Source organism: Bos mutus, chromosome 11 (genome assembly GCF_027580195.1).
Source record: "Bos mutus isolate GX-2022 chromosome 11, NWIPB_WYAK_1.1, whole genome shotgun sequence".
Lineage (NCBI taxonomy): Eukaryota > Metazoa > Chordata > Mammalia > Artiodactyla > Bovidae > Bos > Bos mutus.
In genome coordinates this window covers 34,517,883-34,636,323 of record NC_091627.1, presented here as the reverse complement: position 1 = coordinate 34,636,323, position 118,441 = coordinate 34,517,883, and the positions used below count along the sequence as shown (strand labels likewise).

The 118,441-nt window shown below is 44.3% G+C and overlaps 5 protein-coding genes across 7 annotated transcripts; 2 read left to right on the top strand and 3 right to left on the bottom strand.

Moving 5' to 3' along the window:
- Positions 1-26,627: 26,627 nt before the first annotated feature.
- Positions 26,628-56,785, bottom strand: GCKR (glucokinase regulator). Its single transcript, XM_070380123.1, is given in 26 exon segments — positions 26,628-29,368; positions 29,371-29,425; positions 29,428-29,460; positions 30,053-30,149; positions 30,152-30,222; positions 45,012-45,095; positions 45,190-45,240; positions 45,242-45,294; positions 45,488-45,584; positions 45,975-46,053; positions 46,380-46,474; positions 46,714-46,816; positions 47,456-47,613; positions 48,924-49,029; positions 51,279-51,329; positions 51,331-51,371; positions 52,361-52,362; positions 52,850-52,901; positions 53,089-53,155; positions 53,464-53,494; positions 53,497-53,527; positions 53,899-53,985; positions 54,808-54,876; positions 55,053-55,147; positions 55,150-55,190; positions 55,505-56,785. Coding segments are annotated over 26 exon segments (2,007 nt in total). The 5' UTR covers positions 55,567-56,785; the 3' UTR covers positions 26,628-29,072.
- A 3,076-nt stretch (positions 56,786-59,861) lies between these two features.
- On the top strand, positions 59,862-63,035 carry FNDC4 (fibronectin type III domain containing 4). Its single transcript, XM_070379286.1, has 7 exons — positions 59,862-60,260; positions 60,450-60,594; positions 60,681-60,796; positions 61,044-61,248; positions 61,727-61,816; positions 62,127-62,251; positions 62,422-63,035. The coding sequence occupies exons 2-7, from the start codon at positions 60,474-60,476 to the stop codon at positions 62,455-62,457; spliced, it is 693 nt and encodes a 230-aa protein (XP_070235387.1). The 5' UTR covers positions 59,862-60,260; positions 60,450-60,473; the 3' UTR covers positions 62,458-63,035.
- A 2,083-nt stretch (positions 63,036-65,118) lies between these two features.
- On the top strand, positions 65,119-102,709 carry IFT172 (intraflagellar transport 172). The gene is made up of 48 exons (XM_005895744.3): positions 65,119-65,317; positions 67,901-68,044; positions 68,287-68,399; positions 68,835-68,874; positions 69,180-69,245; positions 69,458-69,537; positions 69,750-69,837; positions 70,840-71,054; positions 71,955-72,078; positions 72,494-72,589; positions 73,490-73,651; positions 74,007-74,060; positions 74,283-74,386; positions 74,562-74,647; positions 80,816-80,928; positions 81,773-81,940; positions 84,899-85,035; positions 85,270-85,377; positions 87,172-87,256; positions 87,552-87,644; positions 88,136-88,213; positions 88,453-88,701; positions 88,881-88,959; positions 89,123-89,243; positions 89,433-89,577; positions 90,763-90,852; positions 91,447-91,544; positions 91,709-91,844; positions 91,934-92,050; positions 92,388-92,530; positions 94,384-94,477; positions 94,639-94,703; positions 94,896-95,076; positions 95,308-95,417; positions 95,572-95,701; positions 98,401-98,499; positions 98,678-98,787; positions 98,914-98,977; positions 99,074-99,160; positions 99,439-99,555; positions 100,111-100,221; positions 100,412-100,531; positions 101,026-101,121; positions 101,340-101,399; positions 101,485-101,583; positions 101,886-102,039; positions 102,242-102,333; positions 102,553-102,709. Exons 1-48 carry the CDS (start codon positions 65,279-65,281, stop codon positions 102,640-102,642), a joined length of 5,250 nt encoding a protein of 1,749 aa, XP_005895806.2. The 5' UTR covers positions 65,119-65,278; the 3' UTR covers positions 102,643-102,709.
- Positions 102,710-102,770: 61 nt separating this feature from the next.
- Positions 102,771-104,515, bottom strand: KRTCAP3 (keratinocyte associated protein 3). 2 transcript variants are annotated; one of them, XM_070379285.1, is made up of 7 exons: positions 104,354-104,515; positions 104,037-104,221; positions 103,887-103,946; positions 103,466-103,672; positions 103,204-103,338; positions 102,986-103,099; positions 102,771-102,867 (listed from the first exon to the last, which is right to left on the bottom strand). In XM_070379285.1, the coding sequence occupies exons 1-6, from the start codon at positions 104,379-104,381 to the stop codon at positions 102,992-102,994; spliced, it is 723 nt and encodes a 240-aa protein (XP_070235386.1). In that variant the 5' UTR covers positions 104,382-104,515; the 3' UTR covers positions 102,771-102,867; positions 102,986-102,991. The 2 variants fall into 2 exon arrangements, with proteins under 2 accessions (XP_070235386.1, XP_070235385.1); XM_070379284.1 differs by having other exon boundaries at positions 102,771-102,864.
- A 22-nt stretch (positions 104,516-104,537) lies between these two features.
- NRBP1 (nuclear receptor binding protein 1) lies at positions 104,538-117,278 on the bottom strand. Of its 2 annotated transcripts, none has more exons than XM_005895742.3 (18): positions 117,124-117,278; positions 114,074-114,308; positions 113,414-113,536; positions 113,123-113,224; positions 112,236-112,325; positions 112,052-112,092; positions 111,580-111,674; positions 109,993-110,076; positions 109,638-109,696; positions 109,378-109,476; positions 106,586-106,718; positions 106,293-106,398; positions 106,104-106,154; positions 105,872-106,007; positions 105,641-105,694; positions 105,489-105,552; positions 105,173-105,228; positions 104,538-105,081 (listed from the first exon to the last, which is right to left on the bottom strand). In XM_005895742.3, exons 2-18 carry the CDS (start codon positions 114,281-114,283, stop codon positions 104,977-104,979), a joined length of 1,608 nt encoding a protein of 535 aa, XP_005895804.1. In that variant the 5' UTR covers positions 114,284-114,308; positions 117,124-117,278; the 3' UTR covers positions 104,538-104,976. The 2 variants fall into 2 exon arrangements, with proteins under 2 accessions (XP_005895804.1, XP_005895805.1); XM_005895743.3 differs by having other exon boundaries at positions 114,074-114,303; positions 117,124-117,266.
- Between the last annotated feature and the right edge of the window lie 1,163 nt (positions 117,279-118,441).

Genomic DNA, 118,441 nt, shown 5'->3' with positions numbered 1-118,441 from the left:
CTACCTGCTATTACAGGTTAAAGTCTTAAAGCAGACCCTGCAGTTGATTTGTCATTAGTCTTAAACTGAAGAATAAAAGATAAGATCTTTCTGACCTGTGAATTTCTGGATCTTTTTCAATATATGCTGCTTTGAAGTCTAGAAAGGCACAAAAAGAACAAATAAAATCAAGTAATGCTCTAGGTTAAAGACTTTATTGATAACACATTTCACCTCATAGACATAAATATAAACACTTGGCATTCATAAAAACAGCAACAGTTACTTCATTCATTTAATACTGAATCATTTATTGAGTACTTACTATGTTCAATGTGATGTGTGGGGTGCTGGAACTGTAGAGATAAATATGATTCCTGTGTTCTAGGAACTTATGCTAGTAGGGAAAAGAGAAGTCTAAACAGGTAAGTTACAATATCACGTGGTAAATGCTGTAACACAAATAGAAATGTGAGGGCATAAAAAGGATAGTGATTAACTGCCTGGGAGAGAAAGGAAGAATTACTCAAAGAAGTTACTGTTTGTACTGGAGTTTGAAGAATCAACAGAAGGTTTTTAGGTGAAGAAAGAGCCTTCCAGGCAAGCAGGACTATCACTGAGCATCACAATTGTCGGGTACTTTTTTAAATAAATTAATTTTCGGCTGTGGTGGGTGTTTGTTGCTGTGCTCAGGCCTTCTCTAGTTGTGAAGAGTGGAGTCTACTCTCGCTCTAGTTGCAGCTCGTGGGCTCTAGAGCAGGAGCTCAGTAGTTGTGGCACATGTGCCTAGTTGCCCCACAGCATATCATATCTTCCCTGACCAGAGATCGAACCTGTGTCCCCTGCATTGGCAGGCAGATTCTTAACTCCTGGACTACCAGGGAAGTCCCTGTCAGATGCATCTTTGCTAAGTAGTGAAAGATGAAGCTGAAAAAGTAAGTGGGAAGCCAGATTATATGGGATTTTCATTTCATCCTGCAGGTCAGAATTTCCCATTCAGTATGTAATAAACTAGTGTTTCTGCAAGGGTGTTCCAGGTCCTTTTGAAAGCAGAAGTGACATTGTTACAATTTCAACTAAACTTTTTTTTTTATTCTCTTTAAATTAGGAAATCAGTCTCTGAAAGTGTATTGAAAGAGCTTACAACAGTTAGTTGGGAATTCATGAATATGCTGATGATGAAGAAACTCAGTTTATTACTCAGTAGAGTAACCCTAGATACAGTGGTAGTTTTGACTTTTAGACAGTTTAAAATTGATTTTATACTTCATGATATATTATTTACATCCATAATGGACTATTGATTAAAACATAAGCAAAAGGAAAATTAATGTTGAAATACAAGTTGATATATTTACAAATAACCTTTCTATATTTTTATCTCAAAATGATGTCTACATATTATAGACCTAAAATAATCTCCCATTATAAAAACTTGGGAATACTGAATAAAATACAACAAACATCTTTTTAAATGCAGAATGTAGCTCCTTACAAGAAAGTAAGGAAAATCTCCAGGCCAAAAATCAGGAGAAAACTGAGAAACAAGAATGGAAACTTGTTAATACTTAAATGCCCTTGGTTATTTGCAGTGTCAGCCACTGAGGAAACAGCAAGGTGGGGACAAAGACAAGGCCTGTGTGAAGTGGTATTTAAATGAGACCCCAGGGAAAAAAGCCAGGATTCACAAATTGCTACACACTTGGTAAAAAAAGTAGCTAGAAAAAAAATACCACCAGGGCTTCCCTGGTGGTCCAGTGGTTAAGAATCTGCCTTGCAATGCAGGAGAATCCTTCCTCGAAAAATGCAGTTCAATCCTTGGTCAGGTAAGATTCTACATGCCTCAGGGAAACTAGGCCCAAGCGCCACGACTGCTAAAGCCTGTATGCCTAGAGCTCCATCTCCCCCAACAAGAGAAGGCACCACAGTGAGAACCCATTGCACCACAATTAGAGAGTAGCCCCAACTTACTGCAAGTAGAGAAAGCCTGAGCAGCAACAGAAACCCAGCACAGACAAAAAAAGAAAAAAGGAAAATATTGCCAAACAAGGAAGCTTGAACTCTGGGTAGGGAAAAAGCCTTCTTTGAAATTTTCAACCAAGAATCTACCCTCATACTGATTTAAAATTCTAATTTATACACCCTATGTAGTCAGGAGCCCTCAAACTGAAAATAAAAGTGATCCTGGGCAAAAGGCAAAAGTAAATATAAATAGCTCCTTGAAAATTGAAGTAGAAGAGGAGAGAGAAGAAAAATAGTTTGAATAACTATAATAATAAATGTGAAATACCTAGTGAAATGGTTAACTTCTTAGAAAAAAATATAACATCAAAATTGGGGAAAAAATAGATCATTTGAGTAGAACAGTAAGCATGAAAGCAATTGAAATGATAATCAAAGACATTCTCCATCAGAGCTAATGAAAGAGCTCACCAAGGTTTTTGAATACAAGCACAACTTATAAATGTCTTATAAATGCATTTCTCTACTGTAGCAAAAAATCTAGACAAATGTAATTTTAAATAATGAAAGATGTTTTTCACAATAGCAATAAAATGACCAAGTACCAAGATATTAACCAAAAAGACAGAACAGCATCATGTAAAAGATTATTAGAGCTCCATTAAAGGACATAGAGCATGATCTGAATAAATGGAGAGACATTCTAGGCTCTGGCTGGAATAATTTAAGATTATAAAAATGTCAGTATACCCCCAATTAAATTATACTTAATACATTCCCAATTCAAATTTCAGTTGGACTATTTCAAGGACTTGTAAAAAATCTCTATAATTTGTATGGATAATAAAGGTCTGCTGCTGCTGCTGCTAAGTCGCTTCAGTCGTGTCCAGCTCTGTGCAACCCCATAGATGGCAGCCCACCAGGCTCCCCTGTCCCTGGGATTCTCCAGGCAAGAACACTGGAGTGGGTTGCCATTTCCTTCTCCAATGCATGAAAGTGAAAAGTGAAAGTGAAGTCGCTCAGTCGTGTCCGACTTTTAGCGACCCCATGGACTACAGCCTACCAGGCTCCTCCATCCATGGGATTTTCCAGGCAAGAGTACTGGAGCGGGGTGCCATTGCCTTCTCTATTTACAGCTAAATCAACCTTAAAAAGAAGAGCAAAGAAAGGACTTGCTGTACCAAAAGCTAAGACACACTACAATCTATGGTAATAGAAACAGAAACAAGTAAGCCAATAGAACAGAATAGAGAACTCAAAAGGGACTCCTATATATATGGTTACTTAAAATGAAAAAAAGGAATTCTACAAATGAATGGGAAAAAGATTCTTTAGCAGATAGTGATGAAAAAATTGGCTCAATATAAAGAGAAAAATAAAATTGGATCACTTTATAATACTGCATATGGAGATGGACTCTAAATGTATTAAAAACTAAAATGTGAAAGGTAGACTAGAAAATTTTTAAAAAGTTGGAAAAAACCATTGTGACCTAGGGCACAGAATAACTTCTTAAAGAAAACTTCAAAAATACCAGCATGAGGGGGAAAAAATCCATAGAAGACTACCATATTCAACTAGGACAACAAAATGACAAATCTGCCACTTCTAACATCAGAGACCTGAAGGGAAAGTTGCCTTGACACTGAGAAGTTAAGAGGACTGGAAGGAAGTATCTGAGAAGTTGTAACTACAGGTTGACTTTTTGTATAATTTGCAGCTCAAGTTCACATCATCTGCATGGTCCCCAAACCATGATTTTGAAGTTATCCTGGATTGATGGTGCCATAGTCTAAAACAGATGAGATACTCTCTGAGAAAGAGCTTCATCCTAAGCTTCAAAAAACTACCATGACTATTGTTGTTGTTGAGTCACTCAGTTGTGTCCAACTCTTTGCGACCCCATAAACTGCAGCATGCCAGGCTTCCCTGTCCTCCACCAACTCACCATGTCCATTGAGTTGGTGGTGCGATCCAACCATCTCGTTCTCTGTCATCCCCTTCTCCTCCTGCCTTCAATCTTTTCCAACATCAGATTCTTTTCTAATAAGTTGGCTTTTTGCATCAGGTGGCCAAGTATTGGAGCTTCAGCATCAGTCCTTCCAATGACTATTCAGGACTGATTTCCTTTAGAATGGACCGGTTTGATCTCCTTGCATCCCAAGGGATTCTCAAGAGTCTTCTCCAACACCACAGTTCAAAAGCATCAATTCTTCAGTGCTCAGCCTTCTTTATGGTCCAACTCTCATATCCATACATGACTACTGAAAAAAACATAGCTTTGACTAGATAGACATTTGTCAGCAAAGTAATGTGTCTGCTTTTTAATACGCTGTTTAGGTTTGTCATAGCTTTTCTTCCAAGGAGCAAGTGTCTCTTAATTTCATGGCTGCTGTCACCATCTGCAGTGATTTTGGAGCCCAAGAAAATAAAGTCTGTCACTGTTTCCATTGTTTCCCCATCTATTTGCCATGAAGTGATGGGACCAGATGCCATGATATTAGTTTTTTTACTATCGAGTTTTAAACCAGCTTTTCACTCTCCTCTTTCACCTTCATCAAGAGGCTCTTTAGTTCCCCTCTGCTTTCTGCCATAAGGGTGGTGTCATCTGCATATCTGAGGTTATTGATATTTCTCCCCACAATCATGATTTCAGCTTGTGTTTCATGCAGCCTGGCATTTCACATGATATCCTTACTCTGCATATAGGTTAAATAAGCAGGGTGTTAAAATATATCCTTGAAATACTCCTTTCCCGATTTGGAACCAGTCCGTTCCATGTTCAGTTCTAACTGTTGCTTCTTGACCTGCATACAGGTTTCTCAAGAGGCAGGTAAGGTGGTCTGGTATTCCCATCTCTTGAAGAATTTCCCACAGTTTCTTGTGATCCACACAGTCAAAGTCTTTAGCATAGTCAATGAAGCAGAAGTACATTTCTGGAACTCTCTTGCTTTTTCGATGATCCAACAGATGTTGGCAATTTGATCTCTGGTTCCTCTGCCTTTTCTAAATCCAGCTTACACCTTGAAGTTCTCAGTTCACATACTGTTGAAGCCTAGCTTGGAGAATTTTGAGCATTACTTTACTAGCATGTGAGATGAGTACAGTTGTGGGATAGTTTGAACATTCTTTGGCTTTGCCCTTCTTTAGGATTGGAATAAAAATTGACCTTTTCCAGTCTTGTGGCCTCTGCTGAGTTTTCCAAATTTGCTGGCATATTGAGTGCAGCACTTAAAAACCATCACCTTTTAGGATTTTTCAATAGTTCAGCTGGAATTCCATCACCTCCACTAGGTTTGTTTCTAGTGCTGCTTCCTAAGGCCCACTTGACTTCGCACTCTAAGATGTTTGGCTCTAGGTGAGTGATCACAGCATTGTAGTTATCTGGGTCATGAAGATCTTTTTGTATAGTTGTTCTGTGTATTCTTGCCACCTCTTCTTAATATCTTCTGCTTCTGTTAGGTCTCTACCATTTCTGTTCTTTATTGTGTCCATCTTTGCATGAAATGTTCCCTTGGTATCTCTGATTTTCTTGAAGAGATATCTAGTCTTTCCCATTCTATTGGGAAAGACTATTGTTTCTTTGCATTGTTCACTTAAGAAGGCTTTCTTATCTCTCCTTGTTATTATTTGGAACTGTGCATTCAGATGGGCATATCTTTCCTTTTCTCCTTTGCTTTTAGCTTCTCTTCTTTTCTTAGCTATTTGTAAGGCCTCCTCAGATAACCGTTTTGCCTTTTTGCATTTCTTTTTCTTGGGGATGGTTTCGATTACCACCTTCTATACAGTGCTATAAACCTCTGTCCATAGTTCTTCTGCCACTCTATCAGATCTAATCCCTTAAATCTATTTGTCACTTCCACTGTGTTAAGTGTAAGGGATTTGATTTAGGTCATACCTGAATGGCCTAGTGCTTTTCCCTACTTTCTTTAAGTTTGAATTTTGCAATAATGAGTTCATGATCTGAATCATAGTCAGCTCCTGGTCTTATTTTTATTGACCATATAGAGCTTCTCCATCTTTGGTTGCAAAGAATATAATCAGTCTGATTTCAGTATTGATCATCTGGTGATGTCCATATTTAGAGTTGTCTCTTGTGTTGTTGGAAGAGCATGTTTGCTATGATCAGTGCGTTCTCTTGGCAAAACTCTGTTAACCTTTGCCCTGCTTCACTTTGTACTCCAAGGCCAAACTTGCTTGTTACTCCAGGTATCTCTTGACTTCCTACTTTTCCACTCCAATCCCCTATGATGAAAAGGATGTCTTTTTTCGGTGTTAGTTCTAGAAGGTCTTGTAGGTCTTCATAGAACCATTCACCTTTGGCTTCTTTGGCATTAGTGGTTGGGGCATAGACTTGGATTACTGTGATGTTGAATGGTTTGCCTGGGAAATGAACTGAGATCATTCTGTCATTTTTGAGATTGCACCCAAGTATTGCATTTCAGACTCTTTGACTATGAGGGCTACTCCATTTCTTCTAAGGGATTCTTGCCCACAGTAGTAGATATAATGGTCATCTGAATTAAATTCACCCATTCCAGTCCATTTTAGTTCACTGATTGCTAAAATGTCGATGTTCACTCTAAGCAAGGGCTTCCCTGGTGGCTCAGTGGTAAAGAATCCACCTGTCAATACAAGAGATACAGGTTTGATCCCTGTTCTGGGAAGAATCCACAAACACAGAGCAACTAAGCTCATGGGCCACAACTATTGAGCCTGTGCTCTAGAGCCCGGGAGCCACAACTACTGAGCCCATGTGCCACAACTACTGAAGCTGGAGTGCCCTAGAGCCTATACTCTGTCCGCAATAAGGGAAGCCACAGCAATGAGAAGCCCTTGCACTGCAACTAAAGAGTAGCCCCTACTCACCACAATTAGAGAAAAGCCCACCAGAAACAAAGACCCAGCACAGCCAAAAATAAATAAATAAAATTATTTTTAAAATTATGTAAAAAAGTCTAAGCAGAACATTCAGTAGTTTTATATGGCTAATGGACAAAAACTGACTTCAGGGACCAAGAAGGAGGAGCCTTAATAGAAATTCCAGGCTTTTAGTTGGTACCTCCGAATGGCCATAGCTTAGTAATAAACCTGAAATAAACTAGTCTCTAAAACTGAAGATCAGCCTTCAGTGAGTCTAATACTTGATTGGATTAAGATCATCTTTCCTTACTCTAGATGACTTCCAGAAGCAAGAATAATTCTACTGTTTAGAGGAAAGTAAATTTATCCAGAGCTTTGAATTATCTCTTAAATTTTACTTTTAAAATATCTGTTATTCAACTAAAAATTGCCATGTATACTTGAAGATAAAACTGAATGATTGAAAACTAAGAGACATACACAAGCACTACAAACAAACTCTCAGGCAATCCAGATATTGTTAAAAAGGCATGGGGTTTAAAATATACATGCTTTATGTCTTCACGAAATTAAGTGACAAGATGGAGAATCTTAACAAAGAACTAGAATCTATTTTAATAAATCTAATGGAAATTCTAGAACAACAACAAAGAACTTAAAATGGGTGTAACAGCAGATTAGATGCACCTAATTGAAGAGAAATCTGAAGACAATATTCATACTGAAGCATGGTGAGGAAAAAAAGAGAAAAAAGATATAAGAACCAAGAAATGTGAAAGACAAACTGGTAAGCATTCCAGAAGAGAAAGAGAGAGAATAGAAAAATATTTGAGAAATTTAATAGTTTAGTGGATATATAGGGAGTCTCTGTACTTACTGCTCAGATTTGCTGTGAACCTAAAAACTGCTCTAAAAACTAAAACCTAAATTTAGGGGGAAAGTTTATCCCTGGGAACTTTCCAAAACTGAAAAAGCCTGAGATTCAAGCTATAAATGCAAGAAGTATTATGAGCAATGTAAAGACAAAGAAAAGCCAAACTTAAGTACATTAGAAAGTACATGCTGAAAATCAAAGTTGCTGAATTTTTAAAAGAGCCAAAGATGAAGGACTCATAGCATTCAAAGGAGCAATAAGATTAATAGTTTATATCTTTTTAGAAATAGTGGAATCCAGAAAACAGTGGAATAACATCCTCAGTATGCTAAAAGAAAATAACCACCCAGACCTTTGTACTCAGTGAAACTATCCATTTGGCAGAAAATAACAAAATTCTGTAAAGCATTATCCTTCAAATAAAAAAATAAATAAATTTTTTTAAAGTGAAAGATGAAAAAGAGACATTTTCAGTCAAACTAACACAACATTGTAAATCAATTATAATTCAATAAAAAAAGGATGCCCACTTTCACTACTTCTTCATAACATTGTACTGGAAGTTCTAACCAGAGCAATTAGGTAAGAAAGAGAAATAAAAGACACCCAAATTGGAAAGGAAAAAGTAAAATTATCTCTGTCCACAGATGATATAATCTTACTTACAGAAAATCCTAAAGAACACATATACACAAAAAATTATTAGAGCTAATAAATAAATTTACCTCTAAAAGTTAAAAGATATAACATCAACACACAAAAATAAGTTGTATTTCTACATACAGTGAACAATGTGGAAAGAAAATGAAGAATATGATTCCATTTTTAGTATCATAAAGGATAAAATTTTTTAATTAAAAAAATAAAATACTTAAGAATGATTTTTTTACCACAGTATAGTTGATTTGCAATATAATATTAGTTTCTGGTGTACAGCATATAGTGATTCAGTATTTTTATATATTATACTCCATTAAAAGTTATTACAAGATAATGGTTATAATTCCTTATATACAATGTACATATTCTATACATAGTAATATAAAATATTACTATATGATATATATATCTTATTCTATACATAGTAATTTGTATTTCTTAATCCCATACCCCTAATTTGATCTTCCCCCTCCCCTCTCCCCTTTGGTAATGACCGTTTTTTTCTAAATCTGTGACACTGTTTTATATATATATTTGTTTGTATTATTTTTTTAGTTTCCACATAAGTGATATCATACAGTATTTGTCTATGTGGAAATAAATTTAACCAAGGGGATGTAAGTCTTACGTACTGAAAACTACAAAGCATTGTTGAAGACATTAAAGAAGACTTAAATGAAAAGACAGCCTTAATAATGGATGGGAAGATTTAATTTTGTTAAGATGGCAATACTCCTAAGCAATTTACAGATTCAGTATAGTCCTATCAAAATCCCAGTTACTTTTTCCTTTCCAATTTGGATGCCTTTTATTTCTCATTTTGGCAGAAATGGCAAAGCTGATCCTAAAATTCATATGAAATTACAAGGGACCCTAAATAGCCAAAACAATCCTAAAAAAGAAAAGCAAGTTGAACTACTCACACTTTCTGATTTTAAAACTTTCAACAAAGCTACAGTAGTCAAAAACAGTTTGGTACTAATATAAGGATGGACATATAGATTAATGGAATAGAACTGAGAGTCTAGAAATAAAGTCTCATATTTACAACCAATTGATTTTCTATAAGGATACCAAGACCATTCAATAGGGAAAGACCAGTCTTTCAACAAATGGTGCTGGGACATCTGAATAAACATATAGAAAAGAATGAAGTTGTGGGGGTGGGTGGAACTTCCCTGGTGGCTTAGTGGTAAAGAATCTGCCTGCCATTGCAGAAGGCACAGGTTCAATCCCTGCTCTGGGAAGATCCCACGTAGTGTGGAGCAACTAAGCCCATGCACCACAACTATTGAGCCTGTGCTCTCAAGCCTGGGAACCACAGCTCTGAACCCACATGCCCTAAAGCCTGGCTCTGCCACAAGAGAAACCACTACAATGAGAAGCCCACACATCACAACTAGAGAGTAGCCTCTGCTCACCGCTTCTAGAGAAAAGACCGCACAGCAAGGAAGATCCAGCACAGCCAAAAAAAAAAAAGAACCCTTCATGCTATTTACAAAAATTAACTAAAAATGTATCAAAGACTTAGACTGCAGAGCCAAAACTATAACATTCTTAGAAAAAAAAAAAAAAGGTTGTGATGATTAGTTTTATGTTAATTTTATGTCATGATGGTTAATTTTATATGCTAGGCAATGGTACCCCTGATTGTGACCAAACACTAGTCTAGATGTTGCTGTAGAAGTATTTTTAAGATATGATTAACATCTAAAATCAGTAGACTTTAAGTAAAAGAAATTACCCTACATAATGTAGGTGGGCACCATCCAATTAGTTGATGGCCTTAAAGCAGAGAATGAGGTATGTTTCCTGAAGAGGAAGGAATTCTGCCTTAAGATTGAAAAATAGAAACCCTTAGTTTTCAACCTGCCATAAGAATATTGGATTTGTCAGCCCATATAATTAGGTAAGCCAATTCTCTCTCTCGCTCTCACATATGTGTTCAGGTGTGCATGTGTTGTGTGTGACTCAGATGGTAAAGAATCCGCCTGCAATGCAGGAGACTTGGGTTCAATCCCTGAGTTGCGAAGATTCCCTGAATGAGGGCATGGCAACCCACTCCAGTATACTTGCCTGGAAAATCCCCATGGACAGAAGACCCTGGTGGGCTACTGTCCATGGGATCGCAAAGAGTCAGACATGACTAAGCAACTAAACACACCACACAGCAGTGTTGTGTGTAATAATAAAGAATATATTTGGTGTTTGTCTTGGGTTCCTGGCCCAAAGGTCCAAAAACCCTTGGAATTTCCTGAGTAATAGAAATGCTTTGGCTATTTTAATGAAAAAGCAAAAGGGATTACTTCTCCCTTTATTGTAGGAGCCTAGAATAACCTTCCTGGAGAAGAGAATGGCAACCCACTCCAGTTTTCTTGCCTGGAGAATTCCATGGACAGAGGAGCCTGGCGGGCTACGGTCCATGGGGTCGCAAAGAGTCAGACACGACTGAGCGACTAATACTATACTAATACTAGAATTACCTTGATTCTAAAATCTGATAAAGATAGTACTAGAAAGGAAAATTACAGGTCAATCATTTTCATCATTATAAGTGATGATACAAATGTTTCATCATTACAACATTTACAAAAAATGCAAATGTTTTCTAAGATACTTTTAAAAATACAGATATAAAAACTCTAAATGACATATCAGCAAACTATTAATACATAAAAAGGATCATGAACAACATCACAAACATGTCATATTTATTCCAGGAATTCACAGGTAGTTTAATATTTTAGAAATTAATTGTAATGCAGCACATTAGTAGAATAAACAAGAAAAGGCATATGAGCATCTCAATAGAGGCAGAAAAAGCCTTGATAAAATTCAATACCCATTCATGCTAAAATTCTTAGCAAACTAGAAATAAAAGAAAGCTTTCTTAATCTAATGAAGAACATTTGCAAAAATCACATAGAAAACAATATACATGAAGGATGAGGTAAGGAAAACCTCCTTTTGTATTAAAAAAAAAAGAAAAAGGGACTTCGCTGGTGGTCCAGTGATTAAAATTTGCCTTGCAACTTGGAGGATGAGAGTTTGATTCCTGGTCAGGGAATGAAGATCCCACATACCGTAGAGCAACTAAGTGCACTGCAACAGAAGATTCTGCCCAAGATTCCGGGTGCCACAGCTAAAATCTGGTGCAGCCAAAGAAACAGATACACAGATATATTTTTTAAATAAATAAAAAGAAGATAAAGATTTCCACTAGCATCACTTCTGTTGAACAATGTACTTGAAGTTCTAGTCAGTGCATAAGAGCAAGGAAAAGAAATAAGAGGCATAAGGATTGAAAAAGAAGATATAAAATTATCACTCTCAGACAATACAATTGTGTAGAATATCACAATATACTTTTCAAACAAAAATATACAGATAAGTTTTAAGGAGTGATAAGCAAATTTAGCAAAGTCTCTGAGCATAAGGGGCTTCCCTGATAGCTCAGTTGGTAAAGAATCGCCTGCAATGCAGGAGGCCCTGGTTCAATTCCTGGGGCAGGAAGATCCGCTGGAGAAGGGATAAGCTACCCACTCCAGTATTCTTGGGCTTCTCTTGTGGCTCAGCTGGTAAAGAATTCACCTGCAATGGGGGAGACCTGGGTTCAATCCCTGGGTTGGGAAGATCCCCTGGAGAAGGGAAAGGCTACCCACTCCAGTATTCTGGCCTAGAGAATTCCATGGACTGTATAGTCCATGGGGTCGCAAAGAGTCAGACACGATTGAGCAACTTTCACTTCACTGAGTAGAAGATCAATATAAAAACATCTACTTATTTCCAGGCATTGGCATCATTTAGAAGATGACACTTCAAATACTATACCAAACCAAACGCTCTGAACCTCCTGATAACCATCATTATCTATGAAATAATCTTGCCCCCCAAAAACAAACCTAATTCTGATAAGTCTTAGATCCAACTTCCTCATTTATAGGAAACACAGAAGACAACAAAACATGATAAATGACAACTGGGGCATTTAATAAGCAAAATTCTGCTTGAAAAACTCTAGAAGATAAATAATCCCTTTCTTTAATACAAAAAAATGGAAAGAAAGAAAATCATGGAGGTGGGGAATCTACAAATTAGAAAGATTGTAAGAAACCACCAACCAATCTTTCTTTAATACAAAAATGGAAAGAAAAAAATAATGCAAAGAAAAACATAGAGGTGGAGAATCTATTAACACAAATTAGAAAGAACTTAAGAAACACACCAACCAATCTCAACATGTGGACCTTATTTGATCTTGAGTTAAATGTAAACAATAATTTATATCATTTATGAGACAATTGGAATTTGAATACTGATGATATTTGATGGTATTCAAGGATTATTATTAAAGTTTTAGGCATAATAATGACATTATTAAGTATTTTCAAAGAGCCTTTAATTTTTAGATATTCATATTTAATTATTAATGAAATTATATTATCTGAGATTTGCTACAAAATTATGTGGTAAGAGAGTTGAACCTGGGTGATGGGTTCATGAAAATTCATTAAATACTTTATATGCTGTTGATTTGTTTGAAAATTTTCCTAATAAAAATGAAAAACAATCACTTACTATAATTTTAAAAAACCTTCTTTACTGAAAACTAAGTATTATTGGAAGAAATAAGAAGACCTAAATAAATGGAGATACAAATACATTCATAGGTCAGAAGACTGATTATTTTTAGAAACTCAGTTATCCTTAATTTGAACTACAAATCCAATGCAATTTCAATCAAAATCCTGAATGTCTTTATGTGACAATTAACAGAGTGATTTTAAAATTTGTTCAATGACCCAGAATAGCTAAGGCAATTTTGAAGAAGATCAAAGTTGGAATATTTACTAGACCAGATTTCAAGACTATCTACAAAACAATTATATATTTAAGAACAGTTGTCAGTGCAAGTATAGAAAATAAACCAGTGTGACAAAGAGGAGACTCTTGAAACAGAACCACACTTATATGAAATTACCTAATTTATGACAGGGTCATCAATGCAAGTCAATGAGAAAATGATGGTTATTTCAATAAATGGTGTTGGAAGAAAGGATTTTAGAGTGAGGTGGTGAGGTATGGTCATGTAAGTGCAGAGTCAGTTTTAAAATTCTAATATTTTGTTCATCATAGATTTTCCACATTAAGTTTGTCTTTTTTAACAATATTGCATTAAATATTATCTTAATCACAAAGTTTTATGGTGACCTTAAATGTTGTCCCCAAGTTGAGTGCCTCATTTATTTCACACTCATCCCTGCCTTACTTTGAGTGAGCTCCGGGAGTTGGTGATGGAGTGGGAAGCCTGGCATGCTACAGTCCATGGAGTCACAAAGAGTCAGACACGACTGAGCAACTAAATTGCACTGATTCCCTGCCCTACTGAGGAATTGGATATCTGTGTAGAACAAAAAAAAAAATTTTATCCCTACCTTACATCATACAGAAAAAGTAATTTGAGATGGATCATAGATCTAAATGTGAAAAGGGGGGGAAAAAAATGCTTTTTAGAAGAAACAGGAAAGAGTATCATCATAGCCTAGCAAAAGGCAAAGATTTTTCACACTGGAAAAAAACAGAAAAATCATTAAACATAAACCTAAAATTGATAAATTAGATTTCATTAAAATTAAGAACTTCTGTTTATTAACACCATTGTGAGTGAAAAGGTAAGCCACAGAGTAAGGATTTGTTTTTAATACCGATAAATGACAAAAGACTCATATGCATAATTAAAGAATTCCTAAAAGTCAATAAGTATTTAAAAGGCTGAAAACCCAGTCCTTACAAATGGGCAAAGGAATTGAGCAGACAGTTCACAAGAGGATTTCCAAAAGGCCAATAAACCTGAGAAGTTGTTCCATATCATTAATCATTAGGGAAATGCTCATTAAACCACAATGCAATACCATACATACTCGTTAGAGTAACTGAACTTAGGTACAAGTACTGGCAAGAATGTGGAGAAACTGGAACACTCGTATCCTACTTGTGGGAGTGTAAATGGATATAATCACTCTAGAAAACTGTTCAACAACATCTACTAAAATTAAACATATTACCACTTTCCCAAGGAATTTGTCTCCTACTGGAAATAGGGTTCCATATCAACAATGTGTCATTTGCAGTGAACATCCTGAAACCTCACTTTGTCAAATAAATATACATTTTTAAGTATAAAATGACAACTGGATTTTTGAAATGCAATATGTAAGAATTATAGCCACTGGATCATGAAATGAAAATTTTTGGTCTATTTTTTATGCCAACAGGTAGTTAAATAATATCATTCTATATTTCAATATATGTTAGGTCCCCAAACTAATAAGCATGACATAATGGCACTTCAGAATTTATTGTTGACAACATACATGAACCTCAAAAATATGCTCAGCAAAAAGAAGCCAGATAGTAAAGAATATACATTGTATATTAAAACATTGTGTATTTAAACATGTTTCAAGAATAGGCAAAACTAATCCATGATGATAGAAATCAGAAATGATGTTTCCTTTGAGTAGAAAAGAACATGAGGGAACTTTCCAAGATTATGGCAATGCTTGCTGTACCTTGACTGGGGTGTTAGTTAATGGGTGTATGAATTTATCAAAATTCATCAAGTGGTACACTTAGTATCTTTGCATTTTACTGCATGTAACTACAAGTATCCTCCACTTCTTGAAAATTTGCTTTATGCTGCTTCCATTTTAAGAAAGACCTATATTAGTATGTTTTTGCTGAAAGAAATCTACAGAGGATTTTTATTTTTATGGGGGAAACAAAGGCAAAAAGCATTCAACATTCGTTTTGCGGTGAGTTATTGTAGAAGCAGCACGCACTCCAGCAGCAAGAATGGCCCTGCCACACAGCTTCCCTGGGAACTATACTCAGCATCTCAGCATCAGGCTGTCATAGCTTTGAAATGTGTCTGTGAGCATCTGCGCTTTATCTTAATTTATACTATGCATCCATTAGAAAGATATGTGCTAAGGTTATCGCTTCTCTTTGTGTCATTTTGGCTTATAAAAGGTTTCATAGACTCACTCTGCTTTTCTTTGTTGTTGTTTTAATTTTTTATTGTGGTGAAAGTCAAGGGGAACCTGTGTACCTGAATAAAAAGTAGGATTTTTGAAAAAAAAAATAGCTTCTTATTACATAAATATGTAATGAGAATTTTTTTTATGTAGAAGAGCCGCATGGAATACGTTACACTCCACTTTGTGTTTATTGCTGCATTTTTCTGGGAGAGAAACTAATGTTTCCCCTCACCAAAAAAGGTAGCCAGGACGGTGTTCTTACAGTCTTATTTCGCCTAATCCGGAATAGGGAGCTAGTTTTTGGGTGCTGAAAAGATTGGTTGGAACTTCCAATGAATGCTATATCTCAATATGTGAGATAACCCTCATATAAGACTAGGCCTGTGGAGGATTTTCAGCTGAACTGTGCCAGAGGCTTAGTGTTTGGTGCTTCTGGAGTTAAGAAGAGATGAGCTGACTTACTGAAACTGGGATGCAACAGGGACACTACAGGTTTGCTGGGTAGTGAGGCCCTCAGCCTGATGCAAATTATTCCTCCTGCTCCTAAGAGCTCAGATATAGTGGACTGGGGGCCTTGGCAAAGGTCTCTGTGACCAAGCTTGGCACACAACTGCGATTTTTGCCTTCAGATGGCAAAGAAGAAAAGCAACAGCTGTTTCCATAGCTAAGGACCTGCCCTCTGCTATTTTGGATAAATTGCACCCACTCCAGGGTTCTCATATGGGAAGAAAAACAGATACTAGATTTTGTGCCAACCCAGGTGATAGGAAGTTTAAGCCAGATTATATTTGATGTAGACAAAGAAATACATTTGCCATTTTTCATGCCTAAATGTTGGGGGGGTTCATATCTGTTAAGTTAAAGTCAATTAAATGTCATGCATCTCTTGTTACATGAAAAAAAGTAAACATTTATCTCTTATAGATGATATTAAAATGAACTTTGCAATTAAAAAAAACACGGTGTTGTAAAATGAAATATTTATCCCAAATCGCTTAAATATTATGAAAAAGTGATGAAACAATTTTTTAATTATTAAGGTGATTGACAAATTTTGGCAAAGAAGTTTGAAAGTCAAAAAGTTTAAGAAATGCCGCAGGCAGTGGGATGCTGAGAAATTTTTTTTAGTTTCTTTTTGTTTGTTTGTTTTTGACCATGCCAGGAGACATGTGTGATCTTAGTTCCCCAACCAGGGATCAAATGTGTACCCCTTGCAGTGGAAGTGCACAGTCTTAACCTCTGGACTGCCAGGGAAGTCCCTATTAGTTTCTTAAGTTACTTTTAGTGGAGTGGCACAATTAGCTTTGGGAGGTTTTGTGTGTGCCGTTGTGTTGTTTTATAGAGCCAGGGTCTATGCTCTTAGGCTGTAAAACATTTGTAGACCACTTAGAGACTGAAAACAGTTCAAGAGGAATTGTAGGTAAAACATTGACACTGAATCTGGATTGCCACATTTGAGAAATGTTTCTGAGAAAAAAAATTAAAAGGACTTTGTGGCCAAATACATAGCCACTATCTATCTCCAAGATCTAAAGTCTAAGTTAGTGCCACCCAACAGAATATTCTATGATGATGGAAATCATCCTATATGAACACTTGAATGTAGGTAGTGCAATTAAGGAACCAAATTTTAAATTTTATTTAATTTTGGTTAATTTAAATTTAAATGGCCATATGTAGCCAACAGATATTAGACTGGATAGCCCAAGTCTAGAATATTAATTTGAGAAGCTTGATTAATATCTCCACATTACATACATTTTCTGCCTCCCGCCACACTTGTAACTTTTGTCAGATGTTTCCTGTGTTGTTTAAAATGCCATCTTTTCAATCATTCAGGGTTAAAACTGAGAAGCCATTCTTTGATTTCACAAGCCTATGTGGAGTGCTTACTACATGAAAGGTAGTATACCAGGCATAGAGGATACAAAGATGAATATAGTCCTCGTAGGAAAATGATAATGTTTATAGTCAACTGTTTGTATTTAAGGTCCAATCAGGAAAAGAGACTCAGTGTCTTTGCTTTCTCTCTTTGCCCTTTTTTTGGTCACATAGTGTGGCAGCATCTTAGTTCTTCAACCAGGGCTCAAACTCATGCTCCCTTCAATGAAAGCTCAGAGTCCTAACCATTGGCATTTCCCCTTCACTCTTTCTGCCTTCTTCCTACATCCAAATTTTCACCCACGGCCCTTATCCTTTTACAGCCCAGAGGGCAGAGATTTTTGTTCCTTCCATTAAGTGCTTCGTCCATGGTCCCCAGAGGAATGCCTTGTACATGGTGTTGGTGGCAGGTGATAAATACTGGGGAAGTGAATCAAGGTCCTCTTTCTCATCTTGCTGCTCTGGTTCTTTCAGTTCCTTTTCTCTCCTCAACTACATTTTTTAAGTAGCCTCCTTTGGTTTAACCAAGCTAGAGAACTACCGTAGGCACTCACTGTGCTGTGCTGTGCTAAGTCGCTTCAGTCGTGTCCGACTCTTTGGGACCCCATGGACTGTAACCCACCAGGCTCCTCTGTCCCTAGAATTCTACAGGCAATTCTACTGGGGTAGGTAGCCATTCCCTTCTCCAGGGTATCTTCCCAACCCAGGGATTGGACCCAGGTCTCCCACATTGCAGGCTGATTCTTTACCAGCTGAGCCAGTAGGGAAGCACTCACTGGAGGTATGTAAAGCCTCACATTCAAAGTATGGTATTTGGGACTTCTCTGGCAGTCCAGTGGTTAGGACTTGGTGCCACGGCCCAGGATTCAGTCCCTGCTCAGGGAACTAAGATTTCTGCCAGGCAGTGTGGCCAAAAACCAAAACGAAACAAAACACCAAACAAGTACAAATACAAACAACCAACCCAAAGTATGGTGCTCAGTTTAACAGCAGCAGCATCACCTGGGAGCTCCTTAGAATTGCAGACTCTCAAGCCCTTCCCCTGACTACTGAATCAGAATCTGCTTTTTAATTAGACTCCCAAATGATAAGTTTGAGGAAAAAAGTTTAAATTTTTTAAGTTTAAATTCTGTTTAGATGGCACAGATCTAAGCACACTTTCACCTGGCTTTAAAATCTTTAATATCTTTCAATTGCAGACAGAGTAGTATTTATGCAAACTATTCAGTCTGGCATTTGAATCCCTCTACAAGGGGACTTCTAACCTCTTTCCTCATTCTAACCTCTTTTCCTCTCAGTTTTCCCCAAACCATTCCATACACTTCTACACTCCATCCAGGTAGGCGTCTTCCCCTCTCTTCAAAACACTCCCAACACTCTTCTGCTTCCCTTGCTTTCTCCCAATCAATTCCTTCTGTCCAGAAAGTCATCCATTGCTCTCCTCCCCTCATCCTATCCACTTTTAAAATCCTATCCTTCCTCTGAAACACAATTCAAACCTAAGCTCCCCCCAAAGATATTTTATAGATCTTACAATTCTCTTTACCTCCCATCTCTTTAGCAATATTTATACATCTATTAACTCATCCCTTTCTCTTTCCTTGGGCTATGTGTATATATGTATATCTGTCTGACTGTCTCTCCCACCTTGAAAAGGTGGAGATGGTATTTTATTCTTCTTCAATGCTCAGTATGCTGGCATATATAATAGGTGCTTAAGGTTTGTTGAATTGAAAGGAAAAGGACTGAGAATGACTTATAGGAAGACATCCATAGGCACTATCTCAACCCCCCTCTTTCCACCGTCAGTTCCTCCCACAGGCCAAGATTAGGAGTTTCTATGTCTCTAGGAGCAGAGTCAAGGAGCAGATAATTTCAAGAGATTGTTGCATCACATACCTCCGAGCATGTCTTAGCTGCCACCTGTTCCCTATTCTGTTTTCCAGAAAACAGCATCCAAAGCCCCCAGACAAGGAAACCAAACAATAGTAGAAGGCTGACATATGGTGGCAGTGGGATGGTGAGCCCCCAGATTGGAGCCATTACTCAACCCCATGCCCGTCTCAGCCAAACACTTTTATCCTTCAAGGCTGTAACTCCATATGACGTCACAATGGGCATCCCAAGAGTCCAGCCAATGTGCTTGCTGCTTGAGTCTCTTCTCTGAGTCATACAGTCGCTGCCCTTTTCTGCAGCTGCCTTTGTGCCCTGCTCTGACAGCCAATGCTCAAGGAAGCTCCTTTATGATTCTTCTAGAATTGGACTGGACCATTTGTTATAGGCCAGAGAATATAGTGGCAAGGTTTCAAAAGAGCAAGCCTTCCAAAAGGCATCCCCTGCCCTGTAAGTGTCTTCTCTGGAGCCAGTCACTTCCTAGAGGTCCAGGTATGGTGCCATATGTTTCAAACCAGACATTAGAATATAAGGTCAAGTACATTTAAGAAAGCTAGAATACTTTAAGTAGGTACTCTCAGAAAATGTGTGATATATGATTTCCTAATCCGATGCTTGACACATTTCCTAGTTGTTATTGCATTGAGACGGAGAAAAGATAGCACATAGAGAAATTAAATGACCTTAGAGAATCACTCTACTCTAAGTTTGTAACATTTTCCAAGTCTAGAACTTTCATTTGTCATCACATCCAGAACTGACTGGATTTTCTAGAGCTAATTCACTGAAAACAAAATTTACAAGGAATCAACCTATGCTATTCACTTCAGTTCAGTTCAGTTGCTCAGTCGTGTTCGAGTCTTTGCAACCCCATGAACTGAAGCACGCCAGGTCTCCCTGTCCATCACCAACTCCCAGAGTCCACCCAAATTCGTGTCCTTTGAGTCAATGATGCAATCTAACCATCTCATGCTCTGTCATCCCCTTCTCCTCCCACCTTCAATCTTTCCCAGCATCAGGGTCTTTTCAAATGAGTCAGCTCTTCACATCAGGTGGCCAAAGTATTGGAGTTTCAGCTTCAACATCAGTCCTTCCAATGAACACCCAGGACTGATCACCTTTAGAATGGACTGGTTGGATCTCCTTGCAGTCCAAGGGACTCTCAACAGTCTTCTCCAACACCACAGTTCAAAACATCAATTATTCGGCGCTCAGCTTTCTTTATAGTCCAACTCTCACATCTATACATGACTACTGGAAAAACCATAGCCTTGGCTAGATGGACCTTTGTTGACAATGTCTCTGCTTTTTAATATGCTGTCTAGGTTGGTCATAACTTTCCTTCCAAGGAGTAAGTGTCTTTTAATTTCATGGCTGCAATCACCATCTGCAGTGATTTTGGAGCCCAAAAAAATAAAGTCAGCCACTGTTTCCACTGTTTCCCCATCTATTTGCCATGAAATGATGGGACCAGATGCCATGATCTTCGTTTTCTGAATGTTGAGCTTTAAGCCAACTTTTTCACTCTCCTCTTTCACTTTCATCAAGAGGCTTTTTAGTTCTTCTTTACTTTCTGCCATAAGGGTGGTATCATCTGCATATCTGAGGTTATTAATATTTTTCCTGGCAATCTTGATTCTAGCTTATGTTTCATCCAGCCCAGCATTTCTCATGATGTACTCTGCATATAAGTTAAATAAGCAGGGTGACAATATATAGGCTGGATGTACTCCTTTTCCTGTTGGAACCAGTCTGTTGTTCCATGTCCAGTTCTAACTGTTGCTTCCTGACTTGTATACAGGTTTCTCAAGAGGCAGGTCAGGTGGTCTGGTATTCCCATCTCTTGAAGAATTTTCCACAGTTTATTGTGTCCACACAGTCAAAGGCTTTAGCATAGTCAATAAAGCAGAAATAGATGTTTTTCTGGAACTCTCTTGCTTTTTTGATGATCCAGCAGATGTTGGCAGTTTGATCTCTGGTTCCTCTGCCTTTTCTAAAACCAGCTTGAACATCTGGAAGTTCACGGTTCATGTATTGCTGCAGCCTGGCTTGGAGAATTTTGAGCATTACTTTACTAGTGTGTGAGATGAGTGCAATTGTGCGGTAGTTTGAGCATTCTTTGGCATTGCCTTTCTTTGGGATTGGAATGAAAACTGACCTTTTCCAGTCCTGTGGGCACTGCTGAGTTTTCCAAATTTGCTGGCATGTTGAGTACATCACTTTCACAGCATCATCTTTCAGGATTTGAAATAGCTCAACTGGAATTCCATCACCTCCACTAGCTTTTTTCCTAGTGATGCTTTCTAAGGCCCACTTGACTTCACATTCCAGGATGTCTGGCTCTAGGTGAGTGATCACACCATTGTGATTATCTGGGTCATGAAGATCATTTTTGTACAGTACTTCTGTGTATTCTTGCCATCTCTTCTTAATATCTTCTGCTTCTGTTAGGTCTATATCATTTCTGTCCTTTATCGAGCCCATCTTTGCATGAAATGTTCCCTTGGTATCTCTAATTTTCTTGAAGAGATCTCTAGTCTTTCCCATTCTGTTGTTTTCCTCTATTTCTTTGCATTGATCGCTGAGGAAGGCTTTCTTATCTCTCCTTGCTATTCTTTGGAACTCTGCATTCAGATGCTTATATCTTTCCTTTTCTCATTTGCTTTTTGCTTCTCTTCTTTTCACAGCTATTTGTAAGGCCTCCTCACACAGCCATTTTGCTTTTTTGCATTTCTTTTTCTTGGGGATGCTCTTGATCCCTGTCTCCTGTACAATGTCACGAACCTCCATCCATAGTTCATCAGGCACTCTATCTATCAGATCTAGTCCCTTAAAACTATTTCTCACTTCCACTGTATAATTATAAGGAATTTGATTTAGGTCATAGCTCAGACAGTAAAGCATCTGCTTGCAATGTGGGAGACCTGGGTTCGATCCCTGGGTCAGGAAGATCCCCTGGAGAAGGAAATAGCAACCCACTCCAGTACTCTTGCCTGGAAAATTCCATGGATGGAGGAACCTGGTAGGCTATAGTCCGTGGGATTGCAAAGAGTCGGACACAACTGAGCAACTTCACTTCACTGAATGGTCTAGTAGATAACAAAGATAAATAAAACTGGCCAGGGCATTTTTTCTTATAGGAAAATTCATTTGGAAAAACAATGCAATAACTGTTGAATGGTAGGCACTGTCTTAAAACAGACATGGTCTCTCACCTCATAGAATTTTCAGTCTATTGAGGCAGCCAAAATAATATTCTTGAAAGGCCCATCAACAAGGACCTGGTTAAGTAAATGTGATATATCCGTATTATGAAATACTCTGCAGTCACCATAAAGATTATAAGGAATGAAGCCTGTCATAAGAGCACACATTACATGACAGGTACTACATTTCTAAAAAAAAGATTAGGGGTGGAGGTACAGTTTTGGGGTCTTAACACATGTATATATTTCAACAAGAACTTTTTTCTATATAAATATATTTCTATAAAAATGTATTTTTGTGTCTTAAATATTCACACACCATTTTGAGTCATTCATGCTATTTTGTAAAACTGGGATTAATTCACATTATTATTGTATAGATAATATATATAGCATTATATAGCTGTTCCATAATTTTTTTATCCATTTTGATGTTGATGGATATTTGGCTTGTTTTCCATTTTGGCCATTATCAACAATGCTATTAAAAACATCCTTGTCCATGTGTCTTAGTGAACATATATTTCTGTTTCTCTGGCAGTGGTTTCAGAGAAGGCAATGGCACCCCACTCCAGTACTCTTGCCTGGAAAATCCCATGGACAGAGGAGCCTGGTGGGCTGCAGTCCATGCGGTCACGAAGAGTCGGACACGACTGAGAGACTTCACTTTCACTTTTCACTTTCATGCATTGGAGAAGGAAATGGCAACCCACTCCAGTGTTCTTGCCTGGAGAATCCCAGGGACGGCGGAGCCTGATGGGCTGCCATCTATGGGGTCGCACAGAGTCGGACACGACTGCAGCGACTTAGCAGCAGCAGCAGCAGCAGCATGGCAGTGGTTTAACGTGTATCAGAATCATCTGAAGGGCTTGTTAAACCACAGATTTCGGGATGCTGATTGCAGATTAAGTTGGACTGGAGCCCAGGAATTTGGCCTTTCTAGTAAGTTTCCAGGTGATGTTGATGATGTTGGTCCAAGAACTATACTTTGAGGATCTCTGATCAAAGTATCGATCTAGGAATGAAATTTCCAGGTTATAGTGTAGGTATAACTCAACCTTGTAGACAGTGCCAAACTGTCTGAGCCACCAGGGAAGATCTGCTAAGTGGTTATGTAAATTAATAGTTCCACCAGTGGTGAAAGGCAGTTCTTCTTGCTCTCTTTTTCATGACAACATGTGGTATTGTCAAGCTATTTTTGTTTTGTCTCCTGCTCAATCATGTTCAACTCTTTGCCATATTGTGGACTATAGCCCGCCAGGCTTCTCTGTCCATGGGATTGTCAGTCAGGCTGTTTCAGCTCATTTCAGTTGTTCAGTCTTGTCTGACTCTTTGTGACTGTCAGGCTGTTTAATTTTGGCCATTTAGGTGTATATGGTAATGATATTTCATAGTGGTTATAACTCAAATTTTCCTGATTACTAATAATTACTAACTAACTTGTGAACACATCTTCATAAGTAAATTGAGCATTCTATCTTTAAATGTACTGCTGTATTCCAATTGAATTTGTTTAGGATTTTTGTGACCTATTTGCAAGGATGAGGCCAGCCTGTGATTTTCTTCTCTTGTTCTGTCTTTGTAAGGCTTTTGATATCAAGGTTATGCTAGACTTATGATTTGGGAAATGTTTCCTTTTTCTTTATACTCTGAAAGAGTTTGTATGAGATGGAACTATTTGATACTTCAGTGATTGTACAACTTGTCAGCAAAGCCATACAAGCCTGGAGTTTTCTGTGAGTGAAGATTTTTGACTACAGATTCAATTTATTTGAAGGTTATAATACAACTGAGAATTTGGGGATTTTTTTTTTTTTGACTGAGCTTTGGAGAGCTGTTCAGTTCAGTTCAGTCGCTCAGTTGTGTCTGACTCTTTGCAACCTCATGGAGTTCAGCACGCCAGGCTTACCTGTCTATCACCAACTCCCAGAGCCTACTCAAACTCATGTCCATCGTGTCAGTGATGCCATCCAACCATCTCATCCTCTGTCATCCCCTTCTCTTTCCGCCTTCAATCTTTCCCAGCATCAGGCTCTTTTCCAATGAGTCAGTTCTTCACATCAGGTGGCCAAAGTATTGGAGTTTCAGCTTCAGCATCAGTCCTTCCAGTGAATATTAAGGACTGATTTTCTTTAGGACTGACAAGTTGGATCCCCTTGTAGTTCAAAGGGGCTCTCAGGAGTCTTCTCCAACACCACAGTTCAAAAGCATCAATTATTCGGCGCTCAGCTTTCTTTATAGTCCAACTCTCACGTCCATACATGACTACTGGAAAAACCATAGCTGTATTTTCTAGCAATTTTTCTATTTAATTTACTCTTTCAAGTGTACTGACATACAGCTATTCAAATATAGTAGTGTCTCCTTTGTGTTTCTGATATTGGTTATTTGTACCTCCTATCTCTCCCCCTCTTCCTTTTCCTGTATGTATCTTGCTAAAAATTTGTCAAGTAATCTCTTTAAAGAACCAACTGTCTGAATGTTTGTATTCTATTTCAGTATTTTGTGATTTTGTTATTATTATTTCTTTACTTCTACTTTCTGCCACCCACCCACCCCCAGCCTTATTAAGATATAACTGACATATAACGATTCATGGGGTCGCAAAGAGTCGGACACAACTGAGTGACTGAACCGACTGACTGACTGACTGACTGACATATAATGACTTCTTTGTTTCTTTAATTCATTTTGCTGAATTTTTTTCTAACTTGCTTCTTAAGATACATGACTTGATCATTCACTTTTAGCCCCTTTCCTCTAATTGTGCATTTGAAGATATAAATTTCGTCCTACTTACTACTTTAGCTTCATGCCACAAGTTATGATATATAGAATTTTTGTTATCATCCTGTTCTAACTATTTTCTAATTTGCATCATGATTTCTTATTTCATCCATGGATTATTTATGTTTATTAAGTTTATTAAAATGTTTATTAAATGTTTATTCATTTAAACATTTCTAAACAAAGGGGAATTTTCTAGTTATCTAATAGTTGCATTGTGGTTAGAATATGTACTTTAATTTCAATCCTTTGAAATGTTTTAAGACTCTATTCCCAGTTTGTGGTCAATTTTAAAAATTCCATATGTGCCTAAAGATAAGATATATTCTGCAAGTATTAAAAATAGTGTCTCTTTAGAACTTCCTCTTCTGCATATGGGACAAGGGGTGGGGTGGGAGGTGGTGAGGATAGTGTCCCTCTATGTCCATTTGGTCAATTCTGCTAATCTTAATGTTCAAATTCATATTATTCCTAAGCTTTTGGCTGCTATTTTCCACCACCTACTGAGACAAGGGGCTTCCCTGGTGGCTTAGGGGTAAAAATCACCCTGCCAATGCAGGAGATGTGGGTTTAGTCTCTGGGTCAGGAAGATCCCCTGGAGAAGGGAATGGCAACCCACTCCAGTATTCTTGCCTGGGAAATCTGATGGACAGAGGATCCTAGCGGGCTATAGTCTATGGGGTCGCAAAGGGTCAGACACGACTTAGTGAGTGAATAACAACAACTGAGACAAATGTGTGCAGTTTCTCGTTATGATTGTGAATCTGTTTTTCCTTTGAGTACTGTTCAGTTCAGTCGCTCAGTCCTGTCCGACTCTTTGTGGCCCCGTGGACTGCAGCACACCAGGTTTCCCTGTCCATCACCAACTCCTGGAGCTTGCTCAAACTCGTCCATGGAGTCAGTGATGCCATCCAGCCATCTCATCCTCTGTTGTACTGTACTTTTTTTGAGTACTGTAGTTTTTGGTTTAAATATTTTTTGTTATTTAAAATCATAACTTATTCATGGTGAATTATTTTATCACTATGAAGACCCTCCATTTCTAGTAATGCTTTTTGCCTTAAGTTATTGGGTCTGGTATTAATATTGCTATAGCAATTTTATTTTGGTTGATATTTGCATGGTATATCTTCATCCACTCTTTTACTTTCAACCTTTCTCTATCCCTTTGTTGTAATATTGGATATAAAATAAACCAAAATCTGAATATGTTACTTGTTACTCAAGTTATATGTGGCAACTATTAATAAAATATGATAAAATGGACTTTCTATGAAACAGAAATAGACTTACAGATATAGAGAACAGACTTGTGGTTTCTGGGGGAGGGAGAACAGGAGGCATGGAGTGGGAGTTTGGGACTGACATGTATACACTGCTATATTTAAAACATATAACCAACACAGAAAAGAATAATACTATATTACAAATAATTTTATGACAATAAATTTGACCTTAAAAGAAAAAACACTTTATTTTGGAAATTTTAAATTTACAGAAAAGCTGCAAAGATAGCACAGTGAGTTCTTGTATAGCATGTATCCAGTTTCATTGAATGTTAACATCTCATCTCATCTCATTTTTTTGGTACATTAAAAAAAACTATGTGATTTGGTACATTCACTATTAACTAAACTCCAAACTTCATTTGAATTTTATCAGTTTTTCCACTAATGCCCCTTTTCTGCCCAGGATATACCCAAGGCATTATATTGTATTAACTTGTCATGCCCCCTTTACCTCTTCTGGCCTTGTGATGGACTTTATTTTTTCTGATAGTTTACATTCTTGTTTCTTTTTCAAAAGTTGTGTTTTATTGCGGTATAGTTGATTTAAAATATGTTAATCATGAGTTCAATTTTTAAATATATTAAATATGAATTATATGCAATGTCCAGATATATTTTGCCTCCTCACCTCTTACTTTTGATCTAGCAAAAGTAAGTACTTTTGATGTAGTGGGAAATTGTTTCCCCATAATCTTCCACAATCCAACCCAGTCTTCTGGGATAGACTCTTTTAGTCATTTCAGGATAAATTACTGCCTTGTGTTATAGATTACTCTCCAGCTGTTCCTGACCTCAGATATTTGCTTTTTTAAAATACAGTGGTAAAAATTATCATCTTATCTTTTGTTTCTGGATAGTTCTAAAAAAGATCTGTGAATCTCTTTAGCTCTTCCTAAAACTCAGGTTCCACTGACAACGACCTGACTCTCTGATACTCGATCTACACACCCATGCGAGTCTCCGGACTTTCCTAGGTTTTCTTGGAATGTTCCCTCACCCCACCCCAATCTTCTTTCAATATTGTCCCTGACTCTTGGCCTACTCTGTAATCTCCTCAGAATAACTCTGGCAGTTCTCTGTACCTAGCCTGGTAGTCTAACCCACTTCAGTGATCTCTGCCCTATCCTGGAATTGCTCATATATGCTTGTGAGTTCCTACAGGGTAGGGATCGGACCTTAGTCTTTGCTCTACAGTGCCAGAGTATAGCCAAGCCACTAAAGTTTCCCAAGGTGAGTCGTCGTCCACCTTTTTCATAACATGTGTCACATGCAGCTGCACATGTAGTGAATTCACTTGCTGTCTTTGCGCCATCCAAGCACTTGGCAAGTAAACTAAAAACACAAAAAGGAAAACTTTCTGGACTTCCGGAGTAGTCCTGCATTCAGCCTTGGGGAAATCTGACCCTGCACTCTATCCATTCCACATGTGGGAGGAGGCCTACTGCACATGTTGGCTTTGCCTCCTCCAGTCCTGGAAAGCTGGTTATCTTCTCTGACCTGACCCTGCTCATGAGGCCAAGAGGAGAGAAGAATTTACCCAACAGAGTGCATGGGAGAGCTGTGGGTAAAGAGAAACTGAAAGCCTTTGCAGGGCCTTTTCCTGACTTTACCCATCTTGACTTGTAGGGTTAGGAAAAGGTGTTTGTGGAGGATAAAAACCAAATGGATGACCATCAGAAGGCCCTATAGGAATGATGTTGAGGAAGGGGACATTGGTTAAAGACCCGAGGTAGCCACATAAATGTAGATGTAGAACAAGAAAAGGGAGTTCAAATAGAGGCTGGAGGCCCACAGGTATAGAGCGGGCCCTTATGGCTGTCTTTAAAGGGTTGAATACTCTGTTCTCATAAAACTGAAATCTATTTGGCTCCTTAGCAGTCACCCTTGTACCAAAAGTTTCAAGTGAGCTTCAGAGAAGTTTTGTCCCCTGAGAGTTCCTGGGTATCTAGCACCAAGGTACTCTCTGGCCACAAGGGGGAGCCAGCTCTCTATTACAGGGATCATACCTCGTAGGCACTGAAGAGCTGGCAGGGGTCTGGGATGGGCCAGGGTGCCTCTGATTTGTCAAAACAGGTGATAGTTGAGGTCTGAAATGTACTGGGGTTTCTAGTGTGTGTTGGGTCCACCACTGAAAGGTGTTCAACTCTGCCAGAGTTCCCTACATTCCTTTGCAAACACTGGCTAGGAGATGCAATGCTCACTTCATGTTAAAATGTGTGGATGTAGCATTCATTCTAGTGATGAGGATCCTGTCGTTGTCGGGATTATTATTTTCTGGATGTCCTCTGTTGGGGACACAATTTCTTCTCTCTTTCCTTGGAATTAGCTAAGTTCCTACTGCTCCTTCCTTGTGTGATCCTGTGTAGGAGTGAAATATATGTGTGTGTGTGTGTGTGTGTGTGTGCACATTTGTACCTACATGTTGGAGATGGGGGAATATAAAGAAGCTGGAATAAGATCTGGGTCAGTGGCCACTGAAAATGGAATTGGGAGGTAGGCGGAGAAGTACAGAAACAAGCCTGTTGTTGGGACCAACATATGCCATTCTTCCTGTTCCCCTCTGATCTATTGACTTTGATCTATTAACTCTGATCAACTGAGAGTGGAAAGTTAACTTTTCAGAAGACGACATTCAGTTTTACTTCTGAAATCGGAATATGCCAGGGGAAGTGGAGACCACTGGCTGCAGAGCAAGCTCTCCCCCAGGAGAGAAACTGTCTCCCCACCCCGGACAGCTGGTGTTCCTAAAGAATGGGCCTCTGCTCCCACCACACTTGCTGCTGGTCCAGCAAGTCTCCAAGGGGTGGACTGGGCTGGGCTGGCCCCCTCCACGCGCCCAGAAACACCAGTTCAAGGCCGGGCAGGTTTGAGGGTCTCCAGGGGGGTCCGCCTTGCGCTTCCGACTTGGCCGAGAGAGGGCGCTCCTCACAGCCCCACAGACGGAGCTGCAGCCAGGTGTGCCTGGGCCTCGGGGATGGAGCACTGGAGCACTGGAAGAGGAGGCTCAGCAAGGCTATGGGGATCACCTGTAGGGAAGAGGCAGGGAGAACTGAAGCCTGAGAATACGAGGTCATCTGAGGAAGAACCCTGGAGGAGCTCACGCATTCACTGTGGGAGTCAGAAGCTACCAGGTTGGATGAAAGAATAGAAGGGAGTTTCCAAAGACTAGAAGTTAGAATGAGGTGGGTCAAGAGCAGAGAGAAGCCTTCATCCTGACCCAGAAAACTTAATCCAGGCCTGGTTCATGACCCAGTTCAAAGACCCCTTCTCCCTCTCTTTCCTAACTCCCCTCCAGGCAAAACTGAAGACCCCTTTTCTGCACTTCTGTAGTACCTGTTTCACACTTCCTTGATACTTGTCACAACCCACGTTGCCTCCATGAACAGGGAACTCCTGGCAGAGTGTCACTGAGCTTTGTAAATTCAGTGCCAAGTCAAGTTCCTGACACACCGCAAGCACTCAGAAGAGTGAAAGTGAAGTCACTCAGTCGTGTCCGGCTCTTTGCGACCCCATGGACTGTAGCCTGCCAGGTTCCTCTGTCCATGGGATTCTCCAGGCAAGAATACTGGAGTGGGTTGCCATTGGTGTTTCCTAAATGACTAGCAGTTGGCGAGTTACCTGTTCCTTCTCGTGTGCAACCTGGACACGGAAGATGGGAGCTTCCTGCATAAGTGGCTGAGGGAAGTGGATCACCTGAAGGAGGCTCTCGAACCATCATGCTTCGGCTGTCTGGAGAACCGATGTGGAAGAAGCGGGAAGGTCAATGATGGGCTAGAAGGCCAGGGGAGCTGCGAATGGGGTCAAGGAAGGAAAAGCAATCAGGAGATGGGGAGGCTGGGATCTCGAAGACCAGTCAGAGAATTCATCCTGGTAAGCAATCCCAAACTCAAATCCCCAGATATAAAGGAAAATTGGGCTAAAAGCGTTGGTGGTGAGCCTTGATTGGCTGGGTTAAACTGGAGAATTAATAGCAAATTGATCACATTTTTGGCCACATCCCACCAACCCCAGAGGCTGGTCATCTTAAACTGAACTCATTCCCTCTGGTTTCCTACCAAACCACATCCATCTTTTATGCTGCTTGTAAGACTGTTCATCTGAAAACTTTGCTTCTATTTTTTTTCACCACCCTTCTCCTCTCCATGTAGTTCAGCTCTGTTCAATAGAAGTAAAATGTGAGTCACATATGTAATTTAAAACTTTCTAGTACTGCATTAAAAAAGGAACAGGTAAAATAAATTTTGGTCATTTTATTTCATCCAATATATCCAAAATATTATTTCAACTTGTAAACAGTATTAAAAATTAACTATGAGTGAGATATTTTATAATATTTTTGTACCATGTCTTTGAAATCCAGTTTTCATTTTATAGTCACAGCACATTTCAGGTCAAGTGCTGAATTTCAATGCAAAAGTGAAATAAAGTCCTACCAAAAGAATAAAGTTGTATTTAATGAAAAAAATTACACTGCTTCACTTTTTAAACAAAATGTAGAGTTCAGTTCAATTCAAGATCTCCAGTAGTCACAGATGACCAGTGGCTGCCATCTTGGACAGCACAGATCTAGCTACATTTGGCGAGTCTAAATTCCTGTTTGGTTTTTAATCTTCCGTAATTTATCACCTTCCTGCTCCTGCATCACCCCTCACCACTCTGTGAAAATGACTCCAGATCTTTTTCCCCCACATATCATGCCTAATCCCTACTCTGGGCCTCGGCTAATGTTCCTTCTCACAAGAATGCCCTGCCTTTCACCTTTCCCTAGCCATAACCTGCAGGCCTAGCTCAAACATTGCTTCTTCTGTGAAACCTTCTGCTTTGCTATAGTGCCTAGATTCTATTTTCTCTGACATTCTACTGGACCTCAGTAAGGATCATGCAATTTGACACTTAATTCTTCTCTGTTTCAAGTGTTGGCTTTGTCTCTCCTCCATTAGCTGGGCCATACTGGGATGGTAAGGACTGGATCATGTATACTCTGGCCCCCCTGACCTGCCCCAACTTTGGAAACAAGAAAAGCATGAAGGCTTTTTTTCCCAGTTGACTGGTTGGTTTTACTCATTTAAAAAAGTTGTTTTGGGGCCCTGGTGGTTGCTCACTAAATGACCGTTGGCTGATCCCTTTCATGTAGAGCTACCAGATTTAGAAGATTAAAATGTTGGATATCCAGCTAAATGGAATTTCAGATGGATATATATATATATATATATATATATATAGAGAGAGAGAGAGAGAGAGAGAGAGAGAGAGGGAGGGAGTAAGTATGTCTCAAATATTGCATGGAATATACTTACACTAAAAATTATTCTTTATTTATCTGAAATTCAAATTTAACCAGTGTCCTGTACTTTTCTTTGCTATATCTAGCAACCCTACTTTCAGGACCATCTGTTGTGCTATCTGCTCAGCATCCGTTTCTCCTCCTCCTGGCATCAGCACCTTGATTTTCCTCTGGGGAATTATTGTTCCCCCATTCTCATAGCTACATGTGACATATGTTTGATTGACACTCACTTCCTGCCCCTTCCTCCATTGGAACACATGACCCAGGCCTAGGCAGAGGGCTGCTTTCCCCCAAAGAACAGTGACTGGCTAAGGGATAGGCATGTGAACCAAGACAAGTCAATGAAAACCCTCCCTCAGGTATTTGCAGGAATCACAGGGACAGATAAACTCTCCTTCCACCAGGGTTGCTGGATTGGTAGGATGTTAAGCTGGCACTGCTGGTGGCCAGTTTGCCACCTAGTGGAGAACACCTGCCTGAGAATTAGAGTGACCCAGAGGAAAGCAGAGCTAAGGGCTGAAAGTTCTCAGTTCAGTTCAGTTGCTCAGCTGTGTCCGACTCTTTGCGACCCCATGAATCGCAGCACACCAGGCCTCCCTGTCCATCACCAACTCCCAGAGTTCACTCAAACTCACGTCCATCGAGTCGGTGATGCCATCCAGCCATCTCATCCTTTGTCGTCCCCTTCTCCTCCTGCCCCAATCCCTCCCAGCATCAGGGTCTTTTCCAATGAGTCAACTCTTCGCATGAGGTGGTCGAAGTACTGGAGTTTCAGCTTTAGCATCAGTCCTTTCAAAGAAATCCCAGGACTGATCTCCTTTAGAACGGACTGGTTGGATCTCCTTGCAGTCCAAGGGACTCTCAAGAGTCTTTTCCAACACCACAGTTCAAAAGCATCAATTCTTCGGCACTCAGCTTTCTTCACAGTCCAACTCTCGCATCCATGCATGACCACTGGAAAAATCATAGCCTTGACTAGATGGACCTTTGTTGGCAAAATAATGTCTCTGCTTTTGAATATGCTATCTAGGTTGGTCATAACTTTCCTTCCAAGGAGTAAGCATCTTTTAATTTCATGGCTGCAATCACCATCTGCAGTGGTTTTGGAGCCCCCAAAAATAAAGTCTGACACTGTTTCCACTGTTTCCCCATCTATTTGCCATGAAGTGATGGGACCAGATGCCATGATCTCCATTTTCTGAATGTTGAGCTTTAAGCCAACTTTTTCACTCTCTTTCACTTTCATCAAGAGCCTCTTTAGTGCCTCTTCACTTTCTGCCATAAGGGTGGTGTCATCTGCATATCTGAGGTTATTGATATTTCTCCCAGCAATCTTGATTCCAGCTTGTGTTTCTTCCAGCATTTCTTCAGCATTTCTCATGATGTACTCTGCATAGAAGTTAAATAAGCAGGGTGACAATATATAGCCTTGATGTACTCCTTTTCCTATTTGGAACCAGTCTATTGTTCCATGTCCAGTTCTAACTGTTGCTTCCTGACCTGCATATAGGTTTCTCAAGAGGCAGGTCAGGTGGTCTGGTATTCCCATCTCTTTCAGAATTTTCCACAGTTTATTGTGATCCACACAGTCAAGGCTTTAGCATAGTCAATAAAGCAGAAATAGATCTTTTTCTGGAACTCTCTTGCTTTTTCGATGATCCAGCAGATGTTGGCAATTTGATCTCTGGTTCCTCTGCCTTTTCTAAAACCAGCTTGAGCATCTGGAAGTTCATGGTTCACGTATTGCTGAAGCCTGGCTTGGAGAATTTTGAGCATTACTTTACTAGCGTGTGAGATGAGTGCAATTGTGTGGTAGTTTGAGCATTCTTTGGCATTGCCTTTCTTTGGGATTGGAATGAAAACTGACCTTTTCCAGTCCTGTGGGCACTGCTGAGCTTTCCAAATTTGCTGACATATTGAGTGCAGCACTTTCACAGCATCATCTTTCAGGATTTGAAATAGCTCAACTGGAATTCCATCTAATCACATGGACCACAGCCTGGTCTAACTCAATGAAACTAAGCCATCCCCTGTGGGGCCACCCAAGATGGGCAGGTCATGGTGGAGAGGTCTGACAGAATGTGGTCCACTGGAGAAGGGAATGGCAAACCACTTCATATTCTTGCCTTGAGAACCCCATGAACAGTATGAAAATGCTGAAAGTTCTAGAGCACATCATTTTGCGTATCTGGATCTAGCTACCTTGGGACTCTTGCCTAATAGTTATAATTTCACAAACACACATCTATGTGTGCACACAGACTTCTTAGAGAGGAGGACAGACTTGATAGGAGGAGGAGGAGAGGCACAGAATAAAAGTCAGCCCTCACATCTACACATCTCCATTCCTCTGAAATATGCTTCTTATGGCAGCCTAGGCATTGGGGCCAGGCCCCACCCAGCCCCACCCCATCACATCCTACCTGCAGCATGGCCAGGGCTCACCAGAAGCGCTTAGAGTTATGAATGAGGAGGTCCAACATGTGGTTTTGGAGAATCTGCCCAAGAAGCACATGGGCCCCTATACTCATTGTATTCAGCACCCACTTGGTGCTTAGCGCATGCTGGAATTTCTAAATATGGCAGATATATGGGGATATCGAAAATGAGGGATCAGTAAGCAGCAGAATAAACAGGGCCTTATTATAAGATAGGAATCTAGGGATCAAAAGTGCAGACAAAATTTGCTTTGGTAATGGCTGATACATGGTTACTGATCAATACCATGGTTACTGTGATGTTTATTAAAAAATTAATTCAATTCTTAAAACAATCCTATGAAATAGATTTTTTTCTGTACCACTTCTACATATATGGAAACTAGAAGTCAGAAGTAAAATAACAATAGTGAAACATAGAATCAGGACCTAAATCCAAGTCTTCTGATTTAGTGATAAGCCACAATCATTTCCTGGATATGAAATCACAATGAAATTGAAAAGTTGTACAAATACATGGGACTGTATTAATTATCACCTGTTCCTGGCCCTCATATCTTGCATTTGTAACATCTTTGAGGGTACCAGGCATCCAGTAAAGGAACTGAGGGTATTAAGTACTTGGATCTAACCAGGCTGAGGAAACAGGATACTACTACTACCACCTCCTTGTTCTGCAGCCCTATAAATAGCTGGTCACACAAACCCCTGGCATATTGAAAATACTTGACAAGTGATCAACAAACACTCTTGAGTTTAAGAACAGAAATCTGACCAATCAGAATAAAGCTGGCCAGTATGCAGTACTGATGCTATCGGCTACATGTCAGACTATGCAGCTGGGGAGATATCAATCAAATATGAGTTATATCACTAACCATTTGGAATAGGAAATGGCAAGCCACTCTAGTATTCTTGCCTGGGAAATTCCATGGACAGAGGAGCACAGTGGGCTACAGTCCATGGGGTCACAAAAAGTCTGACAGGACTGAGCACACACAAACAAACATAAAAATATTTAAGTTTTACATATTTGAACCTAGACAGGTTCAGTTTAAAGTTCATGTGGAGGGCTTCCCTGTAGGTCCAGTGGTTAAGAATCTGCCTTGCAATGCAAAGGACACTAGGTCCAGGAAGATCCCACAAACTTCGGATCAGCTAAGTCCATGTGCCACAACTACTAAGCCTGTGCTCTAGAGCCCATGCTCTGCAACGAGAAACCACCAAAATGAAAAGCCCTGCACCGCAACGAAGAATAGCCCCAGCTTGCCGCAACTAGGGAAAGCCTGCATATAGCAACAAAGACCCACCACAGCCAAAAAGTAATAAAAATAAATAAACCTTATAAAAAATAAATTCATGTGGAAAAAGGGCAGTAGTTATACAGAAGAGTATTGAAGCAAGGACTAGCCCTTATCAGACATTAAATATACCATAAAGTATCTATATTTAAACAGTATGATATCAGCACATCAATAGACAGACACAAATTTCCAGAAATAAACCATTGCACCTGGGAACTGAGTGTTTGATACAGATCGCATCTCATGTCACTTATGAAAAGATGAACTTTAAAAATATATACTGGGAAAATTGTATAGTCTTCAGAAAAATATAAAATTGAGTCCATACCTCACCCTATACACAAGAATAAGCTCCTAACGATAGTTTGGGACTAGCATTTAGGCATGTCTATATATAAAGCAGATAAGCAACAGGGACCTACTGTATCTTATATCTTATAATGACCTATAATGGTAAAGAATCTGAAAAGGAATCATATATACTATATAATTTAATCACTTTGTTGTACACCCAAAACTAACAGAACATTGTAAAATAAACAGACTTCCATTTAAAAAATGGTGTTAATAAAAGAGAGCAAGAGAAAGACCATTTTTACTAGAAGAAAACATGTACTAAAAGAAAACACAGATGGAGCTCCTTTCCAGTCTGGGGGTGGGGGTAGGGTGAGGGGTGCTTTCTGTTTCTCAAGATACAGATTCAATAAAAGATAGACTGCTAAGTTTTACCCCAGAAATATTAAAGCAAAGACTTTTGTATTGTTAAAACTCATAGAAAATATAATATATAGAGCCCCTTGAACAACATGGGTTTGAACTGCAAGGGCCCACTTATACATGGATTGTGTCAATGGTAAGTACACAGTACTACAATGCTCCTGTCCCAGGAATGTGGAGAAGGAGAAATCATGGGTACACAGAGTCAACTATAAGTTACACCATGTTCCACTGTGCAGAGGATCAGTGCCCCTAACCACTGCCTTGTTCTATTGTTACCTGTTTATCAGAAGTAAAGGACTAATATCTCAAATTTATAAAGAATTCACAATCAAAAAAAAAAAAGAATTCACAATCAAGGGATCATCAAGACCACCATATCATTAGAAAATGAGTGTATTTCATATATTTTACAGGGCTTCCCAAGTAGCACTAGTGGTAAAGAACCTGCCTGCCAATGCAGGAGACAAAAGAGACTCCCTGGGTAGGGAAATCCCCTGGAGGGGGGAGCATAACAACCCACTCCAGTATTCTTGCCTGGAGAATCCCATGGACAGAGGAGCCTGGCGGGCTACAGTCCATAGGGTAGCAAAGAGTCAGACAGGACTAAAGTGTCCTAGCAGCAGCAGCATGTATATACATAAACACACAGTTCAAATGCCCTGCAGAAGAGACTACCCAAATGACCTTGCACATGTAGAGCACACCTGAACGTGAGAAACAATGAGGAGGAGTTCTACAGGAGCTTCCCTGGGAGTCCAGTGGTTAGGACTCCATGCTTTTCACTGCTAAGGGCCTGGGTTCAATCTCTGGTCTGAGAACTAACATCCCACAAGCCGTACAGCATGGCCAAAATAGTTAAAAAATAAATTTATAAATAAACCACTTTCTTTAAAAAAATAAAAATAGAGATGCTTTTCAAAACAGAGTTCTATAAACCAAAGTGCAGTTATTTTCAGTGTGCCTCGCAAAAGCACAAAAGAGTATATATAGTAAGCTGCTTCCTGTATAAGAAAGAAGTGCAAAGCATACACGCACACGCACACTTTTTTGGTAAAAAAAGACACAGGAGGAGAAGTCAGTCACAAATGAAATTGTTACTTGCAGGAATGAGTAGGAATGGGAGGGAAGGAATAGAGAAGAAGACAACTTCTTAAGTTCTGACTTTTAAATCATGTTATATTTCCCTTGTGGCTCAGCTGGTAAAGAATCTGCCTGCAATGCAGGAGACCTGGGTTCAATCCCTGGGTTGGGAAGATACCCTGGAAAAGGGAAAGGCTATCCACTCCAGTATTCTGGCCTGGAGAATTCCATGGACTGTATAGTCTATGTGGTTGCAAAGAGTCAGACACAACTGAGTGACTTTTACTTTCACATTTTACACGTTCAAAAGATAAAATTAGATCAAACACTGAAAAAAAATCTGAAATTGAAAACAAAAACAAATGAACCTAACTGTATCTCACATTAATAACATAACCACAAAGAAAAAAAATTAATACAAGTGACTTTTGAACATTTTATCTACCTCGAGTGGGATGTGACCAAAGGACAAAAAGAACTGCAAAAATCTTGACCACTTCTTGGTAAGTTTGTTGGTGACAGTGGTACGAGGGTAGCAGTTCCGAAACTGGTATTCACTGCAGGACTGAACAGGTGCATAAGTATACTGATGATGTTGGAGCAGAGTACATGTATATATATGTGTCTTTGAAAACATATGTCTTTATATATTTCCTTTTCTTTCTACTGAAAGGGCTTGGAGGCAAAACAAGCCAGGAGCAGTGAGCATACCAAGTACCTAGCTCTCTAAATATCAATTTCTACTGACAATCAGGGTTCCTTGGAAAATGATTGATCTCATGGCCAGAACCAGGGGAAGTATAAGGTGAACTTGGGCCAACATTTTTGTGCCCCTACATTTTGTGCTTCTACATGTGGAGAGGGGCTTTCCTGGTGGCCCATTGATAAAGAATCTGCCTGCTAATGCAGGAGATGTGGGTTTGATCCCTGGGTTGGGAAGATCCCCTGGAGAAGGAAATGGCAACCCACTCCAGTATTCTTGCTTGGCAAATCCTGTGGACAGAGGAGCCTGGCAGGCTATAGTACATAAGATCACAAAAGAGTCGGACACGACTGAGTGACTAACAACAACATGTAGATAGGGAGAAACCATGGATACAGACAGTCAACTGTAAGTCATACTATTCTCCCCTGGGTACATAAACACACACACACACACACAAATGTAAATAATGAAGAAGAGATTTATAAACTGGAGAGATTTTCAGTATATCTTGTTAAGCAAAAATGCAAGGCATAAAAGAGTGTATGATGTTGCATAAGAGAACAGGAAAAAAATTTTTTTTGCAAAAAGCAGCACAGTAGAGTGTTTAAATGCTAATGTGGATAGATATGTCACAAGAACACAAGGGCCAGCTTGAATGAGCTCGCATTTTGAGCATTAAAATGAGTAATAACAGGAATAGATTAAAACACACTGAGCAACAAAAATTCATGAGTTCATATCAGTACTAAACAAATGTAGATAAGATGGGGAGAGAAGAGAGATTTTCTTCACAGAAGAATGCCAGCTAATAAATGTAGACAGAAGGGTAGAAACAGAAAAATCACCATTTGAAAACTTTCACAGTAATAATTGATTCAACCAAGAATCATTAGCGGATGCTAAAATCATGGGTGAAAGATGCTGAGGAATAAGATAAAAAGAAGCCTAACAGACACCACCTTGACCAAATGATCAAACATAGCACCACCAAACAAAGGGACAAACTGACATCAGGAACCTCCCCATGTGATACAATGATAAAGGAGCAGCCACATCTATGCAGGATCCTGCCCCCAAATTTAAGGTGAATATAATGAGAAAACAATCAGGCAAATCCAAAGTGAGGCACATACTGGGAAACAATTGGTCTAGACTTCTAAAACACCACTGTTTTGATGAAAAACATAAAAAACGACTGAGGGACTCAGCCAGATTAAAGGAAACTAAAGAAACATAATGAAATGCAATGCAACGCATTATTCTTGATCAGATCCTGGATCCGGAAGATAAAAACAATACAAGAATAATTGGGGGCATCTGAATATAGTCTGTATAAGATAATCATGTTGTATTAATTGTCATTTTCTCGAGCAATAATTATGTGGTAATTATGGAGACAAATGCCCTTTGTTCTTAGGGAACACAGTAATTTGTGTCAAGTATCATATCTCCAATTACATTTCAAATGATTCAGAGGAAAAAAGAGATGAAGCAGATGTGGCAAAATGTTAATGACTGGTAATCTAGCGAAAAGCATATGGGTGTTCATTGTACTATTCTTGCAATTTTTCTGCAGATTTAAAAGTTTTCAAAATAAAAGTGTGGGCAGATTTTACATCAAAAATATTTCTACAACTAAAGATTTATAAGCTTTAAAAGAAGCCTCCTTATTTTAAACAATGTCAGTACATTTAAAAGATAAAAAACCAGAATCAAGCAAAAGACAAAAACCACACAAAGACATACACAAAAACTCATAGATCTGACCATGTAAAAAGGTGTAAATAAAGTGTCTCGACATCAGAAACGTAGAAATTAAAGATAATAAACCAGGGGAAAATATAGAATGGGAAAAAAGGGCTACCATCCTTGCTATATATACTCCCTCTTATAAATTAGTAAGAAAAAAATACCCTAAAAAAGAACAGGTGAATATGCCCAAAAGATATGAAGAAGCAATAGAAAAAGATAAAAATATTCAGGAAGCAATAATAATTGCTTCTAATGCAGGGGGGCATGGGTTTAATCCCAGGTCTGGAAACTAAAATCCCACATGCTGCAGAGTGCAGTCAAAAAAAAAAAAAATATATATATATATATATTCAAAAGCCAACAAATATCTTTAAGCAGCCAATCTCCGTAGTAATGGAATATAAATTCACACTTCAATGCTTTTTGTTTTTCCCTTTGCTGATTAGCGAAGATTCAAAAGAACAATGCTACCCAGTATTTTAAGGGTGTGGGGGAACAACCAATTTTACCCTCTGTTCATAAACCTTTTTGGAGGTACAAATATGCATCAAAAAACCTTTAAAATTTTAGATATACTTTAAGCCAGTGATTCCACTATTGGAGGTTTATACTAATGAGAGTGTCAAATATGTGTATAAGGATATTCTGTGCAGCACTTTAATAAAAGCCATAATGTTGAAACTATAACATCTAATGACTGTGGTTAGAGTAAAAAATGATGGTCCATCCATTCCAAGGAATACTATACTGACATTAAAAATGATGAAGCAGAGAGCTTCCCTGGTGGCTCAGTGGTAAAGAATCCACCTGCAAATGCAGGAAACATGGGTTTGATCCCTGGTCAGATTTCCATGTCCCTCAGAGCAACTAAGCCCGTGGGCCATAACTACTGAACCTGTGCTCTAGAGCCCAGAGCTGAAACTACCGAGCCCATGTGCCACAGCGACTGAAGCCTGAGTGCCCTAGAGCTGGTGCTCTGCAGTAAGAGAAGCCACCTCAATGAGCAGCCTGCACACAGCAAAGAAGACCCAGCACAGCCATAAATAACTAAATAAGTAAAGAAAGAAAATTTTAAATGATGAGGTAGGGACTTCCCTGGTGGTGCAGTAGATAAGAATCCTCCTGCCAAGGCAGGGGACACAGGTTCAACCCCTGGTCCAGGAAGATTCAACATGCCATGGATGCACCTGGGCCCATGGGCCACAACTACTGAGCCTGGCTCTATAATCTGTGTTCCGCAAAAGGAGAGGCCACCACAGTGAGAAGCTCGTGCACCACAACGAAGAGTGGCCCCACTCGCCGCAACTAGAGAAAACTCATGCAAAGGAACCAAGACCCAGCACAGTCATAAGTAAGTAAATAAAATTATGAGGTAAATGACATTAGTACAGAAAGGTGTTTATAATTTTAAATAAAGAGAAGCAAGTTAAAAACAGCATGCCGAGTATACTATTTTTATATAAATATTTTACATATGCACTAAAAAATAGAGAGATATTCTCTAAAATTTGTCTGAGGGGTTTTCCTGGAAGAAGATGAATTATGGATGGTTTCTTTCCTCTTTGATTTCTGTATTTCTGAAAGTTTTGACAATAAAAAAATATATTGCTATCATAGTTACAATTTTCTTTAAAAATACAGTGCTTTAAAATACCACAGATTATCATTCCCTACTATATCCCCCACCCCTGGGATAGTACCTGGTATGTGACAGGTACTCTAAAACTATTTGCTGAATGAATGAATAAAAGAGTCTCACACAACTCATGGACATGGTTGAAATTTATACCATATGGTGAAATAAACCATGGATTTAGAGTCACAAAACCTGGGTTCAAACTGGGTTCAAATCCTGACTCCTGGACTTCCCTGATGGTGCAGTGGATAAGAATCCACCTGCCAATGTAGGGGACTTGGATTCGATCCCGGGTCCAGGAAGATTCCACAAGCTGTGGAGCTTCTAGGCCCTCACGGCACAACTACTGAGCCTGCACTCTAGAGCTCACACGCTGCAGCTACTGAGGCCTACAAGCCCAGATCCTATGCTACACAAGAGAAGCCACAGCAACGAGAAAGCTGTATATGGCAATGAAGAGTAGGCCCCACTCGCCACAACTAGAGAAAGCCCGCCTGCAGCAGTGAAGACCCAGTGCAGCAAAAAGCAATAATAATTAATTTTTAAAAAGCCTGATTTCTGTCTTAGTTGTGTAGTCATGATTACAATCCCTTAATGTCTTCATTTCAACTTTCTCATTTGGGAAATGGGGACATTGAACACACAATCCCTAGGAGGTTGTTAAGAGGATTGAGAAAACATACATAAAATATTTTGTAAAGTGCAAAGGCCTCTGTGTATGAGGTATTATGACTATGCAATGGAACCTATAAGTGTGAAGAAGTATATAGCATAAAAGGAAGGGGTCTAGACAAGGTGGGTGTAATTGGAAAAGACTTCTGAGAGATGTGAGAGCTCAAAAGCAATAGTGAATGTGGAAAGCATGCCAAGAGAAATAGGGATATGATGAATGAACACCATTTAGAAGGAAAGACAAAGATACACTTTGAAAGGAGTGTGGATTCCCTGCTCAGGGGGAGAGGGACTTCCTTTGAGTTCTGAAGGCAGGTAAGGAGCACGCCAGCTGTTGTCTGGTCAAGTTGGGAAGCTTCCTGGAGAAGGTGGTTTGAATAATGGATGAGGCCACATCTGTCCAGCCCCACTTTTCAGGGGCCTGGTTCTGCCTCCTGGAGGATAAGGGATGTTGTGTGTGAAAACTGAGGACCAGAGATACGTAAAACTGCTTTTTCTTTTGGGCCACAAAGCAGAGCTGAAGTGGCATCCAGACATCCTGGTGCTCACTCCAAACCCTAAACTGCAAAGTGCACCCAAAGTGATTATTATTGCTACAGTTACTACCAGCGCTTGTACTGATCATAATTTCCTTAGTGAGCAGGGACTGTATCAGTGTACTGTTATCTGCAGTGAACTCATAGGAAAACTTGCAAAAAAAATATGCCTCAAAGGCTTCTGCATAGTGTAGATGACTCTAGTATTGATAATTAACCTGTGAAAAAGGACAGAAGAATATCTGTCAGCTGATTGGTGGCCCATCCTATATTTTGCATTTTTCTCAAGAGAACTGAATGGAGCAGCCCATTGACTTGAGAACTCTGCTTAGTGACCTGGTAACACAAGAACACAAGATGGCAGGAATACACAGAAGAACTATACAAAAAGATCTTCATGACCAAGATAATCATGATGGTGTGATCACTCACCTAGAGCCAGACATCCTGGAATGTGAAGTCAAGTGGGCCTTAGGAAGCATCACTAGGAACAAAGCTAGTGGAGGTGATGGAATTCCAGTTGAGCTATTTCAAATCCTGAAAGATGATGCTGTGAAAGTGCTGCACTCAATATGTCAGCAAATTTGGAAAACTTAGCAGTGGCCACAGGACTGGAAAAGGTCAGTTTTCATTCCAATCCCAAAGAAAGGCAATGCCAAAGAATGCTCAAACTACTGCACAATTGCACTCATCTCACACACTAGTAAAGTAATGCTCAAAATTCTCCAAGCCAGGCTTCAGCAATACGTGAACTGTGAAATTCCAGATGTTCAAGCTGGTTTTAGAAAAGGCAGAGGAACCAGAGATCAAATTGCCAACATCCGCTGGATCATCAGAAAAACATCTACTTCTGCTTTATTGACTATGCCAAAGCCTTTGACTGTGTGGATCACAATAAAGTGTGGAAAATTCTGAAAGAGATGGGAATACCAGACCACCTGACCTACCTCTTGAGAAACCTATATGCAGGTCAGGAAGCAACAGTTAGAACTGGACACGGAACAACAGACTGGTTCCAAATAGGAAAAGGAGCACGTCAAGGCTGTATATTGTCACCCTGCTTATTTTATTTAACTTCTATGCAGAGTACATCATGAGAAATGCTAGGCTGGAAGAAGCACAAGCTGGAATCAAGATTGCTGGGAGAAATATCAATAACCTCAGATATGCAGATGACACCACCCTTATGGCAGAAAGTGAAGAGGAGCTAAAAAGCCTCTTGATGAAAGTGAAAGTGGAGAGTGAAAAAGTTGGCCTCAAGCTCAACATTCAGAAAACTAACATCATGGCATCTGGTCCCATCACTTCATGGCAAATAGATGGGGAAACAGTGGAAACAGTGGCTGACTTTATTTTTCTGGGCTCCAAAATCACTGCAGATGGTGACTGCAGCCATGAAATTAAAAGACGCTTACTCCTTGGAAGGAAAGTTATGACCAACCTAGATAGCATATTCAAAAGCAGAGACATTACTTTGCCAACAAAGGTCCATCTAGTCAAGGCTATGGTTTTTCCAGTAGTCGTGAATGGATGTGAGAGTTGGACTGTGAAGAAGGCTGAGCGCCGAAGAATTGATGCTTTTGAACTGTGATGTTGGATAAGACTCTTGAGAGTCCTTTGGACTGTGAGGAGATCCAACCAGTCCATTCTAAAGGAGATCAGCCCTGGGATTTCTTTGGAAGGAATGATGCTAAAGCTGAAACTCCAGTACTTTGGCCACCTCATGTGAAGAGTTGACTCATTGGAAAAGACTCTGATGCTGGGAGGGATTGGGGGCAGGAGAAGGGGATGGCAGAGGATGAGATGGCTGGATGGCATCACTGACTTGATGGACGTGAGTCTGAATGAACTCCGGGAGTTGGTGATGGACAGGGAGGCCTGGCGTGCTGCAATTCATGGGGTCTCAAAGAGTCGGACACGACTGAGCGACTGAACTGAACTGAACTGAACACAAGAACTTGCCCAGCTGGCTTTGTGGAGGTCAAATAACCCTTTCTACCCTCCAGCCCTGGGTTTTCCTTGTTGTTGTTGTTGTTTGGCCATTCCACACAGCATAAGTTAAGTGTTAATGGCTCAGTCATGTCTGACTCTTTGCAACCCCATGGACTGTAGCTCACTAGGCTTTCCTGTCCATGGGATTCTCCAGGCAAGCATACTGGAGTAGATTTCCGTGTCGATTCCCCAGAGGATCTGCCTAACCCAGAGGTCAAACCCACGTATATTACGTCTCCTGTATTGGCAGGCGGGTTCTTTACCACTAGCACCACCTACACGGCATGTGGGATCTTAATTCCTCAGCCAGGGATTGAACCTGTGCTCTGCAGTAGAAGAGCAGAGTCTTAGCCACTGGACCACCAGGGAAGTCTCAGCCCTGGGTTTTCTAATTCCTGGGATCCCTCCTTTTCTGTGCCCCTCACTGTAGACGTTACCTCCTCATCCCTCATACCTGGATGAAGTTCCCTTCATATTTGAAGAAAAGCAGTGGCCATGTGATGCTGATGATGGAGGGGAAGGGCTTCTTCAGAGGGATCTGGAGAGAGAGAGAGAGGAGCAGGAGCAGCATCTCCAGGAAGACCTGGCTGTCACCGTTCCCTGGGGTCCCCTCCTCAAGTCTGGCCCTTCACTGGCAGGGACTGCCCCATGGTGCTGTGTGCCAAGGCCTGGATGTTGGGTGTTGGAGGTCTTCTCCTACACCTGCTCCACCAGTGTCTGCACCTCCGTGAGGCTGTCTAAGGAGAGGGAGAGGCCATCAGAGTGGAAGGGCAGCTCTCTGGCAGCTCTTCCTCCTGCCCTGGGGCCCAGTATACATACTGCTGCCCCCACCTCTGGGCAGACACCCTAAGACCTGGAAAAGTGATAGTTCCTCTGAGTCATTCTGCTGCCTCCAGCCACTCACCCCACCATTCCCATCTTCCCTCTCACCATCCAGGGTGAAAATGAAGAGCACAGTGTCAGTTTCTGTGAGGGACGGCAGGATGGAAGTCAGGAAGTCTTCCTGGGAGAAGGAGAAATGGGGACCCTGGGGCAGAAAAAGAGGAGAGAATCCCTCCCATGAAAAACTCTGGCACACAGACTTGGAGACCAAAGAGGCCCTTAGAGGACATTGAGTCCAGAGCTTTTATCTACAGATGTACAATAAAAAACCAAGACTCAAAGAAGTAAAAAGTGTTTTGCTCAAGATGACGCAGCTGATGGAAGAGCTCTGGATTAGAGCCAGGTTACGGGGGTGAATTCAGAGCTTCCCACACTGTCTCCATGCTGCCCCAAAGCCTCATGACCTTTAACCCATTTCCCCTTCTCTAGAAAGGAATCCCATAATATTCCCCTATCTGTTTCCACCTTCCTCTTTTTCCCACCCTCTGCACACTAGTTATCTTCCCAACTTCCCCACATCCCATCATCTTTCCACCTGGTTGATAAGCTCAGCCGCCAGGTTAAACATGCCACTGCGACCAGCAATGAGAGAGCCATGGACATCTCGGAAATCTAGGAAATCAGGGAGAGAGGAGTGAGAGGCTTCATAGGAGAGGAAGGTTCCAGGCTTGGAAGGTGTCAGTGGGACTGGGAGGAAAGTGGCAAGCGGGCTGCAGGGTGTGGAGTAACACACATGGGAGGCCATAGCTAAGCAAGGGATCAAGGACTGAGTGAAGGTTCAAAAGAAGGAGCATTTGACTGAATGCCTATCTAGATAGAGCAGGATGAACACTGAATAAGGCGCCCCGCCATGGGTTGGAGTAGGAAAGAATTTGGATAGCAGACCGATTGGTTTGGATCAGGAAGAATCAGGAGGAAAGTCTGGACAGGAGTCCCATCGGCACCAAAGGTATGCATGCACTCTACTCCATCCATGATGGCAATGATGCCCAGGGTCTGCCAGCCAACCAGGTACACTTGGCCTTTCTCACCAGGCTGAGTATGGGTCAGAGGTCAGGACGTGAGAGGAGCGATCACAGTGAAAAAAGTTCAGAGATCAGAGAAAAATACAAATGCAAGAGCATAGGAATAAATGAACCCAAAGCCTATCCTGACCCTCTAACACACAGGTCCCCATCCCTAGAACTTCCCACATTAACATATCCCATAGAGTCTCCGCTGCTTTCAGAACATTCTCTGCCCAAGCCACTTCCTCCCTCCAAATATATATCTACATACCTGCTGCTGGCCTGTTTCATCAGGCTGGTGATCTTGGGGCTTTGACCATAGGTCACCTGAGAAGCCCACTTAAATGTCTGCAGGATTTCCAAAAGGCATCTGGGAGAAAGGTGACCATCTCCCAGGGCAGGCCCAGTGCACCCTTCAGAAAACCCAGGTCCCTCCCATGCAGTTCAAGGGAAGGCACAATTCCCTTGAAACTAAGTTCTGCTGGTCCCTGATGGAGGTGCAGGAAGAAGGGCCAGATTGCGTTCAAGAAGGGCAGGAAGGGCTTTGGTGGGAAGACTAAAGAGCAGAGAGTGGGAGAGAGCATCCAGAGCACTGAGAGGAGGATGGGATCAGAGAGTTGACGAGGAGGTAAGTGAACCACATGGAAGCCAGGCAAGAGACCCTGGGGAGGGGAGCAGGCACACAGCAATATGACCTCTACCCCACATGGCCTGGACCATCCCCAAAGCAAAGACTCTCAGAAGCCATGTTAGCTTTGGATGTCCCAGGTGGGCACAGGGATCAGGTCCGGACATGAGAAACCCAGGGTCCATTGGGAACAAGCCAGGTGCCGTGACCGTGTCATGGGACCACCAGTGTCCCCATCCAGCTCCCTTCTCAGGGAAGGACCAACAGGGCCCCAGTCTTGGTGCTAAGCCCAGTCTCCAGGTCTGGATATGCCATTCCTCCATCTGCACTGTCCCCCCAGCTGTCCGACTCTCATCTCTCTCTGGTCCAGATCCTCCCTACCTTGGAGATGCTGCAATGCCCCATCTACAATGGTCCACAGTCTTGTGGGCTGCTGGCAACAGGGCTTCCAGAAGGATGTTAGTGGTGCTTCTACTTTTCATCCAGAAGGAATCACTGAGGCCCTCAGGTTGGGGAGTGATGATGGCACCCAGGAGAATCTGGGAGTGGAAAGAGGGTCCTGGAGTTTATTAGTTAGTGACCACTGTGTGTGCAGTCTGCTTACAGTGGCTCTTGGACATGTGCTCTGGTTAGTGGCCACTCCACAGGTATTTGTAGGACTAGTGGCCCCCAGTGTGCTGTGAGGAGGAACGCTGGGTTGAGAGCTTAACTGAGAGAAGAGGAGAGAGAAAGAGCCCCACTCTGGTCATTTCTATGGTACTTTCAGGACTTTGGAGACAAAGCCAGAATAATGAGTCTTCCATTACTTGGGGATAAGGGTTTTCAGAGAGGATTTTTCTTTTTCCCAAGAACTTTCTCCCCACTACATCCTCCCCTTTTTAAATAGCAGTTTACTAATCCAGACACCACATTTCCTGTTCTTTGGACAGACCGATGAAGCAGCCATAACATGATATGTGACATGACACACCAAACAGATAAAGAGATAACAGCAAAGAGAATGATAAAAAGAAGAGTTTGAGAAAAGGAGATTAAAAGTAAATAATTGCAGAGAGAAGGAGAGATAAGTCCCTGGGAGATGAAACATACAGAACTTGTGGGTGATATGGAATTCCTGCCTTCCAATCTCGCAGAAGGAAGGTCAAGGAAATGTCACAGACGTGCCCATCCCTGGCAGAGAGGATCAGGGATTTGGTTAAGGTACTTTGTAAGGTGAAAAGAAGAGAAGATGATGCTAGTGAGATGCAGTCACAATCCAGAGACAAAAGGAACAGGAGCACAGGAGACTTAGAAAGTCCAAGTCAATTTTGGAGACTTTTAGAAAGGCAGAAGGATGAAACTGCATCCCATTGTTTTTAAAATCCCATATTTGAAATTTAAACATATAAAAGAGACATAAAGCAGTTCACCAGTCTACTTGATACTTTCTATATGGTAAGATCTACTGGAGAAGGAAATGGCAACTCAGTCCAGTATTTCTGTCTGGAGAATACCCACAGAGGAACCTGGCAGGCTACAACCACGGGGTTGCCAAGAGTTGGACATGACTGAAGGAACTTAGCAAAACAACACTCACACACACAGATGCAAAAGAATGTCTTTAAATAGAAACTTCCCCTAGACCATTTAGGTCTTTAACAATTACTGATTTAAGAGACAGGGCCAGAACGGAAATAACACATCTTAAGACGAAAAACAAAATGAGAAAATAGGATGTGATTTACAACATTTCAGTAGACACACAATGCCAGGAATCCAGACAAGATGTAACGGAAGCTAAAATCAGAGGCCCTCGATGGCAAACCATCCTGAGTTGGGGGCAAGAGGTAGGGGCAGTGGCAGATCTCACCCTAGTTGCAGGATTGAGCACAAAAGCTTCCTGTTTCTCTTGCAGTTTCTGCATCTGCTCCGCTATTTGTCAGAATGTTGAACTCCAGTCTTCAGTGGGATCATTTTTAGGGCCCAAAGAGAGACAGAGGGGGGATTGTCTGTAAGAACCTAAAGGAAGGACCTCAGATGGGAATCAAGATCAGAGACCACATTGGGATTGGGGTCAGAGGTCTACAATTTCCTAGAGAGATGTGCTTTGATGCCCACAGGAGCACTGTGTCCCTGAACCTCAAGGATGAGGGTTAAAACATTCAGCAACTGAAGCCCAGAACAAAACCGACACTCCAGTGTAAAGTTCCAGCCTGAGACCAGAACTTCCTCATGACCTGGTCCTTCCACAGGTCTCATTGCCATGACCACACTAGCTACACCCTCTGCAGGTACCTGAGAGAATGCCCATCAACCAAATGTCATAATCACCACCTATTCAGTTTTAGGGTCCATCAGAAGCTTTTCCCATTCCTGGAAATATATTCTGGAAATCTCTCCAAATAGTGAACCCCTCACTAGCTGAAGTTCCTACTGAGAGAACCAAGCTACAAGGTCTGAAGTATAGCACCTAACAGTTGGGAACCTCCCTTGAATAAGTTAATCAGGAACAAGACAAAGAGTGGATGAGGAGAGCAACAGGTTTGTTATCTGCTTAGGTGCAACCACAGAATCTCAAAGAATGGGGATCTTCTGTGGTTGGCTCTCCAGGCTTTGAAAGGGGATAATTTGGGAATTACTCACCATGGCAAGAACTCAAAAAGTTATTTCTGTCTATGGCTTCCCTAACTTCCTCTTTTCATTGCATTCCAGAAAGGTTCCCTCCCTTCTTGAACTATTTTAATATTTTTTTCATCTGCATTACTTCTGGGTCAAACAAGTTTCATATGTTATATACCTACTGGGTAAAGTGTTTTCTATAACTTGTCCTCAAACTACTTCTGAAACTTTCTACAGACCTCAGACAGAGGAGACCTAAGCAGAGAGAGGAGAGTGTTTACTGTGTGGTTGAAAACTGAGATTCCCAGACGTGGCTGATCATCAAAATCACCTGGGGAGGTTTGTTGTTGTTGTTGTTGTTGTTTTTAATAATTACCCATTTCTGGATTCCATGCCCACTCTGAGAATCTGCCTCAGAAGTTCTGGAGTGGAGCCTCCAAATCTGTATTTTTAAAAAGCTTCCCAGACGACTCTGAAGATCAGCCAAGTTTGGGAGCCACTGATTTAAGGAACAACTGGAAGATCTCCACGCCTACATTGTTTGAAATCCTTCATTTCACTTAGTCACAGTGCCTGAAATTAGCATCCACTGCAGCAGAAACATTTTTGGTAAAGGAAGGTCCTCCATTAAAAGAGATCATTTATACCTTCATGTGAATTACACCACATGCCTGGAATCTGAGAGTTGAAAAAGTCTCCAAAAGAACTCAGCTGTCCCTCTCCCCAAGACCACCACCAGATACACAAAGCAACTGTTGAGTAATCAACAAGCCTTTGCTAAAATACCTCCAGTGACAGGAAACCCTCCACTTCTTCAAGAGGCCCACTCCAATGGTTTATTTAGCAGAGTTTCCCCAACCTGGCTGTACATCAGAATCTCCAAGGATGCTTCCAAAATTCAGATATTTCAGGACCTTACCTCAAGCCTACATCAGACCTCTCCTACAAAAATCTCTCTTACGTTTTTTTAATACTCTCAAGGCAGTGCATCCACAGAATTACAATTAAGCATTATTGGTTTAATATGCTGACCTTCTTGAGCTCAAAGTGGCCGTTTAGACAGAGAATAAGAGGGAGGTCATTTGGAGGCACAGGGATCTCGGGAAAGGGGAACAGGATGGGGATGTGAGTAGCCAGAGAGGGACCCAAGGGGCTTGTGGAATGAAGGAGAAAGGGCTCTAAAATAATCAAAATAGGTAAAGGAGAGAGAGTAGGCGGCTAGTCAGCACTCACTACTTCTTCTTTGAAAAGAGGCTTGGGGCCCACAGCAGTTGAAAGTACTGGTCTTTGTGGGATCATTTTCCTGAGCTCATTCTGTCCTCTGACCTGTGTTTTTCTTACCTCTTTACTCTGCTTTCAATGTATGCTTTCTTATCTATCCTTTGTAAGCTGCCTTCAGTCCTTTCTGAAATGAGAGAACAAACCAACCGACCAACCAAAAGCTTTCTAAGCTAGAAACACCCTTTTTTTACTTTTTTATTCTGAGATTTGGTGAACAAGGCTATGTTCGCCCTGCCCTCTCTTGTGATCGTCCTGTAATTTTCACAGGTTCCCTCCCAACCTCCCCCGGGGCTCTGGACATGACTTTTCACTACAGAAGGCTCACCTGGCCATGCTTAATGGGTTGAAACCAACCAGGACTGGCAAAAAAGTCTGGGTTATCCACGCAGTAGTCCATCTGGCCTGCCAAAAAAGGAGCCTAGAGAGGGAGGAGGGCACCATGAGGGGGTTACTCTGGTGCTTCCCGGGGCCCATGTGCATCAGAATACCCCCAAATGCTTGTTTAAATGCAATTTCCTGGGCCCAGTTAAAATCTACTGGATCTGAATTTGAAGGAGAGAACCCCATGAACCTACTTTTTTGTATTATTATTTTTATTTTTGGCTGCACTATGTAGCTTGCAGAATCTTAGTTCCCCAACCAAGGACTGAACTGCGGCCCCCAGCAGTGGAAGCACTGAGTCTTAACCACTGGACCACCAGGGAATCCTTTGGACCTATGTTTTTTTAATTTTCTTTTTCTTTAAAATTTTACTTATTTATTTTTGGCTCTGCTGGGTCTTTGTTGTTGTGAGGGCTTTTCTCCAGCTGCAGCAAGCAGGGGCTACTCCCCAGTTGTAGTGCACAAGCCCCTTACCATGGTGGCTTCTCCGGTTGGGGAGCACGGGTTCCAGGGCTTGCAGGCCTCAGTAATTGCAGCAAATGAGTTCAGCAGCTGCAGCTCCCGGCTCCAGAGCACAGGCTCAACAGTTGCGGTGCACAAGCCCAGCCTCTCCGCTGCACTGGGATCCTCCCTGATCAGGGATCTAACCCACGTCTCCTGCATTGGTAGGCAGATTCTTCACCACTGAGCCACCAGGGAAGCCCTGGACTTAACATTTTTAACAAGTTCCCCTGAGAAATCTGGAGGAAAGTTTGAACATACTGAACTGAAAGCTTCATGAGGTCAGTGTCCTGCTCTCCTCACGTACCTCATTTCACATCCAGCCCTTGCTGGGGTCCAGGCTCTGCTGAGTGAATCCTGAGTCAGAGTCAGAGCTGTGGAGCTGAGAGGAAACTTGGGGTCCTCTAGCCCAGTGCTTCTCAAACTACCTGGGAATCTTGTTAAAATGCAGAATCAGGCTCAGTAAATCCCAGGGGGGAGGCCTGATATTCTGCATTTCTAACAAACCCTGGGTAATACTGGTGCTGCTGGTGTAAGGACCACACTTTAAGTAGCAAGGGACTAGTCCTGGGTCAGCTTTTTCTGCAGAGAGCCAGAAGGCAAATTTTTTAGGCTTTCTGGGCCCTATGACCTCTGTTCCACAACTCAGTCTTTAAAGCATGAGAGTGGCCATGGACAATATGTAAACATAAATGGCTGTTTCAATAAAACTTTATTTACAAAAACAGGCAGCAGTTGGACTGACCTACCAACATAGTTGACTGACCCCTGGACTTCTCTGTTTTGGTTGTGGAATGGATTGGTACACAGTTATTCTAAGATAGGATCCCTTCCCCTTGATCCACATGCATACAACTGGATCCTAATTAATCATAAAATCAAACTTCTTTATGCAAATCCTTTCTGTTTTCGAGCTAAATCTACATAAACCTTGTCAATGGCTCTTCCATGCTATTCCACTCCTATGCCTGCTTTCCTGTAAAATTGATCCACACAACCCATCTTCATACTCACAGAGTCCCACCGAAGCGCCAGTGACAATCACCCTCTTCTTCCCAGCAGCCACCTAGGAGGGGAGGCCACCAAGAGGATTCCAGATACAAACCTACTGTGAGGATGTCAGGGCAGGGATTTGGGTGGGGGAGGGGTGGGAGAGGTGGGGGATGGGCTTTGGCTGGATATTGGGGCTTTGATGTTCCCATGGGAAGGAATGGACAGAGGTCTCTGGCTGAGTGTCAGTGGAAAACACAGACCTTCTTCAGTTCCTCAATCCTGTCCAGGGCACTATATTCTGTCCCCTCCCTAGAGGCCACCACAGACCTAAAAGGACACATGCAAGGTCAGTGGCACTGCTTGGGAAGCAGCAGCCTATGGTTTATTAAGGCTGCTCCGGAGAGGAGGAAATGAAGGGGAAACGACCACTGAGGAGCACCTCCTATTTGTTGGGCACCATGATGAACACTCGGTAGGGGTGAAAAGCTTGAAATACCTAGGAGGGTTAGTCAGGCAACAGAAGAATGCAAAGTGGAAAGCAAACTGACACAATCTCTGCCTAAAAGCATTCAAATTCAATTTCTAAAAGACGTTCTTCAGGTCAAGCACAGTAGTCATAGGCCAACTTGGCTTACCTGTCGCCTCCTGCATTGAGGTAGGTTTCTATCCTAGACCTTTCATCAGCTGGTTAAAGGAGACCTGCCAAGGGGGAGACAACATGAAGTAGTAAAGACAGGGAAGGAACAATTATCTTGGGTTCGCAACACCTGGAAAGGAGAGGCTGTATAATGATTCTCTTAGGTTAGTGTTTAGCCAGTGCTGCTTGGAATCTGACACTTAAAGACACTGCTTGGAGACGACTGACTGGGGGTGTGTGGGCCATAGAGACACTGGCAATGGACTGGTGGGGCTCAGATGGGCTTGGAAGAAATGGGGCTCCGTAGCAAGATCTAGCTTTCAGAGAAGAAAGAGAGTCAGAGCTGGAGGGAGTCTGCCTGGGAGTTGAGCCATGATGAGCTTTATGGTCCTGAGGGTCACCCCAAGAAGGCAGAGAGAGCAAAACCGGGGACTGAAATACTCAAGGACATGAGGAATGCCATCCTGCCAGAGGTGCCCCCTCCACTCAGCACCACCAGCCCCCCACCCACCCCAGGCTCCTGAGAAAAGAAAAACGCCTAGGTCTCCCGGCCCCAGCCCATTGGGGAAAGTATGCTTTCTTCTTTGTCAGTAAGAGAACTCTCCTGTTATCACAAAAGTGAACAGAACACACAGAGTGCCGTGCAGTAGAAAGAACCTTGGATTTGAGAAACTTCATTCTGACCCAAAACTCTTGCTTAGCTACTTATTCAAACCCTTACTTAATCCAAAAAAGGACTGAAAGCAGCTTTGTCCTAGATAGGTAGGTAGGTAGATAGAAGTGCATTATCCAGCAAGTATTAGTTGGGTGTATTTGGGCAAGCTACTATGGGCTTCCCTGGTAGCTCAGTTGGTAAAGAATCTGCCTGTAGTGCAGGAAACCTGGGATCAATCCCTGGGTTGGGAAGATTCCCCTGGAGAAGGAAATGGCAACCCAATCCAGCATTCTTGCTTGGAAAATCCTATGGACAGAATCCTATGGACAGAGGAGCCTGGTGAGCTACAGTCCAAGAGGTTACAAGAGTTGGACATGACTTAGAGACTAAACCACGACCACTATGATTATCTTAAGTCTTCGTTTTCCCATCTGAAAAAAAAAATGGAGATAATAACACCAATTTTACAGGTTTTTGTGAAGCTAATGGATGTGAAAGTGCATGGTCAATCATAAAGTAGTATGCAACAATATTTATTATAATTACTATTGATTGATAAGATGACAATAAGGATCCAAGAGGGAGGACTGGAAGAAAGGAGGACTAAAGTCTATAAAAGTGAAACAAGAAAATAGAAATGTAGAGGGAAACACAGATTTAAGCAGGGAGGAGATGGAAAGCTGGTACCTTCAGCACTTTCTGAACTTTTTCAGCCACTTGTTCCATGGTGGTCAGAGTTGACTCGTTGTAAAGTCGCTGGAGGCAACAGGTAGGCATCAGCAGCCAAAGAAAGGACAGTGGACTGGGGGTGGGGGGTGGAGAGGCTCTCAGGGTTTCAAAAATAAGGAACCATGGCCTGAGAGGGCAGAGGCTGAGGTGGGGTTGGGGCTGGCGTCTTTATTTGCAGTGTCCAGGGGGTGGGTCTGGGTCACCTGGTATGTGGGCATGACTTGCCCCTCCTCCTGGAAGAGCTCAGCATCACATTGCATTTGCTCAGCATCAGCTTTGTCCAGATCCCGGGTCAATGATTTGACTTCGCTGTGATTGGCAGGGCTGCCTCATACCCAGACGAGGAGAGAGAAGCGGGGACAAGGGTAAGGGCAGGGAGCCAAAGCTTCATTCACGCCTGCTGGAGGTGGGAGTGGCTGCAGGCACAGTGTGTTGAGACAAACATACACACATGCGCGTGTGTTGCGCGCGCGCACACACACACACGCACACAGCATTTAGCCGGCAGTTGGTACTCTGGGCCTATCAAGGAAAGAAAATCAGGGAGGAAGATAGGAAGGAGGGCAGGAACAGCAGAAACTCAGGGGGAAGGGAAGCCTAGAACAGACAGGATTCTAGGAATCAGCACAGAAGGCCAACATGGGGAAAGTGTCTCACCTCCCACTTGCCAGGCTCCGGGGTCTCAGTCACAAGTTGAAACCATTTTGTGCCCGGCATGGTCTGATGCTGTGGACACACTGTCTTGCGTGCCTTTTCAGCCACACAACCCCTTGTGTCACACTGACTGTTCTTCCAGTTGGCAGGGCCTTACCTGAGGCACAATCAGTTCAGTTGCTCAGTGGAGTTCAGTTGCTCAGTGGAGTCCAACTCTTTGTGACCCCATGGACTGCAGCATGCCAGGCTTCCTTGTCCATCACCAACTCCCAGAGCTTGCTCAAACTCAGGTCCATTGAGTCAGTGATGCCATCCGACCATCTCATCAGGCACAGTGATAATGAGGCACAGTACCCTGGCCTCTCTGAACACCCTCCTCTGAACACCTCTGCCTGCATCCTTTCCTGATCACTAGTCCCCCAGCCCTCTGGTCACCCCCAGGGAACTCCCCAGGTCCCTCTCTAGAGGCACCCAGAGTCCCCAGCCTCTGCTTTGCTCCTGAAGAGGAAGACCCAAGGTTCATTACTCTTGCCCTTCAGACAATGGCCTCTTCTCTGGGAGGGCCTGGAGCTTGGAAGGACAATACTCAGGCCCAGGGCAGAGAGAATTCCTGGGCATCAGTGCTCTGGAACTAGGATGCATCAGGAAGCCAGAGATCAGGGTCCTCAGGGTCAGCAAAGGTCAGAAGACCAGGTCACACAGTCCTCCCTGATCACACAGTCCTCCCTGCCCCACATACTCCATTTCACTCTCCTCTCAGAAAGAAGGCAACAGAAGCTTCAGAGTCCCAGGGGTGCACACGCTGAACTGGATATTACAGGGGAAAGGGCCACAGAAATAGAAATACTGCAGTGAGAATTAGAAACCAAAGTATCTGCCCTAAATACAAGTTTAGCCAACATTTATTTACACTGAACAATGCACTTTTCACATACAGTATCTCATTTGATACGTTAAGAAGATGATATTGAAAAGAATGAAATAATGCCATTTGCATCTAGAGATTATCTTACTAAGTGAAGTAAGTCAGACAAAGATAGAATCTTATACGTGGAATCTAAAAAGAAAATGATACAAATGAACTTACAAAATGGATAAAGACTCACAGATAAAGAAAACAAACTTATGGTTACCAAAGGGTAAAGGAGGGGAGGGATAAATTAGGAGTTTGGGATTAACAGACACACACTACTGTAAATAAAATAGATAAACAATAAAGACCTACTATATAGCACAGGGAACTATATTCAATATCTTGTGATAACCTATAAAGGAATATATATTAATGTGACACAATGAAGTTGCTCAGTCGTGTCCAACTCTTCATGACCCCATGGACTGTAGCCTGTCAGGCTCCTCTCTCCATGGAATTTTCCAGGTAAGAGTACTGGAGTGGGTTGCCATTTCCTTCTCCTGGCAACCCACTGCAGTATTCTTGCTTGGGACAATTCCATGGAGAGAGGAGCCTGACAGGCTACAGTCCATGGGGTCACAAAGAGTTGGACACGACTTGACTGAGTGACTGAGCACACTGGCACATATACATATATATATATGAATCACTTTGTTATACACCTGAAACTAACACATTGTAAGTCAACTATAATGCAATTAAAACAAGATGATGATTTTATTATATGTCAAGGTTGTATATTGTCACCCTGCTTATTTAACTTCTATGCAGAGTACATCATGAGAAACGCTGGGCTGGATGAAGCACAAGCTGGAATCAAGATTGCTGGGAGAAATATCAATAACCTCAGATATGCAGACAATACCACCCTCATGGCAGAAAACAAAGAATTAAAGAGCCTCTTGATGAAAGTGAAAGAGGAGAGTGAAAAAGTTAGCTTAAAACTCAACATTCAGAAAACTAAGATCATGACATCTGGTCCCATCACTTCATGGCAAATAGATGGGGAAACAATGGAAACAGTGACAGACTTTATTTTTCAGTTCAGTTCAGTTGCTCAGTCATGTCCGACTCTTTGCAACCCCATGAATCACAGCACACCAGGCCTCCCTGTCCATCACCAACTCCCGGAGTTTACCCAAACTCATGTCCATTGAGTCCGTGACGCCATCCAGCCATCTCATCCTCTGTCATCCCCTTCTCCTCCTGCCCCCAATCCCTCCCAGCATCAGGGTCTTTTCCAATGAGTCAACTCTTCATATGAGGTGGCCAAAGTACTGGAGTTTCAGCTTTAGCATCATTCCTTCCAAAGAAATCCCAGGGCTGATCTCCTTTAGAATGGACTAGTTGGATCTCGTTGCAGTCCAAGGGACTCTCAAGAGTCTTCTCCAACACCACAGTTCAGAAGCATCAATTCTTCAGCGCTCAGCTTTCTTCACAGTCCAATTCTCACATCCATACATGACCACTGGAAAAACCATAGCCTTGACTAGATGGACCTTTGTTGGCAAAGTAATGTCTCTGCTTTTGAATATGCTATCTAGGTTGGTCATAACTTTCCTTCCAGGGAGTAAGCATCTTTTAATTTCATGGCTGCAGTCACCATCTGCAGTGATTTTGCAGCCCAGAAAAATAAAGTCTGACACTGTTTCCATTGTTTGCCCATCTATTTCCCATGAAGTGATGGGACCAGATGCCATGATCTTAGTTTTCTGAATGTTGGGCTTTAAGCCAACTTTTTCACTCTCCACTTTCACTTTCATCAAGAGGCTTTTTAGTTCCTCTTCACTTTCTGCCATAAGGGTGGTGTCATCTGCATATCTGAGGTTATTGATATTTCTCCCAGCAATCTTGATTCCAGCTTGTGCTTCCTCCAGCCCAGCGTTTCTCATGATATACTCTGCATAGAAGTTAAATAAGCGGGGTGACAATAAACAGGGGCTCCAAAATCACTGCAGATGGTGAATGCAGCTATGAAATCAAGAAACGCGTGCTCCTTGAAAGAAAAGCTATGACCAACCTAGACAGCAAATTAAAAAGCAGAGACATTACTTTGCCAATAAAGGTCCATCCAGTCAAAGCTATGGATTTTCCAGTAGTCATGTATGGATGCGAGAGCTGGACTGTGAAGAAAGCTGAGTGCCGAAGAATTGATGCTTTTGGACTGTGGTGTTGGTGAAGACTCTTGAGAGTCCCTTGGACTTCAAGGAGATCCAACCAGTCCATCCAAAAGAAAATCAGTCCTGAATATTCATTGAAAAACTGATGCTGAAGCTGAAACTCCAATACTTTGGCTACCAGATGCAAAGAACTGACTCACTGGAAAAGACCCTGATGCTGGGAAAGATTGAAGGCAGTGGAGAAGGGGATGACAGAGGATGAGATGGGTAGATGGCATCACCGACTATATGGACATGAGTTTCAGCAAGCTCCGGGAGTTGGTGATGGAAAGGGAAGCCTGGCGTGCTGCAGTCCATGGGGTCGAAAAGAGTAGGATACGACTCAGCAATTGAACTGAACTGATAATTCAATTAAAAAAAAAAAAAAGGTGATATTGACATGCTCATTTTTTAGATGATGAAACTGAAGCTCAGAGAAGTTAAGTTAGTTGCTAAAGATTACACAGCAGAGAGAACTGGGACTCACACCCAGGTTCTCACTCCAGGTCTCATGCTCAACCAAAGCATGAAATAATTTAAGGATTTACATGTTTATTGAATAAATGAAGTAACTAACAAATTGGTGCGAATTAAGAATAATCTCTCTTCACACAGTGTTATGAGATTTTTAAAGATCGTTCCCCAATATTGTATCATTTGATCCTCACAGCAGCCCCGTGAGGTTTTGCATCCTCTGATTTACAGGTGGGAAACCTGAAACCTAGATTAACCTATTTGCCTAAGACCACACAGTAAGTCGCAGAGCTGAGACAGGTCGTCGCTCTTTAAATTTCCCCTATAAACCCAGAACCCTTAATAATCGCTGTATCTCCAGCTATTAACATGTCAGACACATAGAGAAAGCTCTATAAATATTTGCCTAATAAGTGGAAGAATGAACGAGAGAAGGAAGGGAATCAATATCAGATCATGAATGGGGAAGAGACTTAAAAGCTGACGCAGTCTACAAGTAGGAGATTGTCAAAATAATTATTATCTCCATGACTCTGTCCCCTCGCGCACCGAAGGTGGAGTTCCTCTTCCCAACTTGGCTAATTCCATCTGGGGAGGAGGGGCCTCTCAGATCCCGAGACCCTCGCACCTGCGTCCGGAGGGACGTCCCTTCCCCCCGACCCCCCTGCGGGGGCTCAGCAGGCGGGAGCCGGGATCAGGAGGGATGGGGGGCCCTAGAGGCCGCCAATGAGAGGGTCGTGGGAGGAGCCCCGAAAGAACCGGGTTGGGGGGGCGGTGATGACGGCGGCGAGAACCCCAGCGGGGCGGGGCGGGCCCGCACGTCCCGGCCGGGCTGCGGCTGAGCGACCGAGGCCAGCTCTGCAGAAGACGGCGGCTGGCGCGCCGGGACGGTCACATCGCGCTGCAGGGGCCGGCGGGGGCAGCCGCACTGCCTCGCGCCCCGGGGACCCAGGCCAGCTGCCAGGCCGCGAGGGCACCGCCCCCTGCTCCCGGACAGACTGCGCGGCCGGTCGGAGCTCTGGGGGCTCCGGGGCCCCGCGGCCCGCACCCGCTACGCCTCCGCTCTCTGCCCGCAGCTCGGTCCCGCGCTGCCCGCCTGGCCGGGCCCGCGCCGGGATGGGGTAGGGACAGCGCCACGGAGTCCGCGATGGGCCGCCCTCTGGGCACCGAGCAGCCCCCCGAGGCCTGACCCACCGCGAGGACCGGCGGAGGTGGGTGTGGGCAGAGCAGAGGCGCGAACTGAGGGCGCCGGGGTGCTGCGGGGGTGGGCAAGGCAAGGGGAAAGGGGGGTTCTGGGGCTGCTGTGGGGTGTGGGGAGCAGGGAGAGCAGCTGCCCGCTTGTGCTTTCTGGCAAGTCCTTGACCCCCGCCCCCCTCCCCCCCAACTCCTGCCACCTCCAGGAGCCCCGCCTGAATGTCAAACGGATGCCCGGGTGCCTCCCAGCGGACTCGGTGGGGACCATGGCTTCACTAATGCCCCTCTCCCCATATCTAAGCCCCACGGTCCTCCTGCTGGTCAGTTGCGACCTGGGCTTTGTGCGAGCAGGTGAGTAAAAGGGGAGCAGGTGAGGAGTCACCAGAGCTAGTCTGGGGGTGGACCCTGGTAACCTGTTCACACACTGGCGCCCGTAGACCGGCCTCCGTCTCCTGTGAATGTGACAGTCACTCACCTCAGAGCCAACTCGGCCACTGTGTCCTGGGACGTCCCAGAAGGCAACATCGTCATTGGCTACTCCATTTCCCAGCAAGTATGAATCACCCTTCTGCTGCCCCAACCTGTGTCCTTGGATCTCTGAGCATTCCCTCTGGTCACCGCCCCCCACCCCCACCAGCTCCCCTCCCTGCCCTGGGAGACATGTAGCTGGGGTTCCCTGGCTCAGGCTACCCTTCCCACCCCAGTCCTCCAGAGTTCTTGGGTGTTCAAGAATCCTGGGCTAAGCCTTGTGGCCTGGGACCAGGGTGAGGCTGTCCTCCTCTCTCATCATCTCCCTGCAGCGACAGAATGGCCCTGGGCAACGTGTGATCCGAGAGGTGAACACCACGACTCGGGCCTGTGCTCTCTGGGGCCTGGCTGAAGACAGTGACTACACAGTGCAGGTCAGGAGCATCGGCCTCCGGGGAGAAAGCCCCCCAGGGCCGCGGGTGCACTTCCGAACTCTCAAGGGGTCTGACCGGCTACCCTCCAACAGCTCAAGCCCAGGTGAGAGTTTCGATTATTCCTCACCCCCTAAAGCTTTGGATTCTCTGACTGTTTACCTGGTCTTTGGCCTCCTGTTTACTTCCGCAAAGCAAGCAGCAGTCTAGCTTAGATGAGTAGAAGGATGATATAATTCACTGTACTGCCAGGAAAGGAAGGAAAGCAGGTTGGCAGGAGACTGAGTTTAGACAGGCTGGTAAGGAATTGTTTGGGGGGAAGGGCTTTAAAGCTTCCTTTTACCCAGCCTCAGTTCATTGCAGCTGCAGCCTGCATGAGTGAGCACCTGACCTGCAGCCCTCCTGCTGTTTGGTCTCTAACCACCTGTCCGCCAGCAGCTTCCCAGAGAGGGGCTACCAGCAACGGTGCTGCGACAGGTCTACACTGGCTCTAATCCCCAGCATCTCCATCCTGAACTGTCTACACAGGCATAGCTCTCTAGTTGCTCCCCAGAACCTGGGGTCTGTCTTCTTTTCCTTCTCAGGTGACATCACAGTGGAGGGTCTGGATGGAGAGCGACCACTGCAGACGGGGGAGGTGGTCATCATTGTGGTGGTGTTGCTCATGTGGGCTGGTGAGTAAGCAGCTGGATGGGGCACAGTGGATTGAGTGGGGCTGAGTGAAGGTGGGAGTTGGTGAAGGTTGTCAGGAAAAAAACAGGGTGAGAACAACGGTGTGGGGAGATAAGCAGGAAAAGTTTGAAGAAAGGGAGAGGAGGCTGTTGGGAGCCCAGAGAGGATGATGAAGAATGTAATGTGCATGGGAAACAGGAATTCAAAGATTTTCTTCTTTGATTTTCTAGAAACAGTGGGTATGTCACTGCCCTTCAGGGCTATGAGTGGGGAGGTCAGGATCAAGGCTCAGATTGTATGATTGTGTTTCAGCTGTAATCGGGCTATTCTGCCGTCAGTATGACATCATCAAGGACAATGACTCCAACAACAACCCCAAGGAGAAGGGGAAGGGACCGGAACAGAGTCCTCAGGGAAGGCCAGTGGGGACAAGACAGGTGATGTGGGGCCAGTGAGGGCGGGAAGGGGGGTGGGGGTTGTGTCTAGAAGTATTGAGGGAAAGGGAGAAGGGTCATAGAGGGGCAGGAGAAGAGGGAGAATGGAAATTTGGGATGGAGGAAACTATCAATTTCCTGAAATTAGAGACTCAGGCCATCTTCTTTCACAGAAAAAGTCACCATCCATCAATACTATTGACGTATGAGAGAAGAAGCAGAACCAGAAGACGGATGCACTAATAATCTGGGACTGGGGCTGGGGTCAGGGAGAGCCCAAGATGGTGATCTGCCCAAGACTGAAGGATCCCACAGTTTCCCAGAGGGTAATGGCATTCCCACAATCTCAGGCCTGGTATCCATCCTCTTTCCACTGTGAGCAGGGCCAGAAGGTAGGTCTGTTAGGCTCTGAGCCCCTGGACCTGGGGAGTGGATATCAGATGGGATATATCCTTCCACCCCCCAGGTCCAGAGGAGAGTCACTTGTTCAACCCTATCCCATTAGGTCCCAAATGGGGCCCCCATTTCACCTGCATCAGGACCCTTGGCATCCCCAGCTGCCCCCACATCTTGCCTCCGGGTCTCAGAGAGCAGTATTTCTGTGGGTACTCCCCCTCCCCCAGAAAATAAAAAGAACTGTCTGGGTCTGGAGGCAGACGCTGCACTGCACTACTCCAACGTCTTCCATGGAGCCTCAGGTGCTCCCCCTCTCACGGGCAGCCCCTCCAGCTGCTGGTGGTCTCACCCCTTGGACATTTTTCCAATAAAGGTTCTTGGACAAACTGCAGCTGACTGTATGCGATACTGTCTAGTATGCTGAAAGACACTTCTCCACTGCCTCTCCCCTGACCACAAGGGCCTCTCACACCACCACTACCAACTTGACAGGAGCAGACTCTTATTTGAAGGTGTTTGCTTTGATTCTTCAGTCTAGAATGGGTGGAGAGGGGCCAGAAAGGGGCATAGAAAACTAGGGCCCTCGATTCTTTTGCTTTATTGGGTAAGAAGGAGGAGCAGGGAGAAAAAATGGAGGATATAAATTCTTTGTGCACCAGTGGAAAATAAAGTTATGTTACATGAGAGGGCCAGGAGCCTTTTTATCTTCACTGCCCACATTGGCAGCCCAACTCTTCATCATTTATTCCACTGACTTCATCAACCCTGAGCTAGTAATCAGTAAAGGACTGAACAGGGTTTTGGAACAAATGAAAGATTAATGGATCCCCGGGGGGCAAAGTGTTCCTCTCCTGTGCATTTCTGTGCCTATTTTTCCCTGTCCTTGCTTTCCCTTTTGTCTGTCTGTATGTCTCTCTGTTCGTTCTGCTGCTGCTGCTAAGTCACTTCAATCGTGTCTGACTCTGTGTGACCGCATAGACGTCAGCCCACCAGGCTCTGCCATCCCTGGGATTCTCCAGGCAAGAACACTGGAGTGGATTGCCATTTCCTTCTCCAATGCATGAAAGTGAAAAGTAAAAGGGAAGTCGCTCAGTCATGTCCGACTCTTAGCGACCCCATGGACTGCAGCCTACCAGGCTCCTCCATCCATGGGATTTTCCAGGCAAGAGTACTGGAGTGGGGTGCCATTGCCTTCTCCGTTCGTTCAGTCAAAGCCAATAATAAAGAATAAATGAGTTTATATTTACCCTCTGCCATTATATCCAGAGGAGCATTCTGGAAATAAAACTGGGGTTGGAACTCTCCTGTCAAAAGAATTAGAATTTGGGCTCTGGGGCCTACTTGTTTCCTGTGAAAATAGGGACTATCCTCCACTTTTTCCCAAGTTCCAAGGGGAGGTTGGTGCCAGTGAAAGAAATACCTGTTGACATCTGTAACCACTAAGGGGGAAAGACTTCAGAACCCAGAATCTTTCTGGGCAGCACAAGCTACACTGTCTGGAAGGTAACCGTCTTCATGTGATCAGTCAACATATGACCCTCCCAGTCCCTGTGGAAGCTTATGAATAACTTCCCTTTTCTGCATCTGATCACTCTACTTTGTTATAAGAAATTACATTAATTACATCCTCTGAAAGGAACCCCAATCCAAAGTCAAGAAGTATTTTTGATACTTATCCAAGCTCCAACCCCGGTTATCACAAGACTAAATCTGTTAGGTGAGCCAAGGGTTGGTCTGCCCTCTGCCCTAAACCATAAAAGCATCCTGATCTAAGCAGCAGTCTTAACCCCACCGTTTTTCAGTTCAAAAGTAGGGTGCTTTACCTCCCTCTGACCACTGGTTCCAAAGCACATTTCTCTCAGACTCTGGATACATCATTTCTGGGGATGAGAGTGTCACACGGTATATAGTAGCATGGCACGGAAATAAGGAGCTAGACACTGAGAAGGAATTCAAAGGGTGTATAAACGTACCAGCTCTGGCTTGAATCCCAGTTCGTCCTTAAACCTCTGTGTTAGGTTAGACAAGTGAGCCCTCTAATCTTGAGTCTCCTATTATGTAAAGTGGGACTAATAATGTTATCACTGTCAAAAGGTGGCTTTGAGATTAAGTGAGACATGTACAACACTTGGCACGGTACCTGGCAGACACATACTGAGTATTCATTATTAGCTTTGTGATCCTGTGCAAGTTATATAACCTATTTGGGTTCAATTCTGTCAACTGTAAAAGGCCTATAAGAGCAACTGCCCTGCTTTCCTCCAGGATTGTGAGGATTAAAAGAAAGCGCTCAGCCGCGTTTACGTACATCAAACACCAAGAGACACTACGATTACGTAGAACCCCGGAGTTTGCGGAAGGCTTGTGGGCGTGCCTGGAGTTTGGGTTTGCATGCCGCGACGGGATTGGTCGAGAAGAGAAGTCTGCAAACCCTCTCAGGGTCCCGCCCTAGATCTCAACGCGCCTGCGCGCGCTCTGTTTGCTAAGCTACGAAACTGCGTGGTGACCTTGCGACGCGTGTCGCGCTCAGGTCGCTAGTGCGTCAGCGGCCGTCGCTGCGGCTGCGTGGCGGGTTGTCCAGGTAACCACGGGAGTTGTCGCTGTCTGTAGGCATCTGAGAGACAGGTGTTCGTCATGCAGTTGAAGCACCTGAGGACGCTGCTGAGCCCTCAGGTGAGGAGTCGCGTGCCTCTTCCCTCCCTCGCCCGCCTTAGTGTTCCAAGGAAAGTGGGGGATTGAAGTTTGAAAACGGTGAGCGCCTACTGTGTGCAGAAGACCGAAGGCTTTAGCGGTGATACGGACTCTGCTCCGTCGATAGAGTGTGAAGTAGGCGAGAGGGGCTGCTGAGCACCGTAGCTTTCCGTTCATTTCATTTAACGGATCAGTTGTGTACCAGGTCCCATGCTGGGGCTCCAGAACTTCCCCAGTTGTTGCCTTTGCTTTCGAGAGGCTCGTACTAGAGGAAGAAACGCGTGTGTAAACAACTAACAATAATCTACATCGCTTAAATGAGCGCTCTAGGTGCATGTCCCACCGAAGGGAGTGCAGGCGACCACACCGTTCGTTTTGATGGTGAAAATCTCAGATTCAGAAGAGGCTGGGCACTAGGGATGTAACCGTAGAACATGTTGAAGAAAGGCGGGGTTTTGGAGTTAGGAGACCAGAATTCAAGTCCTAGCGTCACCACTACTTTAAATAAATGACCGGATACCCCTGACTTTAGCCTTTATCGCACAGGCTCTTTAAGCACTCATCCAAACTTCTACATTTGGTAAATGGGAATAATAGTAATCGCAGCTTTAGGGGATTAGGGGAAAGAGTTAAAGGCAGTAGTATACACAAGAGAACCTTGTAAACTAAAAAGCAGCGTGAAAACTGTTAGACAAGAGAGAACGATATTCAAAATTCAAAGGACAAAATAATACAAAGCAAGAATATCTGTCATAATTGAATGTTTAATGTGTACCAGGGCAGCATAAATAAAGAAGTTGGGGTTGTGGATTATAGAATCAGGTACACGTGGATTTAAATCTTGATACTGCCACTTAAACTGTGTTTGTAAATTTGAGCAAATTACTTAGACTATCTGTGCCTCCATCTGGAAAAGATGAATAAGAGTAGCACCTACCTCAGTAATGAGATAAAGTGAGATAATGTGTATCACACACTTAGCAAAGTGCCTAATCTGTAGTGCTCGTTAAAACTTAGCTATTATCCTCTATCTCTGCCTCATTTAATCCTCACAACAGTCCTGTGAGGTACATATTGTAGAGAAAGGAGAATTGATTGTGGGAATCAGGAAGGCTTCACAGAGCATGTGGCTTTAGGAAAATAGAAGGAAACTAGAACAAAAGAGAGGTGTACTCATTGCTTTGAATCTGTATTTTGAAAATTCCTTTACCCTAATGGAATAATTGGAAATGAAATCTCCCTTCAGTCTTTCAAAATAAGGTGATGTCAGATGCAGGAAAGGACTGAGTGCCCAGGATGGGGCAAAATGATGAAGGAAGATGGTCAGCAACAATTAATGAGGAGCCCTCAACACTCCTAACCTAATTTAGTCAAGAGTTGGAGAAGGCTAAAGGTGGTGGGGTGACTATTTTCTGATTCTGGTTTGAGGATTTTGATGGGAAAAAGGCCCTTTTTACCTCTGACGTTGAAAGTGGGTAGGTTAGAAGTAAAAATTAACAATGTTTTAAGCCAGGGCTCTACAGCCCAAGTAGTTAATCAAACGGAGCAGAAACTAGATTTTTTTTTTTCAATTTCTAGGAGGGAAATCCTTAGTGCAGAACCTGCTGCATAGACCACCAGGGCTGGTGGTGGAAGGGACAGACATAGCAAGAATAATTCACCAGGAGTTGATCACTTCTAATTTGGGCCTCTGTGAAGTGGATTGTTAAGGGAAAAAAAACAACAACGACAGAAATAAAAATAAAAAACAAAGGCATTTTTTGAATCCTAAGTCTCAACTGTAATTATTTTACTTCCCATTCCAGAACTTTTACTGTCTCTCCCTTTTCTCCCAAATAAGTCCAAACTCAGCCTAGCTTAAAAGAGCCTTCCTGAATTGGCTTCCATTTATTTTTTGTGCCTTCCCCCTTCTGTTCTGCTATTAACAATGTAGTGTCAGCTAAATTAAATGACTGTTTATTCACCAGAACTTGTTATCGCTCATGCCATTTCTTCTACCTCAGAGAATTTCCCTACGTAACTGTCTCCATTGTTCAAAGCTTAGTGTTGATCATTTAAATGGAAAATTATCTCGGGCTTTTCCAAACTGTTATAGTGCTTTGTATGTGCCTCCCTTATGGGAGTTTTCCCATTTTTAGATCTTTGGGCAGGAACCACGTTTTGCTCTTTGTCTCTATCTCTCAGCCCTTGGCCAAGTGCCTTTTTCAGTATGGTACTCAAAAACATTAATTGAATTAATGGCTAAAGACCAAAACTTAATCAGACCAGTTGCATTTATTTCAGTAGCAGAATGAGGGAATAAGAAGGCCACTGTAGGGACATAGCGGTACTTACTCACTGTGTCACTTCCTAGTGCGTTTGCATTATGGTTTCTAGAAGCAGTTTATTCCACCATCCAGGGCTCTGAGGCCTCAGAGACCTGGATAGATCATGGGCATCTCTTTGTTTTAAGGACTGTGCTAGAAGGAAAATTGACCAAAGTCACACTAGAAGTAATGGAACTAGAAATGCTAATAGCATTCTCCGCCAGCATCTGGATTATTTTTGTCCCCTTTACCTCTGCAGGATGGAGCTGCAAAGGTCACCTGCATGGCATGGTCCCAGAACAATGCCAAATTTGCTGTCTGCACAGTGGACCGTGTGGTCTTACTATATGATGAACATGGGGAGCGAAGAGATAAATTCTCCACCAAACCAGCCGACATGAAGGTGAAGGGAATACTCACGTGTACCTTAATCTGTTGATGGGACCTTATAAACCTAGAAGGCTTCCTAACCTGCTTCCTAGCCACAGGCATAGGAAATGGCCTGCACTTCCTTTTCTTAGTACAAAGCCCTCAAGCCCGCTACCATCAATATGCACTTGTTCTTCTCTTTTCAGTATACTCACTACTTCTTTTTTCTGTCCTTTTCTTTCTTTCTTATTTTTTGTTTTCTTTTTTGACTCTTAGTATGGCAGGAAGAGCTATATGGTGAAGGGCATGGCTTTTTCTCCTGATTCCACTAAGATTGCCATAGGACAGACTGACAACATCATCTATGTCTACAAGATTGGAGAAGACTGGTGAGGATAGAGATTGGGAGATGGGGTGTCCCAGAGAAGAAGGGAAAGGCAGGAAGAAATGCCTCCCTGGGAAGGGGGAATGGAGAAAATAAGGAGCCTTGCTGGAGCTTAGAAGGCAGGGGCCTTCTGGAGTCTGTTGCTGCCTTCCCTTTGCCTGAACTGTGTTTCCTGTGATCCCATCCCTGGAGGAATCAGTCTTAGATCAACAAGGAGGCCCTCTGAGATCCTGGGGAGCCAGGAGTGATGTTCTGTTTTTACTATTCTTCCAAAGCTACTCTGGCTCCTTCTTATGCCTCCTCGAGGGCTTCCGTGGAGTGACAGGCAACACTGGTGGGCCAAGGATGGTGTCTGCAACTCCTTCCCCTCCCCCAGCATCATTTGTGGCATTTATTCATGGATGTGGTTTTTAATATGCTTCTCTCCTTTATTTGGCAGGGGTGACAAGAAAGTCATTTGTAACAAGTTCATCCAGACGGTAATGTTCTTACCAATCCCTGAGAGATCAGGAGGAACAAACATATCAATATATCTGCTTATAAATACAGCCAGAAGTTGGCATTTGTTAATATCTGTCTCTGACTTTTCCTGCTGCATGAATGGTGCTGCCTGGCTGCTTACCCGCCTGTGCCTTCCTCCTTAGAGCCCAGTCATGTCCCCTCCTCTCCTTCCCTGTGGGCGGTTGGGGTGGTGGCATGTGATAGGCTGTTCAGGTTTAGATTGTCTATCTGTGTGCTCATATACATAGATAGGCTTATCCTTTTCATTCTTGCTTTCTTCCAGAGTGCTGTTACTTGCCTGCAGTGGCCAGCAGAATACGTCATTGTCTTTGGGCTGGCTGAAGGAAAGGTAAAGGAGGGAAGAGAAGCACAGGAGAGGCTGTGGATGGGGATAATGGTTCTGGAAAGAGGTATATGGTTAATCTTCTCCCTGAGGGTCAAGTTACGTATTGGGGGGAGACCACACAGGGAACAGTTCTTGTGTTTTTATTTCTGTCCCTTAGGTCCTGGATAGAGTTGAAAGTAGCCTAACCAGACTTGTGTCCACTCTCCCATTTTCAGGTTCGTTTAGCAAACACCAAAACTAACAAATCATCTACCATCTATGGGACAGATTCTTATGTGGTGTCCTTGACAACAAAGTGAGTAAGGAAGAATGGTATCCCAGAAGCTTGGGAATGGTAGGAAAAGCTCGAGTCTTGGCTTGAGGGACCATAGTGTGAACGATGGGGAGGGCTGGGAGCGGGAACCACAGGTAGAGTAGTCTGATGAGGAAGGGGACTTTCTTGGGGAGACAGGATGTTCTAACTGCTTCCTTTATGTCTCTCCTTTCTTTCTTTTCTCCTTTTTTTAGTTGCTCTGGGAAAGGAATTCTCTCGGGTCATGCAGATGGCACCATTGTTAGGTATTTCTTTGATGATGAAGGCTCAGGAGAGTCACAGGTATGAATAAAGGGTGCTCTGGGAAAGGGGAGAAGGAAATCCCAAGCACTGTCCTAGGGGAGGTTGGACATCTAAGAAAGTTAGATTATGGTGCTCAGGGAGGAGGCTGGAAGGTGAGGCCTCAGGCAGAGAGACACCTGGATGTGGCCGCAGAAGAGGATTTGTTTTCAGGAGGCCAGAGCTTAATAGTTATAGGAAAGGATGAATCAAGTGGAAGGGACCTTGAGGCAAAGGGAAATAAAGACTCTGAGAGAAATGAAAATTAAAAATTATTCTCATTTATGTAAAATGTTTTACATATATTTATAAATTCAAAGAACAAAAGAGTTGTTTATGCTTGAAAAGGGAAATATAGAGGAATAAAGGAAGGTTCATGTTTTAATCCTCTATTGTTTGAATCATTTACAATAAGAATGATCTGTATCATGATTAAACGTGCCCTTCCTAAAATAAAGAAGTCGTATATTCCCTGTGGGCCTATACAGTGTTGGTTGATGTGTAGGTCAGCTTCCTTTGGGAGCCTTACTAGGTAAGTATTGAAGATCTCCAAACAAGTATTTTGAGGTTTCCTTTTGAACATAAGGGCTTCCCTTGGGGCTCCTCTGGTAAAGAATCCGCCTGCAATGCGGGAGACCTGGGTTCGACCCCTGGGTTGGGAAGATCCCCTGGAGAAGGGAAAGGCTACCCATTACAGTATTCTGGCCTGGAAAATTCCATGGACTGCATAGTTCATGGGGTCGCAAAGAGTCAGACATGACTGAGCGACTTTCACTTTGAACATAAAATTGATAAATGCATATATATTAAAATGTCATAGAAGATGAGTGTGTGGTAAAGATAGATAATTTGTGAAGTCTTCAGATTAGGATGTGTTATGGCAGGAAAATGTTGGGGAAAAGATTTCCTCGAGTAGAATTGTCCAAGGGAGTGTGTCAGATGCTAGGAATGAGAAATTTCTGAGGTGGTGTCCTCAGAGTGACAGAAACCCTCTTCTACTCTTAGGGAAAGTTGGTGAACCATCCGTGCCCACCCTATGCCTTGGCGTGGGCAACCAACAGCATTGTGGCTGCAGGCTGTGACCGGAGGATTGTGGCCTATGGAAAGGAAGGCCATGTGCTACAAACTTTTGACTACAGCCGTGACCCTCTGGAGCGGGAGTTCACCACAGCTGCAGCAAGTCCTGGGGGCCAGTCGGTTGTGCTGGGAAGCTATGACAGGTGGGTCCCTGTCCAGCTGTGGCTTCTGCCTACTTTCCCTGTGTACACTCTTCTTTAGCCCAGTTTTGCTTCCCAACCAGAGTGGAAGACTGGTTGAGCGTCAGAATCAAGTGATTCTCAAGTTTTAATTCATGCACATTTTCCTCTTCCTGCTCCCACCATCCACTAGCATGCTATCAGTTCCAAGATTCACCGTGCTCTGGTCGTGTGTCTCAGTCTCTCCCCAGGACTCCACAGCAGACTTTATCTCTACTTTCTTTGTATTCCCGTTGCACCTTTTCAGACTACTGGCTTTGTGTTTATCACACTGTATTATCCTTTGGTGTTTGTATCTAATGGGCTAATTTGAAGAGCCCTTAAGAAGAGAGCCTCTATTATTTTTTTTTTCAAGTCTCCAGAGCCTAGATTAGCATCTAGTATATCATAGGTGCTCAGATGTTTGTGAATGCATAAATGATGGGATGGTGCATAAACAGCTGGAGTCTAGGTCCCATCTCTTCCTGGAGTGCTTTTAACCCCAGCTTTGTCAGTGCTGTCTTTGTCCCTTTCAGTCTCATGTATGTCTCTTCCTTTCTTTCTTCTCTGACTCCTAGCAATTCTCTTTTCGTTTTCTGTATTTCTCTATACTAACAGCTCATTTTTCTAAATATCCACAGTCCCTTTTTATTTTTTCACTCCTATCTCTCTTACTCTATTTTACTTTTGACTTGATTTTCCCAGTTTACTTCCCTCGAACATTTTTGTCCTCTCCTACTAGACCCCCCACCTCCCGCCACCTTGTCTGTTTTCTTTTATTTCCTCTGTTCTCTGATATAGCAAAACTCATTTCCTTCCATTACAAGCCCATTTTCACTTTTTCTCAGCCTCCATCTCTTCTAAAAGCCACATACTTAATTTCAGACTTCGGGTGCTCAACTGGAGTCCTCGGAGAAATATCTGGGAAGAGGCAAAGCCCAAGGAGATTGCCAACTTATACACCATCACTGCCTTGGCCTGGAAGCGGGATGGCTCACGACTCTGTGCGGTATGCAACTAGTAACCCCTTTCTGCTTTGGTGACTTCTTCAAATTAAGAAAAATCCCACCTATCTTAAAGCACTCTCTCCTGACACTGGAGAAACTCCTCTTCCCTTTTGATCGCAGTCTAAAACTCCAGTGTTGCAGGCAGGAAAGAGAAATCCATACTTTATTCGGGGTCACATGGGTCAAGAGTTTATAGGCAGGGCTAGTTTCTCCCTCATATCCCATCACTAACTACGTGATGCTCTTGAGTCCTGCAAGTGCACCTCTTTCCTGCTGATACTTCCAAAACCTACCAACCCTTTCACTGCCGACTCTTCTGTAGATTCTAGAACCTAGGGTTTGAGAGTGTCTCTAAATACCCTCTTCACGCCTCTACGCTGTGTGTGTTACCCTTTATGCTGCCACTTTCCCTTCCAGGGCACACTCTGTGGTGGAGTGGAACAGTTTGACTGCTGCCTCCGAAGGAGCATTTACAAGAATAAGTTTGAATTGACTTATGTGGGACCTAGCCAGGTAAGCAGCTGATAGCCTACCACACTGAGGTCATGCCATGGCTCATTCATCCCTGTAGTACTACCCTGTGGTCTGGCCACAACATAGACTCAAATTTAACCTCTGGCAGAGCTGTTCTGAGGAACAGAATATGTCTGACAACTTTCCCACAGTAGGTCTTCCAGCCTATTGTAAGAGAAGGATTATTCTCTTCTCTTCTCTTATTAAAAATACCAGGTTTAAGGGGTACAGAGATTGCCATTTACATCTTCCTGGTTTAAAACTTGACTCCCTATAGGATGTCAACTGGGGAAATTAATAGGATTATAATTCTGAATTCCTTTGTTTTAGGGCCTCTGAACTCATTGTATATGATGTTGCAAGCTCATGCCTTAGGTCCTGAACCCAGTTTTATCTTTTCTCTACCTCTACCCTCTTTTCCTTCATTTATTATTCATTGATTCCTTCAGTCTTTCAGTTTCTCCAGAAATATTTGTCCTTTCTTTATCTGTCAGCACTGTTAGGCGTTGAGAATTCAAAGATGGTTATCTGTAATACATTGTCCCTTAATTGAGATCATTCTAGTGAAGGAGACACATGTATCAAAAAATAATATAGCACACATGGTAAAGTTATAAAAGTTTGTAGAGAGAGCTACAGGAACATAGGGTGAGTGATTAGTTTAACCCAGTGGAACTTTCAGAATCATTTGTATTATAAGCATTGAAAGAGATAATAGATGAAAGCGTTTTATAAATAGTAAAAGCATTATAAATGTGAGATGTCCTTTTTACCAAGAATATCCCAGGCCAGGCAAGGAAACAAGATGTGCTTTTGCTTAGCACTGTGGCGGTAGGCAAAGGACACAGCCCATTCCCCCCACTTTCGGACTGGGGGAGCTGAGACTCCTCTTTTACCAAGGTGATTGTGAAGAACCTCTCATCGGGGACCCGAGTGGTACTCAAGTCACACTATGGCTACGAGGTGGAAGAAGTGAAAATCCTGGGAAAGGAACGCTACCTGGTGGCCCACACGTCAGACACACTGCTGCTGGGGGACCTGACCACAAATCGCCTTAGTGAGGTAGGAACCAAACATGGAGAGGTGGGGAATGGGGCATCCTGAGGTGTTGCCCAGATGAGGCAGGGTCCCTGGGGAAGGTCTCCATGGGATGCTCTAATATTCCTGTGTTGGGGACCTGGTTTCAGGGAGTGAGATCCAGGTTTAGAATCCTGGAATATGAATCACTGCTGTTGGACTTTTTTTTTAACACCTTCTCCCAGAAGCACAGGGTCCAAGGCAGAATCTGACATAGCATCTCTCTTGTGCAATGTCAGACCTCCCCAGATCAATCTCTCTGCGTCCCACCCTGCTGTTCTTGCAGCATTGCCTCAGGTGGTTATCCACAGGTTCCTTATGTCTTCTTCCCCCTTAACAGGTAGCTTGGCAGGGATCTGGTGGCAATGAGAAGTATTTCTTTGAAAATGAAAATGTGAGTAGAGCTTGATTCACCATAAACCTTCTTTTAGCTTCTGTGTCATAGGATGGCAAGTGGTAAGGGGTTGAGGAAACAGCAGATAAAAATGGGAAGGTGAAATAGAGGAACAGAATAAAGAGAAAAGTGGACTTTGCTATAAACTCGCAATGTACCTCCCTCGACTGTCTCTTTCTTCATGCAATCTTTCCACCATATAACAATCCCATTCATCCCCAGGTGTGCATGATCTTCAATGCTGGAGAGCTCACCCTTGTGGAATATGGGAGTAATGATACCCTGGGTTCTGTACGTACTGAATTCATGAACCCCCATCTCATCAGGTAACCCCACCTAGTTCTCTAAATTTTTGAAACCCAAAAGATTTCCTTTTTGACTTCTAACTCCTGTATCCTCGAGTTAATCTAAAACCTTCATCCCATGTCTTGTTTCAGAGCTATTGTTAAACATCCTAGCTACCTAAGCCCGTTTTGCCTTACCTGACCTTTCATGTTTCAGTGTCCGTATTAATGAGAGGCGTCAGCGAGGAATGGAGGATAATAAGAAATTGGCTTATCTTGTTGATATCAAGACTATTGCTATAGGTGAGTAAGACTCCCTCATAATTGTAATAACAAAATTGATGTTTATAAAGCACTTCCATATCACAGGATTGTATGCAGTGGAGAATCCAAGACTCTCAGAGACAGCAGGTAAATGTGCGTCTGCATTCTTACAGTGGATATGTGAAATGCTTAAATTCACGTGTGTGTCTGTGTCTAGAAGTCTAGATATAGATACCTTGGTGTGTATAGGCCTGCCCATATAATTATTCATGTTCTGTAGGCATTTATCTTAGGGCTGGGAAATTGTGAATTGTAGAGAAGAACCATTAGAAAATTTAAGAATTTTCCTGTTTAGACTTCATAGGATCACAGATTCTTAGAACTGGTAAGTCCCCTTAGGAAGGGGACTTACTTTCTGTATAGTTTGTCATTAATAAGTAGTGATGACACATTGTATATACATATCACAAGTGTTCACATTTATAAATCGTACTTATATATTAATAGTTAATTTTGTATCATGAAATGTTTCAAGCATAGGGAAAGAGTATAAAGAATAGCATGATATTCTCTAAAAAGCTTATTAGAGAATAACATATCCAGGTAGTGTAGTTGTTAACAGCAGAGCTCTGGAGTCAAACCTCCCCACTTGTCTACTTACTACCTGTGTGATCTTCAGGTAAGTTACTTATCCTTTCTGTATCTCAATTTCCTCATCTACAAAGTGGGGATAAAAATAGCACCTACTTCGTATGAAAAGCACTTAGACTAGTGCCTAGTATATGATAAGTGCGTAATAAATGTTAGCTATTGATAATAATAATATTATTATTACTTGTATACCCATAATATTATATGAATAGCTAACATTTGTTACATACTTACTATATACCAAACAGTAGTCTAAGTGCTTTTCTTATTATTATTACTTGTATACCCATGGGCTTCCCTGATGGCTGAGTGGGTAAAGAATCTGCCTGCAATGCAGGAGACGTAGGAGACAGGGGTTCAATCCTGTGCTGGGAAGATTCCCTGGAGAAGGAAATGGCAACCCACTCCAGTATTCTTGCTTGGAAAATCCCATGGACAGAGGAGCCTGACAGGCTACAGTCCATGGGGTAACAGAAGGGTCAGACATGACTTAGTGACAGGGAAGAGCTCTATACCCATACCAAATTCTGTCAAATCCTTAACGTTCCATTATATTTTCCTTGGATCTTTTCTCTCTTCTTTTATTGGTGGACATTTAAGTTGTTGGTTTTTCCCTATTGCAGTATTTCAGTTCTCTAAGGTTTACACCCAGCATGGAATTGCTGAATCATAAAAGAGGTACATCCTCAATTTCACTAAATATTTCCAAATTGCTCTCTGAAGAGGTTGTACCAGTTTACAGTCCCACCAGCAGTTACAGTTCCACATCCTCTCCAATGCTTGAAATTGCCTGACTTCATAATTGGCTCAATTTGATGTGTTCAATATATGAAAATATATTTCATTGTATTAATTTTTTGTTCATTTGTTTATTGGCATTTTGGATTTCTTCTTCCATGAGTTGCCAGTTTATATCCATTGCCTCTTTTTAAAATTAGATTGTCTTTTTCTTGTTTGGGCTTCCCTTGTGGCTCAGCTGGTACAGAATCCACCCGAGATGCGGGAGACCTGGGTTCAATCACTGGGTTGGGAAGATCCCCTGGAGAAGGGAAAGGGTACCCACTCCAGTATTCTGGCCTGGATAATTCCATGGACTGTGTAGTCCATGGGGTCGCAAAGAGTCTGACATGACTGAGTGACTTTCACTTTCTTTCTTGTTTACTTGAAGGAGTTCTGTGTGTGTGCAGGTATAGACTTTGATGGTTATTTGCGCTGCAGTTATTTTGTCTCCGCCTGTGGCTTGTCTTTTCTCTCCTTTTCAGCATCTCTTAGTGTTTAGACATTTTTAAGTTTAATGTAGTTCATTTCATCACTTTTTAAAAATTGAAGTATAGTTGATTTACAGTGTTGTGTATCACTTTTTAATAAATAGTTTGTAGGTTTTGAGGTCTTATTTAGGAAATCCCTTTCTACTCCCTCCTATATTTTGGCACTTAAAATTTTTGCCTTTTACCTGGAATTTATTTTTGTGCATAATATAAGTAGAAATCTAATTTTATTTTTCCATATGTGTAACTATTTATTGAAAATCCATTCTTCACCCAGTAATACATTATGTCATCTCTCATAAATCAAGTTTCCATATACATATGGGTCTGTCCTTAAGATATTTTTACATTTCTAGAGTTTTATATTTCATATGAGGTTTCTGAGCTCAGAAATATAAGTATAATGCAAATAATAACACAGTCCACTGGCCTAAGTTCTAATAGCAGTAGTGAGCCATATGACTTTGGACAAGTCACCTCACTCTGTAGGTCTCATCTTCAGTGTACACTGACAGAGTTTATCTCTTAACTTTTTTGGGTCACCAACCCCTTTGAGTGTCTAATTAAAAGCATAAATCCTTTCCCAGAAAAATATCTACACACATAATTTTGTATGTAATTTCAGGGTGCTCATAGAAATAGGGTCCCCACAGCTTTAGCACTTTCTAATTGTACTTATAATTGAGGCGTTAAAACATGGATTTACTGATTTTGCTTTTGAATTAAAGAAAAATTCATTTTTAAGTTGGTCATCCCAGTTGTGGATATCAGCTGGCATTTGGTTTTTAGCTTCAGTCAGTTCAGTTCAGTTCAGTTCAGTCGCTCAGTCGTGTCTGACTCTTTGTGACCCCAATAATCGCAGCATGCCAGGCCTCCCTGTCCATCGCCAACTCCCGGAGTTCACTCAAACTCACGTCCATCAAGTCCGTGATGCCATCCAGCCATCTCATCCTATGTCGTCCCCTTCTCCTCCTGCCCCCAATCCTTCCCAGCATCAGAGTCTTTTCCAATGAGTCAGCTCTTCACATGAGGTGGCCAAAGTACTGGAGTTTCAGCTTTAGCATCATTCCTTCCGAAGAAATCCCAGGGCTGATCTCCTTCAGAATGGACTGGTTGGATCTCCTTGCAGTCCAAGGGACTCTCAAGAGTCTTCTCCAACACCACAGTTCAGAAGCATCAATTCTTCGGCGCTCAGCTTTCTTCACAGTCCAACTCTCGCATCCATACATGACCACTGGAAAAACCATAGCCTTGACTAGATGGACCTTTGTTGGCAAAGTAATGTCTCTGCTTTTGAATATGCTATCTAGGTTGGTCATAACTTTCCTTCCGAGGAGTAAGCGTCTTTTAATTTCATGGCTGCAGTCACCATCTGCAGTGATTTTGGAGCCCAGAAAAATAAAGTCTGACACTGTTTCCATTGTTTCCCCATCTATTTGCCATGAAGTGATGGGACCAGATGCCATGATCTTCATTTTCTGAATGTTGAGTTTTAAGCCAACTTTTTCACTCTCCTCTTTCACTTTCATCAAGAGGCTTTTTAGTTCCTCTTCACTTTCTGCCATAAGGGTGGTGTCATCTGCATATCTGAGGTTATTGATATTTCTCCCGGCAATCTTGATTCCAGCTCGTGCTTCTTCCAGCCCAGCGTTTCTCATGATGTACTCTGCATAGAAGTTAAATAAGCAGGGTGACCATATACAGCCTTGACGTACTCCTTTTCCTGTTGGAACCAGTCTGTTGTTCCATGTCCAGTTCTAACTGGTGCTTCCTGACCTGCATACAGGTTTCTCAAGAGGCAGGTCAGGTGGTCTGGTATTCCCATCTCTTTCAGAATTGTCCACAGTTTATTCTGATCCACACAGTCAAAGGCTTTGGCATAGTCAATAAAGCAGAAATAGATGTTTTTCTGGAACTCTCTTGCTTTTTCGATGATCCAGTGGATGTTGGCAATCTGATCCTAAGCATATATAACAAAAGCAAGCACATTGCTCATTGATAATGTATAAGATAATTGACAATGTATGCTGCTGCTGCTGCTAAGTCGCTTCAGTCATTTCCGACTCTGTGCAACGCCATAGACGGCAGCCCACCAGGCTCCCCAGTCCCTGGGATTCTCCAGACAAGAACACTGGAGTGGGTTGCCAGTGCTTTCTCCAGAATTGACAATATATCAGTTCAGTTCAGTTCGGTTCAGTCGCTCAGTTGTGTCTGACTTTTTGCGACCCCATGAATCGCAGCACACCAGGCCTCCCTGTCCATCACCAACACCCAGAGTCCACCCAAACCCACGTCCATTGAGTCAGTGATGCCATCCAACCATCTTCTCCTCTGTCATCCCCTTCTCCTCCTGCCCTCAATCTTTCCCAGCATTAGGGTCTTGTCAAATGAGTCAGCTCTTCACATCAGGTGGCCAAAGTATTGGAGTTTCAGCTTCAACATCAGTCCTTCCAATGAACACCCAGGACTGATCTCCTGTAGGATGGACTGGTTGGATCTCCTTGCAGTCCAAGGGACCCTCAAGTCTTCTCCAACACCACAGTTCAAAAGCATCAATTCTTCAGTGCTCAGCTTTCTTTATAGTCCAACTCTCACATCCATACATGACCACTGGAAAAACCATAGCCTTGACTAGATGGACGTTTGTTGACAAAGTAATGTCTCTGCTTTTTAATATGCTATCTAGGTTGGTCATAACTTTCCTTCCAAGGAGGAAGCGTCTTTTAATTTCATGGCTGCAGTCACCATCTACAGTGATTTTGGAGCCCAGAAAATTAAAATCAGCCACTGTTTCCACTGTTTCCGCATCTACTTCCCATGAAGTGATGGGACCAGATGCCATGATGTTAGTTTTCTGAATGTTAAGTTTTAAGGCAACTTTTTCACTCTCCACTTTCACTTTCATCAAGAGGCTCTTTAGTTCCTCTTCGCTTGCTGCCGTAAGGGTGGTGTCATCTGTATATCTGAAGTTATTGATATTTCTCCCAGCAATCTTGATTCCAGCTCATGCTTCTTCCAGCCCAGTGTTTCTCATGATGTACTCTGCATATAAGTTAAATAAGCAGGGTGACAATATACAGCCTTGATGTGCTCCTTTTTCTATTTGGAACCAGTCTGTTGTTCCATGTCCAGTTCTAACTGTTGCTTCCTGACCTGCATACAGGTTTCTCAAGAGGCAGGTCAGGTGGTCCGGTATTCCCATCTCTTTCAGAATTGTCCACAATTTATTGTGATCCACACAGTCAAAGGCTTTGGCATAGTCAGTAAAGCAGAAATGATGCTGTGAAAGTGTTGCACTCAATATGCCAGCAAATTTGGAAAACTCAGCAGTGGCCACAGGACTGGAAAAGGTCAGTTTTCATTCCAATCTCAAAGAAAGGCAGTGCCAAAGAATGCTCAAACTACCACACAATTGCAGTCATCTCACATGCTAGTAAAGTGATGCTTAAAATTCTCCAAGCCAGGCTTCAGCAATACGTGAACCGTGAAGTTCCAGATGTTCAAGCTGGTTTTAGAAAAGGCAGAGGAACCAGAGATCAAATTGCCAACATCCGCTGGATCATCAAAAAAGCAAGAGAGTTCCAGAAAAGCATCTATTTCTGCTTTATTGATTATGCCAAAGCCTTTGACTGTGTGGATCACAATGCATAAGATAATATATAGGAGCTGTGAATGGGCTTTTTTCAGGAGACTCCCTGAAAGCATCCTAGCCAACCCTGAGTGGTCTGTTCTAAACATGATTGTTTCTTAATGTTATCTACAAAACTCAGACCCAGCTAATATTTATCCTCTACACTGACCCACCTAACTTTAGTCAGAGGTTCCTCCTATTGTGTCTGTGCACCTTCAACACTGATGGACCCTCTGTATTTTTACGCAGGTGTACAGGTAACTCCTTGGAGCACCTGTGATCACTGAGGTCATTTCGTTCATCAGCTTTCTCTCATTGGTAGGCTTGCTGTAACTGGGGCTTATCATGAGTAACAGAAGCCATAGTTCTGATCTGCTATGAGACGAATCCCAGAGTCCCAGAGAGGAATCAGATTTCTTGGTGGATCTGGATCTTCTAACTTAACTCTGGAGTTAAATGAAATCTCTGTAAATTTAGAAGAAACACGGCATCTGAAACAACTTAGCAAAACTATATTATACTGACCATTTGTACTCCTGAGTGATGTGCTCTAGACTAATGCAACATTCTTAAAACCAAACTTTCCTAAGCCACCTCATGCTTTGTACGTAATTATGTGGAATCTGTCTTTTTCACCCTGTTTCCTTTACTCTCTAGTGGACCTGATTGGCGGCTACAACATTGGTACCATCAGCCATGAGAGCCGTGTGGATTGGCTGGAACTTAATGAGACTGGGCACAAGCTTCTCTTCAGGGACCGGAAACTTCGTGTGAGAAGGGTTACTAAGGCCTTAACCACTGACTGGTCCGTAAAGGATGTGGTACTAGCTGCCACCAGGGGAAGTGGGAGGCAGAATGGGACATGATTTCTTGGGGCTATGCCATAAGCATAATGAACAGCACAGAAGGATCAACATTTTCTAAATCTAATATCACCACGCATCCCATTTTACCCTGAGAGATTGTATCATGCAGGCACCAAAATCACGAGGGGAATTTGGGAGTTGGTGTGTCTCTTACTATTCACAAATCTGTGACTTCATGAACCACCCTCACCCCTGCATTCCTCTTCCTCACCGCCCAGCTGACCTTTACCACACCTACTGCTCCAGTGCTCTTCGGCCACACTTAGCACTGACGCTGACTTGAGGACAGTCTCCCCCAGCCCTTTATTGATTCTGATCTCAGTGTGGTATCGCCAGTGAGTTCGACCTCGGGGACTACCTGGTGATTTTTTATTTCATTTTCACTGTGATGTAAAAGCCACATCACTTATTTCCAGGCCATTTAATTTGTCTCATGACCTTATTTTTGTAATCCAGACTGATAACTCTGGCCCAGAGTTATTCTAGGAATGAAAGTCTGACCTTCACCTAACTTAAATTCCTAGGGTGTAGCCCTTTGCTCTTTTGGTCATCTCTTATTTGGCCAGTGTCAGAATATACCAAGTGAGCATGAACTTGAAGGGTTTATGGTCGAAGTTCAGTAAGCTTTGAAATTCAGCATGTACCTGACTAGTGGGCTAGCTCACCACATTTCCCCATTAGGAAATGGTCCAGATGGGAAGACACCCACATCTTTTCTTAATTGTGTATCTACTTCTTCCTCCTCCAGTTGCATCTATACGATATTGAAAGCTGCTCTAAGACGATGATCCTCAACTTCTGCTCCTACGTGCAGTGGGTCCCAGGAAGTGATGTGCTGGTGGCTCAGAACCGAAACAACTTGTGTGTGTGGTACAACATTGAGGCACCCGAGAGGGTCACCACGTCGTCTATCAGGGTATGTCCACGTCAGGGCACCTCACACATAGTGTCGGGCTGATTAATCGGAACCCAAGGAAACTGGGAAGGCTGCTTGGTTTCTCTGCCTGCCACCCATAACCTCTCTGATGGAGTTGGCAGGTGACACTTAGACTGCTTCCCACAGTGGTCTGGGCCCCAGAGCCATCCTTGTTCAAATTTCTGACATTATATTAGACCCTCAGAGTACTGGTCCCTATTATAGTGGGAATTCACCAAGTCGAATTGTGGAGTTCCCTTAGACTGGAAGATCCCCAGTCGAGGAGGAATTCCATATCACACCTCCTTATGTGCTGATTCTCTGTTACAAGCCATTCAGAGTTCTGTTTTTTTCAGACTGCTGATCACACCCTCTGTCCTACCCCATGACAACCTCATACACACAGTAATATCCCAAATATGGGAGGAGCCTATGGAAACAGAAAAGAGGCCCGTGTGCTAGGCTAGGATGACTGCCACGGGTGTATATAGAGCACTTGATGCTTTCTTTTTATTCTTTTCTCAATCTCTTTTTTTTCCCCTCCTTTTTTGCTTCATTTTAGACTGATTAAGGTTTGATTGTGGGGGTGGGAGCTTGTCCTTTTGTAAATACCTTTTTTTGGTTTGAAGATTAAATATCCTGTTTCTATAGTAATTACCCTTAAAAGTTCACTATGTATTTAAATTAACAAAGTCTGAATTTAAGCAGCATCCACCCACCCTCCACTGCACTGCAGACAAGGACCATACAAGGCTTTAACTTTGATTCCCTCCCCTTTGCCATTGTTGTTTAGTGTTGTCGTTCTTTGTAATATTTATTTTATTTACTTATTTGGCTGCTCCAGGTCTTAGCTGCAGCATCTTTTAGTTGCAGCGTATGAACTATTAGTTACGGCATGTGGGATCTAGTTCCCTGACCAGGGATCAAACCAGGCACTCTGCATTGGGAATGTGGAGTCTTAGCCACTGGACCACCAGGGAAGACCCTGTTGTCTAGTATTCTGTTCCTTTCTGTCATCCGCAAAGCTAGACATTACTGTTTTACACAGACAGAATTTGGTTAGACTTACCATCATAGTGCCAGTTTCCCCATTCACCTTTCCCTTTAACCTGCTGATCTTCCCTCGGGAGTTATTTTTCTTCCTCTTCTTGAAGTGTAACATTTAGAAGATTCTTTAAAGTCTTTTGATGATAAAATGCTCAGGTTTTGATTATCTGAAACTATTTTTACTTAGAGCTTTGCTATTGAAAGATACTTGGGCTCACTACCCAATTCTAGATTGACAGTTAATTTTTCTTAGCCTTTTACAAATGTTTTCCCATTGATTGACCTCTTTTGTTCTGGCAGGTTTACTAAATAGCCCCTTCTATATAGGTGGTCTGTCTTTTCTCTCTGGTTGCTTTAAAAATCTTTCTTTTTTAATCTCTTTTTTTTTTTTTTGGATGTGTTGAAATTTCACTACAATATGTCTGGATATAAACTTCTTTTTATTTATCTTGCTTGGTGTATATTGTGCTTCCTATATTTGTAAGTATATTTCCATCAGTCTTGGAAATTTCTCAACCATAACCTATTTAAACATTGCTTCTTCTCTCATATTCTCTAGTCTCTCCATCAAAACTCTAATTAGGCATATGTTAGATTTCTTGTCCTGTCTTCTGTGCCTTTTCATGCTAAATTTTTTTTAGCTCCATGGTAAATTCTGGATAATTTCTTTTTTAAAAAAACTTTTTACTTCATATTGGATTTATATTGGATGAACAATGTTGTGATTGTTTCAGGTGTATAGCAAAGCCATACATATATAAGTATCCATTCTCCCCCAAACTCGCCTCCCATTCTGGATAATTTCTTAAAATACATCTTTCAGTTCATCGGTTCACTTTCATCATTGTCTAATCTACTATTTAAACCATCTATTGTATTGTTTTTCCACTTCAAAAATTAAAGGCTTTACTTGGTTCTTTCTCCAACCTGCCTGACTATTTTTTGATAGTCTCTTGTTCCTGTCTTAATATTTCATCTTTTGGGTCTCTAATGTTTCACACATAATTATTTTATATTCCATAACTGTCTTTTTTCCTGTTATTTTTTATATCCCAGATCTCTGGAGGTCTGAAACTTGTCTGTAGTTATTGTTTACTCCCTGCTAGTGGTTTGTTAAGTGGTATTTTGCTAGTTTTTAATTGTGAGCTCATGTTACATTGAATGTCATCTTTTGGAATCCTGAGGGCCTTAGTTGGACGTGCTTTCCTCCAGGGATGATCTGTATTTGCTTATGCAGGAATCAGGCATGTTAATGATCTATATACTCCTTTGGTTTCCTTTACTGAATAGAGGATCCACGTTTAATGAGAAATCCTCAGATTTGACCTCCCCATTCTGCTGAAGGACCCAAAGTTTACTCTCCTAATACTGTGTTTGCCTTAGGGTAACTATAGTTTTCCCATCTGCTCACCTTACATTTTTTTCCTGCTCTCTTTTTTTTTTCTTTTGGTTTTAACTTACTGACCTTTCTTTCTTTTTGTGGAAGGGAAGGGTGGGAGAGGGAGCAGGAAGCTTTCCTAGTGATTTCTTCAGTTGAACTCAGCAATACATTAAAAAGGATGTTCCAAGTTCAAGTTGAATTTTAGCTGGAGAACCTTTACCAAGGTTCTCCAGCTAAATGAATACCAAGTCATGGTACTGCTGGCAGCAGAAGTGGATGCCACACTTTGTCAACTTATCCCTAGCCACTAGTGCTATCATAGCTATGGTGTACTTTAACCCAAGGATGTACTTTAACCCCACAGATGGGGAATTTTTATATGCTTGAGGGAAGTGTCAGAAAAACAGAGTATTGTCATTCCCTCAGAGTGTGAGCAGTAGGGTTGGATGAGGGTGGGTCTTTTCTGCAGTTGAGCCTGTGTCAACATTCACCTGGAATTCTGGTGGGGTGGGGGGATTGAATTTTTACAGGGTGATGTTGTAGGTCTGGAGCGAGGTGGGGGAAAGACGGAGGTGATGGTGACTGAAGGTGTGACTACAGTTGCCTACACCCTGGATGAGGGCCTTATTGAGTTTGGAACAGCCATTGATGACGGCAACTACACCCGGTGAGACATGAGGCTGATAACCAGCACGGTGGTGGGGAAGTCTGGGTCTGAGGACCTGCCTGAGGTAGACAGCAAAACCAGCCATGTCTGAAAAGGACCTGGTGGTCCTGGGAGATTAGACAAAAAGGGCAAATAATTGCCTCCCCCATCCTCTTGCTGCCCCATCACCAATATTCCTTAGTGTCTTCCTGACCTTGGACTCATTCCTTGTGCTTTGCTTCCTTCCCTCTGCAGGGCCACAGCCTTCTTGGAAACTCTGGAAATGACCCCAGAAACAGAAGCAATGTGGAAAACCTTGAGTAAGCTGTCACTGGAAGCAAAGCAGCTACACATTGCTGAGAGGTGAGCCGGGCTGTGGAACCCAGGTGCCAGGCAGCTCGGAGGGAGAGATGGCCGCACAGTGTCTTCCCTGTGGGCTGCTCCTCCCCAGGGTTGGGGCACCTCTTGCCTTCCCATGCCAACAGATGTCATGGAACCCTTCCACAGTGCAGTTATTCCAAACATCCTCCCATCCTAGAGTATGAGAGTATGGCTTTTATTTATTTTTTAAAATTTTTATTGGTCTATAGTTGCTTTACAGTGTTGTGTTAATTTCTTGCTGAACAACAAAGTGAATCAGGCATTCATACACATATACATATATCCCCTTTTTATAGATTTCCTCCCCATATAGGTCACCACAGAACACGGAGTAGAGTTCCCTGTGCTGTACAGTGGGCTCTCATTAGTTATCTGTTTGATTAGATACATTTGTAGTGTATATATGTCAATCCCAATCTCCCACTTCATCCCATCCCCTCTTCTTCCTTTGGCAACCATAAGTTTGTTCTCTGCAACTGAGACTATTTCTGCTTTGCAAATAAGTTCATCTCTACCATTTTCTAGATTCCAAATATAAGCGATGTTGTATGATATTTGTTTTTATCTGACTTCCTATAAGAGTATGTCTTTTATTGTTTTCACTCCCCCACCTTGTAACTAGGTGCTGCTTCCAAGTGTTTAACGCTCCTACCCTACAATCTATGTGTTGACGTGTATATTCCAATAATGCTATAGGAGTGTAATTTACAGGAAAAACATGGGACTCCAGACTCTCCTGTTTCAAATCTTGATTCCATTTACCAACTATGTAACTTTAGAGAGATTAACTTAACCTTCTCAAGCCTTGGCTTCTCCATTTTCTCTATGAAATGAGGATAATAACAGTATTCACCTTGCAGTATGGTAAAGAAGAGTGGCAGAGTGGCAGTGATAGGGGAGACTCAATGAAAGGATCTGTGCAAAGGGCACAGACCAGAAATGCTCATTAAACGTCAGCTGTGTGGCTTTGGCAAAGATTCATCCTTGGTCCCTTTTATCCCATCCCCCCACAGCTAGACTCACTTCAAGTCATAGGGACAATAAGCCAGGGTCTTTATAACGTACCCCAAATCTCTTAGTTGTTCAACCCTACTGTCTCCACCCTAGAACAGACCACCACCATCTCCTGCATACAGTGGTGCAAAAACCTCTTAATTAGTCTCTTAATTAATTAGAAACTGCTACTTAGACCCCTACAATCCTTAGAACCATAGCAGCTATGGGAATTTTTTAAAAACATAAGTTAGATCATTTTCTTGCTTGTGCTTTGTATAAAACACAAACTCCTAAGGCCCCACAAGCTTTGACCCTGCTTCCTTCTCATATCAGGTACTTGCCCATTAGTCTCCAGCCACACAGGCATCCTTTGTCCCTTTGAGCACACCAAGCTCACTCCTGCCTTGGGCCCTTTATACTAGCTTCTCCCTCTGCCTGGAGTAATTTTCCTCCATCTTGGCATGATGGGCTCTTTCTTGGATTCAGGTCTCAGCTCAGATGACAGCTCCTGGAACAGGCCTTCTCTGACAACCAACTTAAATAGTCCCCTCAGTTTCATTTTCCATTATTTCAATTAATCTTTGTTTATTTGTTTGCTAATTATCTGTTTCCACTAGAAAGTAAGTTCCCTGAGAGCCAGGCCCTCATCTTTGTTTTTGTGTCCCCAGTGGCAAGAACAAGTGCCTGGCATATAACGATGCTCATCGTATATCTGCTAAACCAATGAATTAATTATGATTCTATAATAATATTGTTATTGTTATTGCTTCCATACTTTAGGTGCTTTTCTGCTCTGGGACATGTTGCAAAAGCTCGGTTCCTCCATGAAACCAATGAGATTGCAGATCAAGTGTCTCGGGAATATGTAAGTATTCTCCTGATTCGTTCACTTTTTTGAGCTGAGATTTCTCTTGGCACTCAGACCCACGACTCTTAGCTTTCCAGCCATGGCTAATTTCCTCTACCCTGCCCTCCCCATCACCACCTTCAAGTCAGGCCATTTTGGAGTTGTTTGCCAACCTCAAGCCTCTAAGCCCCAAGTTTTTCAGCTTCCTAAGCCTTTAGCCTCCACATCTGTCTGACCTTCCTGTCTCCACTTACACAGACAGAATTGTTCGTGGGCACCAACAGAATAACCAGAACCTTCTTTTTTCCCACAGGGTGGAGAAGGAACAGATTTTTATCAGGTCCGAGCACGACTAGCCATGCTGGAGAAGAACTACAAGCTGGCGGAAATGATCTTCTTAGAACAGGTAATAGGAGCAGAGGAGCTGGATGGAAGAGGGAATCAGAGAGGAAAAAAGTGAAGCAAACTCAGAGGAAGAATGAGCACTGGTCAGCTGGGCTATCAGAGGCCTGGAGAGAAACTTTAAAAAGGTTTATACAGTGAATTTCACTGCTCCATAATTTCCTCCTCTGGGTTCGTTCTGACAATCACTTCTTTACTTCATAGAAAGTCTACCATCTCCCTTTGTTCTCCACAATTCTTGTGCATGGAGATAGATCCCAATTTTGTGAGGCCCAATGCTTATTCAGTTTGAGAAGCCTTCTTTAAGAAAAGTTGCTTTGGAAGGAGCCTGTGCAAATAAGGTGCCCTGAAGCTTATGCTTCTTTTAGTTTCATACTAAGGATGAAGCTTTCAACCCACACAGACTGGCATCTCAGCCAGGCTGAGGAGCGCTTGCTAATTTCTGATCCTCGTGTCTTCCTGGTGTCCCTCCTCCCTCTGCCCGGCCTCCCCTAGAACGCCGTTGAGGAGGCCATGGACATGTACCAGGAGCTACACCGCTGGGATGAATGTATCGCTGTGGCTGAGGCCAAGGTACCGGTTCTGTCTTCCCCACAGTTGTTCAGAACTAGGGCCCACCAGTATCAGAAACCCCTTCTTGTCAAGGAGGCTGCAGGAGCTGGAACAGTGTTGGGGCTGGACCTCATAGTGCGGGGAGTTGGGCCGCTGGTGACTGGGAGGATTTCGGCTGTTACAGTGGGATTGGACATGATGGGAAGCAGCGGGGCAGGAAGGAGGGGCGTGACTCCTGGTTCTCTTCTGCTGCATGTCAGGGGCACCCGGCCCTAGAGAAGCTGCGCCGGGGTTACTACCAGTGGCTGATGGACACACAGCAAGAGGAGCGGGCAGGCGAGCTTCAGGAGAGCCAAGGGGATGGGCTAGCAGCCATCAGCCTCTACCTCAAAGCTGGGCTCCCCGCCAAGGCTGCTCGGCTGGTGCTGAACCGAGAGGAACTGCTGGCCAACACGGAGCTGGTGGAGCACATCACTGCTGCCCTGATTAAGGGCGAGCTGTATGAACGGGTACCCTGGCTTCCAGTTCCCATCCCGTAGCCCCCAGGGCTCAGTGCCCTCTCCTACGCAGTGGTGTCTTGGAGTGCACAGCCCTCCCTGAGTGCTGGCTGAATCCTCCACGCTGGGGACTGACAGTTGATTTTTGTGTAGTAGGGGTGTCTTTGAAGTAACATGGGATGTGTTAACAGGCAGGTGATCTCTTTGAGAAGATTCGAAATCCACAGCAGGCTCTGGAGTGCTACTGTAAAGGCAGCGCATTCATGAAAGGTACTGGCCAGTCCACAGTATTGCAGACTCCTGCCTTAACAGTCCCCTGACACCTGGCTTCAGGGATCCCCCATCCCTCCACTTCTCTCTTGTACTCCACGCCTCACTTCTCTGCCTCATGGTACCCGAAGCCTGCACTGAATGCCCTCTCTGTCTCCGGCAGCGGTGGAGCTGGCTCGGTTGGCATTCCCAGTGGAAGTGGTGAGACTAGAGGAGGCGTGGGGGGACCACTTGGTGCAGCAGAAGCAGCTTGATGCGGCCATTAATCATTACATCGAAGCCAGGTGTGGTGGTCCAGGGGTGCAGAGGGCATTTGGACGTGAGGTGAGAGGTGATGGGACAGCAAGGGCACCAAGGCCTCACTAAAACAAGGGAAATCCCCAAATGTGGGTTGGTGTATGCTTGAGGTATCTCTACCTCCATCCATTTTCCTCTTTCCTCATATACATTTATCCCTTTTCCAACTATGCCAGGTGCTCCATTAAAGCAATTGAGGCTGCCCTGGGTGCCCGCCAGTGGAAGAAGGCAATTTATATATTAGATCTGCAGGACCGGAACACTGCGTCCAAATACTATCCTCGTGTGGCCCAACACTATGCATCGCTGCAGGAGTATGAGGTGAGGGACAGCCCCTTTCTGCAGCATGAAGCAGTATAGTACAGGAGGATGAGGAGAGAGCCCAGAAGGACCACCTCACTAGATCCTTCTTACTGGGGCCCAACAGTGTCACCACCCTAAATGAAACACACCACCGTTTCATTCTGACATGACACAGAACCCTCTCCCAGACATATAAAGCAGGTTTCTAGCATGAGAGATGCTTCAAGAATAACTTCAACATTAGCAGATGCAAACTATTATATATAGGATGGATAAACAAGGTCCTATTGTATAGCACAGGGAACTGTATTCAATATCCTGTAATAAACCATAGTGGAAAAGAATATATATATATGTGTGTGTGTGTGTATATATATATATAAAACTGAAGCGGAAGTTAACACAACATTGTAAATTAACTATACCTCAATAAAATTTTTTTAAATTAAAAAAAAAAGTATCACCAACATATTTACAGTATAGAATCATCATGGACTGCAAAAACATGAGGCCATCTTAAGTTCAGTTCAGCCACTCAGTCGTGTCCAACTCTTTGCAACCCCACGGACTGCAGCACACCGGGCCTCCCTGACAATCACCAACTCCTGGAGTTTACTCAAACTCATGTCCATTAAGTTGGTAATGCCATCCAACCATCTCATCTCCTTCTCCTCCTGCCTTCAATCTTTCCCAGTATCAGGGTCTTTTCCAGTGAGTCAGTTCTTTGCATCAGGTGGCCAAAGTATTGGAGTTTGAGCTTCAGCATCAGTCCTTCCAATGAATATTCACGACTGATTTCTTTTAGGATTGACTGCTTGGATCTCCTTGCAGTCCAAGGGACTCTCAAGAGTCTTCTCCAACACCACAGTTCAAAAGCATCAAAGAAAGTTCAAAAGCTTTCTTTATATTCCAACTCTCACATCCATACATGACTACTGGAAAAACCATAGCTTTGACTAGACAGACCTTTGTTAGCAAAGTAATCTTAAACTCCCACTGTATTGTCCTCATACTGTTTGGGGCTGGTCTTTTATCGAAACAGAAGAAAGCCTGAGACACCTACAGTCACCTTGTCTTCTCTGTGACTGTACGCTAATGGAGTTCCAGGCTCTGCTCCCTCCCAGCTGAGGTTTGTTCTTTCCTCCTCCAGGCTGCTTTCACTCTGTCACTCTGACCTTGTGCCTCTCCCTGTCTCACCTGCAGATTGCGGAAGAGCTCTACACTAAGGGAGACCGGACGAAAGACGCCATAGACATGTACACCCAGGCTGGCCGCTGGGAGCAAGCCCACAAGGTGGGCAATGGTGACATTCATGAGAAGAGAATGCTACCTTCATGGCTGTGTTGTCCCTTCCCCTAGTCGCTAATCTCCCCACTTCACTGGGCTCCCTGCAAGCCAAGGAAGAGTACCAGAGTACGGTCTGGGTAACTGATGCCTAGCCAAAAGGAAAGGCAAGGATCGTGAGAGGCTCTAGTTCCCAAACCTGCAATTCTGAAGAGAGCAGATGGCCTTGGGAGCTGGGAATCTGAAATACCTCTGCTGGAGCTCTAGTTACACTGGTAACTGTTCTCGTTCATGCTCCCAGAGCCCAGTGGGTGCAATAGGAGTAAGTTAGTGGGATCGGGTGCCCCCACCCAGCACAGGGCATCTCTGACCCTCCTGCCTTAGCAGAATGTAGTTCTTACTCTGCTCCTTATGGACTTGGGATCCCTGAGCTGAGTAGGAGAGTGGCAATAACCAAACTCCTGTGCTTATTGGGAAAGTTCAGAGTTCCTGTGAAAACAGGCTTCCTTGAAGAAACCCCACTTCCCTGTCTACTCTGTGTTGCCCTCTGCTTCCCTTGGGAATTAGTGCCTGAGGCTGCCCTGACCCTCTGTGTCTGCACAGCTGGCCATGAAGTGCATGAGACCAGAAGATGTCTCGGTGCTGTACATCACTCAGGCTCAGGAGATGGAGAAGCAGGGCAAGTACCGAGAGGCTGAAAGGTGAGCCGTGGCCCCAGGAGAGGTGTAGCGGGATATGGGGCTTGAGGGCTGAGGTCTGCAGATATATGCCCTCTGCCCAGAAGACAGGGACAGAATCCCTTAGGAACGACTCTCACAGCAGGAATCTGGGTCTAGGAGGCCACAGGTGTTTCTCCTGTCCCCAGGCTATATGTGACCGTGGAAGAGCCTGATCTTGCCATCACCATGTTCAAAAAGCACAAGTTGTATGATGATATGATCCGCTTAGTAGGGAAGCACCACCCAGACCTCCTCAGCGACACACACCTGCATCTGGGCAAGGTGAGCCCTTCTCCTGCTGCTGCCCATTTCTCCCCCGAAGAGGCTCCATCTGCCCTTCTCCCCATCCTGACTTGCCTCTCCCTCCCCAGGAGCTGGAGGCCGAGGGCCGACTCCAGGAGGCTGAGTATCACTACCTTGAGGCCCAGGAGTGGAAGGCGACAGTGAACATGTACCGGTCCAATGGGCTTTGGGAAGAGGCTTACCGGGTAAGGAGGTCTTCACCTTACTGGGTAAGGATGTACAGGGTCCTTCCAACCTGCTTTCCCACGCTCAAGTAACTGTCTAATTTTAAACTGGTCGTGGGTGTCTTTGAAAAAAGTCCATACCTACACACAAAATTTCACATACAATTTTAATGGTTTGTGAACGACCTGAAATCCATCCTTGGACCCTAATCAGGTTAATAGAGCTGAAATTTAGCCCTCTTCCTACTGCTCTGGAGAGGTACCTGATCTTTTTCCAAGCTGAGGTCAAGTCAGAGATGACAAGGGAGCAGCCATGTACCCCTGTGTTGGAGGGTTGCCAAGGGGCTTTGCTTTTCAGGTGGCCAAGGCTCATGGAGGAGCTAATGCCCACAAACACGTGGCCTATCTGTGGGCGAAAAGCCTAGGAGGAGAGGCTGCCGTGAGACTGCTCAACAAGCTGGGACTCCTGGAAGCTGCTATTGACCATGCTGCTGACAACTGGTGAGGCCCCAAGCCTTCTCTCTGGGGGCCCCATTCCAGACAGCCTCTATATAGAGAAAGAAAATTGATGTATAACTTAAAAGCATTTCTAGAGGCTGAAGCAAGAGTGAAGAAATGTGGTAAGGAGAGATCCTTGGAAGAGCTTGATAGAGAGGCAAGAATGAATTAGTAATTCTGCTCCTGTTCCCCTGGGGGCTCAGAAGGGTGTTTAATCTTTGGCTGTTCTAAGGAGAAAGGAGGAAAGAGAACAATTTTTAAAGCTAAAATGCTCTAAGCCTGTAATTTACTGCTGAGTAATGTGTGATGTGAGTAAAGTGTAGGTCTCTCCAGTGGCTCAGATGGTAAAGAATCTACCTGCAATACAGGAGACTTGGTTTTGATCCCTGAGTTGGGAAGATTCCCCTGGAGAAGGAAATGGCAACCTACTCTAGTATTCTTGCCTGGAGAATCCCATGGATAGAGGAGCCTGGTGGGCCACAGTCTATAGGGTCAGAAAGAGCTGGACATGATTGAGCAACTAAGCAATACACACACAATGGAAATGTGATTCCATTAAATGCAAAATGAGCTTTTCTTTTTTTTAATTAAGTTAAATTATTAATTTTTTGAAGTGTAGTTGATTTACAATATTTGTTTCAGGTGTCCCACGTGGTGATTCAGTATTTTGTATAGATTATACTCCATTTAAGGTTATTATAAAACATTGGCTGTGTTCCCTGTGCTGTGTAATGTATCCTTATAGTTTATTTATACCGAGTAGTTTGTACCTCTTAATCTCCTTATCCGTCTTACCCTTCCCCCTTTTCCTCTCCCCACTGGTAACTACTGGTTTGTTCTCTATATCGGTGAGTCTGTTCCTGTTTTGTTATTTTCATTTGTTTGTTTCATTTTTTAGATTTCATATATAAGTAATAACCTATAGCATTTGTCTTTGTCTGATTTATTTTACTAAGCATAATATCTTCCTGGTCCATCCATGTTGTTGGAAATGGCAAATTTTCATTTTTTATGACAAAGAGTCGGACACGACTGAGCGACTGAACTGAACTGAAGTGAACTGAATATTCATGTGTGTGTGTGTGTGTGACATCTTCTTTATTAATTTATCTGTTGATGGACACTTGGTTGCTTCCATATCTTGGCTATTGCAAATAATGCTACTATGAACATTGGGGTTCCTGTATCTGTAGTGTTTTTGTTTTCTTCAGCTATATACCCAGGAGTATAATTGTTGGATCTTATGGTAGTTCTGTTTTTCAGTTTTTTGAGGAACCTCCATACTGTTTTCCATAGTGGCTACACCAAATTATATTCCCACCAACATTTCATAAGGGTTCCCTTCTCTCCATATCCTCACCAGCATTTGTTATTTGTAGATCTTTTTTGATGATAGCCATTCTGACAGATGTGAGTTGTTATCTCATTGTGGTTTTGACTTGCATTTCTCTGATGATTATTGCTGTTAAGCATCTTTTCATGTTTTCATGTTAGCAATCTGTATATCCTCTTTTGGCAAACATCTATTCAAGACTTCTGCCCAAAAGCGAGGTTTTCTTAAGCAAATTTTAAGAACACCAGTAGGAATCCTGCAATGAGTCAAATTGCTATGGGTGGTTTTACTTGTTTCCGGAAGATTGTTTTCCTGCTAGTGCAGATGTGGCTCTGTGGGAGGTGGTGGAAGCACCAGGGGTCCTTCCTGCCTGTTGGTATTGCACTCTCTGTGCTTCTCTTATCATTTTGTTGATTTTTAAAAATCTGCCCCTTTTCTTCCCCTCAATCTGTGCCCTCCGTTTCTCTTCTCTTATAAAAGGAAGTATAGTGTAGACAAACCTTGTTTGGACCTCCCATTTCAGCTCCTTTGAATTTGCTTTTGAACTCTCCCGGCTGGCCCTCAAGCACAAAACCCCTGAGATCCATCTCCGATACGCTATGTACCTGGAGGATGAGGTATGGATGTGGTTCTTCCCCATTGCTTTTGACTCTGACCACAGAGCCCTCCTTCCCATGCCCTGGTCCACTCCTGCTAGGCATTCAGATCTCCTGTCTCACGGCTGCCTGGGGTGCCAGTCTCGTCCTCATCGTGTATGGCTGTTTCCCTCTCCCTCCAGGGAAAATTTGAAGAGGCTGAAGCTGAATTTATCAAGGCCGGTAAACCCAAGGAAGCAGTCCTCATGTGAGTTACCCCACAAATTCCCTAATCCTGTCCTCCCAGACTCAGCCCCAGGGCCTCTCGTTGTCATTTTCACCTTCATCTAAACCTAGTACCAATAACTCTTATCCCCCCTCAGTGACATGGTTGTTTGCCTCTCATCATTGAGGCCTCAGTCCTATACTCGGCCTCCTCTCTGTCCTCATCTGGAAACAGGTTTGTCCATAACCAGGACTGGGAGGCAGCTCAGCGTGTGGCCGAGGCCCATGACCCTGATAGTGTCGCCGAGGTGCTCGTGGGGCAGGCTCGGGGGGCCTTGGAGGAGAAGGACTTCCAGAAAGCAGAAGGGCTGCTGCTTCGGGCCCAGAGACCAGGCCTGGCCCTCAATTACTATAAGGTGGGGCAGCAGATTCAGGGGAGGAATCCCATGAGGAAGGGTGAGAGGTAGGAGAGCCCATAGCACACTACACTGAACCCTGTGTTTGAGAAGGTTAACCCTGGGGAAGGGGGAGGAGCAGAGGGAAGGAGGAAAAGAGGTCCAAGGACCCAGGGACCAGTGGGCTATAGTGGTGGGCCTGTGTGCAGTGGGAAGCTGTCATGCCATCCTGATACCTGGAAATCTGAGCAGGAGGCCGGACTATGGAGCGATGCCCTGCGGATTTGCAAGGACTACGTGCCCGGCCAGCTGGAGGCACTGCAGGAAGAGTATGAACGGGAAGCTACCAAGAAAGGGGCCAGGTATGAAGCCAGGGCTCCAGGAAAGAATGGGGCCAGGTATGAAGCCAGGGGACCAGGAAATGTTGGCAGGACTGAGGGTGGGTCAGAAGGTGCACACAGGCTCAGCCACACTGCCCCTTCCCTGTCCTGGTCACAAGGGCTCTCGTCCACACAGGGGCATGGAGGGTCTGGTGGAACAGGCTCGACAGTGGGAACAGGCTGGAGAGTACAGCCGTGCAGTCGACTGCTACCTCAAAGTGCGGGACGCAGGAAGCAGCAGCCTGGTGGAGAAGTGCTGGCTGAAGGTGAGGTGCCACACCCGTCGGGCTCTGCTCCCCGCCTCCATTCACACCCAGCATTCCTTCTCAGTCATTCAGCGTTTTCCTCCCGTGTCTTTGTTTTCAGTCAGGTAGCAGGTGTCTACTGAGTGCCTGATGGATACTAGACCAGAATCTATGAAGGCTATAAAAAGGGATATAAAACAGAACCCGGAGAGACAGACATTGGGGGAAGGTAGACTAACACATGGCTCAGTTGGTTGCGAGATCTCTGTGGCCTGGAGGGGTCAGGAAGGCCTTGTGAGGGAAGAGTAGGCCTAGGGCCAGAGTTGGAAGGGCAAATCCAGACCCTGAAACTGGGCCAGATGGAGGCTGTGAGAAAAGCAGAGGCCCCTCCTCCACTCAGCAACTCCTGAAAAAAAGCCTCTGGCAGATTAAGCCAAGCTAGTATGTTTCATCAATTCTAAGATGGATTCTTAGGGTCTTTGTAATGGGAATACATGTATATTTTAATGATGTGCCTCAGATGCAGAGAAATAGGGTATTAGAAGTTATGAAGGGGTGAGACTGATCAGTCCCTGAAAATGTTGTGCAGATGCCCCTGCAGAATTTCCCAAAAGTTTGTGATGCCTTGTCGTTGAATAGTCCCTTGAAGTTGGAAGGGAAGGAAGTAGAAAGGACTGAGGTTGGTTTTGAGAGTTTAGCAAGTTTTATCAGGTATTAAGCATATGCAAGCTGGAATCAAGATTGCTGGCAGAAATATCAATAACCTCAGATATACAGATGACACCACCCTTATGGCAGAAAGCAAAGAAGAACTAAACAGCCTCTTGATGAAAGTGAAAGAAGAGAGTGAAAAAGCTGGCTAACACTCAACATTCAGAAAACTAAGATCATGGGATCCCGTCCCATCACATCATGGCAAATAGATGGGGAAACAATGGAAACAGTGACAGACTTTATTTTGGGGGGCTCCAAAATCACTGCAGCCATGAAATTAAAAGATGCTTGCTCCTTGGAAGAAAAGCTATGACCAACCTAGACAGCATATTAAAAAGCAGAGACATTACTTTGCCAACAAAGGCCCATCTAGTCAAAGCTATGGTTTTTCTAGTAGTCATGTATGGATGTGAGAGTTGGACTATAAAGAAAGCTTTTGAACTTTCTTTGATGCTTTTGAACTGTGGTGTTGGAGAAGACTCTTGAGAGTCCCTTGGACTGCAAGGAGATCCAAGCAGTCAATCCTAAAGGAAATCAGTCGTGAATATTCATTGGAAGGACTGATGCTGAAGCTCAAACTCCAATACTTTGGCCACCAGATGTAAAGAACTGACTTACTTGAAAAGATCCTGATGCTGGTAAAGATTGAAGGCGGGAGGAGAAGGGGATGACAGAGGATGAGATGGTTGGATGGCATCAGTGACTCGATGTACATGAGTTTGAACAAGCTCCGGGAGTTGGTGAAGAACAGGGAAGCCTGGCATGCTGCAGTCCATGAGGTCGCAAAGAGTCGGACATGACTGAGCGACTGAACTGAACTGAAGCATCTGCTGTACCTTACTCTAGGGCATTATTTACCCAGGTTTGTGCATGACTATACCTTCTTTAGGTGGGCTTTCTGGATGGGAGCACTATAAGCCTTGAAGGGTTTGGCAGGTAAAGAAGAAAGGCAAGAACAGGTGGGGAAAGACCAGGAGGATTCACATAGACTATAGCTGAAGTAGACTCTGTGGAAGTTAAAATCTGGTGAGGATGTCAGCATCACAGCATAAACAGAGTGAGCTCGTGGAACACTTGGATTTGTAGAATTACTGAGTTTTATGGTTGAAAGGGGTCTCCAAAGTCATCTAAACCAACACCATCCAGTAGAAATACAATGCAGGTCACAAAGGTCTAAGTCATATATGTAGTCTTAAAATTTTCTAGTAGCCACACTGAAATAAGTGTAAAGAGAAAGGTGAAAATAATTATATTCTGCTTAACCTATTATACCAAAACTATTATCAATATTTCAACACAAAATCAATATAAAAATCTATCAAGGTAGTCTACATTCCTTTTTTCATACTAAGTCTTTGAAATATGTGAGGTTACAGCACATCTCAGGACTAGCCACATGTGACTCGTGGCTGCTGTTCTGGACAGTATGAATCTAGACCAACCATCACTCTGATGGGTGAAGAAACTGAAACTCAGAAATGCCCAACACAGGCTGCCGCCGCGGGCGCCCCCGCCTCCCCCGCACGGCTCGCCTCCCCGCCGCGCACCACCCCTCCCCAGCCCGGGAGTTCGCGCGGCCTCGGCCCCGAGAGCGGCGGCGGGGGCAAAAAATTAAAAAAAAAAAAAAAAAGAAAGAAATGCCCAACACAAATAGTTGCAGAATGTCCTGGGCTCCTGCTTTAGGGGTTTTTTCTCTACACCATGCCACCAGGGTTCTGTTTGTGACAAAGACCTTGAGAAACCAGTTTGTGAAAGGTGACAGAACCAAATGCAGTGCTCTCAGGCAGCAGTGAGTGTCTGAAAGAGGAAGAGCTGAAAGGAACAGATAGGTCCTCTGATGGTCATGTAAAAGCTCTGATGGACCATGAGGCAGAATTTGCCCCAGAGGGTGGAAAGTGAGGGAGAAGGCAAGAAAGTTGGCATCTGGAGGTAAAAATAGAGCAGGTCGAGGACCCCCGGGCAGTATTTGTCTCTCTGCCCACTTCCATCTTCTGCTCAACCCTCAGGCAGCTGAACTCTCCATCAAGTTTCTGCCTCCCCCACGTAGTCTGGAAGTAGTTCGGGCTGTGGGACCCCAGCTGATTGGAATTGGAAAGCACAGCGCAGTAAGTAGGGCACTGGGACTGAACAGAAAGATTCTACAGAGATGGGTAGAAGCCGTGTGAATTCGGGAGGGGGGTCTCCTGGCAGGCTCGGCATGCATTTCTGTTTCCCCAGAGTTCCCAGGAGAGGCGGGAAGGAGGGGAGAGAGACATCTCCAGTCTCAGATTTTCCCCTGTGTAGGCTGCAGAGCTCTATCTGAACCTGGACCTCGTCAAGGAAGCGATCGATGCTTTCATTGAGGGTGAGGAATGGAACAAGGCCAAGCGTGTAGCTAAGGAGCTAGATCCCCGGTAAGCTCATGACCCCTTCTCACTAGAAATTATTTTACTTCCTTTTGTAAAGACTGGGAGGAAGTTCTCATGGGAAGGGTGTGCTTCTGGGGCTTTGATGTGCGAGCTTTCTGCATGCCTTCACAGGTATGAAGACTATGTGGACCAGTGTTATAAAGAGTTCCTCAAGAGCCAGGGCAAAGTGGACTCGGTGAGACTGGCAGAGGCAGCAGGAGGCGAGCACAGGGAGGCTCAGAGACTTTCCCTCTTCTTCCCTCATGTAACTGTCTTTTTAACTGGTCCGTAGCTAGTGGGTGTGGACGTGGTGGCTGCTTTGGACCTCTATGTGGAGCAGGGCCAGTGGGACAAGTGCATTGAAACAGCCACCAAGCAGGTACTCGTCCCTTCCTCCCACGCCAGCCCCTCTGGGTATTTCCTCTGACTCCCAACCTGTCCTGGAGAGTCTCTCTCTCTCTTCCTCCAAAGGCCAAACCCCAAAGATCCCTAATCAGCATCAGAGAGCTCAGTCTTCACGCTCTGACATCAGGTCAGAGCATGGCATGCACATGCCCTTCGCCTCCTAAACAAATCCATGGCCTCAAGTCAGGACCCCACCCTCACAGCCTGGTCTGACCCCAACCTCCCCCTGCTTTTCCTGCACCCCTCAAACAGAACTACAAGATTCTGCACAAATACGTGGCATTGTATGCAACTCACCTGATCCGGGAGGGTGGCTGTGCCCAGGCACTGGCCCTGTACGTGCAGCATGGAGCCCCTGCTAACCCACAGGTACCAGCCTGCTCCTCAGAGTGAATGTTTCCCCAAAGAAATTCTTACCTTCTCCTCGACAGCTGCTCACACCACTCAGGATCTGTCTTCTCAAAGAATTCCTTCGTTAGAGAGCATTGTGCCCAGAGACTCCGCCCAGGCTCTTCTGAACTGTACAGCCTCTCTGGAGGATTTACCCTCTGAAGGCTAACACAGGAAACAGTCTTTCAGAGCTGAGCCCTGCACACACCTTGAGGGCCTGACTAACTTCCTCCAGAGTGTGAACACCCCTCTCCTGTCTGAGCAGCACAGCTCTCCGGGTGTTACGCCGTTAACACTGTGACTGTGCATTCACAGTCACACATCTGCCCACACCCACAGAGCACCAGTTAGGAAGAGATGGGTGTTTTCTTACCCTCCTTCTTTCTCTTCCCTGAAACACAGCACTTTCTCCAGCAGCGTCCCACAGCTCCTCCACATGCCATTTCCAGCCCAGTTTTCTTCTTTGGCCCCACTCCCCTTTTCTCTCGTAGTTGTATTCCTCTCGCTCAGCTCCCCTACCCTCTCCGCCTCCAGAACTTCAACATCTACAAAAGGATCTTCACTGACATGGTGAGCTCTCCTGGGACCAACAGTGCTGAGGCCTATCACAGCTGGGCTGACCTCCGGGACGTCCTCTTCAACCTGGTGAGGCAGCCAGGCGGGCAGCAGAGCTGGAGGGCTGCTCGGGCCACCTGGCCCTGCCCTCGTCTCTCCCTTCACACCCAGACTCACCCTAGAGCTCTGCCTTCCTCTGGGCAGCCATCCATTGACCACTCTGGCCCTCCCTGGCACTCCTCTGACCCCCGACCCAGGCTGTGTGCTCTTCCCACTCTAGTGTGAAAACCTGGTGAAGTCCAGTGAGGCCAACTCTCCAGCCCACGAGGAGTTCGAGACCATGCTGTTGATTGCTCACTACTACGCCACCCGCTCTGCAGCCCAGAGCGTCAAAGAGCTGGTGAGATGGAGCAGGGAGGGGCACTGAGCTTCACATGCGTGAACCTGAATGAATGCAAGTTCAGGACAGTCTCAAGCTTGGCCCACTTCTCCCCTAGTCTCTTTTCCATTTAAAGAAATCTTTAGCCCTTGCTGAGATGGTTTCCTTTCTGCATCCCTTTGACCTTCTTAGGGCTCTGTGCCCACACAGCTCCAGCCTCCTTATGCTCAAACATTCTAATTCCATGATTTCTACATTGACCTCTTATAAAAGATACTTTTAGCTTATTCATGATACTATATTGAGTTACTGTAGTTGGATGATGGAATTCTAGAGGTGGGAGGAAATAACCTAGGCCTAGTTCTCTTGTGCAGATGAAAAAAGCTCAGACCATGACTCAGAGCAATTTAATATTGATCGTTGATCTTCTGGTTCTATGGCTGCTTTAGTTATAAGATCATTAGTCTGGTAGTTCAGTCACTATAGGGCCAGAATCATAATGCTTTAATTCACAGGAAACTGTAGCTGCCAGGCTTTCTGTTTCACTCTTGCGTCACACCCAACTACTACCTGCAGATAAGGCCTTCTATGAAGCAGGCACTGCTGCCAAGGTGAGCAACGGGGCCAACCAAGGGTGGGGCCGAGGAGAGAAGGAAGAAAAGTTGGAAGGTAGACTGTCCCAGCTGCTCAAGTTAGAGCAGAGCTGAGTGTGGGCTGATGTGGTGGAGGATATCATTTTCCTCCATCTTCCTGGATTCTCCCCCCTGCATCCTGGAAAAACAACAGCCAAGGCCAGCTGCTCACTCCTACTGACATTTCTCTGTTACAGGCAGTTGGCTGGGAGAACATGGCCTTCATCTTCCTCAACCGCTTTTTGGATCTGACTGATGTGAGTAGGGCAGTTGTGCCCAGAAGTTGCAAGGTTTGGCCTGTCACAAGCTGTGCCCATCTCATGGCTGCCCGCTCTGCCACAGGCAATTGAAGAAGGGACCCTGGATGCCCTTGACCACTCTGACTTTCAGGACACAGACATTCCCTTTGAGGTGCCACTCCCAGCCAAGCAGCACGTCCCGGTAAGGGCACAGAAACAGGAGGCCTCTCGAGCATGACTGCACTGGAAGGGAGGACACTCTTAAGGATGGTCCTCCCAACACTCTGATGGCATCAGACAGCGATGTCTTTGGAGGGCCCCAGCCCTCACTATCCCTTCAGTGAAACTAGAAGCAGAGGAAAAAGCTAAGGCTGCAATTGGCCGCCAGTGCAAGGAGTTTCATTCGTGGGTGAAAGATGGTACATGGGACGACAGCTTAGCAAACCCCTTCCTTACCACCCTCCACTTGCCCTGCCCTGCGTGAAGCTGCTCTGTTCTTCCCAGGAGGCTCAGCGAGAAGAGGTTCGAGACTGGGTTCTCACAGTCTCAATGGACCAGCGGCTGGAGCAGGTTCTACCTCGGGATGAGCGTGGGGCCTACGAGGCTTCCCTGGTGGCGGCCAGCACTGGGGTTCGGGCCCTGCCCTGCCTCATTACAGGTACAGAACCCTAGAGCACCATATTCTGTGCTGGGTGGAAAGGAGGGGAAAATAGCAGGATCAAGATACTGTTTTACTGTGATTCAGTAAAGGATGCAGAAGACAAGAACATCCTACTTTCTGCCCCTCACTTGCTCTTTGTTATTCCCTCTCAATCCCTCTCACACTCCAATTCATCTTTTTCTCTCCCTCCAACCCCCAGGATACCCCATTCTGAGGAACAAAATTGAATTTAAGCGGCCAGGGAAGGCAGCTAACAAGAAGAACTGGAACAAGTTCCTTATGGCTATCAAGGTTAGAGAGGAAGGCTTGAGGGCTGAGGGCAGGGAGAACACTGAAGACCAACCAGCACCAACCACTGGGGTGGTGTGTATGTGTTGGGGGTGGACTGTCAAGAAGGCAGGTGCAGGCCCCACAGCCTGCTCCCCACACTGAGATGGAGCTGGTTTTCCCTCTATCGGGAATGTTCTTCCCAGTACTGCTGAGTCCCTCTCCTGCTCTGTTTGCTCACAGACCTCCCACAGCCCCATGTGCCAAGATGTGCTGAAGTTCATCAGTCAGTGGTGCGGGGGGCTGCCCAGCACCAGCTTCTCTTTCCAGTAACTGGGAGAGTCAGTAGGTTCCATCCTTCATTAAAGTCTTGTAAGTAACCGAGACCACTGTATTCTTTGAACAAGGCACCCCCAACACTAGCCCAGCACCCCTTTCCCCAAAAAGGAAACATAATCAAGTAGAAGAGAGGTCCTTTTATTATAGCTGTTACTATATAAACATATCCTAGGGGTCAATGGAAAACCCTTGTGGACGGAGCCTTCGGAACTGCACCTGCTTGACAGAAGGGAGAGCCTGGTCAGAGGGCCAGCAGCATAGCAAAGGACTCAACCCAGTTCCAGGCGTGCTCCCTACCACTGCCCTTTCCCAGGCCACAGTCCTCCTGGCCCATTACCTGGCCCTAAACCCAACTTTTCTGTGAGGTCCGGATTTCTCGTGTTTGGTCCAGTAGCTGCACATTTTCCTGCCATTTACGTTTAGGAAATTCAAGCTCTGTCAGCTCCTCCAGCTACACAAAAGGGTGGGATTAGTGCTCCAGCCCTCAGTTATATAATCCAGCGTCTCTTCAACACAATCTGTGTAGAATGAGCCCTTCCTGTTCATCTTCCTTACCTGCTCCTGTAGCCCATCCTTCCTACAGGGCCCTACCCCACGCAGGGTGAGTGCAGCCACACAGCAGTAACCAGAGAGAGCAGCCTCGGCTGCAGACATGAACACAGAAGGGATCCAGAGAGCCAAGGCTGTGTCCTAAAAGGTGAAGGAAGGGCGGGAGACAAGGAGAGGAAGTCAGGCAGGAGTGGCAAGTGCGGGTGATTAAAGGGCAGGACCCAGGCTCTGTGGACTGCAAAAAGGCTGAGGAGAGAATTGGACTCACATAGATTTTCGTGGGGTCAAAGGGGCAGTCAGCATGTCCAGACCCCTGGTCCAGCGGTACCAAAGGATCCAGCAGTCCTGGGTGGCAGTCAGCAATAAGACGACGGCCGCCATTGGCCACAGTGAGGGACACAGCGAGGAGGAGGCCCAGGGAGCAGGCAGCAGACAAGAGAAGGTTCACCAGCGCTAGCGCCAGCAGGGCCCAGTGCTGGCAGGGGAAGGAGGTCAGGGTGAGCAGCCTGGGGGGTGGCTGCCTCGCCCACTGACCAGACACCTCGGTTACTCTTATTTGGGGCTCGCTCTCCCACTAAAGACGAAGCTGAATCAGGCGCCTCCCCCCGCCCCCACCCCCGGCACACACACACACACCCTGCCCGCTTCCCTGGCACCAGGCCTCCTCCTTAAAGCTCCAGAAATCTCACCAATCGTGGGCGAAAAAGATTCCTGGACGCCAAAAGGGCCACAAGTCCCAAGGAAACGCTCTGGAAGAAACGAAACCTGAGGCCCGCACCGCTCGGCGGCCCCCACCGCCCGCGCCCCTGCCCCGGCTCGCCCCGCCCCGCCGCGCTCACCAGCAGCCCTGAGCCCACGGAGATGACATTGGCGGTGGTGTACTCCGGGGTGACGGCGCCGCGGGGGTTGGCCACGTGCCGCAGGACGGTGCCGTGCAGCACGGCCCCCAGCAACAGGTTCACGTGGCCCACCAGGATCAGCGCCAGGCCCACCCGCATGAGCCGCCGGGGGCCCCGGGCCGCGTCTGCAAGGCACAGGCGAGGGGCGCGCTGAGCCGGCTGAGGAGCCGGAGGCCACCCCAGGTCGGCCACTGGCCCGAGGGCGGGTCCAGGGTGGACCCTCGGGGGAAAACAAGGCCGGAGGGGCCGGAAATTACCGAAAGCGCAGAGGCGGCGGCACTTCATCCCGTCCGTCGGCGCTCGCCGCGGGGCAGCTCTTACCTGCCGGCCCTGGCTCCGCCCCCGCGCCCCGGCGGGCTCCGCCCGCCCGGCACACCTGCGGTCCGGCCTCCGCGCCCCCTGGCGGACAGCGGGACACACCACACACACACACTACGCGCGTAGCAAAAAGTAGACTTTTATTACAGCAGCAACTGAGGCGAATCGAATGGCCCCCTGGGGCCACCCCTGCAGCACCACCCTTCTCTCCCGCCCCGTCCGCCCCAGCGGGATGGTAGAACTCAGCTCCCCGCGCCCGTGAGCCTCCTTCCACACAGGCTGGGCGGGAGCTGCAATTCGGCTACTAGCCCCCGACTAGAAGGCGGCTGCTGAGAAGGCCAAGGCCCAGGCCCACGTCTGTGCAAAACAAGTAAACAAAGTGCAGAGGGATGGAAGAGAAAGGGGTGGGGGCTGGGAGGGTGATGCTCAGAACCAGGGAGCCCAGAGCCCTCCTGAATAACAGGAGAGCGCGGCTTCACGGGGTAATACTGACGGGGGGCGGGGCGGGAGCCGCAGCCTCTCCGGAGGCCACAGCGCGGAGGAGGGGCCGGGCCGAGTGGCTCTAAGAGGAGACGGTGACAGCGGCTGAGTTGAGAGTGCTGTTCCTGGCAAAATTGAACTTGTTCAGGGTCTCCTCCAGCAGAGAAGTCAGTCGGCTCTGGTCAGCCTGGAGGGGAAGGGCTCAGTGAGATCCGGCCTAGACGAGAGAGCGGAGGAGCCGCCCTGCCTCGGGCGGCGGCGGAAGGCAGATGCCTCACCTCACTAATGAAGCCCAGCTGCACCAGCTCAGCCGCCAGCTCCGGGATGTTCTCATCTGACAGAGAAACAGGAGAGGGTGAGCACAGTGCGCGACTGAGGGTCACGGGAGCCCTTCCAACAGCCCCGGCCAGGTGACCCTGGCTGGGACACAAGCAAAACTGTCAAATCAGATCCACCCTCCAGTTTTAGGGGCGAAGATACTCATTCTAAGTGAGTCCGCGTGTTGCTGCCAGGTCACCTTCCCCACCCCTGAAAGTGTCCCTCACAGGTGAGGCTCACAGACTCTCCATCCTCTGAGGGACAGGAGAGACTCACTTGGCATCAGGTCACAGCTCAGGTGCCGGTTCAGTTTGTCCTCCAGCTTCAGCAGAAGCGTCAGCTGGAGAATAGGACAGTCAGAAAATGAGGCTCCCCTTCCCCACCCTCTGGCCACCCAGCGCTACACAGCCCTGGGCCCTGAGCCTTACGTGGTGTTTGACTCCCTCCTCCACCGACTCAATGTTGCACTGCATCAGCACTACCTAGGGAGAGGAGGCAGAGAGTGTCACAAGAGTAGAGACCAGTGAGCAAAAAGCCCCCAAGAGCTGGGGTTTCCAGCCCACAGGACGTGGGTGCCAGGGAGCAGACACACATTCCTGTCTTTACAGGACAAAGCCTTATTTGAGATGTCCCTCTCTGCTACATCCACCCAGCCATACCTTGCGGGTCTCCACCTCAGCCGGCTCGGGTGTTGGAGTTTTGACAGATGGGGGCACCACAGGTGATGTCACCTCCTCCTGCTGCGGCTGCTGGGGCCGAGGCAGCCCAAAGGCTGTCAGGGGGTATATCCCATTCCTAAATGGAGATCAGACAGGTCAGATGGGCTCTAGATGCCTTCGGACACCCACCCCTACCTCCTAAAGGAAGTTTTTTTTCTTATTCTTCTCTCACCTGACATCTTCAAGGAATTTATCCAATTCCAGAGCTGGAGACTGAGAGTACCTGGAGGAAAAAAAAAAAGAATATGGAAGGAAAGAAGTGAAACAGCAGGTTCAACCATTCCCAAAGGACAGTTGACAGAAACCTCCAGGTGGGAGTGACCAATCTGTCCCTTTCAGAACCTCTCAGTTAGTTACTCACAGAGTCTGAACTGGTTCTCTTCCTGGTCCCGCAGGGATTTCAGCCAGTACAGCACTGGTATCCATATTTTTGGTGATCTCCTCCAGAGCATTCTCTGGGATCATGTCTAGAGAGCAAGATGGAATGGGAAGTTATGGAAGGATAGTTCAGATTAATATTATAGAGGGCACAGGGGTCCTGGGGGAGGGTGGGAAAGAATCCTTTTGGAAGTAGAAGAGGAAAGAGAACACACCAGTCAGAGTTACAAGGCTCCAGACTGGAAAAAAATTTCTAGAAGGGTCAAGAGGACTCACGCTGGTGTCCCACAATGCAGTGGGCAGCAAGGAGTTTGAGCGAGGGCACTTCAAACAGTGCTGGGTGAAACAGAAGTTCTCTGGCTGTTGGTCTGCGAGCAGGCTCAGACTGCAGGCACTTTTGAATGAACTCCTAGAAAAGGGAACAAGGGAGTGGAGCAGGCATCTGGTAAGCAGCCCACTGTGTTTATCTCTCTCACTGTATCCAGCACAAGACTTTGTTCATACTAATTGCTCAGCAATGGCTAAGGCAACAAATTGCTAAATGTATTTGAAAAGACTTTGAAAACTATAATGTATTATATATGAAATATCATTCATTGTCTTTCATTGTTTTATTTTTTTGCTTCCTAGCCACAAGCTTTCTCTTTCCTTTGCTGTTCAAAGTTATGATATCTTTTTCCTTATTTTCTATCTCTCTGCTTTATTAGCCCACTCACTGCCTACCTTCTCCAATTCTTGCCAAATTTACCTCTCTCTTCCCAAACTCATCCACTGTGGACAGTAATATTCACCATCTTTTTATTTCCCAAGCCTACTATCACAATTTTCTTTGTCCACTACATCATTTATTCACTGGATTTCCCTCTGTTTCTCTAACCCCTACCTATTTACCTCTCCTAGGTCCCATGACAGTTAACCTGCTTTCCTCCTTTCCCTGTGGAAGGCCAAAAAGCCATATACCTCATCTTTTACTTGAACATGGCACCCTGAATCTGAACTAGAAACTTATTCCACAGTACCCTCAAGATTCCCACTAGTCTTCCTTCTTTTCTCCTTCAGTCCCTTTTAAATGCATGTAATGACTTACAAACTAACCTCCTCTTTATTTCCAGACTCTACTTACCATATCTTATTACCTGATTCAAAACCCTTATATCCTTTCAATCTTAGCTCATTTATTTCAGGGCACTTTCCCTAACTAAAACTATATGAATATACAACCCCAAATGACTGGTTTGAGTAATTCACACTGATTCAGTTCAGTTCAGTTCAGTCGCTCAGTCACGTCCTGACTCTTTGCGAACCCATGAATCGCAGCACGCCAGGCCTCCCTGTCCATCACCAACTCCTAGAGTTCACCCAAATTCATGTCCATCAAGTCGGTGATGCCATCCAGCCATCTCATCCTCTGTCATCCCCTTCTCCTCCTGCCTCCAATCCCTCCCAGCATCAGAGTCTTTTCCAATGAGTCAACTCTTCACATGAGGTGGCCAAAGTATTGGAGTTTCAGCTTCAACATCAGTCCTTCCAATGAACACCCAGGACTGATCTCCTTTAGAATGGACTGGTTGGATCTCCTTGCAGTCCAAGGGACTCTCAAGAGTCTTCTCCAACACCATGGTACAAAAGCATCAATTCTTCGGCGCTCAGCTTTCTTTACAGTCCAACTCTCACATCCATACATGACCACTGGAAAAACCATAGCCTTGACTAGATGGACCTTTGTTGGCAAAGTAATGTCTCTGCTTTTGAATACACTATCTAGGTTGGTCATAACTTTCCTTCCAAGGAGTAAAGTGAAAAGAAAGTGAAGTCGCTCACTTGTGTCCGACTCTTTGCGACCCCGTGGACTGTCGTCTACCAGGCTTCTCTGTCCATGGGATTCTCCAGGCAAGAATACTGGAGTGGGTTACCATTTCCTTCTCCAGGGGATCTTCCCAACCCAGGGATCAAACCCGGGTCTCCCGCATTGGAGGCAGACCCTGTAACCTCTGAGCCACAAGTAAGCGTCTTTTAATTTCATGGCTGCAATCACCATCTGCAGTGATTCTGGAGCCCCCAAAAATAAAGTCTGACACTGTTTCCACTGTTTCCCCATTTCCCATGAAGTGATGGGGCCAGATGCCATGATCTTCGTTTTCTGAATGTTGAGCTGTAAGCCAACTTTTTCACTCTCCTCTTTCACTTTCATCAAGAGGCTCTTCAGTTCCTCTTCACTTTCTGCCATAAGGGTGGTGTCATCTACATATCTAAGGTTACTGATATTTTTCCTGGCAATCTTGATTCTAGCTTGTGCTTCATCCAGCCCAGCGTTTCTCATAATGTACTCTGCATATAAGTTAAATAAGCAGGGTGACAATATACAGCCTGGACGTACTCCTTTTCCTATTTGGAACCAGTCTGTTGTTCCATGTCCAGTTCTAACTGTTGCTTCCTGACCTGCATATAGGTTTCTCAAGAGGCAGGTCAGGTGGTCTGGTATTCCCATCTCTTTCAGAATTGTCCACAGTTTATTGTGATCCACACAGTCAAAGGCTTGATTAATTTGTTTAAAAATATCAAGATGGTTGTTTAAGAGTATGTATCAATTACCTGAGGTAACCATCAAATTAGTCTGCCTTCATGTAGAGACACCTAAGTTAACATGCAACCGTAAGACTCAACCTTATTACCCATCTTAAACCCCTGACCCGAGAGAGACAGAATGTGTGTGTGTATCAAAAACACCTAGGGAAATGCTACTTTGCCTTTCTGCTTTATATTCTCTTGCTCTTAGAAGAGAGCATATTCCCAGTGGGTGAAGTGAAAGTTGCTCAGTCGTGTCTGACTCTTTGCGACCCTGTGGACTATACAGTCCATGGAATTCTCCAGGCCAGAATACTGGAGTGGGTAGCTTTTTACTTCTCCAGGGGATCTTCCCAACTGAGGGATTAAACCCAGGTCTTAGGCGTACAGGCAGATTCTTTATCAGCTGAGCCACAAGGGAAGCCCTCCCAGTGGCTAGAAGGAAGAAGAACCTAAAAACATTTCAAAGTCTGTTAAGGAGAAGTGATCCTAAGAATCCTCACCCTTTGTAATGGGTCTTCTAGAAGCTGAATGGCACTGCTGATGGCTTCCTGTGGCACATATGAGGACTCTCCATTGCCCTGAATCTCCAACACTGCCATCTACAGAGAGGGGGAATAAAAAGGAAAAACAGAGACCTAAGAAACCTCAGTGTTTCCACAATCACTCCCCCAGACCAGTTACCTCACTTGCCAACCCTCCATTTCCCCTTCTATCTTCTAATTTCACCCCTTTCCACTACCCACCCCTCTGGTCTCCTCACCTCCAGTGCACACATGCCAAAGGAGTAGATGTCCACTGCCGTTGTCACATTAGTGACTTCTAGGGAAAACAGAGCAGCTTTGGTGAATCAGAGATGTGGGGCAGGGCATGGCAGAGATGTCTTAAAACTTTGTGCATGCCAGTAGAGAAGGACAGCAGTTTCAGTTATGTTACCGCTGACCCTTAGGTTATAAATTGGAGAATCTGGGGGATGGGCACAGGGCAGAGATGTCTTAAAACTTTGCACATGTCAGTAGAGAAGGACAGCAGTTTCAGTTATGTTACCGCTGACCCTTAGGTTATAAATTGGAGAATCTGGGGGATGGGCAAAGGGCAGAGAAACTGGGATGCCTTACCTCCATATTCTGGTGCAAAGAAGTGGAGGTTCTTCTGCTCTTCCCGACAAGTCTTCACATGATTGTTGATAGTGTCAGGAGCCACTGGGAGTAGGGGAGATACCCACAATCTGACCACCGTCAACAAAGCACAGCTTTGCTCCAGAGAGAGGCCCCCAAAAGACAAATTCTCTCCTGAAGTCTCTAACCCTCAACAGGCATAAACTGAGCCCTTTCCCATCAGGAAGTCCAAACTAAACATGAACACCACCTGCCTCCCCTTTCTCAATCTACCACTTCTTATCTAAGGTCCCTAACTCAGTAGCAACAAAGGTTCCACACTAAACTAACAGGTACCTAGGGTCTTTGGGCTGGCAAGGTACAACACAGCCTAAGGAAAAACTTTCACTTGTGACCTGCTTACTTGCCCCAAAGCCCAGGTACATCTACCCCCTGATCTCATGAAAATGTTTGGTCTAGTTCTTTCACCCATCCTGCATACAGCATAAAAACACTGGCAGCCCTTCCTAATCTGGAACAATTAAGAGACCTCAGAAACTTGGATGAAGATGGGTAAGAAGGATTAACATACAACCATAAGGATAGCCTCCTTCTTATCCACCTTAACTGACTGAAACTTAAAACGAGCTCAAAATTAAACCAATACCCTTAAATCAGTTTCACTTGGAATCCACCAAAAACTTTAGACCCCTGCTCTACCCTCTCATTCCTCAACACTGCCTGCCACAGGGCTGAACGAGGAACCAGGGCCGGGCCCAGTTTGGACTCACTCGGATCATAAACAATGACTACAAGTCACAGAGGGTCTGGGAGCACAGTATGACTTAAGGAACCAGCCTGATGATGAGGGGGGAGTAAGAATCCAGGACATAAGTGGCCAGCCAGGCAGAATCCACAGGAAACAAGCGGGTTATGGAAGGGCAAGCAGGCGAAGGGTTGGTAGGGCAGAAGCCAAGCAGGCATAATTAGGCAGCGGGACAGGGTTTGCTCCCACGACTGCATGCACTGGGCAGCCGCAAAGGGGAGCAGGGGAAGCACAAACAGCGCCCCACGCAGGGCAGAGGGAGCTCTCACCATTAGCAAAAATCCTATGAAAGACTGTTGGGAACAGAGCAGCCCGTAAGCGGGAGGGAGGAAAACAGAGAAAAGTTGTGAGCGATGGAGGAGCCAAGCCCCAGACAAATGGACACACAACAACACACAGACACGGCACGCAGAAATGTTAAACACTGCACACGTGTACACAGCAAATGAAAGCACTCACAGCAGGCACAGCCTGGAACCTCCGATGGTAGGTCCAGCCCCAGGGGCTCAAGTCAGACCTTACACCCAACTCTTGCCCTTTCCCAACCTTCTATTGAGATCTCTGTATTAACCCCAAATTCACTCCAAAAGGTTCAAGATTAGGCCCTACCCCTTTTTCCACTACTTGACTGGCCTCTCTATAAACTGCCCCTAGTAAGGTCCTTTCTCTTATCACCAGCCCACACCTCAGAATTTTGCTCTTTTCCCCCATTCCTTTCATCTTACCCCCATGGTTCCCAAATTCCCGAGGCTCCCCTGCCCAGAACCTCTCCCTCCCCTCACCAGAGCCAATCTTGATGAGTCCGTTGTGCTGGATGAAGATGGTGTCACAGGTCAGGTTCCCATGGATGATGGGGGGGTCACACGAGTGCAGGTAGCTGTGGGGGCACTGGGCTGTTAGAGGGGCCAGTGGGAAATTAGGGCAGGGGGAACCCAAGGGTTAAGAAGAGCAAGGGCCTGGTCTACTGCTGGTCATCACAAAGGTAATACCCACACTCTGAATCTCCATTATGCCTGATGAGTTAAATAGCTGGATAAGAACTAGGAGAAAGAGGTGGGAGACAGTATCATGGTCAAGCCATTGGAATGAACCCTTTAAAAGATCCATAGGGGCCTAATCTTGAGAATATGGTTCAAAGAAAGTGGGGAAGAAAAGAAGTGGGGCAGAAAAGAACAGCAGAGTAGTGCCCTGAAATTTGTTTGGAGGAACTAATCAGGAATAAATATGGGAAAGACACTACCAGATCTTGCTTACCTTAGGGCAGAGAGGATCTGTGTGCACCAACGCTTCCAAGCCTGGAACAGAGTTTGATCCAGGGGTCAGCAGTTATCCACTCTCTTCACCCTCCACAGTTCCCTCCATCCCTTTCCTGATCAGCTTCATAATCTTTTTTAAACTTCCAAACCAGCCTAAAGCTTTGTCTGCTCTCTCTCTGTACCTTTTCATTCATAGTCTTGTGGTTTTTTTTGGTCTTCTTCAGAAATTGCTTAAGACTCCCAGATGACATATATTCTGTGATAAAAATGACCTGGAGAGGCAGAACACACAAATAAAGCTTTACAACAGAAATGATCCCTTATCTGGGTAACTTTTATATGACATAAACATAAAATTTGGAAGCCTGGTATTTTTCTTTTTTTCATCTCCCATCCCGTCCCACCCCTCTAGGTTGTCACAGAGCGCCAGGTTGGGCTCCCTGTGTCACACAGCAAATTCCCACTGGCTACCTGTTTTACATATGGTAATGTGTATGTTTCCACGCTGCTCTCTCAATTCGTCCCACCCTCTCCTTCCCCTACCGTGTCCACCAGTCTGCTCTCTGTCTGTGTGGAAGCCTTGTATTTTTAATAAAGTTTCTCTCTTTTGTTCTTAGTATTACTTCCTTAGATTTAATAGGGCAATGAAAATTATTGAGCAATATGAGTTATGGCAAGGAAGAAACAAAAATTCACTCATTTTTGCCCTGACTATAACCAGACAAAAGGCACAGGTAATAGTCATAGGCATACCCTTGGAATGCAAGATGAAACCAGTCAATCCTAAAGGAAATCAACCCTGAATATTCACTGGAAGGGCTGGTGCTGAAGCTGAAGCTCCAACACTTTGGCCACCTGATGTGAAGAGCTGACTTACTGGAAAAGACCCTGATGCTGGGAAAGACTGATGCCAAGAGAAGGAGGTGACAGAGGATGAGATGGCTGGATGGCATCACTGACTCAACACCAGCTGATTCCAGCTCTGTTTCAATACTACCTTTTTCTGAATGTAAAAAGAACAATAAATGTAGCTAGTCTGTTTCCAGTAAGCTCAGGAAAAAGTTCTTACCCTGGCCTTGTTCTCTTTAATGTCAGCCCAATACTTATGAAACTTGACAATGTTGAGATGTTCCAACTGAATCAGATTATCAAACACAGCACGGACCTTTTCCTGGAAGCAGGAGAGACGTTGGGATTACAATGTTCAGAAAGCATTATCATCCTAAAAAGCCATTTCCTATCCCCACTAGAAATGATCTAACCCCAACATACTCTTCTCCTAGTAGCTTCCCAACATCAATTCCTCTTTAACACCAGCATTCTAACAACCCACAGGCTGCATCCTTTCACCATTGCTTACCTCCTGCAGCTTGTAGTTCTTGCGCTCTGAGAATTGTACCTCATTCCACACAACCTCTACACCCTCCTCTGTATCCATGGCCAGGTATGCGCTGTCAATACCTGGTACATTCCGCTGATTCACCTGAGAAGAAATTCAAATGAAAGGGAATTAAAGTTACCACATGAACTGTCTGTTGTAATACTCCATACGATCATCTTCTCCCTGCCTCTGACCTGTTCAAGTTTGGTCTGCCCCTTTGAGACTCTGTCCCTCCACTTCTCACCTCTTAGAATTCACTGTGAAGTAACACTCACACTGTGCTGTGCTTAGCTGCTCAGTCGTGTCCAATTCTTTGCAACCCCATGGACTGTAGCCTGCCAGGCTCCTCTGTCCATGGGGATTCTCCAGGCAAGAATACTGGAGTGGGTTGCCATGCCCTGCTCCAGGGGATCTTCCCAACCCAGGAAGCAAACCCAGGTCTCCCGCATTGCAGGCAGATTCTTTACCATCTGAGCCAGCAGGGAAGCCCAAGAATACTGGAATGGGTAGCCTATCCCTTCTCCAGGGGATCTTCCTGACCCAGGAATCGAACTGGGGTCTCCTGCCTTGTAGGCGGATTCTTTACCAGATGAGTTACCAGGGAAACAACACTCCCACTAAACACTCCTACTGCTTTACCTCTTCTCGCCTCTTCTGCCAGCGCCCACAGGGTGACTCTTCCAAGATCTCAGACTCATCTTCGCTTTCTTCTTCTTCCTCTGGGGAAGCAGCCGAGGTTGTGGAGGTCACAGGAGGTGACACTGACGTCAAGCCAGGAGTTGAGGATGAGGATTCTACCTTTGGGTCCGAACCACTGCTGAGTACTGTCTGGGGTTCGCCTTCCGACATGCTGGAACAAACACTCAGGCCTGCACTGGTTGGAGCAAGGGTGAAGGAGAAGGTAGAGAGGGTTAGAATAGATTCTATAGATTCCATCCTAATAACCTAATCTGGGGTTTAAAAGTAAATAAAACATACAGCTCCCTTGTTTCCTTTAAGTCCAAAATCAGAATTAGTCCTGTATGAACCCTAAACATTAACTACTCTCCTAGTCTGGAGAAGGGGAGCTATCTCGGCTGAAGATGACTCACCCAGGTCAGTGACCAACTGAAGTACACATCAAGCTTAAAGAATATGCTTCTATGCATAAACATGTTAATAAACATATTTTATCATGTAAAAAGATGATTCACCCAAGACTGGCAAACAAAAGATTTATGGTTGTACAACTCATGTTTAGTAAGGTCCAAATGGAACAGCAAAATCAGGGCCCTCATTCTTTCTCAGCAAATACCTACCCAATAGCCTTCCCTTTGAATTCTCATCTACCTCATCTGCACTATGCTCAAGAACCAAGCTACAAGGGCACTATGCAGGGCAGATGACTCCAGATCCCCAAATGTTCCAATGAACCAGCTTGAGTTAGAGCTGTAGTATTCTCAACCAATTTGTCCAACTGAAACCCTAAGCTGATTTATTCTACTTGGAATAACCCTGGCATCCACTCTCCATCCCTCCTATGCACAGAATAAGCCTGCCAGTCCAAGAGGAGGCTACCCTTGGGCCAGGTAACTGGTAGTGGTTAGTGACTTCATTCCTGATGACCTCACCTTCCCTGTGATATGAGTGTGGCAAATGGGTGGGTCCTGGTTAGCAACATTTTTTTTCTATTCACTCATTCAACAAATGTTTATTAAGCGCCTATCGTGGGCCAAGCACTAAGCTAGGTGCTTGAGATACCATAGTGAACAATATAAATAAGATGCCAACACTCATAAAGCCTAAATTTAAGGCACAGCTAAGATTTTAATCTTCCAGTTTTCATTTCATTCACATGGCTCAAAGGCTCCATCCTCTGAGGCACTGGATCTGACACAGGTATCCCTTTTAAGCACAAATAATTCAAGACAAAGCCATTACAGGAAAAGTACTATATTACACTAAATAGTGTATAGTATTATACATGGACATGGCTTCTTGGGAAAAAAGAATTCTTAAAAGCTAAATGTCACAAACTTCAGAGAGTCATAGGAAAACCGCTGAATGTTATTCCATATCTCTAAGAATGAAGGCTGTGAAGAAGTTGGAACCTATGTGTGCTGGGCTAAAGGGGATGCTCCTCAGGACGAAAATATCCTGTAGATTTGCTCCTGTAAGTCAGTTCAAAATACAGAAGCTTCTGATCAGGATCTTTTGAAAAGCTCTCATTTCTTTTTAGAACTCAGATGCCCTCTTCTGCCCATCTCTGCCATCAACCTGCACTATGTTTAACTCAAGTCAGGAGATTTCCCTGGACTTTTTAAAAATTTTTTTTCATTTTGGAGGAGATTTTTATTAGATGACGTTCCAGTAAATATCAGAGAGCAACAAAGCACTACAGAGAAAATCTGGCAAGATGCTTTTTCATCTGTTTTTTCCCTCAGTCCTTGCCTATCATGGATTTCAATCAACAGTTTTAGTAATCTACCAGAAAATTCAAGTTACAGATCATTTTTCTTCTCCTCCTGAAAAGTAGCTAAAAGCTCACAGGGATTACTTTCTAGAGTATTTATAGAATGTATCCTGAATCTGAACAGCTAAGGAAAGTTCCCAGCTACATTATAAGAAATATCAGTGGAATTGTAATACAGGAAGCCTGTGGCCAGTGGGCTCTAAAGAAACTTCTGGACCTAGGGCACAGACAGTTAATCCACAGTATGGCACGAGACGCCAGACCTTCATCAGTCATAGACGCTCTTCGAATGTGCTTGTTTTCTCCCTCCCCAATCTCTCCCCAGTAGGCAAGATGATGGCAATGCCCAAGAATCCCCAGGACCCCTCCTGCTGATGAAGAAACCTTTGCCACACTGGGAGTTTTGTCTCAGGGTCAGTCGTTCAGAAATTTAAATAAGACCACAGACGGAAAAAGGGAATCTCTTCGCCGCCTCCAGCCACCCCAAGATGCAGTGTTCACTTCTGAGCCGTGCAGGTAAAACACTGCGAAGTTTTTTCCTGCAAAGTTTTTCATTTTTTGGACTGCAGCTTCTCAGCATCTCAGTTTCTCAGCATCTCAACTCCTGAGCAACAGCTCGCAGGCCACAGGCCTCTCGCCCGCTCTCATCCTGAGCGGACCGAAGAGGACCTGAGACCTGCAGGACTGACCAGTCAGATAGATATAAACTCGAGGAGGAATTTAACACTCCAACAGGTCGCCTAGCCCGCTGACTGCGAGGGAGCGTTGGGCCCCTAAGCAGGCCCTGTAGCCAGCGGCGGCCACCTCACCAGAGGCCAGCCCCGCGGCGCCGTCAGGGGCGCAGGCCACGCCCCCGCGCAGTCGGCGCGCCAGCCCCGGGAGCAGGCGCGGCTCCGACGCTGCGCTTCCGCAGGCCTCCGGGCCTGCGACCGCCGCCCCCGCCCCCGCCCCCGCCGCCGGCCCCGCCTCTCGTCAGGCCGAGTTCTACACGAACGCCGGGGCCTGGCGCCCCGCGCCCGCAGAATTCCGGGCGCCCTGCCGCCACTCGGGGGCAGTCGGGGAGGGCCCGGCAGAAAATGTGGGGCCGAGGCGGCCCCCCGGCTCCGGCGGGCCGGGCCTTGGCCACCGAGTGAGCAGGGCCTCCTCCAGACACTCGCCTGCTGGGGTCCCAGATCCAGGCCCTAGAGGCCGATCCTTCAGTCCTCTCGCTGAAACCTTCTCTCCCCTAGGCACTCACCTCCTGACTCCGCTCCCCGCAGCCTGCGCTTCAGTTCCAGCTCGGGTTCCGGGGCCCCGGATCAGAAAGACTCGCTCACAGCTGCGCTCCGCGGCGCAACCGAACTGCGGGCCCCGCCCTCGCGGCGTCCTGACCAACAGTGGGCGGTGCCCCACTGCCGTTGGGTTTCCATTGGACAGGGCGGCCAGGGTGGGCGGTGCCCCGGGTGTACAGTCGCTGGTAGAGGTAGCCTTCAACCGGGTCTCCTCCCGCTGCGCCTGTCCGGCTGAGACCTCTCGGAGGGTTCGGTATTTTCGGTCTCAGTGAGGCTCGTCTCTCTGTCTACCCTTCGGTCCGGTCCTGGTGCCCCGGATGATTCTGCTGGGCGAAAGGAAGGCCTTGCCCCTTTTCTTGAAGGCGCCATGACAGTTCTAGTACGACTGAAAGACAAAAGGAGCGAAAGACGTAGCCACAATCCGAGAGGAGCGCCCACCCGCTTTCAGTATTTGGGGGTGAGACTGTGCAGGACACCTATTCAGAAAACTTTCTTTGAATTACTGTGTACATTAAAACTGAAAATTAATAGTTAACGCTTCGTAAGTGGATAGTACTGACGTTGGCCAAAACTTCGCAAAAGATTTTCACAGATGTTATCTTTTGATCCTCATAAGAAATTGAAATTTTCTTTAAGCAGTAGTTGTCAAATGGAAAAATACTGAATCAGAGGCATTAAGCTATTCTCCGAAAGTTGGTAAGAACTAAATTAGGATCCGAAACAGTAAGGTTTACCACAGATTTCCTTGAAAAGATGTTTGGAAAAAATTCAGATTGAAGAGAGCCCAAAGGAAAGAAGTGAACTCGGCTCTTAGACACGTATTGCGGAGAGAGAAGGGTGAATCAATCAGTACTTGGGAATGTCATAATCACCAAATTTCACTATCCTTAAAGGACATCTGTAGTCCTGTTTAACTGATAGAAGACTGGCAAAAGTCTTCTCATTTTCCATCTCTTCACCTCAAAATTTTTAAAATCACTCTTTGTTCCTTGATGCTTTCATCTTTGAAAGAGAGGGCTCCAGCACGCTTAGAAATCTGGACCTTGTTTTGGATATTTTAAGAAAGCATTTGCCCAAGAAATTTAGCATATAATTTCAGGGAGTTGAGGTTAAGAATCTCTGTTCTCATCTCAAAGAAAGAATGTTCCTCCTCCTATCCAGATTAATCTCTTCACTTTGTAAATTCCAAAGCATATACCTGGCCCACAGTAAACATTAAATATCAGTTGATACTACTATTGCAGTTTCCCGTTGTCTCCTGTCTAGGTCTTAGTATCATTGACC

Coding starts and splice junctions, on each gene's coding strand:
- FNDC4 (XM_070379286.1), top strand. CDS start 60,474: ATGCCCGGGTGCCTCCCAGCGGACTCGGTGGGGACCATGGCTTCACTA. Junction 60,797..61,043: donor GCTACTCCATTTCCCAGCAA/GTATGAATCACC, acceptor ATCTCCCTGCAG/CGACAGAATGGCCCTGGGCA. Junction 62,252..62,421: donor GGCCAGTGGGGACAAGACAG/GTGATGTGGGGC, acceptor CTTCTTTCACAG/AAAAAGTCACCATCCATCAA.
- IFT172 (XM_005895744.3), top strand. CDS start 65,279: ATGCAGTTGAAGCACCTGAGGACGCTGCTGAGCCCTCAG. Junction 87,257..87,551: donor ATCAAGTGTCTCGGGAATAT/GTAAGTATTCTC, acceptor TTTTTCCCACAG/GGTGGAGAAGGAACAGATTT. Junction 98,978..99,073: donor GCCAGGGCAAAGTGGACTCG/GTGAGACTGGCA, acceptor ACTGGTCCGTAG/CTAGTGGGTGTGGACGTGGT.
- KRTCAP3 (XM_070379285.1), bottom strand. CDS start 104,381: ATGAAGTGCCGCCGCCTCTGCGCTTTCG. Junction 104,222..104,353: donor CCGCCGCCTCTGCGCTTTCG/GTAATTTCCGGC, acceptor TGTGCCTTGCAG/ACGCGGCCCGGGGCCCCCGG. Junction 103,673..103,886: donor ATCTTTTTCGCCCACGATTG/GTGAGATTTCTG, acceptor TTCCCCTGCCAG/CACTGGGCCCTGCTGGCGCT.
- NRBP1 (XM_005895742.3), bottom strand. CDS start 114,283: ATGTCGGAAGGCGAACCCCAGACAGTACTCAGCAGTGGTTCGGACCCA. Junction 112,326..113,122: donor TTAAAGAGAACAAGGCCAGG/GTAAGAACTTTT, acceptor CTGCCTCTCCAG/GTCATTTTTATCACAGAATA. Junction 112,093..112,235: donor ACAAGACTATGAATGAAAAG/GTACAGAGAGAG, acceptor ACTCTGTTCCAG/GCTTGGAAGCGTTGGTGCAC.